We start from the raw sequence: 144,179 nt of genomic DNA, 5'->3' as shown, positions 1-144,179 counted from the left end.
GTTCGTGTGTTCCTGGATCCAGTCGGGTCCTCAATTAACTGGAGCATCCGGAAGGCGTATGAAACAAGCAACCAAGAAAAGAAGTCACTATAAAAAAAATCCATCCCGCAGCCCCAAGCTAAGGCCGACCATCAGCGCCCCTCAGGAGAGATGAAAGACGGCACGGCCAACTCGTTAGATAAAAAGGCAGATGAATACTTTGACGTGGAGGAAATAGGAAAAAAATATGGTGATCAATACTCGTAAGCTATTGGTGGTGGCGGTGGAGGTGGTGGTGAAGATTCTAATACAGTTATGTGATGGTGATGGACTTTGTGGTGGATAACACAAAGTAATAAGAAATGACGATAGTGATGAGGAGAACTGTTGTGGTGGTCGAGGTGGTTCTGGGATATGTGAAGAATGACGATGGTGGCTGAGGATGAGTGGTGAGTGAGGTGGTAGCGATGATATGATACAAACATGAGGTAGCGTGAAAGTAATGAGGATAAAAAAAAAACTCACTGGCCGGTAGCGTCGTCGTTAGTGCGTTGCGCTCCTAATCAGGTTTGCAGCCCAGACCCGAAAAATAGCACGCCTCTTTCCATGTTATACTCCGCTTTACCGAGCAGAAAAAGGATAGATTCCCCAAAAAATTTTACCCTCAGTAAGAACAACAATAGAGTTAATGAGTGAAAACAGGAGGATACACCCTGAAAATTTTAAAGGGCGTGTATTTTTTTTTACTTTCCCTAATATACGTTCTGGGGTACGGTTTATTTTTCTGGCTGACAATGTATGAAATTCGAGTTGTGACCTTGCTTTCCGATAAGGTCAAATTTATGTATACTATAAAAAGATCATTAATGGATCCTCCGAGCTAGGTAGTTAAGGCAATAATACATCTCTTTTGGGGTTTCAAGAGAGCGTTATCTGCATCACCGAGAGGCTGCCGTGAGATGGTACTGAACTTGCAACCTCTCACTGGACAGCAAAACACCACTAAACCACCCGGCCTTCATGATGCATACTATAACCACGGTCACTCCCACTACTATAACGATTGATTCCACTGATCCCCTACCATGACTAACAATAGTATACAACCTGACCACCAGCAACCACTGTAACTGACCCCACACGAAAAAAAAGACTAAAAGCTCCAACCCGCTGTAGCGCCAAATACCACCTCCAGCACCGGGATTGTCGGGTACATGTAAAAATCCTCCGATACCGACACCGGAAATGTTTGCTTCTCAGATTCCGAAACCGTCCAACGCAGATTTTTTTTTTCCCGGTGCTATCATGCTGCAGTATCACTTGAGATGTAGCGCAACCCAGATCTGCAGAAGACCAGTCAACGTACACAAGACAAGTCATATTTCCTCCTAGGTAATTGCGGTGGTAGATATAGGTAACGGTGCGATGGTAAGGTTGGTATTGTTGAACGCTCTCAGGTCTCACATTAACTACCATTCAAAGGCAAAATGGTGATCATCTGGGTTCTAATGAGTGTTTTTTCAGGTTCATGATACAGAGGAAGGGTCAAACTACCACCAGGCCCATAAAACTACCGCTGGAAACGCCCAAAACTCCTACGAAGGCCTTCTCAAATGTGTGTACTTGGGAGCTGAAATGTTTAAAAATATGGCCCTAAGTGTCCTGCATGGCGTCGGAGGTGGTAGCGATGGTCCAAAGATGTGGGCGTAACGGTCTGGTTATGGTAGCGGTTGTAGAGAAGGAATGGTAGAAGTGATGGTACATGTGGTGGTGGTGGTGGTGATGGTGGTTGACGTAATGTAGTGAAAAGGAAAGTGGTGGTGGGGGGTTATCGTGGCAGCAAATGTGGTGATAACGGCAGTGTTTTGTTGGTTATAGAGAGATGCAATTAGGGTTGTGTTGCTTGTGTTAATTGTGGCGGCTACAGGCAATAAGATAAGGCGTGTAGCACAATTGGTGGTGATGGCAGTGGCGATGGTGGCCTGGAGGTAGATAGGGCTGGTGATGAATACAATCAAGTAGACAGTCTGGTAGCGATAAAGGTTACCACTATCCCACAAAGTAATACAAAAACTACTACCAACATGAATACGACTTACATAAACATAACCATTCTCTATCTTCGCCACGTGTCCAGCAAAAAACAACATCACCACAAAAACTAACATTATCATAACAAAGGAGAAGAGATAACACCCACAAGGCCCTCCAAGGCAAGAAACATATACTCGACCATCCCACCGATAGAGGCCGCTGGCAGCAACACCATCACAAACAACTCCAATCCCATTCATTGAAAGTAACACAAATATCACAAAAACAACACCCACCAGGAACTAAGCCAGGATACCAGCGCCATCTATTGATTTCCCGCGCGTGCCGAGAGTTGCCAGAGAGCGGGAGGCTTGTCTGCTTTTCCGACTTCTCAGCTCTTACGGCTTTTTAGGAGAAAACTCTACGGTGGGAACTTCCTTATTTATGTCACTGATACTTCCTGCCCTCGCCTTGCCTCTCACAATAACCATCTGTTCGAATAAGGACACTCCGCCGCCAGCAAGGAAAGTTCGAGTGCACGCCAGCGTCACCTACTGAGCCTCGCCGTAAGCTTGTGCGGAGGATTCTGTGAATGAGAGCATTTTTCTCGCGCTCTTTGTATGATCCTTAACAAACTTTTACCATGATCACTGTCTCTCCAACTACCATAACGATTACTTCCACTTACCCATCACCTTGACTACACAATACTAAACAACTTCACCACAAAACAAGTTCTTTTACCACAGTCTTTGTCACTGTCTCTACCATAACGATTACTTCCACTGACGCACTACCATGACTGACAGTACTATACAACCTGACCACCAGACAAGTTCTTTTACCAAGACCTTTGTCACTGTCTCTACCATAACGATTAACACATTGCTATGACTGCACAGTATTGTACAACCTGACCACCAGACACTGGCATTGTCATTACCATAACAATAACGTCCAATGACCCACTACCATGGCTATCAATACTACACAACCTGACCCCCAGACATACTTTTACCACGGTCACTGCCATTGCCAATACCATAACGATTACTTCCATTGATGCACCACCATAACTACACAATGATAAGCACCCTCATAACCAGACAAATTCTTTTACTATTCCACTGACGTACTACCATGACTAACAATACTAAAGTACCTGACCACCGGCAATCACTGTAACTGACACCATACTAAAATTAATAATACCTACAACCAGCCTTCTCCCCTCTCCACCCCCCCCTTGTAGCGCCAAATACCACCTCCAGCACCAGGGTTGTCGGGTCCGAGGAAAAAAGACAAGTCGGACTCTTTCCTACCCGAGAAATGTTTACACCGCCGATTCCGAACGCGTCCCTCGCAGATATGTTTTTCCCGGCGCTATCATATCACTTGAGGTGTGGCGCGACCCGTTTCTTGCCCTCTGTAGCGCGTGTCCACAAAGGATAAATTCAAACAACAAACACACACACACACACACACACACACACACACACACACACACACACACAAAGAAAAATGAAAAAAATAACAAATAAAATAAACAAGAAAGACAGACAGAATGAAAGAAAAAAAAGAGGGAGACAAAGAAAGAAAAAGAAAAGAGAGAGAGAGAGAGAGAGAGAGAGAGAGAGAGAGAGAGAGAGAGAGAGAGAGAGAGAGAGAGAGAGAGAGAGAGAGAGAGAGAGAGAGAGAGAGAGAGAGAGAGAGAGAGAGAGAGAGAGAGAGAGAGAGAGAGAGAGAGAGAGAGAGAGATATTTTATAGCCAAGTACAGCTGAATTAGACAATAAAAAAGTCAAAATGTGTCTATTGTGCAAGTTCACGGCACAGAAAAGAAGTCGTGGGATTTACTGCCGACTCAGCTTCCGACGCCGACTCCACACAAAAGCATCCGACCCCACAGCCCTGTCCTGTACCGTACACAAACACCACTGGGGAAAAATAATGTCACAGTCAACACCCATTCGATGCAGAACCAAACATAGGAACAAACATAAATAAAAAAAAATATTAAAGCCCTATCTCATTACCACTATCGCTGACACTATAAAGCAATACTATCTTGAATAATAACACTCCTTAACATAGCGTGAAATGTCAATACCACCATGAATGACACCACTACCTAACCTAACCTAACCTAAAATATCGAACTCTGGAACAGTCTTATTGTATTTGTATTTACTCCTGCCTACGACCTAAACACTTTCAAGGAGGGAGTATCAAGACACCTCTCCAAATAACTCTGACCTCTCTATTTTAAAAACTTTTACTAACGCAATTTGCAGAAGCACCGCCATTGAGGGTTTTTACATATTTCGTCTTTTGTTGCGCCTTTGAGCTGCTTCCTATTCTGTAGAAAATATTTACACCGTAACTCTGCAATAACCATGTCAACACAATAATACATTCAGCGAAGCATGATACCAACACTACCACCAACACAATAACCATGTCAACACAATAATATATACAGCGAAGCATGATGCCAACACTACCACCAACACAATAACACCCACACCAGATCTAGCCGGACCAAGAACCAACGCACCGATGTAACTATGGTGACAACAACAACAAATACCTTCAAAAGCCCATCTCCACCACCATCACTAGACCACCACAAAACACGCTTTCAACATTTAACATCACTGAAACCTCCAGCACACTAATAGTACGATTATCCTCAGCATTATCTTCGCTAAATTTATAACGCAATCATCAACACTACCGTCACAAAGATCACTTCTCTGCAGCACTATAAACACGAATGCCTCCACCAACTCCAATAAATAAAACATGTTCGGCGCCACTGTCAACGGCCACTATCAATAACACTACAAATAATAACAACAGCCAATCCAGTCTCCATTCCAACAGCAGTGACTATTAGTAGATTACTCTGAACAGCACCACTGCCATATCTATCACATATATCACTACCACTACAACAACGATCACCATTATTAACCTTACAACGAAATACCAACAGAAGCTCACCTGTCACAAATACTAAACACCAGCAGCACCACCGCCATTGCCACAGACATCAGAGCCATACACTACCATGAATATGATACAACCACCACTCCCAGTCTCACCCCATACATCACCTCCGCTACGACAACAACCCATCCTCGTGACGCAATGAAAAACTGACACAAGGATTAGATGGGACCCGACGCCAAACGCAGAGTGCTTCTCACCATTAAGACTATGAAGTAACCGTGGGAGAAGCGATTACATTTTCGATTACATGGGAACTTTTTTTTGAGAAGATATATTGACAGTTTTATTTATAACACTATTTTTTTTCAACTTCATCTATCTATCTATCTATTTGTCTATCTATCTATATCTTTTTATCCATCTATTTTCTCTCCATCCATCCATCTATCTATCTATCTATCTACGTATCTTTCTATTTATTCATGTCTGTATATATCTATCTATCTATCTATCTATCTATCTATCTGTCTATTTATCTGTCTGTCTCTCTCCGCACTGAAAGGGTCGCACATGACTGGACTCAGGGCGGCACCAACTACACTGCGCCTCGCCGTTAGTTTTAATGTACTGGAAAGCTACCGAGTCTGGTAACATGGACTTCTTTTTTAGTTTTCCTGTGTAGTCTTTGTCCAGCGTCAATATATCAGCCACAATTACCTCCCACTACCACAGCGTCTATTCTTACTGGTACCCATTGTCATACGCCATAACATAACAAACAGATATTGCAGGAACTTGTAAAGATCACTAAACCCACTGTCGGTTCAACCCCATAAAAAAATACATTAAAATCATACAGCACAATAATACCAAACACTACATTAATAACACTACAAACACTACCACCACTATCAAAGAACGAGCACCACACCTACCACTATAACTGCAACCACTATACAACCATAACCTCCCACCTATCCCAGTGTACTCCACACCATCATCATCACTACCACATCGCATTTTTCGAGGGAACTGCGGCACAAAGACCCTCACCACAACATCGAACACCACTTGCAACATACTACTAACCACGATGCCAACACCAAAATATATTTCAGAAACACTCCCGCCACTACAAGCATTCCTATATAGTCACTACCATATACTAAATTAATATTACCTACCAATAGTTACTAGTATACGAACATAACCATCAGATCTTACAACTACCGTTACCAATATTACTACTACTACTTTTGCTACTACTACTATTACTACTACTACCACTGTTACGAATCTCGCCACTATAAAAGCTACATCTGCTCTATCTACAATGTCTCCCGAACACTCAAAAGACCACTATTACTGACATTAACATTTCCACGAGCATAGCCATAAGCTCTTATGGCCCAGAATGGCATTAGCTGCGTGCATGGCTTTAAATTAACGTTACATTAAAACCTTTAGAGTCCGGGAGGAGTTTGAATTTCAGATTTTCTGATAATGATACACGGAAAACTCTACGGCGACGGCTTGCCCGGAACCAATTACTTTTTTGGGGGGTGGGGGTGGGGGGTGTTATGGGTGAAGTTCCAGCACATTACCACCATCACTTCACCACTTCAATACTTCACCACTTCACTGTTTGTAATTCTAGTAACTATTGGTAGTATTAATTCACTATCAACACCATCATCTGAGCTCAATAGAATGCCAGGGCCATATACTCTTGTCCATTGCAACCTTATGGTGAGGATCGAGTGGGTCTTACAATTTTGCCGTCTTTCCATTGTCCTTTCTTGGTTCCCCTGACAAAGGCCAATGTCGTTATTATCACTAATACAACACTTGCCACATATCTTCCCACTGCCCTGACTAGGTCCACAACAAATATTTCAGCACCATTCATCACCACCACCACCACCACAAACAGTGTAACGAGGAACATCAACTATACCGCACAGTGAAACCTACACGACAAAGCACCACCACAAATGCCTCCTCACTGTGAACGCTTTGCACTTCTACCTCAACTATCTCAACTATCCCAGCCGCCGCCTCCCCCAATATTGTCACAAACCTCACCACCATTGGGCGCTGCAATCTTGTCAATACCAGGGTACCACCACCACCATAAATTTACCTTCATCGTCAGATAAAGACGGCCTTATTTAAGGATTTTCCAGGGAAAAAATACTGTAATGGCTGGCTCAAGTCACACGCTATCGTTTTTTTATATTTTGTGGTATCTTCAAGCCTTCATTGGAAATCCGCCCACGCTACTAGCCGGCTCGGCCGCCTACCAGGCCCCTCGAGCGAGCATGCCGGCGCTATGGGCAGCATTTAATAAAAACTACAACAATCACCATAAGCTGATCAGCAACTTCTGAACGCAAGCAGTAAAATCACTATTATTATCACAAGTACTGTACAACAATCACCATCATATTACAACACTGCCATAATTCGTAACATTACCACAAATACTATCACCTCCATCACAAATACCACACACATCAAAACCATTATTAAACCCATCAATACCAAAAACTAAGCTCGGACGAACACCAGCGCCATCTATTGATCTTCATCGTAAGCAGAGCAGCCAGACTCGGGGAGGTTCACCTCAGTCGCCGATCTCTCCGCTATTTTTCTTGGAAACCCGATATCTATCGTGACATTTGCTCCACTTAAACGTCAAATTTATCTTTTTTTAGGCCATTTGTTCCGAGACTTCGCCATATGACCTGCACCTTTTCGCCAATGGACACCAAAAATTTTATCTCAAAAGTATGCCAGCGCCGCCAAACGCGCCTCGCCTTAAGCTTGTTTGAGGGAGCAAAGGGTTTGGTAATATTCTCTTTGTTTGTCTTTTCATTATATTCAACCTCATACATTCTTAAACCGACATAGATACCTGTCACTTTTATCTACTATTAACGACACAACTACTAACGCCACTGTCCACAATACCGCTACCACACCAGATAGTAAATTAATCGACGTCACCACGACAACCATCACATCTTCCACAAACACCATAAACTATCTTCCACAATGGCAATAAAGAGCACCACCACACCCACCATTACTGCCACACATGAACCAGACAAGGTAAAGGTAAATCTCAGCATGAACGATACTGTATCGACCATAAAGATAAATAAAAAATGACCCCCAAATACTATCATCGCCTTCTTCACTCGAGGAGGCCCAGTACTACCGCAACCTCCCCCATGAATGACATACCGCACACTACCACCACTACCACTTCTGACAGCCCTCCCACAGAACCATAAGTAAACATTAACAACACCATGTCGAATACGGCCATCAAACCCTTCGTTACATATGCACGAACATCATCATCACCACCACCACCACCACAACAACAACAACAACAACAGGGACGACGATGGGTAACACAAGTCAGCATCAAAGACCAAACTCGCATGAAATTCGCCTCCATATGTCTCTCAGCGGCAAACCAAGCACCAGATGTCCGAGCATTATATTTACATTGTAGTTCCGGGAATGAAATGTGCGGATATATTCGACTTTATCATATTTTCTGTACTATTTTTTTTCTCCTCTGACCTCTCATTTTTATTTGCGTTTACAGGAACAGTGCTTAGCGGGCTTTTGTGTTTGTTTGTGCCCTCGACCTGCTTTCTTTACTGTTAAAAAATCTCTACCATAACGTCATCACCTTGTTTGGTTTTCTTTTTTGATATCTCTGTAAACCCGTATCACATGAGACCCACCGCCTTGCCACTGTTACAACCAATACTAAAAACGAAGATTAACCTCATACATCCCCTATCCCTAACGACCTAACCTACGCATGTCCTACTAACACTATCGAGCTTTCCATTCATCCCGGTATATGTTCGTCTATTTCTTCTATTTCTAGCGCACCTGTCCTACCTACGTATTCCCAGGCCAACACCAGACTCAGATCGCTATTCATGCCAATCGTATATGTATATCCCGATTACCATAACCGCACCCGATACTAGGCCTGAGCTGATGCATCGGTATCGGATGGGTAAAAGATGAAGTTAAAGCTGCGCGTGGCCTCGGTGCTCATCTCCGTCACATTGATCCTTGAGCCTGTGGCGGGATATAGGGTCGTATTTTAAAACATTTCGTCGCCCAAGTTCACATATTTGACATGGCTTTCGCAGGAGCTGTAGGCCTTTCCAGGGGTAGCTTTATGACCCTGGTGGTAGTTTGACCCTTCTTCTGTGCCATGAACCTTAAAAACACCAATCAAAAACCCGATTGATCCCCTCTTTGACCTTTAGAAATAGTTGATGTGAGAAGCGATGGTGTCTTAAAAATCCACGTACAGCCCATAGCCCATTACGTAGGGACACAGGGCCAGTGGGTGTATCAAATCGGCCATTTTTTACCAGACACTACCGATAGTTTTTTTTTCAGCCAAATCTTGCCTTCCATCATAATTCATCCCCCTTGGTAGTTCTATAATCAATACATCGTTGAAAAGCAGTACATGGCCGCCTTATTATCCCTTGTGACTATCAAATGACATTCCTATGAACGAGGTGGAGCATGCCGCTATATATAAGCTGATGTGGAAAAGAGAAAAAAAAACCATTCAGCTTGACTTTGAAGAAACATGATTAACCTGGTAGAAATGATATAGGCTATGGGAATGATTAATGAGAGAGAAATAAATAAGTCAACAGTTCCTCTCCCCGCTCTTCCCCACCCCTTGCTCCCCGTCCCCACCCTTCCCCACCCCTTCCTCCCCGTCCCCGCCCTTCCCCACCCCTTGGTTCCCGTCCCGCCCTTCCCCACCCTTTGGTTCCTGTCCCCCTCCTTCCACCCCCTTTCCTCCTGTCCTGCCCTTCCCCACCCCTTGTCCCTGCCCTTCCCCCTTCCCCACCCCTTCCTCCCCGTCCCCGCCCTTCCCCACCCCTTCCTCCCCGTCCCCGCCCTTCCCCACCCCTTGGTTCCCGTCCCCGCCCTTCCCACCCCTTGCTCCCCGTCCCCGCCCTTCCCCACCCCTTCCTCCCCGTCCCGCCCTTCCCCACCCCTTGACTCCCGTCCCCGCCCTTCCCCACCCCTTGACTCCCGTCCCGCCCTTCCCCACCCCTTGATTCCTGTCCCGCCCTTCCCCACCCTTGATTCCGTCCGCCCTTCCCCACCCTTTGGTTCCCGTCCCCGCCCTTCCCCACCCCTTGATTCCCGTCCCCGCCCTTCCCCACCCCTTGGTTCCTGTCCCTGCCCTTCCCCACCCTTGACTCCCGTCCGCCCTTCCCCACCCCTTGATTCCCTGTCCCTGCCCTTCCCCACCCTTGATTCCTGTCCTGCCCTTCCCCACCCCTTGATTCCTGTCCTGCCCTTCCCCACCCCTTGGTTCCTGTCCCTGCCCTTCCCCACCCCTTTGATTCCTGTCCTGCCCTTCCCCACCCCTTGGTTCCCGTCCCGCCCTTCCCCACCCTTTGGTTCCTGTCCCTGCCCTTCCCCACCCTTGATTCCTGTCCTGCCCTTCCCCACCTGTTGGTTCCTGTCCTGCCCTTCCCCACCCCTTGATTCCGTCCGCCCTTCCCCACCCCTTGGTTCCTGTCCTGCCCTTCCCCACCTGTTGGTTCCTGTCCCGCCCATCCCCACCCCTTGATTCCCGTCCCACCTTCCCCATCCACGGCCAGGATTTGGAAGTCCCGAGCAATGGTGTTCAGTCGGCTGGCCGCAACAGACGCGCTGCCAAAGTAAGCCGATTCTACTTTTTTTATTCCATGATACCGATGGTATGTGATATATTTGTAACAGAGTGGGGGTCCAAATATAAATGTTGTGATGCAGCCACCACAATATCCACACGTCGTGGTGACGGCGGCCTGTGTACTATTACTTGGTGGTGATTTTTTTTTTTTTTTTTTTTTTTTTTTTTTTACAACCCCGTCTATAGCGCCGGTAGGCTTTCTTCAGGGGCCAGATGGTCGGCCCAAGCCCGTCGTGGCGCAGGCAATTTTTTTTTATAGTGGCGCCAGTTATGCTTGGCTCATGCTGCTCCCGGAACTCTTTCTTGATTCACTGGACGGTTTCTTCTAGAGTCCGAGCTGATGGGTGGTCTTCTGGACAGCATGTGGGTAGCCACTCGGCGGTGACTGAAAAATCCCAAGTGGTAGCGTGGGGATTCGAACCGACGTTGTCCACGGTGTAGTGAATGTGAGCCCAGCACGCTAACCACTCAGCCACCGCCTACGATGATGACTGTTGGTATTAATGCAATAATGAGTATCGGTAACGAGTATTATCAAAAATGTTAGTATCAGCATTGCTCTACCCGATACAGAAACACAAGGCAAACACCACCAACACTACTGTCACTATTACCACATAACGTAACGATTAATATCAGTCACACTTTCAGCACCTGAGAATAACACTACAACGTTGTATTAACCATTACTGTCACCCATAACAATAAGCAACACTAGTACACCACCCCCATCCCACCCTTCACATCACCGTAGTTTTTGCCACCACCACGAGATATGCCATTTGAGTTTCATCAGTAAAACCCGTGACTATCATCATAACAGTGTCGCGACTACCACCATCGCCTTTACCACAACGATCACCAACATCACAAAAACAACAACCCCGCAATTAAAACCAGAAATGACAACAAATATCAACTCCACCCTCCTCCGCTTAATCACAACTAACACGAACAAAAACTAAAAACACGCCCAGAACAAAGCAAAACAAAACCGAAAACAAAATGAAAACTCCTTCACAACAACGCGCACCACAAACACGCAATCACTATCACCACAAATACTTTTCACTGCACTAATAACAAAATGCCATGCCCGCCACCACCACACCCATGAAAACAGAAATATTCACAAACACCGCAACACTCATTTCAGTAATTACAGCTACGAGTAATTCAACGCACACCACCGCGAGTTCCACCCTAAACACCACCACCGAGAACGCTTCCATGATGAGTCCCAACAAGGTGAGGTGGCTAGCATATCCGGTTACAAATCCGCGTGGCCAAGTTCGAATCCCAGCTAGGACAGTCGACGCTCAACCCACCCAGCTGTTCATCCTCCCTTCCGGTCCGGTCGATAAATGGGTACCTGGGAAAACCTGGGGAAGGTGAACTGTGGTAACCCGGATTTCACACTTGCCCTGCGTCCCGCTGTAATGGGTCCTTACCACCTCAGGCTCAAGGGTCAATGGGACGTAAGTGAGTAAAGAGGGCTCGCGCGGCTATAGCGTATGTTCCCAACTTTACCTTAACCATGAATACTTTATCAATACCCAGCACTGAAACAACCTCAATCAACAACTTACGATAACGCTTACAGGAACATCCCCTTCACACCATGACCAACACATCACCATGGCCAAGCACTACCTCCAGGAATACCCTCACTACTGGAAATACTACAAACACCATTACAAAGGCGATAACCGATATAAACCGCACTCCCAACAACTAAGACCAAGCTCAGAAGGATACTGGCTCCATCTATTTTCCTTTACCGTCAGATTAAGCAAGAGAGAGGGAGGGAGCCGCGGGTGAATGCCAGATTTAATGTTTACGAGGAGCGGAGAGAGAGAGAGAGAGAGAGAGAGAGAGAGAGAGAGAGAGAGAGAGAGAGAGAGTGGGTGAAACGTGATAATTGACTCCATTTAAACGATACGTTGTCCTTAACTTCAAAACTTAGTCACATCACCGCCACCTCCACCAGCAAGGGACGCTCACCACCAGCACCAGCCACGACGCTCACTATCACTCCAGCGCCATCTGTTGAGCCTCGCCGTAACTATTTTCTTTTTTTAACAGCAAGGGAGGCAGCTCAAGGGCAAACTACAAAAACTACAACAACAAAAAGCCCGCTAAACACTGCTCTGAACAAAAGAAAAAAGAACGGGAGGTCAGGAGAGGTCAATTTCGGGTGGATAAATGTGTTCGTCCTCTGGAAAGTGCAATGACCTGATACCTGATGAACCAACGAGCACCCTTTCATTTATTCTCTCTTCGTTGAACGGCACTGATCAACGCAAATATCACCCGACTATTTCCACCCACCCAATAAAAACACCCACGCAAACCTATAAGCGCGCACATTATCATCGCCATCAAAAATACAATAACTAACACTTCAACAGCTACCAGTCCACCACCCAGCACCATCACGACTCCCTCCCCCCTCCCCCTCCCTCGCTACCAAAACAGAACTAGACTACTCGAATGACAGTTCCACGTATAGTTATAACTCAAGCTACCTCCATAATACTGCCGCTTCCTCAGTTGCACGAAAATCCGCAATAGTAACGTGGATGAATTTCAGCGCTGATGACACCATTATAAATATTGGACTTCGGTATATATTCGGCGGAGAATACGTGGAATTTGATTTTGATGCCCTCTTTCCTCCTGTAGTTTCCTGTTCTTTTTCATTCCTGCTGTATTTTTTTTATTATTAACATTACCCACAATCTACCCACAATCACAAACCCTTTGATTAATATGTCCAATCACTACGATTAGCGATTAGCAACAAAGTTCACACAACCATAAATACATTAGATTAAGGAGTGAATTACGCCACAACGGTAATATCAATACAATTTTACATTCACCTCTTTCAACACCAGATAACACCATCACTTATACTATCACGACACACCAGGCAACACCGCCATCACCAGCACACCATTATCACGATAGATCAATACCATTACACCCAATACAATAACATTAGACAACAAACAGACCAGACATCACCATAATTATCACGACAAACCTAACATCATCATTACCTTCCCTATCACATCAACAAACACAACCATCACTAACACACCATCCCATCACACTCACCATTCCCACCACTTCATACAAATATCAACCCCCACGCTAAGGAGCACCACCACCAGGACACCACCACCAGACGATACCACATGTACCGTTTCACCATCAACACCACGAACACGACAAATTATTCCTAACATCTGCCGACACTCATTCCTAAGCCACGGATCCCGGCACCATCTGTTTTCATTTACCGTCAGGGTGAGCATGACAGAGTATGGGAAGCGTGGCTGAATGTCAGATATTTTAGGGGCTTATTTTGCGATAGAACCACCACAGTCACCCTTGTATTTCCACTGCAGCGAAAAAAACACTGCGATAAAAACGTGACACCTCCACAATTAATACAAACTCCATCACCTACGCACTGCAAAACATCCCCATTTTTCTTTGTCTCGGCAGGCTGTACATATGTTTAGTATTATATGATCGCTGTTTTCCGGGTTGTGGCTCGGGGCGTAAGACCGGATGCTCTTCTTGACGTCACGCGGCGGCACTGGGCTCGATACGCTTCGCCACGGCGCATCACTTGCATGGCTTGAAGCTCTGGCCCACTAGACCACCAGATCACCTACCGCAAACCTCACCATTACTACGGCTTGGCATAACACTATAAAATCACATCACCACCATTACTACCTCATTTCAAAACACTAAATTGTCACCGCCATCGCTATTAGAAATACAGTATAGGAATAGTAACAGCTTAACAAAAATTACTTCATTAATACAAAAAAAATACCACAACCACCACCACCACAAGCACTACAGTCACTACAAAACGAGAACTTTCCGTATCCCTGCAACAACAACCATTACTTATATCATAGGTATCACTAACATTACTATGACAAGGGCCACTCCTCGCTCCTCTATTCAGGGGCAGTAAGTAGCAGGCTTTTTTTTTCATTATTGTTTTCTTTTTTTTTACGCCCTTGAAAAGTCTCCGATGCTGTAAAAAAATAAATAAATAAATAAAAAAGGAGTCGTCTACATTGTCACCATTACCTCTACCACAACTTCCACTATAACAAGCGCTGTTAGAACTACTACCACGAAAAAGAATTAACACGATCATCTCCTCCACTGCAATCTCCACACTCCTACACCTCCATCAATGCCCCCATCACCACTACCAACAACGTCATCAGCAATATAATCCCGACCATCGCCACTTCCAGCTCCCAATGACTGCTGACCCACAGAAATTTTCGTCTTTCAGCTTTCCCTTGCGATCCTAAAATATTTTCTCTTCTTTAAGACCATTCTGAGCCCCAATGACATTTCAAATAAGTGGAATAGGTAAGAAAAAAAGCAAGCAAATTTTAGGAAGTGGTCGAAGAGTGACAGCATAACGAAGAGCATATCCTTCCCCGTCCAGTGTTACTACACCACTGAGCTAAGACGGCTACCTGTGCGCAACTCAGGATCTCGGGCTTGCTCTCTTATCTGGCTGCCAGATGCATCGTGGGGGTGCCACTGTTCAAGAGGCACAGATGAATTTCCCTAAGTAACCGATACCCTACGGGACGATATGGCCACACTTCGATACCTTTTTTTCTTCTCCCCTCGATACTTCACAAGATCCCCGCCACCAGTTCTCTAAAACACACACCCTTCCTACCTCCATTAGATACGAACCCCAAGAGAGTGCCAGCGCCATCTGCTGCGCATCGCTGTAACCTTGTGCTGAGGATGCAAAGGTTCTCACAACAGGGGGGTTTTTTCACCCTTTATTTCTTGATTTCATGATTTTTGATCAGCACCTGTAACACGATCATTACTATTACTATCACTCCATCGATTACCACCACTGATCCTAATACCGCAACTACATCAATCACAACAAATGACACACTCCCCGACAATGCCATTAGCGTCAACCCAAGTAATCAGAGAAAGAATTATCAGGTGAGTAACGAGCCACGTAATCAAGATCACACCTAAGACACGGCCACGACCCAGACAACCTCTAACACCGCCGCCATTACAGCCATCTCCTTTACGACCATCCTACCACCCCACCACAACCCAAAACTGCTCCGTCTTACAAACCATACCACTGACATTATCGCCACAACCACAACCAAACATGAGTACAACCACACCAACCCATCACAAGTACTTCCTAGGCAACCGCTACCATGGCGATTATATCAATATGACTACCACAAGCATGAACACCATCAAAACCATTACTACATCGACCACTTTCACGAACAAAGCGTAAACACAACCATGCCGCCTCAACCAGAACTATCACAATACATATACCACTACCATCACGACTACCAACCTCTCTTTTACCATATCACAATCTGAGAACCAACTGCCACCACTGTTTCTATACTTACAGGCATTAAAAGTAGCAAATACCACCAATACCACTCCACTCCCTCCATGCACTAAACACTAACTACCGTCCCCGCACAACACAACCACTACTGCAACCTCCAGTATCAGTGCTAATACTTTCATTGTCAAGGCCATTAGCGCTATCAAAAACTCATCTTTTATCACTTACCAAAACGCTTAACGCCATTAACACGACAAATAACGATGCCACAAAACGCACTATTTTCACGATTGAACTTTCATTGCCCCGACCAGAAACACAAACAGCGCCGCCACCACCACCACCAACACTCACTACCATTTGTTTGTTTTTACTGATAGGGGTGACTACTAAAACGTTCATCATAACCACGGCAATCAATATCACAACTCCTTGCTACCTAAACAACAAAACCTCTATTGCTACAACCATATACACAACCAACACCACCATAACCCCCCACTACCAGCTTAATCGACAACATATCTACTAGTATGCACCACTCACATCACCACAACAACCACAACAGCTGCCATTGGTTGAATTATCACGATCACTACCACCGCCACATGATCTACGTGCCATAAGCATCACCATCACCTTAAAAAGACCATGTTTAGTGGCACTACCAGGAAGTCACCAGCATCGTTGTTTCGAGCACCAGTTCAACCAACACAACCACCACCACCTGGACCGTAACGTGAATAGCGCCATCTCTACACCTTTTTCTTTACAAGTTACCAAAAATTTTAGCATAAGTGTGGCATTTTGTACAGTTCGCACCGTCCTTTTTCTCGAGAAAGGAAAAGTTTTCGTTTATGCTTTGTTCCACAGCTCCCAAGGAGACTGTTGACTTTTTGGTCAACTCTGCCACCTTTAACACCACGCCTTCGCCCATTACAAATACCACGAAAAATAAAACTAATGAAGGAATCACCACATTTTAGCTGTAACAAAGTTTATATATAAATATCATTCAAACAACTAATATTATCAGTTATTGCAAGGTATTCAAACGACTGGGAAAGGTACATTAACACACGCAAAAGGAGGGCATTCAGCAAACGGTGTGACGAAATTATGTAGTTTGCGGAAAGTTTGCACCGAAAACATAAACCAGAGACACAGGACAGAAACTAATGGACACGCTCGGGGGAGGCTTATGTCCTGCAGGGGAATTATACAGGCTGATGGTGATGATGATGATGACAACGAGCTTCACCATCATCATCTATTTTACCACTACCTCCACAGCTACATAATACTAGTCACGCAGCTCCGAACCTCCTCCAGCAACACCATCACCACAGATAACACTACAACCATCACAGACAAACACCATTATCACCTCGAATACATTTGGCAACACTGCAGGGAACACCGCTATCCTCGTCACCACAACAGCAACAACAACTGCAACGAATAGCACTACCACCACCACCACCACCACAATAGCCTCAGCAGAAAGACCCACAAACCCCACTGCCACAACGGCCATCAGTAATAAAATTTCCACGAACGGTGTATCCATCACTCCACAATGACAGTTACTGGTGACAATGTTTTAAGTAGTTACACAAACCGCTGATAGAAACCGTCCCATTAAAATCTCCGCCGCTGCTTCTATTACCATTGTTTTCGTACTTGCATCTTTTATTATCATCGCCACCCTCGCCACCCCAACCATAGTACCGCAGAACATCACCAATACTATCAGAGAACAAATTTAGCTTAGTAATACCATCGCCACCCTCGCCATCACAACCATACCGCAGAACATCACCAATACTGTCAGAGAACAAATTTAGCTTAGTAATACCATCGCCACCCTCGCCACCACAACCATACCACAGAACATCACCAATACTATCAGAGAACAAATTGAGGGTCTATTACACTGGGCAAATTTTCCGTGGATCTTCAGTCAAACCACGATTTCCGCTGGCGTGGTTCTCATATTTCCGTGGTTTTCTGGCGGGTCCACAATATTCTAAAGCTACGGTAGATTTCACAGAAGGACAACGGTCTTACTCACCATCAACAGCAGCAGCAATAACAAGAAACAAATGAGAACCACGCTAGCGGAAGTCGTGGTTTGACTGAAGATCCACGGAAAATTTGCCCAGTGTAATAGCCCCTTAATATCACCACGAAACACCGCTACCACCAACACAACCATGCGGAACACCCCCTCTACAAACCAATGTTATCACTGCTATCTCAATGGGGGACTACTACCATTAATTCGACAAGCCCTATCAGGATCATAAACGTCATTATTAAATTTTCCAGTGTCACGTTTTCCAACACCACAACATCTATCAATAATGCCAAAACCACCATACCACCATACATACCACAGGCAACATTCCCACAGCAACCAGTCGTAAAGATCTCACAAACACTACCTCTGTCAACGCCCGTCACGGCTTGTCACCCGTATGATATATTCACTGTCACAGCCATCGTTTCGCGCAATATCACCACCACCACCACCACCGCCGCCATCACCACCACCTTCAGCACCACCCCAGCGGTCACCATCCCCAGTAACCACCGCATTGAACATTACCAGGAACGCTGCATCCATCACGATCGCCCCCAACAATGAATAACAAACACCATCTATAGTTTATAACCAAAAAAACAAAAAACAATCGAACCAATGTCACCTCCTTGCCATCTAAGTAATATAACGCACACATATAGACAGACAGACAGAAAAAGACAGATAGATAGATAGACAGGTAGATACAGACAGATAGATACAGACTGATAGACATATAGATAGGCTAGATAGATAGATAGATAGATAGATGAATGGATGGACGGATAGTAGTTAATAGATACATAAATCCAATATATAGTTAATAGATACATAAATCCACGTATAACAACTGAAGTGGTCACTTCCTTCAGTAATGTTGTCACGGAGTCGCTTCACCTATAAGATCCACATTACCGTATTATTATTCTTGCAGTCACGGATATATTTTTTACCACATCTACCACACCAGCACCACCACCACGACGACAAGTGCTTCAGTAACACCGCAGCAGCAGGACCATTGCCTTCGCTACAAGTTAGGAATGTCAGCGCAACTACCAAACTAGAACAAACAATACGAAAACTATCCCCGTCGAAGCAGTTTCAAAGAGCTACCAAATGTACCAACACTACTACTACAGGTGACTTAATTGGCATCATTATCACTTGTACAACTATCACTATATTTGTTTCTATCATTTATATCGACATCACTTCTCTAACTATCACATCTATCACAAACACTTACATCACTATCATTTATACACTACAACTATCGCTTCTATTACTATCATTTCTATCACTTATATCAATCACCGTAACTATCACTGTGACTATCATGTATGTCTTTGGCTTATATCACTATCATTTCTATCAATTTCACTATCATTTCTTCATTCGTTATCGTTTGATCACTATTGCTATCACTGTATCACAAATCACTATCATTTCTTTCACTATGACACGAACCACTATAATTTCTCTCACTATCACAATCGTTTTTATTACTATCACTAACATCAGTATTATAAACCTTCTATCACTAGTATTTCTTTCACTATCATTTCAATCACGCATTATCGCATATATCACTTTCACTTCATTGGTACCACTATCAGCAAGGCCTTCATTACCATTACCATTACCATCGATACGCAAGCACCACCCCCAGCAACGCCATCATAACCACCACCACCACCATCACCTTCGTTAACACCACCATCGCCGCCGCCACCGCCATGAACCGCTACATTACCGCCAAATCACACCCCTTCTATAACCATATCCACTACAAACGCATAACCTCCATCACCAACAAAAGTATCAGTAAAAACAATAATAATAATAATAATAATAATAATAAATGATGATGATGATAAGCACTGCAACCCACCTCGGTCACTACAATACATTTGCCTTGATTCCCCCCCTCCCATTAATAATAATAACACACACACACACACACACACACACACACACACACACACACACACATGCACACACACACACACACGGAGCCTTCTTTTGTTTACGGTGGGCATCAAGAAAACTAATGAAGCCCCCGCAAGATACAGGTCACGGCAGGATCATATATTTCCCTCCCCAGGAAGAAATCAAGGAATGAGTGTCTCTCTCTCTCTCTCTCTCTCTCTCTCTCTTTAATGATTATGTTTCGATAATTAATGAAGTAATTAAACCTCAAGTTCGATACCATTACGCCAGCACGAAAACATTCTCATAATTGTGCGCGCCTTTTAATGATCTCTCCTTTCATTTTACGTGTGAATTGTATAACAGTCGGGATGGGTTCGCGATGAAACGAGTCGGACAAAATAAATGTTCTGGTTGAAACAGTTGCAAATTTCATTCCTCCGGGTTTTCCGAGCGTGAAAATGGTATACATATGCCTTAAACTGAAATGAAAAGATTTGCAAATAACACAACGCAAAAAGGGAGTGAAGCGAGGCCACCGTCCGCTGCGCCGGGGCGAGGTGCAATATGAAGCAGAGGGGCGAGGCGAGGCGGGGACACGAAAAAATGCTGGGGAGTGAGCCAGTGCGGAAGGGTTGGGGCGGACTGGTCACCCCAACACGTACTAACACAACGAGCATCGGACTTATAAAATATCACACAGGTGGTCGAGTCCCCTTTAGTTCTTATCTTTCTCATTGTGGTAATCTCTTCCACAGACTAATGCATAAAACGTTTTCCCAGTCCAGTAGCTCAGGTTAATGTTCTGGTACAGCCCGCATTAAATTTAGCGATAGCCGTGCATTTTTCTTCACCCCGGCCCTGAGATATCTTACTAGAGACCGCACGCAAAAGAAATATCTTGACAAATAACCGACCCCGCTGAATCCGCGATAGCATATACTGTTCTCAGGCAGCATGTGTAAGAGTTGTAATAAACACGCACTTCTCATTACCTCGGCGTTACCTGTCACTTGAGAGGTTAACGTTACTTAAATTAAAAAGGGGACCTTCCTTGGCATTAATAATCCCAGAGTTACGCAGCCTTTTGTAAGTCTGAGCTGAACCCAGTGCGAACTCGCAAAGATTGTGGTAATCAGTAATAATCCCCGGTAATTCCCTTTTTTATGACGCTAACGATGCGAAATTACACTCGAAGTCCCCAGCCCGCGACCCTGGAACACCGCCGCCGGCCCCTGCCCGTGCGGCGCAACCCTCTGATGGCGCCAAGTAAGTCTTCTTTAATCAACAATCCTTTCCTCGTTATAGATTCCCAGCAGCGAAAAGCCCGTCTCTTGCATCCCGTGTCACCCGTTCCTGTATTCAGTCATGCCTTTCAAGATTCAATTACGTCAAGGGCTCACGTATGCGATGGATGTGAAGTCGGGATTTTGACACTCAGGCTCCGATCACCAGCTCCCACACTCACACTTCTGCCCGCGATTACTGCGCCCCACGAGCAGAACACAACACAAAGGGCACGACAAGTGTAGATACGAACCTCTACCGTTGATGGCGATCCTGAGGCAGCTAAACTTCACTGGTGGCGATCACTGAGTTTCATTTATCTCAATACACATACTTTTTCAATTTGCTCAGGTCGCAGCACAGAAAATAGCAGTATTACACAGTCCTTTCTCTTCTCCCTAAGCCGGACTTTCACTATAGCTATCACTGTACTTCAAAGCGACTTTCCGGATTGCTTAAAGAAACGAGAAATCCATGTCACGAGAAGCAGAGGTGACGAGCGGGTGGCGCGCAACACCTTCCTTTCACAAGGTTGAGCAGCGACTGCCAGTTTTCGCTAGGGCAGGGCTAGAAAGGAAGCTCACTGTCCTCCGCGCACCATCCCGCCGCCCCCACCTACTCCCTATTCCCCGACACTGCCTCGCCTTCCCCCAACATAGTCACTTCCCCCACACTTTCCTCGCCTCCGAATCTCCCCTCCCCCCAACGTAAGCATCACTCTCTTCACACTTTATCATCCCCACCATGACTGCCGTAGCTCACATTTTCCCTCATTCTCCATTCCCCATCTTTCTGCCTTCCGTACCCAACTTCCACACTTTCCTCGCCTCCGAGTCTTCCTTCCCCCCCCCCCCCACACACACACACACACACGTAAGCATCAGTCTCTTCACACTTTATCATCCATGACTGCCGTAGCTCACACTTTCCCTCATTTCCCCTTCCCCCTCTTTCTGCCTTCCGTACCCAACTTATATACTTCCCTCGCCTCAACCCCCCCCCCCCCCCCATCCTCACGTAAGCATCGCACTCCTTTCCCATTTTATCATCCCCACCATGACCACCGTTGCTCCTACTTCCCCTTATTCCCCATTCCTCATCTTTCTGCCAACCGTACCCAACTTCCTCACTTCACGTTTCCCTTCTCCGTCTCTCTCTCTCTCTCTTCCCTTTGACAAACAATGCATTTTTTATCCTTCAGCATCCCCACCACCACAGTCACAGCTCTCGTATCCTTCCACTTCCCCATCTACCTTCCCAAAATATACTCGCTTCCCGTTCATTTCCCTCTTCTTACCCTTCTCTGCTAACCAACATAACTTCCCTCACTTTTCAACACCTTCACCACCAACGTTGTTACCGCCTCCATTTCCCTCTTCCTCCATTTATCTGCCTTACATCCCCCAACGGACTCGCTTCCTTACATTTCCTTCGTTTTCCTCCCTCCTGACCTGCAGACCCCAACCAACATAACCTTCCCAATTTTTCAACTTCCCCATCTCCCACGGGAACCCTTCTGCACCCCAACTTCACCTCCCTCTTTCCCTAACAACTCCTCCAATATACACGCTCCCCCACGTTTCCCTCACCCTTTCCCCTCCTCTCCCCACCAATATCACTTTCCCGACCTGTTATACCCTCACCGCCACCACCACCGTCCCGCCCCGCCACCCACCACCGTCGCCCGCCAACCGCCCACCACCACCGCCTCCCCGCTCTCGCCCCCTTCCTCCCTTCCTCCGTGTTTATATATTGCAAGGGAAATATGCTAATACTAAACTCGTCATTCATTAAGAGGGTATTTATTGCATTACAGGGCCTCGTACCATTACACACAACAGCTCGCCTATTTCTCAGTTCGAAGTATGGCGATGATTGCGCTAATGCCGGGGGCTTAAAATTTAAACCGAGGGCCCGCAATGCAACCTTTTCTGTATTTATGTTTTGCAGTGCATTGGAAACTACCATTTATTGAAAATTAATTAGATGCTTGTGATATTATATAAAAAAAACGCATCGGCGAATAATTTGCAGAACTGGATTTATACGTGACTAACGGCGTTCATTATTATCTTATGAGCAGTCGCCTTTCGTTTGTTATTGCTGCAAAATTATCTAATGTAAAGTCATTAGGATCAGATTCCTTCAAATCGTGCAAATGGAACCATGATCATCGTCGTTTATTGAGGAAGAAGAAAAAATCCCATGACTTAAATCTGACGCGACGCCCCCCTCTCCGCCCCTCCCCCCTCGCCGTTTCATTTTCTCCACCGGACGATAAAGAACTTTCTTCCATTACAGCTGATGGCAATGGAGATATTCTAAACTTTAGTAATAGAGACAATCTCTGCCATACAAAAGGGTCCCCCTCTTATTCATGGCTCTATTCCTTTTTTTATCTTTTTTGCCTCCAACAATAAAGGTTTCTCCATAAAATAACAGAGCGAGATAAAAGTGTTGTTGGTTGGTGTAACAGTGTGCGGCGGCGGCCTCCGGCGACAAAACAATAAGCCTAAAAAATGCGTCCTGGGGGCCGTATCGATCCGGCAGTGCTTTGTTATATTTAACGAAAACCAAACCCGATGTGGATTACACTGCACGCGACCGCAACATGATGAGCGAAAGCAACAATAATGAAAATGATAAAAATAACAGTAATGATGATAATAACAATAACTATCATGATAATAGATGAGATAAATATAATTATTTCTTTGTAATGAGCTAGGATAAAAGGGCTAAAGGCTCAATGTTTTCAGCACACCATTGTTGCTTTTTGAAAATAATGTCGACATGTTATATTACTCTAAAATACATAGACAAAAAAGAACTTACAATACGCACATGCTGAACAATTAATTAACAGCTGCACCAAAAGAACAATACGAAGCAATATGCACACCACACCGCCGTGCCACACCACCCATCCCGTCACACCGATATTCTACACCACCTCACCAAATACACCATCCCAACCACCCTCTGACACCACTCATTCATGTCACACAATCTCACTATAATATCTGCCACACCTCTACCTAGTCACACCACCCACTCTGCCACACCGCTCTGCCACACCACTTCGCCAAATACCCAACACCACCCGTCATCCCCTTACATCATCACTTTCATGCCACACCATATCGCCATATCTCCCACACCACTGCCTTGCCACACCATCCAACCTGTTACACCGCTATGCCACACCACCTCACCAAATACGTCACACCACCAAACCTCTCCCATGCCACACCACCAGCCTTCTATACCACCACACCACCACACGCCGCAACCCACTACGTTACTCACCCCAGTATCAATCATTCGCCACATCACTAGCCAGCCACACCATTCAGCTGCTCTATGACCACTCTAATGCTATCACAAAGCACTGGCTATCCCAAAGCGCCCCCGCTCGCTCTCTCTCTCTCTCTCTCTCTCTCTCTGTGCCATTCACCATGCTCTGATCACGTGCTAGATTTGCGATCGCCAGTCAGTATCCTCCTCGTTTTGAGCTCGGCGCTACATATTCAAGGATCTTTGGGTACAACTGGGACCTCATATAAAACCCACACAACGCACATCCCCGGGAGGCGGGATACAACCCCCGACTGACACCCGGTGCGCATTTACTGCCGGGGGACAAGGATCATGGATGAAAAGAGAGTGCCCATTCGTCTCCATTCTGCCGCGGGAATCGAACCCGGTATCTCTCGGTTGTGAGGTGAGTGTGCTAACCACTGTACTTCGAAAAGCTGTGTGTGTGTGTGTGTGTGCGTGTGTGTGTGTGTGTGTGTGTGTGTGTGTGTTGAATCACTCCATGCCAATACACCCAGGGCCGTAGATAAGGAAAGCTTGGTCATGGGCTCCCCAGACGCCATCTTGTGTCTATGGCGCTCAGACTCTCCGTTTCCTAATCAGTGCTTCTGCCTGAACACAAGCTCGCCACCAATAGATAAAATGGAAGTAATTTAATTTCTAGCTGTTTGTGTTCTGGCAAGAGCGCTTGGTAAGGGCCAGTGAACATGAGCAGCACAGAAGCAAGATGGCACGTGTCTTAACTCCCCTGTCTAGCGGCATTATCTACGCGGTTCTGAGTACATCAAGGTCGGGATGCGCAGCTTTCCGTCACAAGATCGGTAAACTTATGTCGTCCGCGTCCACCCTCAGAGTCTGTCCTCCCTCACTGGATGTGGTGTCGAGGGGTAAATAATATGCAGATTATAGTTCGGGGGTAACTCAGGAGGCCGCTGTGGCATCGTGTTCAGGAAACTCGCTTCCAAGTATCGGCCAGAGAGTTTCCCGGAAAGCTCGTTATCAGGGTTCGAGGGGAAGGGACGGTCACCCGCTGCTAATGATCCGCCGTCCTTTCCCAATTGCTGGAAGTGGGGCTGATGCTGCTATTTTTTCGTGTGAAAATACTTGTAAATAATCATGTAATTATGTAATTTTGGGATAATGGTGTCCAGGCCGGCACCCCGGTGATCAGACACACTTAGTTTAAAATTACGTCTCGTTCGCCAGCCACGCACAGAAAAGTATGTAATCTTACTTTTCAAGCCTGAAGCGACGACGAAATTTTTAAGATATTTTTTCCTTACGGAAACAAAGTAAGCAATCCTTTGCACGCTTTAAAGGGAAGCACCCGAAAGCATTGGACTAAAGCTCCGGAGATTAGGAAGACGCTCACAACAGCGATAAAAGAAAGTGATGAGCTGGACTGCCGACGTACTTTCCCGCCGCTTCTCGCCGAGGCCAATGCTCCGTGACCCGGCCAATCATAGCTCAGGGATTGATGTGGCCTGTTTCTTGGTGATTTGAGAACTGCATTAGGACGCAAATGTTGCAGCTCGCCATTTGAATTATCCTTGATTATCAATGTGATTATGTCATTATTTGCTCTGCGGTTTATGGTCTTGATCAGGCATAATAAGCTGGAATGTGTGTGTCTGTTTTTAAGCTCCTTTTAGTCCGATAATCGGATTCTTCCCGTCACGTGAGGTTATGCATGGCCTGAAAGTTCTGGACGCCTCGACGGAACCTGCAGTATTTCCTTCGGCTGTGAGAAATGTTTCATCCTGGAACTCTACATTAGCGCGGCGGGGAGCAAAGTGCCGCATTGTGAGGGCCAGGCTGCTGCTCCTTGAAACCCGGCACGGCGTCCGTCCATTGTTGTCAGGGCTGGGCTGCCTGCCTCTCAGCGGTTCCGTGCCCAGGTTTTTTTTTCCAGTTTCAACATGTTTGTACCTTAGTGGAGGAATCTGTTTTGTTATTTCTTAAAGGACGGCGTTGCGTGCTAAATAACTGTAGCACCTGCCAGTCATCCCGACGCTGGCCACGCAACCACAGGCACGCCATCGGTCACACTCGCAGGGCACCGCCTCCCGCCCCTCGCTGTGGACGCTTATCAGAAAGCTACACTCTCAAACTTTTATTTTGAGAGGACAAAATAGAAAATAATATATATTGCGAAACGCCAACTCACTCCCAGTTTCCACATTATTAATATATATATATATATATATATATATATATATATATATATATATATATATATATATATATATATATATATATATATATATATATATATATATATATATATATATATATATATATATATATATATATACGTATATATATATATATATATATATGTGTGTGTGTGTGTGTGTGTGTAATTCACCACGGCCTGATCACGAGTTGGACTCGCTTTCGCCAGCAGGTACCCTCCTGACATGAGCAAGTGCATGCTTATTATCGTCGATCTCTGGGTACTGCCAGGACCTCACACACCGCATACCCCATCCCCCTTGCCCAAGGAGGGACAGTAACCACTGTAGTCAACGGTGTGTGTGTGTGTGTGTGTGTGTGTGTGTGTGTGTGTGTGTGTGTGTTAGCCTTGTCTGCCAGTGTTCAGTGAAACAATACCAGCACGTAAAATGTAATGGAGAACGCTTCGCGACGTGAGTGCTGCGCCCCACTGATTCATATGAATATATATTTTATATTGGAGTTTGTTTTGACTTTGCCACATCAAAAAAAAAATTTTAGAAAGAAGCAGTACTTCAGCAGCAATATGATGCCCGTGACGGCACCCAGAGCAGTAAAAGGTTTAAGGAAAATTTGCTCCAATGAAAACTTCTTGACGGTCGCCCTTCCATCACGCCCCGCGCCGCACACAAGGAAGCCTCTCGGTACAAGAGTCTCGCATACTGTATTTAGTTCCACATTCTTCCCTGCTAACACAGTTTCATGCCACTATGCCAGGAATCTGAAGGCAGATTCGTATGTAAATTGGTATTCTCAGGCCGGTGTATCGACAAGGCAGGAGTGTGCGACGGGCCGCCACGCGTGCCTACAGGCACGGGGTGGGCGTCTCCACGGGTGGGCAAGGCGACGGAATGGAAATGTTTCGGTAACATCACCAAAACTGTGGCCGAGAGCGGCGTTCCTGAGCAACTCCAAAGAGCCTGTCCCCTACATGGTCTCGGGACTAGACTCTAGAGTCTAGAGTCTAGAATCTAGACTCTAGAGCAGGGGTTCCCAACCTGGGGTACATGTACCCCTAGTGGTACATTGGCACTTTTCAGGGGGTACATTGGGTCCGAGAGAATAACTACTACTGTACATTACATGGTGTTGTAATCTGCATTCAAATTGCACTATGTCGAGAGGGGGGGGGGGTTCCTCATTTTAGTAAGCAAAACGGTTATTTAAATAATATCATCAGTCTACACATACAGATTTTATTATAAAATAACATCAAAATATTACAATTTCATCGTTTTTTTTTAAACGAAACACTAGAGAAAGTAGAGGAACTCAGGTATTTATGACAAGCAAAGGGTGCAAACCCACTTTGACAAACAAAGGGTGCAAACCCACTATGATAAACAAAGGGTGCAAACCCACTATGACAAACAAAGGGTGCAAACCCACTATGACAAACAAAGGGTGCAAACCCACTATGACAAAGGGTGCAAACCCACTATGACAAAGGGTGCAAACCCACTATGACAAACAAAGGGTGCAAACCCACTATGACAAACAAAGGGTGCAAACCCACTATGACAAACAAAGGGTGCAAACCCAGCCCACGAAAAAGAAATCAGGAAGGGAAGAGGAATGGGATGGAGCACCTCAGGTAAACATAGTAATATCATGAATGGCACCCTACCACTCTCCACGAAGAGAAAAATGCGTGATCAGTGTACCTGCTAGTACTAACATTTGGTTAAGAAAGTTGGCCTCACACAAAAGATTTAGATCAAAAGCTCTAAAGTGCATAAAGAACACTGGAGAGACAAATGCTGGGTATGTTTTGACGAGACAGAAAGCGAGTATCATGGCTGAGGGAGCAGACGAAGGTTGCAGGTATTTCAACGACAGTTAAAAATAGAATAAGAACATAGGCAGGTCATACCAAGCATAGAAATGATGACAGATAGACAACCAAAGTAAGAGTGGCAATTAAAGAAATCAGGGCAGGCAGAGGACCAGATTGACTTACCCGAATGGATGGAGCACACTAACATCAGGCGGAAAGAGGCAGAGTAGGTAAGGAAAGACATTTCAAAATGTTTGATATTATTATGCAATATTAAGTATATCTTATAAAAACTAAGTGAATAAAATATTTCTGTAACTTTCTTATATTTTCATTAATGAAAAATACAGGAAATAGTAAAATTAGAGGTCAGTGAAGCGTCATCATTGTACCTAGCCTTATTATTATCATTGTCATTATCATAATTATTATTATTATTATTATTATTATTATTATTATTATTATTATTATTATTATTATTATTATTATTAAAATTTATAATTGCTATCACTAACATCATTATTCACACACTACAAATATATATACCTGTCATGCTGTAGCCTCACAAAGGGCACAGACTGACGGAGCTCTTCACTTTTCCCTCGAGTTCGCCTCGTTAAGTCCCTGACGGCGATACAGACCTGCGGGCAGCTGGGCGGATGGACAGGGCTTACGCTTCCTCATTCTTCCTGTAAATGCCACCACCCCATTAACCCCTGGTATTCACACGCACACGCCATGCCACACACACACGCACACCAAATGCCACGCATATGTACACACACTGCAGAGCCGCCACCCACTTCGTTCTGTAGCGGCCTGGCCTCCAGTTTACTGATTCCTTTTCCAAGTTTCATCACCCCATTACCCTCCACCACTCGCTCTCACATGTCATGCACATACTCCACACACTCATACACACGCACACATACCGCACCTCCGCCACGCACGCCCTTGCCTTAATGGGTTATATAAGCCTAGACTAAACTTGGATATGTCCGAAGCCGGAGTTTTATGTTTGCACCGCTGATCCATCCTGGACGGTGATGGCCGAGCAAATGTCAGGCACACGTGAGCGGCGGTGCTCCCCGGCCCGCCTCGCCCTCATTCTCGCGCGTGGACCAAAGCAAATAATGGAACACCCGGACGTATTTCCGTACCGTGTCGTCGTCGTTGTTGTTGTTGTTGTTGTTGTTGTTGTTGTTATTAGTAGTAGTAGTAGTAGTAGTAGTAGTAGTAGTAGTAGTAGTAGTGTTATTATCATCATTATCATTATTATTGTTATTGTTATTATTATTATCCTTGTTCCTGACAGTCATGATAACAGCGTTATTGATGCTGGCTTTAGCTGCACGCCACGCCTTAACGGGAACTCACCCAAGGAATAAATAAGGAAGAAATGGAAATGTTTCTCGGCCCAACAGAAAAAAAGGTTCCCGTAGCAAGTCTTTGTATCATAAAAGACGTAAAGACATACTAACCCGGACGCTTGAAAAGAAAAACAAAAAAGAAAAGAAAAATGAACACCCCAACGGAGAAATCTACGCTAAAATTCCAGCGTGAGTTTCAGATGCGGCAGCTTTCCAGACGTCGTGTTCCGCGTGAACTAAAAACTTGAAGGCGTGTAATTATCATTTCCACTCCATTACATGATTAAGCATTTGCAGCCTCATTACGCTGCGAAATGTTTCATACAAACATTATTTATTTATTTATTTATTTGTATTCACATGTTTTGCATGATTTTATGAATTTATCTCTTCGTTTTTCTCCCATTGATATCGTTGTTATTAATATTACTTCCAAAACTCCGCTCTCTTGCAAAATAATTCTTAGACACCATTTATTCATTTATTTAAACTCATCATTTAAAATTTTGCTTTATTCTTTCATTCATTTATTGTATATTTTCTTTTTACTCACATTTTAATTTATTATTCTTAATATTACTTAAATATTATTTTATGAAAACCGTCTCGGCTTTCACTGTTTTTCATGTTTTCATTAACCGTAATCATGTGCGTCGTCTCTTTTTTCTTTGGTTGGTATTATTGTCTTCGTTATTATCCTTATTAACTTATTTTTAATAACGTTTTTGTAGTATTTATTACATTTTTTTTACAAAACATTTATGGAACGCAGCCTGTCATGGAATTATGGTGTGTGTGTGTGTGTGTGTGTGTGTGTGACCTTACCCAAATCTGCTCAGCGATGCGCTATTACTGGCGAGGCGCGTGCAGTGCGGCCCGCCTAAGGATTACCTGCCGTGTGTGTGTGTGTATGTGTGTGTGTGTGTGTGTGTGTGTTGAGAGAGAGAGAGAGAGAGAGAGAGAGAGAGAGAGAGAGAGAGAGAGAGAGAGAGAGAGAGAGAGAGAGAGAGAGAGAGAGAGAGAGAGAGAGAGAGAGAGAGAGAGAGAGAGAGAGAGAGAGTGGGGGGGAGTAACTGGCTTAGCCGAGGTTAACAAAGAGTGCAAATTGAACGATAAAATATCTGACTGGGTAAAAGTTAAAGCTGGGGGCACATGCTGCTGCACGTGGCTTCGGTGCTCATCTCCGTCGCGTTGCCCTTTGAACCTGTGGTGGGAAGAACCCATTACCCCGAGACACAGGGCCAGTGTGACACCCAGGTTACCACAATTTACCTTCCTCAGGTATCCCAGGCACCCATCTATCGACTAGCTCGAAAGGGAGGATAAACAGGTGGGTGAGCTGCACGCCAACAGTCAGGGCCGGAATTCGAACCCTGGCCCGCAGATTTGTAGCTGAGTACGCTAACCACTGCACTGAGGCTGCGTAACAGGTGAGGTCACACAGGGTTCATTATTAGGTCCGCTGTTGTTGAGGTACACCTGTGTCGATCTCGAGAAGCCGTTTGATTCAGTGTAGCATGAGACACTCTTGGATCTCTTGCACCTCCGTGGGATTTCTGCAAGGATCATTGATCTATTGACTGGCCTGTACTCTGGGACTGAGAATGATGAGAAGTGTGAGGGAGGTGAAACAGCTTCTTTCCCATGAACATGGGAGTGAGACAGGGCTGTGTCCTCGCCACATCACTTTTCGATATTTACATGGACTGGGTATTAGGCAAAGTTGTTGTTTCGAGTCATTGTGAAGCATCTGTTGTTCACCGACCTTGTTTTTGCCGTTGATGCAGTAAGTAATTTTAGCCGAGTCATTGGAGTTTCTTAAGACTGCACGAGGAGAAGCCTCTAGGACTTCAGATTTTCTGGGCCAAAGTAAAGGAGGCTTACTAGATGAAACTACAGTTTGTTGATGCGTGTAGCGAGGACATTGATATCTTGGAAAATTTTACATACCTTTATGGCAACGCTGAATCACGTCTAGAGGTCTTACGGTGGGTTGGGTTTGCCCGCGATATTATGGCCTTAATCAGAACGAATATAAGACTTTGTCGATACTTGTGCAGAAAGAAAAATGTTTAGATCATCAAATCGATTGTGCTGCCTGTCTTACTGTATCGCTGTGAGATATGAACACTGAATATTAACTCAGAGAGGCGAATTGATGCCTTTGGTAAAGAGCGTCTACGCAGTATTACGGGGTATTGCTGAAAAGACTTGATGTTTAATTTGTGATTACTTCGTGAGGCTAAATCGAGGGCTACACACAAAAAAATAAGATAATAATAAATAAATATATAAAATATAATAAAATAAAGACTCCATCACACCCATCCCCCCAGCTAACTCAGGGGAACCCATAACCCCCCCCCTAACTTTTGTTTCTATAATAATTATAAGTTGTTTCCAATGTAATATGTAAATTTTCAGCCCGACGGCTGCCTCAACTAAATAAACCGTTTATCATCATTATCATTATCAATATTATTATTATTGTTGTTGTTGTTGTTGTTGTTGTTGTTGTTTTTATAAATATCATTATTAGTAGTGTTAGTATTATTACACACACACACACACACACATACCGCTCCGTGGATTAAGGCTTTTCAGGCTCTAGAGTCTAGACCGTCAGATTGAGGTTCGAGCCCAGCTCAGGCCGAGATTTTTCCACTGACAAGGAGTGGTTACTGTCCCCTTTTGAGCAAGGGGGATGTGGTGCGTGCTGTGTGAAGATCCCAACAGTACACAGAGATTGCCTATAACGAGCTTGCTCCAATTCGGAGGGTACTTGCCGGCGCTGACGAGTCCAGCTCGTGATCAGGCCGTTTAAATTACACACACACACACACACACACACACACACACCGGGAAGACCCGGAACCACGGTGCATGGAACTATAGGCCAATCTCGTTGACAAATGTGATAGCGAAGATCTGTGAAAGGCTGATCAAAGATAAACGGAGGAACTAACAGAAGAAATATAAAAAAAACAGACTGACGGACAAACAGTATACGGCTTTCGAGGATTAAGATCTTTTACAACGAACTAGTTTTTTTTTTTTTCCGAGTGATACATAGTGCAGGAAAGGAATGGTTGGGATGACGGAATTTACTTAGATCTACAGAAAGCATTCGACAAGGTGCCACATATGAAATTGCTGTGGAAGATGAAAATTATCAGAGGACATAAAATTATGACACAAGAGTCTAATATAAAGAGAAGAAACAGGCCATGGAAGGATGATGACAAAGAAAGCCCCCCCCCCCACACACACACACAAACGCGCGGCAGGATGGACAGACAACAGACAGACAAGCCACACAAGCCACACGCACCACATGACTGCAGCTTAATGGACCTTTGTTTGTATCTACTAGCAGCTTCCCTTTACCTAGCCACAGAACGCTACTGAAGCAACACATCCCAGGGAGCGAGAATTAGCGTTCGCACCTAGTACATCAAATTGTCACCCATTGAACACCATCCCCCCGCTTGCCGACTCCATTACCACCTCCACATTTTCCCTCTCACCTTTCCTCTGTCGCACTACTCATTTTTCTCTCTGTCTCCTCCCATACTCTCAAAGAAATGAAAATATGAAACATCAAACGAAAGCGGGAGCCATTTTCAGGTGGTTACAGCCGTGCACTCTCACCATTTTTCGCTCATTCCCTATTCCATCGATCGTCCGCTGGCGTCCGATACTCTATATGACTAACTCGCCACACACCAACGAAGCAACAAGTCTCATGCATGCTGACTATGTGTTTAAGTTATCTTAGTTTATCCGAAGGTAATTTTATGTCCCTCAGAATCACAGTTGAGAGAGGGCAGGGAGGGCAGCTTTGTAGGGCGGTGGAGGCGGAAGAGATCCCGACCCTCCGAACACTTTCCGGAACTCGATTCGGCCACCCGGATAACTTTTTAGGCGAGCCGTGAATGGGGGCTTTTGTCTCGCTGTGTCAGTTTGCATGCGTGGCTATGTTTTTCTTTTCGTGTGTGTGTCTATTTCCGTCTGTTTTTCTGTATTCCTGCACGCTCTTCGTCTGCTCCTCATGTGCCTGTCAACCTTCTCGTTGTTGGCAATAATAAAAAATAAAAAATAAATAAATAAAAAAAAAATAAAAAAAAAAAAAAAAATATATATATATATATATATATATATATATATATATATATATATATATATATATATATATATATATATATATATAGCTTGACCACCTTTCAAGTTCCACTCTATTTCAACCAATCATGGTCTGGCTCGGACCACCCCCTAACACTCTTGGTGCCCTAGAAGCACTCACGCTCTGTCTTCAAAACACAAACTGCTTTTCACATGCTTACCCTGGGTCATTTTTTTTTTTTTTTTTTTTTTATCTATTTGCCATCACACATTTATTTTTTCTGCATGTTCCAAAAACTTAATTCATTTGGAATCTTCACTTGATATTCTCATGTGTGTTTGGTGAATACATGCAGTGTCATAGCCTTATAGGTATCTATAAATGGGGGCACAGCTAAGTATATGGGGGCACTAGGCAAGTGGAGCTCAGGGGTATTCTAATGGCACATAGAAGGTTAAGAGGGGAGGCGGTGGCTGAGTCGACAGAGTGACGGCGCCGTTCAGGGGAGCAAGTAAGTTCAATCCCCTTGTGCCACCAAGCTTTTTTTTCAGCAGCCGCCCGAGGGCTTAAAACTACTATGCTGCTGTCAGAACCCCACCCTACCGGACTCTAGATTAGGATCAAAAAGATGAGCTCCGGGAGGGAGGGCAGCATGAGCAAAGATGGCGCCCTATATACACTCGCCTGCGCCAGAACGGGCTGGGCCCTGCATCAACCATCAGGCCGGACAAGAAGGCCGACCATCACCCCCCCACCGGGGAGGCCCGCCACGCCGCAAAAAAATAAAAAAAAAAAAAAAAAAAAATATTCTAAGATCAGATCGATGGTTGATAGTAGGGGATGGCCAATGGGGTCACTAGATTCTCATGGGAGGGCATATGCCCCCCCCCCCTATAGCAATACCACTAGATACGTCAATAATTTTCTATTTTGGTAATGGACAGACAAACAAGCAGCCAGCCAGACAGAGATGGATAATGAAGAAAACACAATCTCCCTCTTTGAAGGCGGGTAATAATGATGGCGAATAAATTATAAAAATTAGCTGACCAAATGACAACCATACAGGGGCGTATCCAGAGCTGTAAAAGGGAGGTGGGGGTCTTTTTCCACTGAATGTGAACAACTGCAGCCCCTTAAAGAGGGCCGAGTAGAAGCAAAGTGTGCCAAATCAGCTAGGGCTTCAGGGTTTTGAAAAATTGACACTTCTGAGTGCATTTTCATTTTGAATTTCTCAGAATGTGGACCTTTTAGCAGATTGGAGGGGGGAGTCATCCAACCCCCCCCCCCCTCCCCCGACCCACCCCTGAGTACTGCCCTGCCATATAGAAAACCCAGTCTCTGCTTTGAGGGAAGACCATGAGTGAAGACAATGAGTGCTTTCAGAGTGACCAAGGTAGAATACATAGATGTGTAGGTATGAATTAGACATACAATGGGCACTGAGGGAAGGTATGATGGATACTGTCTCTGTAAAAGTGCTGGATAAAAATGCGTTAGGCAAGAGTGAGTGCATCATAAGAGAATACACAGCAAATGCTCACATGACAATAATAATGTGTGGCTAGATATTCATTTTAAAATACTGAATGACAAAATGGATTAAAAGTAATTATCCCATAATGGCACATTTATTTTCTTGAGTGTATTAAATGTAATTTACATAATTCCTATACTGTACATGACCATTTTATTTACAAAAAAATCCATTCCTCAAGATTTGCTACTGTACCATGTTTATTGATAAAATTAGCATATATATTTTCCTAATACTTCACAGTTATTAGTACTGCCTAGTACTATTTTTAGTACACATGACATGTTACAGCTACAAATCACATCACACAAAAGTATTCTCCATACATCATAGCCATAATTACTCTATACTGAGACACCTTTTCTCCTACACATTGGTTTACTTTCCATAGATGCACTGCTGCACTTTCAAGTGCTGATATGTCACTTTGCCCTACAATCTCTTACACACCATTGATTCATAATTTCTAACTTTCTCATATTGCCTCCAGTTCCCTTCAAAACTCAATCATGTAAAAGATATAAAATTAGTTTTCATAAAACTCACAGTAGTGTAAACATTGCACCTCAACACCACCACTGGAAGACAGCAACAAACAGGGGTACAGGGGGCAGGGGAGGGCAGAGGTGTTACTGGAACTTAATTTGTACAATGTTTATGCACCTGGTGAATCAAATGTTACATTCCTTTCACATAACAAATTATTTGTGCTTTTTGTGACAATATTCATAAAATTTAATTCTAACAAAGACAATTGAAAATGTTGAAAAAAAAATGAAAAAAAAACTAAACTGCAGACATACACTGACTTAAATGCAGTACAAGTATCTTCTCAGAATTTCAGACTGGACACATTGATATACTTTGCAATGCATATGTAATGTAGCCATCTAAAGCACGTGGCCTTAAGTCCAGGTGCTTTATATTTTCAGGGTGAAATGCTCAAAGAAGTAAGAGCAATGGAATACTGGTTAGATAATAAAATAAATTATCCATCTTATTTAATTTAAATGTTTTGATTGATTGTAAAGTGGAAAGTTTCAGGATAATGTTTCTAGTTACACAATTAAGACTATTTTACATCATGCAGACTGCAATACTAGAGTATGAGCAATTATGAGCAATTTCAACACCAGAAGCAAGCATGTACCTGAAAATTAAAATCAATATTTTTAAGATAAAGCAAATACTACTCATCTGGTAAAGCTTCAAGTGGCAAAACACAAACATGTGCATGCACACACATATCCACATGAACATACATTCATGCACACACACACACACACACACACACACACACACACACACACACACACACACAAAAGTTGGTGTCCTGAAGGGTACTAATACATTGGGGAGTCTTCACAACACAGGAACACAGCATATAACAGGATTGGAGAAAGAACAGGGTATAAAAATAAAACCGTGGACTCTAAAGAAAAGTTTGAGCTAAAATTTCCTAATAGAGACTGTAATTCCAAAATCTTTTCTGTCATGAAGCATAACACAAAGCAACTTAATTGATAAAATGTCCATTAAAATAGTAAACATCTCCAAACCAATACAGGCACTTCAGTGACTTATAATACATGCTTCATGATATTCTAAGAATTTAGAATGATATAAACTTTCTTACTTCAAAGGCTTGACCTTTTCATCATGATTTCAAATGTCTTTACAAAATCTCCTTGAAGTTTTCATTCACTACAAAAAAACTCTTAGATTAAGGGATACTGTCTTCACTTTTCTAAAATGCAGGTGTTTCAGCTCCAGGTTCTGTGTTGCAATTATGGGCTTGCAGAAGCAGCATGTCAAAAGCAATCAGGAATTGCAAATATATTCAGTGAACTAATACAAAAATAGGACCTGCAAGTAGCCCAGTTGGAAAAATTTGCAACCAGGAACACTAGATTCTATTAAGAGTTAATGACTATATTCATACTCAGTCCAACTAAGCAAGCTCAACTATTATTTATGAAGGGAATTATATTATTTTACTGGCCAACAAAACTATTTATGACCTAACTAGCCTAATATGAGTCATAAGCTATTCTTTTGTAATTATGCAACCCAAAATTATATGCAATAATTTTTCTTCATCAATATAAACTTTCATTTCATATGAGTGAGAGATACCATCAACACCCAAACTTAAAACAGATAGCCTTGTGTATTTTCTGACACATAAGAAAACATTGGATCAACGTGAGTAAAATTTGATTGGATGAATCCAGCAATAAATTATTTTTCAAACCTACATTATCTAATAAAAGATGGATGTTTAATGAAAAAATATTAAAGAAAGATGATAAAAATTTTGACTGCCCAGACTCAATCCTTAAACATATTTCCATTTGCCTACAACTGAGTGTTTTTTTGATTTTTTTAAAAACATATCTTCAAAGGTACAAATTCACAACAGAAAACAGCATTAACATGACCATTACGGTCAATAAAGAAATGCAGAAGTTACTGTTTGAACAGTGCTTCATGCACTTAAAAACACCTGTGTTGATAAATCAACTTCAACTTCATGAGAGAAGTTCTGGCACATGTTTATATATACAGAGGGGTATGCAACAATGAATGGGTGTAATTATAAATTACTCTATAGCATACGGTTCTTATAGATAACATTAAAATGCTTCAGCAAGTGCAGAGTATCAGCTGTGAGATGCCCTAAACCCACGATGCGCCAGTTTCATGTTTTCACATACTTCACAGGTTCAGAGATGCAGTTACATATCTGATTATTTTTGCCTTTAATTAACAGTGAAACTACTCGTTTTTCTAGCAAGTATTGTGCAATAAACCTAAGGCCATGAGCCAGCACAACAGTGAGAAAACTAATTATCTTAAAATTGAGAAAAATTTTCAACTTAGAAAGTGGAAAAAATGTATTAGATCTACATGTCCCAAAGGAGGGTCGAGGGGGCAAAGCTTCCTTGTAGTTAAAAGCAAGAACATTCCTATTGTATTTTAGCTGTGGCAAGCCACAGGACGCTTTGGGATATACCAACTCACAGCCGAGCGGATTTGCACTTTCTTTGATACTTTAACTTTTTTATCTCTATGCTGTTTCCTATGGTTTTCCAAAAGGTTCCAAGGTTAGTAGAAAACATATTAACACAACAGCAGTTTGTTAGGTATGAAACAAGATACAGGCACATTAATAAAACCAATCTTTACCGTGCTGATTTGTGTTGGGGGGGAGATTTCCACTTCTCGAGGTAAATGAGAAATTAATCTGCTTGGGGAAAATCTTCTGCCCTAAAGCCCACTCAGGATTCAAACCCAAGCCCCCGAGATGGGAGCCAAACATTCTAGTGTCAAGCCAATGGCTTAACCCTTTCACTTTGCACATCACATATACATGCCACCAAGCATTTTTCCACTGACAACAGGTGTCACATAGATGTGATGAGGTGTTTGATGGTGTTTGTGAAGCGACAGACTTTAAAGTGGTTTGACCACATGGAGCGAATGGAGGAGAGTAAGATGATCAGGAGGGTGTATGTGAGTGAGACAGAGGGAGGGAATGTTTGAGGACGACCTCCAGAGAAATGGAGAGATAGGGTGCAGGAGTGTCAGGGAGCAGGGTGAAAGATCCTTGAGAAACTTTGAGCAGGAAAGGAGGGAGTGTCTGGATAGAGAAAGATGGAAGCTCTTCTGCCGTGGCCATCCCCTGGTGGGAGCTCCTAGGAGCAGCCGTCAGATGAATGAATGAATTAATTTTTGAATTGCCCACACCCATCTGGTGATGGCAAAAACAAATTCTATTGGATGATATTCATTGTTGCCATCTCTGCTGTTCATTTGCTTCTCAATATTCTACACAGATTTCTCAGTACCTCACAGTGTTATGGAGAATGATTCAAGATTGGCCACTGCTGTGGAGAAGTCGGGGCAAGACAATTTTTTTCTTGATTTACTGGATTCATTTGATTCAGATTCATATACTCTCCCTGATGATAGTTATAGTGACTATGAAAGACATCGTTTGAAACAACCAAATGGTAATGGGCATAGTATAGGGTTAATGTATTGTAATTAATCATTCATGTGGTATTGATGAGCATGTGGCACAAAAAAAAATGTGACACCTTGTTGCACAATGAAATTGTATATTACTGTACATATATTGTATTGTATGTACACCATTTTTTCAAAACGTTTTGCTCCATTTTTTAGAAGTAACAAACAACTAACATTATTGTTTTCTGATTATCTGAAAACCCCCGTGGGAGGGATACCACAGCGAGAAGGCGCCCCTGATGGGGAGGTACCTTTGGAGTTTTGATACACATCTCGGGCCATTACACAGGGAAGCAACTTTGGCCCTGGCCTGTGGGCCTGGAGCAGATCACCAATAAATGCATGCATTTCAATGTATGCTACAAATGAATGCTATAACAAATGGAACTTTAAAACCAATTACTTTTGTTGTAGCATACCCCACTGCATAATATACATTTATGTATTTATTTATTTTCTGCAAAGATTTTCATTCCACTGTAAAAATTTAAATTTAAATGTATCTGGGAACAAAAAGGAATTTTCATGGTTGAAAGGTTAGCACTTAAAACACCTCACTGCTGCAGCAACAATTGAACTTTTTCTTAACACACATGAGCCACTCCTTCAAAAAGTAGTTACCTTTTTTATGTTAATGTTACAATATTTTGACAATAGAAATGCACCCACTTGTGCCAAAGTTCTGCAAAACATCAAGGAGAATTCAAACAACCAACAAAGTATGAGGCAAGCGGAGAAATATGATCTACATCTTAGATATCTATGCACAACACATATTCTTAAAAGCCTAACCACAACATCTCTTGAATGTGTACTGACACTATCACAAAAGCTTTAAACATGTAAAATAATGCATATGTCATCAGAATTACATCAAAAAATTTGTGAAATGAATCCCAATTTATGCCACTAGTCTTCAAAAAGTATTATTTACGTCATACTACTTTTAATGCAATGACTAATAGATATGAATGGACTATATTAAAAAAAAATAGAGGGAGGAAGAAAATGTAACATATACACCATTATGTATCATGCTGTTTCTGATATATAAAAGTATAAATGAGCAATAAAATTACTTATGGCTATAATTGTAATTACTTCATGCAAAACTATATTTTTGGGAGTTTTAACCCTCAAAAAGCTAGAACAAAACATCAATAATTCTATATAGGCATAAACTAAGGCAAGTAGCAACTTTGTATTAGCCTGGGATGGTTGTCAGAATATTATGCAACTGCTGGAAAAAGTATAATTTCTTAACATTTATTACTAAATACTTGTAAAACCAGTGCTATTTATTACCTATGTTAAACTTGATGTATCTTATGTCTACCAACAGCACCTGTCCTGCTCTGCTGCTTAGAAAATTATAAAATCATAAAAAAATAAAGGTGTTCAATATAAGAGGCAACCAGGGTAGCTTTCTTTAATATGTTTCTACATTACATTACATAAGGACTGTTGACTTATAAAGCTCCATTTACTGATTCTCTATAGGCTGTACAAAACTGATAGTCAAATATTTCATCATGTAGAATGATGTAATGTAAAGCAAGTTGCTGATGGTAAATGCACTTTTAATCAAACTTTGAATCTGAAAAAGCAGAACTGCTCCATCATATCATATTGATCTAGGATAGAAATAATTTTCAATAAATGCACTAAAAAAATACATTAAAAGAATGAAGAAGCAGGAAACATATGCACTACTTTACACTAGTACATCAGAATTAATTTTCTTAAAGAACCAGTTATGTAAAGGGTAATCCTAGACTGAAATACCCCAAGATTATGCAGTTTTGCATACTAAATCTCTAAATTAGCCATACACTTTGCCCAGCTTGTCTTCTGAAGTGACTAGACTCAAGTTGTTCTTGAAAAAAAAAAAAAAAATGCTATGGTATTATGGGCAAGTACCTCTCAGATCTAAGAAATAATATCATTTGCAAATATGTATATAGTAATATAGTCCTGTATAATTACATACAATGTCTTCATTACAGAAGATTCGTATCATGCTACTAACTACTGTACATGCATACTTCAGATACCTATGGTATGCAGCACTATATTCTGAATATGACAGGTTCTCCCTAACATATTCAATCTTACTATCTGTGGAGGTAACTGATATATAAAGCTAAAAGGGACAAACAGTTAATTCACATTTCAGATAGTAAAATCTAGATTATTGTATATCTGATATGTTTATGATTTGCACCACTCTGAAAATCCATAATAATCAACTGCTTGGTTAATTTGATCCTTTAATTTTATTGTCTACTTGAAAGTACTATCAAAATAGATAAAACACTCATCATGGGTTTTACCTGATATTACTATACAAGGTTGAGCCTCAATTGTATCTATGACTTAAAGAATCCAAGAACACCAGTAATGCTAAGTTGTACTTTATATAGACATTTTAAAGTATTTACACAACTTTACATATTTTTTTGTTTCAGAAAACCCTCTATTAGCCCTGGGACAACTGTGGCTTGATATGCTTATGTTGATTTGAAAAGTATGACAGATGTTTTTTATGATTTGCAAGCCTCAGTATTTGTGGAACACAGTTAAATACCAAATTAACTACAAACTGCAAATTTCTGTTGATAAATCTTTGCATATAAAATTTCCAGCAGTCTGTTAAACTGGATACTGAAAAAAAAAAACTTTGGAAATATTAAACTTGTTTGAATTATAAAATGATATGAGGAAAAACAATCTATATCAACAAAAAAAAAAACTTCTAGTCTAGCATATGGTACAATGCTTTCCTCTATGATAAATAAAAGATATATTACTATATTTTCTGCCATTAACTTTGCAACATTAATATTTTCATTGAGGCCTTTCTTGTATACACAATTTGGGTCAAATGTGATTGAAAAGTTAAGCACACTTCTAATAATAATGTTATACTACATTTATACAACTATTAACTAATGACAAATAAAGCTGTTCAAGACAACAACAATGGGTTAAACAGGAACATGGTGAAAAGAGGAGTAATTAGTGAAAATTATCAAGTATTTGCACACAGAAAAGATATGCAAAGTAATTATTTATATCCAGTCACTCATAAGAAAGAATAATATATACATAAAGGGAATCAGACCAGAACCTTTGTTAGCTGTTGTAGGGTATGCTATAGTGCAACACCAAGAGAAACATACCACAATTAAGCCTTTAAATAAAGAGAAAGGGAAGCAAAAGTTGACAGGTATAGAATAAAAATATATGTATGTATATATAATCTGTTCTAAACTTAGGAATCAACAAAAATAAGTTAATAATAGTGAGAATAAAATATGAACAAGTGTGTCCAGCAACAAATAGCACAACTCAAATATAATATGCTATCTTGACTATGCCACAAAACTTATCATTTAAAATTGAGAAATCATAAAAATCAAATATATATATAGATATATGCTTTTGCATATTTGCATACAAAATTTGAAGTGTAATAACATTTCATATCTATTGAATGCATAAATGAATGATTGTATTATTGCCATGTATAAATGTCACACGTATATAATTATGAACTGCAAGCATTTGATTTAGATTATTTTCTTGCTTAAATAAACTTTCTTTAAGTCTCTTTAAATACTGATGGGATAAGAGCCAGCAGTATGTGAGTCATAATTCTTTCAATAATGTTGGCATTTGTTTTAACTATAATTAAAGATTAAAAAAATTGTTATGGTGAATGTTAGCAAAGTTAAATAAGAGTGGACTACAGCATAACCCACAGACCATATACACTTAGAAAAGTATTGGTATGTTGGAGCATATTGATATTCAGCTGAATTTCTTCATATAATTGTAATATTGTAACATATGACATAATTTTCAAATTATTTAAGAAAATAAACAATCACCAAATCTACTTAATTTAGAAACAGAAAAACATGTACAATTGAGAAACTGTCAAGAACAGATCAGGGAAATGGCAAATGGAAGGAACAACAGAAATAAAACTGCTGTGTCAACAGTTTTATGGAGAGGGAGGGGGAGGAGGCTGCAGACGGGGAGGAACTGAGTAGTTGTCAAGGAGGTTGTGCTGCAGCTCATCAAGGTTCCTCATGCTTACATTAGTTGGTGTAGTTGGAGTTAAATCTTCAGCTGAAGTATTAAGGGAGAAGCCAGTGGGTGGAGAGAGTGGTGTGAGAGGAGTTGAAATGGCTTTGGGGGGTATAGGTGGTGGTGGTGGGGTGCGGTGGTTGCGTGGGGAGACCAGCGGAGGGGTGCCAGGGGTGGAGGCAGGAAAGCCGTTACTAAGGCCACCGCCACTACAGCCGAGTCCATCCACACCATCACCCACGAGTTGCTCACACCCAAACATGGCAGATGACGGACACTGTACAGAATTACATGTACAAAATATTATGTGCTGTGACTTTTATGATAAATACCCTTATGACTATGTGGACGAATGGAAGTCAGTACACACAAGATAGAAACTGTACAACAAAAACCGGCATTAAAATATAAAATTTATCAAACGACCATGTGCTTGCTTCTCATCACAGAGCTCAGTGTTCATCTAGGCTGTCTGCTACTCGTCTAAGATACTAATATTGTCCCCAACAGGGAAACTTGAAGCACGTACCTTCTTGCCCATCCTCTTGGGAAGCACAGGTGGAGGTGCTTCATCCTCTCCACCCAGACTTACAGACCTGGCTGGTCGCTCCCCAACTGTTGTGTTTAGGGTAAAGGTAAATGATGCATTACTAATCTACAACAATATCATAGATTTTTAGTAGATAATCACTAAAGGTACCATGGCCACTTTTAGTATAAATATGTTTCAGTAAAAAATCAAAGTATACTCCTCCCTATAATTTGAAATAAACTATACGTGCCAACGTACCTCTGGGAGGCAAGGGAGGCAACGACTCTTCTGAGCCCTGTGAGTCACACCACGAGGAGTTCAAAGAGTCCTGAATCCCAGAGCTGCGGGAAGTGCGGGGACTTGGTGGGCGAGAATGCCGCCATCTCTGACTTTCATCACTGAAACCAAAACAATACTTCTTTTCATTTCCTGATTGTAAATACAGTAGGATGCCAACCTAAAACAAGATAGGTACTAAAAACTCATACTAAATTTATTTTTTGTGCTAAATCAAGGTGTTATTTCATTGAATTTATTAGTTTACAACTGAAAAAATACTAAATATAAATTCATTGACATACAAAAACCTGATAAGAATTAATAAAGGAGTATTCCCTGGACAAGAGAAACATGGGAAACATAAAGGATGGATTCTCTGAACCCCCCACTACTGATTTTGCCACTGCCAGGCCTCCTTGTTCCAGTCCCACTGTATGTACCCTCGCCCTTCTAAGCTTATTTTCTTGGTGAGGCAGCCACTGGTCCTCCACAAGGCTCAGGACGTTCCAGAAGCCCACACACTGAGCCCTTCGAAAGTTGATCCCAGGCCTGGTTCTGCAGGTAGGTATCACTTCTGCATCATCCCAGCCACCCTCAAAATAAAAAGAAGGACAAGGGGACCCTCCCCCCCAAGAGATGCAGAGGTCCCATAGGCTTTGCCCTGCACCCATAAGTGGCTAGTTCACCTGATTCAAGTGTATCAAGGATGCATGTTGCTCAGTCAGGCCTTCCAGCACAACAAGATTGGGGTTGAGGCACAAGCTTCAATCCTGACCTCTACCTTTTGATTTGTTTCTGGTAAAGGATAAGTTTTCAGGAAGGCTTTGCAGGTTCCCCCCCAACAAATCTGGATCAGGGGCCAAACTGACTAGTAGCCATGGGCAGGAACACAGAACCCCTGAGAGGATATATCTACCTATATCTCTGATGCCTTGTTCCCATATGAGAACTTCCCTCAAGGAGGTGACCATGGCATAAGTGTCTCCAACTTTTCATATACATTAAGAACATGCCATAAGATTACTAATTTTGATTATCACCCGAGTGGTGAAGTTCCATACGTCATTAGCAATTGAATTGTGAGAAAGTCATACAAATAAAAAAAGATCTCAACAAAAGAAGTATAAAATACTCTCCAACCTGGACTTGGGTGGAGGGACGATCATGTAGTCATTATTGAGGGACTTTGACAGTGACTTTGGTGAAGATCCCCGGCTGTCTGATATAAAAGCTGAGCGTGGCCTGGACTCTCGCTGCACTCCCATATTTCCGTCCCATTCCTTGGCAGAAGACTCATATTAACAATATTATCCAAAATTAATACAAGATTAGTTTGATGTAGAGCCTACATCAGCTGTACAATCAATTCCATGTCACAAAACCCACACTAAACTTCCAAAATCGAAACCATACAAGAAATTAGGTATGTTAGTCAACACTCGCATTTAGATTTTTTTTATTTATTTTTTTTTTTTTAATTAACTGAATTTCAACAAACGAATATCACAAGCTAATGTCTGAAAGGCTAGGTCATGGGTGTGACATGGAAAAATTAATTGAAAGATTTCTTTTTGTGTGAAGACTGGTAGTATATGCAAAACAAAAACAAAAATTGTCAGAATGAAGTCATATTTTCCATTAGAAAAGTGAGTTTTGAAAGATATAATTAATGGCATGCTAAAACTTTCACTACATATTATTTGGCACTATCCACAAGGCTTATCACACTCTGCGTATGTGGCACCTGAGGTTTGGCGTAGAGTTCATCATCATGGGAGGCGGAGTGGAAGTGTGCATAGAGGGACGAGGACTGTGAGGATCGTTGGGAGGAGTGTCCCGAGGTGGAGGAGGAACTTAAACTAATTGCACCTTTGTCAGATGGTAATGGAGGCAGAGGGGAACTGAAACAAAAGATATGCTCTTACTACATTTCACATTATTTTTCATTCAGTATTATAATAAAAGCATTCTATGGCACTTTACTGTGTACATCAATTCATCTACTGACTACAGATGTGATTCTTGTTTCTCCAGCACCAACTGATCTATTGGGAGTGTAGAAAATGAGGCTCTAGTGATAATGGCAGTGCTGGCAGCTATTCTTACTTGATAATTGAACCTGTTCTCCTGAATTCAGTGGCAGGGTCTGAGTCTGCACGGCGGTGTGTGGGTGGTGGAGGAGGTGTGGACTGCAATGATGAGGAGGATCGCTGGGACTGAGGTGTGGAGCACATCTTCCGTACTTTAGTTCTCAGACCCTCAAACACCTGCAAAGACCCATGGAATATTTTTAGTATATAGAGAAGAGAGTTGGATTGAATATAATATGCACCATCCCATAAATGTTAATTCAAGAAATTCAAGAAATTCAAGAAATATGACATGACACAGTAGCCATTACAACCCTAATTAAATTCATTAGTTATAAAATAGCCATTGTACACGACTCACCTCAACAAGGCGCCTGTGAAGAGGTTGGTTGGCTGCCGGGGCGATTCTGCCATGAAGATCTAAGGCACCTTCAAGGATCATCGTCTGTTCAAAATCAAATATGTGAATGAGAGAGAGATGGATACATAGGCAAGACAGTTAGATAAATTGATAGATAGACAGACAAAGTGGACAGTTACAGAGATAAATAAATATTGAGATGGATAAACATACTGATGAAGATAGGAAGATAAAGTAGATTGCAAGATATAGATAGATACAGTAAAGCTTTGTTTTAAGAGAGACATGCCTTCATTCTCTTAACATCAATCATGATGTTGCTTCACTTGCCATCTTTTATTGCTGTTTTTATGCTTACTGCTCTTTTGAACTTGCAAACTGAATTCCTTCACCATTCCCAGAGCCCTGTTGCACACGACTTCTATCTAAACTCATCCATACACTGTATAACTTTCTAATGCAAGAGTTCAAGCAGTGTCCACTCTTTGGTCCCTTTCACTGGCAAACTCAGGAACAGTCTCCCTTCCTCTGAATTGCCCTTTTGCCTATGACTTACAATTTTTTGAGAGGGGAGTATCAACAAGACACCTCTTTAACCTGAATTGGTAACTCTTTTTGGCATCTCCTACAATACATTTTTGTGGCAGCAGTGTGTTGCAGGCCTTCCTCCTCTGCCATACTAAAATTCACCTTACCAATGGTCTCCCTACCTCTCCCTGTCCTAACTGATTTTTATACACTCCTCACAAAATTACTATGCTGAAAATCATTATCCTGCATTCTCAAAACATGCCCAAAGTACCTTTAGAATTATACTATAAGAATTATGTACATATCATTCTAACAGACAAGCAATTAAAGTAAATATATTAAAACTAAGACATGGAGAGAATAGTTACTCAACTAACCTGATCCGAGAGAAGAACCTTGAGTCTATTAACATGATCTGCATTTTCTGGGTAGACCACAAGGTAGTCTGGCCCAAAGAATGCATCTTGGTACTTGGCAATTCCCCCGTTGACAGCAGCATCTATTGTACCCTGGAGCCTCATGGTGAAGGGCTGGATGTTGTCCTGTGGGAGACAATACAGCATTTTTTTTTTTTTTTTTTTTTTTTTTTTTAGGCAGTACCTTGACAAACAATACAGGAAATAAGATTTGTGCTGCTGCTGCTGATAATTAATATGATGATGAAGATGATGACTTCTAAACCAGCAGTTATCAAACAGGAATAATAGTATTATACATATAGAGCACAGCAGAATATTATGAAGAGCTTTACCTGAGGATTAGCCCTGTAGTGGATTATGATCTGCCTCAGCTGCTTGGTATGTCTGTCTACTGTCTCACAGGCATACTGTGGGGGGCAGAGCTGCTCCATTCTCTGCTCCACCACCTCAAACCACTTCAAGATGCCAGGCAGCTCAAACTCTGTTGTGTAAGTGATTCTTTCTATCCACAAGTTCTGTAATGCAATAGTATGAATTAATGTCATAGAAGGTGCTCAAACTGTATTACTAAGCAGCACTGTATACTAATTGCAGCATTATGTACTAATACCTCCATGTAGATAACTCTTTCCTTGAATATAATGTGTGCCCATTTCTTACCATATTCATAGTTACTGACTACCCTTTTACACACTGAACATTATGAAGGGGTCACTTCGTCCACATATTAAAAGAGGGTCATATAACACAATCAAATGTTACTCACACATGTGTATCACAGCCTTTTGGCTTCATGAAACAATGGTACTGAATTCTGCATCTTTCATACCTTTTTGATGCTCCTCCTGTCTGTGCTATGCATTCTATAATATTAATAAGTAAATGTATCCTAGTAATCTTACTGATCTCACTAACTCGTCACAGTAACATTTCACTCTCATTCAACAAGATTAGTATTAAGATCCCTTCCTGGAGACTACTTGCTACTTTCACACCTTTCTAGTATTTTTAAGCCAGACACAGATACTAAAATTTCCCAACCATGTTCAAGGCTTTTGTCATTTACCTACTCGCTCCTATTCATTTTTAAAGTCACAAGTCACAATTCAATGACTGGGTGTCAGCCTTGTTTTCTTAATGGCAGCTCTCCATTCCACTCAATCTTAAGGGAAAGTGCTGACATGGAGAAAATTGGGGCACTGAAACCAACTAGTTTGAGTATCACAAGCAATGAGGTATATTCAGAGTTGCCAGCCAGCAGGTGTCTGGTCAAGCAAGTAACTAAAAACTAAATAGTATTAGAAAATGAGTGACAAAGCTTCTTACCTTGAATTCATTATCTTTGTCTGCTGGGCCTCTGTGGGTTGGCCTGTCATACACAAACTGCCTCACATGGTTGTTGTAGTAATACTTGAGGATCCGCTCATCCACTTCTACACCATCAAACAGCGGGTTGATCTCCGGCAAGGCTTTCACTGCACAGATCTTCAGCAAACATAAAATTGGCATTGGTATGTCTTGTAACTTAGGGGTCTAATTAGTAAGAATTCACTTCACTATTACACTAAGCAAGATAATGTCCAAATGTAACATAAGGGCATTCATTATCAGGGGAAGAAAATTCAGACAACTGAATAATGTTCATGGCCCCGTACCTGAATGTACTGGCCATCTGAGGAGCGTATTGTGTCATCTGGAGGTGTATTATGGGACAGCATCTTTGCCTGGGGAAACTCTGTCTGAATCCGCTGTGTAAAGGCTCCTATTTGCTCATACTCTTGTCCTCGGTATATGAAGACTTTATTCTGCAAACATTAGATATTAATATCAAGGCAATGTCACAAAATGCAACAGGAATCTAAAGCTTCATTATCTCATGACTTTTTTCAATATCAAACAGGAGCAAAGAAAAAGGTAAAGTAACATAACTCACTCTGACAAAGAGTGGCAATCCAAGACCATAAAATCCAACACGAAAATACTCATGATCATAGCGATTGCCACTCAGGATCTTTTCATAGAAGTTTGCCTGTCTTTTCAGTACCCCACTCAGTTTTTGGTAATCAAAGAGGCATGTCCTGTATTGGTTTGCTAGTTCCTCCAACAGTGGAATGCCTTGCTCCCAGCACTGAAAATTAAAAATTAGTAGTGCTAGAAAATGAATAAGAAGTAGCAAAGTGGAAATGACATAATCCAGACATAACTCCAGAAATCTCGAGGTGACATAAGTAGAATTAGACAATTCATAAATTACAAGCAATTCTCACTACACAGCCAAGCTTAGAATTGTATTAGAGAAAACATCGCCAAAAGGAGAGTTATGAACCTGAAGTGTACGATAGTTTTTTAAAGCAATAAAAAATACATTGGAAAACAAGGTTATAGTAAAAGCAGTTTAAGCATTTTACTGAATTTATCAATCAGGGGCATATGCCACGGGGCACTTTGCCTCACCCATCATACAATACCAGGGAGTAGGTAGGGAGACACCTACCGAAACGGGCGCAAGCCACTCCCAGTGAAGTATAAACTGGAGGTGAGGAGGGTGCTGCAAGCCCTCCAAAGATCCTTCCCGTGTCCTCACTTTCCGTTTCCCTATTATCTCATCAACACCAGAGAGTAGTTCAGCATGCTCTTTAAATACAGATCCTCTCTCTTTCCACACCACACTACATTCACACAACACACACATCATTTCCCCAAATTATTCAAATTCAAAATGGCTAATATATATATAGTGTCTCCATCTCTCCCTGTTCTGGCACTCTCTCTCAGCACATTCAATCCTGCTACATCCAGCTCTCTTGCTCCAATACTCACTCACCCTATTGATCCACTTCACAGGTGGTCTTCCCCTGACATCCCCTCCCTCAATCCTTCCCTCATAAACTCTCTTCACAAATTAATTCTCCCCCATTCTCATCACGTGTCCAAACCAAATCATTCTTCTAGCACACAGACAATATACTTTCATTTCTTCTTTAACCACTTTCAAATGCTTTGTGTTTATGATAATGTGATGTTCACCATAAACATCTTATACCTATCATATTCCCTAATATTTTCACACACTAAAAATATATTTTTCAAAGTTAAATAATTTGTCTCCAGATCTGTCACTTTACAGTACAAATTTTTCAATACTGCTGTTTTGTCAAACTACTCACCTCTATAATTCTCACTGACAACTAAACTCATATTTGAAGACAAGATCAACACTCACATTTACTGCTGTACACATCAGAGACTGTGCAATATTTTCTGTATTTAAAGATAAAAAAAAACATACATACCTTTCCCTTGTCAAAATATTCAATTATTTTCATGTATATCAGTTCCTTGCGCTGTGTTTCTGTCTGTGCAGGGTAGAGGTGGTCTGCATGGAGCATCCGCTGTGTCCACGACAGCTGGTTGGCATGCAGCTGCAGGGTGAAGGCAGCCTCTGTGAAGTTTCCAGCTGGGACATGCAGGTCATGCAACTTGTAGATGTAGCGGATGTACATTTCTTGCCTGTTGATTTCATTCTTGTAGAAATTCTTGGATGGGAAAAAAATTAAAAATTAACAATGGACAAGTTGGAAATTGTCAATTATATACTGATTAACATCATCAACTGTAATCTTTTTCACCATGAAGGCATGTTGGTTGACCCTTAAAATGGCCATATGACCATTTTAAAAAGTACACTGGCCAAAATTAATTGAAGGGGCCTCAGAAGGTGAGTTGCTTTTGATCATCTAAAGCTAAACAAAACAGACAATTGTGATGTGAATGAATGTTTACGTCTCAAAAAACAAGTAGAGCTAAAAATTACTTTAGTTGTAAAAGGATATATTACTAAACAAAATGGGCACCACTGATATACAGACCTGTAAAATAGCTATCAATATAATACTTGTTCCTTACACTGACTGATGCCTCACAGACATGAAGGTCACAGGTAAGCAGTGGTTTCCAAACTAACATTGGTTTGTCCTTCTCTGTTTCATTTACTCTGCCATTCATTTTGTTTTCAACCTCTTTCATTCCAGCCCAAATTTTGTCAGCTCATTGTGAAACAAAGCTATAATTTTTGCATACAAACAAAGCCTTTAAAAATATTTATTACTTTCTTCTGTACCATTTCTGCCTGCCTCCACCATCAGCATTGCTGCTGTAGACTCTTTTCATCAATCATGTTTTCATTATCATTTTAATATGAGTATACTACTGCAAAGTTGGGGAATTAAATCCCCTCAGGAATTATATCTCTCTTCATGGCTGGCAGTCACCACAATCCTTGATCTGGATTGGCTGGAGTGGAGCTTGCAACTCCTCATAAAATTTTATAATCTGCTAAAAACAAAACCAAGGAGATGGGCCATTCACAGTAGTATGATATAATCAAGTGCCTCAAGCACTGAAAACTAAGACAGAGGTTGCTGCATCACAACCACCATCACTGCATATCTTTCATTTCCCAATACCAACTGACATTCTAAAAGCTACTTTTAACTATGTTCCAGTTTTTTAGTAAAGTAATTATCATTGTGAGACAAAGGAAAAAATAGGTGACAACACAATTATTACCCATGAAACCTACATAAATATCAATTCACTGGTAAGTGGAAAGTGATACAAAACTGAGGATATTGGGGATGTGAACTCACAATTCCATAAAATACACAAAAATGTTATCAGTGATCAAAAAGGGTAATATGGGTAGATGGGAGAAAAATAGAGGTGTTGGAGCCAACTTACATTAAACCCATGTTATAATAGTTTGCACAACTAAATTACATTTAAGGAAATAGTTTCTTCAGGAGTGCAAACTTCTATTTGATCTTCATATAACTTTGATATTTCAAACCTCTCCCAAACTCCCTCATTTCATACCCTGACCACCTTTGACACCCCACACATGTTCCTTGGCATGCTCATTATCCCTGCTTTCACACATAATCCTTTTTTCTTGTGCTAAACAAATGGTTTCAATTCTAAATTTTACATCTTCAATGTAAGGAAAATAACGTCGCCATGTTCAAGACGCATAATACACATATCAAGGAAATAATATGCGGCACACTTGGGGGACAGTCATGGCACACAATTTGAGAATCATTGCACTAGGGCAGCGTTTCTCAACCGGGGTTCCCCGGAACCCTAGGGTTCCGCAACAGGTCACTAGGGGTTCCGCGAGAAACAGTGATAAATAAGGTAATTTATTTTTTGAGTAATTTTTGTTTAATTTTATATTCATAGTTTTACTATAATAATAAACAATAAATGATAAGTTATTGTAATAGTTATCTGCTTTTGTCCCGTATATGTGTGTTATGCATATGTGATATTGGTTATTTGTTTGTTTTTTGTGTGTGCATATACAGATTTTTTTGTGTGAATGAAAACCTTGGTGTGAGGTCTCATAAATGAGCAGTATGATTTTTTTTGCATTGTTAATAAAATTGACAGAAAAGGGGGTAATTTTTTCCTTAAACCAGTTATCTGAAAAAAATATATTATGTTTACCATGTGAACTACGATGAAAATATAAAACCGATAGATATTAATAATGGTATATAATAATTTTTATGCAGGGTTCCCCTGAGACATGAAAACTATTTCAAGGGTTCCACAAGGGTAAAAAGGTTGAGAAACACTGCTCTAGGGGGTGGCCGCAGCAGAAGTGTCTCCATCTCTCCCTATTCTGGCACTCCACTCAGCATCTATACCTATAACAATCTTTAGTTTCTATTAATCAGTATTGTCACAGAACCAGCAATTTTCTCTCTTTTTATTAATATATTCTCCACTTCATCAGAATATGACTGTATTTCCAAGCATGGTTCCTAGATACCTAAACTCCTCCATCACTTCATGGGTTTTATAAATAATGTCAGTGTTACATTGTGTTCTCTTCCTGTTCCACCAACAAATGGTATCACTTACCAAGAGGTTTACTGTACAGCTCATCCTCTTGTCACAGTTCTCATCCCCCTGCATCACATTGCGGTAATCAAGCAGCCTCTCCAGCAGTCGTGTCACAGAATTGATAAAGGCTGTGCCACTCTCCCGCCACACTGGGTCATTGGAGCGTACTCTCTCCAACAGACTGGTTTAAAAAGCCACAAAAAGATGAAATCACATTAAAACCTAATAGTGGTAAAAGTCCAAAGTATCACTAGTACTTATATTCTGAGCATTACAACATTTTTAGTTATAAATGTGAATGAAAAAAGTTATGTACTTCATCTGTACAAAGCAAACTGATGGGAGTGAGTAAATTTAATATTAATGCTGAATAGTTTTGGAATTCATAAACAAAGCATAGACGTCTCTCTGAGGTAATTTAAATTTACTCTAGCTAATGATACTTTTTCAGTCTATGTAATACCCCCCTCAAGACTGAAGAAAATACTGCAGCTGATGAATTACAGAATACATCAACATCTCCATACTGTAGTAAAAGCATATTTACTTAAGAGAGTGTTCATCACCAGTCCTAAAAATACACAATAGAGTGAAAAGAAATGTGCATGGGATGACTGGAAACAGAAACAGAAAAGAGGGTTGGTTCAATATATGAGAAAAAATAAGAAAAAAGTTATCACATGAAGAAAATGGAAGGGGGATGATAAGAGAAATGGGAAAACTATAAATAAACCAGATCTTACTACGTACAAATCTGCAAAGAGGATAAAAGGAAATTTGAGAGAATTGCTAATGAAATGTAAAGAACCCAAACTTTTCTATAGGCATATCAACGGCAAAGTGAAACATAAAGCAGGCATCAGTAAATTGAAGGTGAATTGTAAAGTGTATGAAGAGGCAAAGGAACAAGCATAAATTCTGAAATGTATTCAATAAGTTATCACAGTGGAAAGTGACAATGGAAAAAAGAGGGAGTTAAGAGGTATTGAGGGACATTGAAGTTAAAGCATGGAGTGAAGAATCTGTATATTAAAAAATAAAAAAACAAAGTAGGAACCAGGGCCTCATGGAGCTTCAAATTGGATACTGAAAGAGTAGGGATCAACTAGAAGATAAGATACTGGAATTGGCTGAGAGCTCACTGGACAAAAGAAGTGTCACTCCATCAGAAATGTGCTAATATAGTGCAAATATATAAAGGAGGGAATAGAGAAGAGCCTATGAACCACAGACCTAGTGTGGTGACTAAACTATGTGAGACTAAATTTAAAGAGATGGCTGAAATACTTGAATGTGAATCATGAAATCAACGTAACATCTCTTTGTCTTCATGGGAGGAAGATCTTGTCATAACAAAGTGAGTTCCTATACCAGAGCAACTTGTGTGTCACAGGAATGAGAAGGTTGGATGGATAGGTGTAGCTGGATCTGAAAAAAAAGCCTCTGATACTAAACAGGCATCTTGTATGGAACCTGAAATCTGTAGAGGGACTGAGAGGAAACACCTTGAAGTGGAGGCAGGACTACTTGAGGAATAGATGTGCGATGACAGTAATAAGGGATCAAACTTAGGGGTGAGCCAAAGTAACAAGTGAAGTACCACAAGGGTCAGCTGTGGCCCCAGTCAGGGTTTTAGTTTATATAAATAACAAGGTGGAAGCTACACTAGTCTGTTTGCTAATGATGCAAAAATAATTAATGTTGGAGGAAGTGGACTGTATAAGGTTGTTAGGAGACTGATAAAAGTTTATTGTTGGAGCCAAGAATGGGAAATGGAATTTAGCATTAAAAAAATATAAAGTTGTGGATTGGGCAAAGGAACCAGGAGACCAAGTTGAAATTAAGAAATTGCATGGCTGAAGCCAAACGTGGGAAATGGAATTTAACAGTAAGGAATGTCGGGCTTGGATTAGGAACATGAAGACCAAACTGGAATTATAAAATAAGGAACACTCAATTTTACAAAGCACAAGAGGATTTTTTTTTTTTTTTTTTTTTTTATTATTATTACAAAATAACAATATAGTGGCCTTCCACTGCATGAATGTGAATACAGTAAACCCTCGATATAACGGACCCGCTTATAAAAAATTTTGGATATAACGGACAGGGTCAGATGGTCAGAAATCCACGGGGACCGACCGAGAATAGTTTTTTGAACCACCCGCTTCCGGTAACTACAATTAGCGTCGGTTAGCCACCTTGCCCTCCTCCCTTAATCTGCTGCCCCGTCCTTCGGTTACCGAAGTCTTTTTCAGCCCACCTAATGAAATATTTTCCTCCTCGTGGTTTCCATTCAAATAAAGGACGTATTTATACCACAAGAAAATTGTATGCATCAATCCAGGACGTTAATGTAATGGAACAAACATAGCCAAGTGTTTGTGAGTGTCGGTACTGACACAGCTTAAGGGGGTCGAGGGGGGCTAAGCCCCCAGTTAGGTAGGTTAGGGTAAGTTATGTTTGGTTAGTAAATTTATTAGACACTCAGTGTGGGGCGTGGAAATAAGCAGCGCAGGACGGGACATGGCAGCGGCGTGCGTGGTACAATTCACGTGCCAGTGTTGCGAGAAATATCTCCTTGCAGAAATAAGTCGCTCTGCTGTCCACCACGCATGCGCACTGTGGGAATACACGGCAGGAAAACAATAATTTGCCTGGTTTTATTCTAGTTTGTCCACTTGTGATCTTTGTGAGCGGTGAGTGATATATAGGAACAGAAAACAAGTTGAACATCTCTCTCTGCGAGTTATTTTGCGGCTGCAGCTGCGGGCAGCGGCGGGTGTACAACAAGCATTGAAAAGTCAATCATTTAATGATTTGTGACAGAAAGTTATCAGATTATTTCATAACACACCTAAAACTACACAAAAAAAGTTTCATCTGCCAGTGCGAGATTGATGCACTTGTACAATTAACCCATTCCCGTAACAATACAGCCCCCCCGCAGGGCCCTACTGCAAACCTGGCAGCCTCAGTGCCTCGCAGTCCATCGTCAAGTGTGCTATGCGGCTATACTGATAACGTGAACACAATATACACAATAGAAAAATATATATACCTACGTTTATTAGGTTCGTCGGTATTATGTTACGTTTTTCATTTTCGCCGCTTATAACGGACTTTCGGCATTAACAGACTAAGTTCTCTCCCAATTAGTCAATTATATCGAGGGTTTACTGTATAATGAAGCTGATTTTGTCAGTGATTTAAAAAAAAATAAACATGCAGTGGTGGTGTGGTCTCCACACTGAAAGAAAAACATTAGAAAAATAGAAAAAAAAACAAGAGAGCAGCAACAAATAAGGTGCCAAGTGTGAGAGAATGTCATATGAGGAGAGACTGGAAAAATAGGGTTAGCTAACCTTGAAGAAAAGAAGGAGATCTGCTTACAGTGTACAGTGTGATGAAGGTAATAGAAATGATCAACAGGGATGATCTGTTTACACAGGGCACTAGAAATACAAGAGATTACAGCAAGTAACTGAGGAGGCCATGGTTCCTGAGGGATATCAACATATATAGCCTTCCCCATACATGCATTGACAACATCTCGAATGGCCTTAAGAAGATAATTCAAGTAAAAAATATTCAAAAATTTAAAACCAAATATGATAACATGAGATTTTGAAGGACCCAATGAGTGCAGCTGGTTTCCTGTATATCGCAACCAAGTAAATTCAACTAAATAAACAAGTACACCCACACACGCAAGCACGCACGCACCCATGCACGCATGCAAGCACACACACACACACACATGGCCCGGTAGCTCAGGGGTAGAGCATCTGGCTCACAACCAGAAGGACCGGGGTTCAATTCCCCGGCCAGGTGAAGATAAGTTGGGTTTATCTTCTTTCACGTGTAGCCCCTGTTCACCTAGTAGTGAGTAGGAGTTGTGACCTCGTCACGGTGTGTTGTGTGTGAGTGGTCTCAGTCCTACCCAAAGATCGGTACTACGAGCTCTGTGCTCTTCCGTAGGGGAACGGCTGGTTGTCTCGAGAGAGACCCGCAGTAGACCAAGAGGTGAATTACACACACACACACACACACACACACACAGACAGACACACACACACACACTTTCTTCCTTAGTTTCCTTATAATTACAATGCAACAAGCTTGATGAAAACATTACCTACAGAGTAAATACAATCTACAACCCGTCTTACTGTCTGAACACTGTGCATAACACGATGATAGGTGAACAATCAGTACATGTATATGACCAAAGTAAGCATCTACTGGACTGCATTTAGGCACAAGTTTATCATAATATACAACAAAAAATAATTTCCATGCAAGATCATTACAAATTTATGGCTAACTTACACAGCACTTAAATGCTCCCTAGTTGGCATGGCATGAAAACATTTGATCATTAATATAAATGGTGAGTATTCTATGCATGTAAGAAGTAAGTGGATAAGATAACCCCTGCCTCTAACTAGTTGTAAATGCAAACTTTCATTAATGTAAAAAAATGCAGTCAGCTTAGCTAATTATGAAAATATATAATAATCCACATTACTGTAAGGCTGAAAATTTCAATCTGAAATAATTACTTATAATATTCAGAGAAACCCTATTGTGGCACCATGACTATTCCACTACAGAGTCCCTGACAGAACCCCAAACTAGTAAAAATAAGAATCAGCTAGCTACATGCTAAAGTAGAAGCCACATGATTAACTCATTCAAGATTGAAAATATACCCACTCTCAGTATTCTGCTTTGCTATGACTTCTGGACCTCTCATTTTATCATCACTTCAAGTTTTCAAATTTTACTACTTTGCCTCTTTACCAACAGTTATATGGAGCCAACTTTAGATATTTAGTAACTACAATCACCATATGCATCACCAACCCTCATTTTGGGTATATGACTTATTAGAATTGATTTAACTGGTTACTACTCCAACAGAACTAGTCATCATGTGTCCCTGAACAATAAAGCAGCTATAAGTATAGAGACAGCTACTCACATGGTGTTGAACAGCTGACGGTACTCATCATCACCCTTGTTCTCACTCACTAGGATGTCCAGCTTATCTATCAGTTCTGTTTCAACCTGCAATATCACACAATCCAATGCAACTTGTAAAAACCGTCGTTATCCAAGGCAGTGGGCGAAGTAATTATGTAAACACTTAAATGATACTATATTTACCAATTACTTAGCAACTAGTTCTATAACTTCCTTCATTTTGGTGGCAAAAGATGTAGAAATCTATTTATTTTCAGAAAATTAAAGTTTTTAATTAATATACTTTACACATGCAGTGAGGCTTCAAAGGTGTACAAAGGTTTGCAAATATTCTGTAGCCCTGACAAGACAATTTCCAAGTGTGTTTTTTCCAGTGAAGGAATGGCATGGTCCACAATGACCACAGTCTTGTAGAGCAGAGAATGGAGATGATAGGGACACATAATGAAGAATTACACAATTAGTCAGTAGTGTTCCTTCACCCACTACCCCATATACCAGATATTCATCCTGTATATCCTCTATAATAATAATGTAATAATGTACAACTTCTTTACCTGTTTAAAGCTACCCTTAGCCTGTTGTTCAGCCTGCATCATGTCAAAAAAGATGGGTAAGGTGGCTTTTCTAAGTTCTGGCTCAGGTACCAGAGTAACTTCAAGGAAAGGGCCAACCATGCCAGGGATAAAGTGGAGACGATGATCATCTGGAATCAAAGATTTAGTCATAAAAGCCGCAAAACAAATCATCTGAATATGTATTGCGAATATATTGTTCGCAACACACACTTGTAAGGCCTGAATCACACCCACCGAGTATACCTGTATTTACTTTATTATTTTGGGAAGTAAAGGCAGTACTTATCTGATGTTTATGATCAGGAGAAATGTTAAGTAAAGGGTATTGAGGCCACTTTTCAAATTCATTAGTTACCCAATCTGGATTTTCCGCTGTTTACATAATGATATACCACTGGGAGTTTGAATTGTTTCATTATTTCACACTTCAGGCTCTCTACCTCCAATACGTACTCTATTTCTAACAAATTTGAATTTCACTTTAGGTTCCCTTATAATCAGCCAATTTAAGACAACCTGGGCATTCGAATCCCCACGCTACCACCTGGGATTTTTCAGTCACCGCCGAGTGGCCTAAGATTACCCACATGCTGTCCAGTTATGTTCTGGGGAATATAACAAAACACGCTTTCAGCTAGAGTAGTCCTTAGGATTCAATGCAACAACCCCTGCACATTCAACTGAATGAGACCAAAAGCCGTCGCACCGAATCTGAATTACTTGCGGTGGCTGGAAGCGTACTTTATTCCTCCCAGAATGGTAACAACCACTTCTGGATTGAGGTTGCTTATTGCATCAAATTCCCCCGGATTGTCCAGGAAATACAGGTGATCCTTTCTGGGCCAGAGTCCACGTCTCTTACTGGACATTCTAGAACCTCCTTTCATGGTTCGAGGAGAATTTGAATAGCAACTGCTAATTTTGGATGCTCCGCTTCACTCCTGGATTACCGTCACCTCCTGGACAACCCTTAATTTCTAACATATGAGAGTAAATGGCATTACGCATGAAAGCTACTTCCAGCAAAGGCCCCCCTCACTAAATAGTTGGATACATTCCTTAAATATTGATAGTGAAAATATTGATCATATATTGATAGCTTTATAACACAGGTTTCATGCAAATGCATTCCTAGCCAATCAAAAACAATAAAACATTCATCATAAACGAGCCCCCAACAAACTCAAGTGAGCTTATTTGCAATAATTATTTAAACAAAATCTAACAATGAGAAGAAAAATTACATAATGAAATAGAAATGAAAGAAATGAAAATGGTCATGAACAAACTCTTAAAACTTGAAATTTAGAACTTAGATGAGAACTCATAGAAATTTACCCTCCTCAGCCAAATATGTTACAAGGTAATCTAACACTGAGAGGAGTCAAAGATTTTGGCAGACTAAACGAACATGGCACCACTATGTGGCATAATAATCATGTAATCATATCACTAATGTGCAATAGTGATGAACTGAATGCACCATCAGAGACAGATCATATAAACAATCACAGAGGATTGTATACAGATTTTTGGCGGGTAAAGTTCAAAATCTAATAACATAGCTGTCTATTTCATTCTTACCTAATTCACGCCACATTGAGAGAATTTGGAATCCCATCAAAACTCTCATGTCATTATAGCGTTCCAGTACTTTATGTCGTTTCTGCTGAGAGAATTGTTCTAATTGTAGGCATGGCTGAGTTAGAAACCCCACAGCCAGGTTCAAGTAACTGCTCCACAGCTGAAAACATGAGATCATGATGTTACTTAATTAAGAAATATATGAAATGTTTTTTCTTTAAAAGTTTTGAGCATAAAGATATTGGTAATAAAAGATCATAAAGAAGACAGACGTACCTGATTATCAAATCTTCCTTGTTTCAAAAATGTGGCAATGAGAGGTTGAGCAATCTCCTGCATGGCGGCAAGGATGGTGTAGTTAGTGACCATGCGCATGACAAACCAGTCACTAGGAAAGACAGCTGCTCGCACAAGATCAGCAAGGAGAATGATAGTTGAGTGGAGGAGGTGGCGCAGGTGGTGCATTCCTGAGGTCATGTGAGCATCCCACAGCTTGGTGTAGTGCGGTTCTCGCATTAACTGTAGGATGCCCATGAGGGAAGCCACCAAAGACCCCTGTACAAAGCAAAACTCAAGTCAGCTAAAATCCATTTGTGGTGAATGATGAAGGCAAATCACATTAAATTTTCATTATGCTGTTATTAACAATATCAAGCACTATTTTTATAACAATAATTCCATCCATAATGCATAAGTACAAGAAAACATGCAATTAATACATAACTCTATAGGCACAAATGCCATACAGCTGTAAAAGGTGGACCCAGCATATTAATCAACTACATAATCATGTATGAAATCATTTTCCCTGCCACTGGTCCCACCACTGTACAATGACTCCACACCAGCCCTCAGCAGTCACGGACAAGGCTTCATTTGCTATACATAACTGGATCAGATGGCAGAGACGCACAGATTAATATAGGGTAGTATTCCAGCTTTTAATAATCCATTAGTATACACACATGCAAGCATGTATGATTTTATGAGATTACTTATGAGGAGAATGGACATGGCCAAAATCATCTTCCTCCTACTCTCACTTTTCCTGATATGTGAAAAATGAGTAATATGTACATAAGAAAAACAATAATCAAAACAACAATAATAATCACAATCATAATAATAATAATAATAATAATAATAATAATAATAATAATAATAATAATAATAATAATAATAATAATAATAATAATAATAACAAAAATAATATAAAAATAATAATAATAATAATAATAATAATAATAATAATAATAATAATAATAATAATAATAATAATAATAATAATAATAATAATAATAATAAAAATAATGATTATACAGTTGCCCCTAGCTATTGGCATGGGTTATGTACTGAATCCTCCTCCAATAAGGGGAGTCCACAATGACCAATTAAACACCCAACACCACCATTTTTACTTTTAGTTTTGTATTCATTAACAACAGACCCTTTGGAACACCAGTAAATGGATTTTAATGCATAGGAGTACTCAGTAATACTTTCGGAAAAAGTCAGCATCAGTACCACAAAATGCTCACACTGGCTGTCAAGAGAGCAGGACTCAGGAGGTGGTAAACCCCAAGCCGTCGGGTGGAGGGATGAGTTATCATGAGTATCACCCCTACAAAAAATGTATGGCTGAGGGTGTTCTTGTGGTTAGCACTAGTTCTGAATGCCACACATTATACCTAAATTTGAAAAAAAATCACTAAAAGTTAAAAAAGCATTTTTTGTTTATTTTCTACCTTATTTTCTATTTGCATTTCTATCACTTTTTTTTCCTAAATCACCATATCCCTGGTGGGGGTGAGCACTCCACAGACAGTCAGGCACTTTTTCCTTACCCTTCTCCCTCCTTGCCTGCCTCTCCCTACATTTCTCCAGTGCCCCTGCAGGGGCTCCAAACCCCTCCTCCCATGGAAACATGCAATATAATTTCTATGAACTGCTAAGAACAGCTTTTGCTGCAAAAAATGCACAACATCCTCCTGATTTTTTTTTTTTTTTTTTTTTTTTTTATAATTCTCTCCCGAAAATTCTACAAATACACGAACCTGCAGATGGCAAAGCCACAAATAATGGGGTCAGCTGTGGTGGTAATAATAATAATAATAATAATAATAATAATAATAATAATAATAATAATAATAATAATAATAAATAATAATAAAAATAATAATAATAATAATAATAATAATAATAATAATAATAATAAGAAGAAGAAGAAGAAGAAGAAGAAGAAGAAGAAGAAGAAGAAGAAGAAGAAGAAGAAGAAGAAGAAGAATCATGATAGTAATAATAAATTAAGGATTATTTTCAATTCAGGAAAAAATCCCTCCGAATGTCTCAGGAAAAAACTTGCATCTAAAAGAGAAATGATGCAGTACTAATGTTTAAATAATCTTTTAAAAAAATCTAGTAAAACATGTAAAATATGAAGTTTCCTCACGAAATGATGATAATGATAATAATAAATATTACTTGGGTTAACAGAAATGTGCCACACACACTGATCAGTAAGTTAATAACCGCAATATTAATCAAGCTGTACATTTAGTAGATTAGGAAGGTTCCCCGAACACTGTTAATGTGGCCCATAACTGGCGCCCAAACTAATAAATGGTTAACTGAATACCCGTATGTCATCCTGCACGGAAAGGTTGACACACAAGCTGCCCAAGACTAGGGAGGCTTGTGTGGGGACAAAAGTGGTCTTCAAGGCTGAGAGAAGCTGCGTTAGACCCATCGCTCCTGGCTTTAAAGTACTTGCACCCTACAGAAATTTGTTTAATCACTAATCTAACAAACATTCTGAATATATTGAGCTATGAAGTGTATTAAGCATAATTGAATTATTGAAATGTGTATACAGAATTAAAGTTATCTAGGAAACATTCACAATTTGCTTAGCAAAGAAAAGCACAGTGCATATAGGAATTACTGGACAGTATACAAAGTCATCTTTCTACAAAGTACTGGATGAATCCATACTTGATTATAATACACTAATAGTGTTAAGAAATTCCTACAGCTACAATGGTTAAAAACTACTTACATATTTGAGAAATTTTGTAAATTTTAATGCCCTGTAAAGAAGCTTTTGAAGTATTGTTTAGCAATATGTTACAAAGTGACATATTTGAAAATCTGAAGCTTCAAAACTAAAAATTAACAAATAAACAAAAACTGATTCAATCCAGAAGCCCTGCTGAGCCTTCAATGCTATTCCTTTATACTCTTTGTTGAATGGTGACAGAGAACCAACTACAGGGATGACATAGTGAATTTGACATTCTTCTTGGGTTATTATCATCATTATCAGTAGATATGCACTATTATAAGTGGGACAGATTCCTGACCAAGGGAAGGAAAACAATAACCTAAACAAATGGACCACAAGTCCATTCCACTTTTCTTTCCATAACCAAACCACAAAGAACTACAGCCTGTCTATGATATTCCTTGCAACTCATCATATCTCCAGTTTTTCCAATAATCCCTTGATATGATAAATCTTGATACATCTAATTAAAACATGTGAGCCTAATGAATATATATCACCTGTAGCCTCCAATAAAAGTGGGAAACCATGGTAACTGCCAAACCAACAGTATACAATGCCCAACTAATTCCACCAAGCTGCACCTGAGTTAAAGATATATATCTCTGAGGCACTGTATGCCTCAACTCATGAAATAAATATTATGCTTTCAGGATAATGTGGTGAGAATGCAAACCACAATTAATTAATTAATTAATTAATTAATTGTATAAGGCATGAAAAGTTTTAATGAATCTGTTTTCTGAAATAAAAGTTCTTTTATGCTGTCTGTACTGTTCTAGCATGAATAACGTGTTATTATTTTCATATTCAAAGTAGTGAAGATCTCTTTGACAGAGGGATATCTTATACAAGTTCATTCTTGATCCTATTCACCTTTTAGAACCTCCGCACCACCTTGGCTTCTAGAGCCCTCATCCTCAACTTTCTCAAGTTATTTCACCTTCAAATCAATGAATAAAGCAACCTATGTATTCAATTTATATGTGCAACATATACCTTGCATAATTTATCCATAAAGATGGCTTCAAGAGAAAATACGCTCATGAAAACTTAGTTCAACATGGTGCCCATGACACTAGCTTCCTAAATCCCTACACTGCCACACACAAATTGTTTGCTTCACCTTTATGAAAAGTCTTTTCCTCATCTGCTCATTCCTTTCCTTCACTCCATTTTGTGTTGCTCCCATATACACTTAACACTTCCACTTTTCATACATTAATGTCCATGGCAAAAGCCTACATTACCACACACGGTAAACTTGTGGGAGATATTCTTCACATACTCTTCTCTTTATATGGCTGCATTATTAGATTACTAAAATGTATTAAATCTGATAGCTCAAAAAGTTAAAATCATAGAATTAAATTCATTCCATTGCTTTCCCTTAGGCACAGACTAAGTTGAAAATGAATGATCCTTATGTTACAATTATCCTTTTAATGTGTTTCTAGTTGACACATGCAATTCCATGAGTTTTAAGTTTACTACAAGGTGTCACATTACTTTAATTTCTAGTAACGAAAGCTTAAATATAACAATATATAATAACAGTTTGCTTACTGAGCTGGGTGCAGATCTTTCCAGGTTCAATATGACTTGGACCGAAACATCAAACAAGGTCAGCATTATCTCTTCAATATCTTGATGCAATGTTACTGGTAACTGAAAGAGAAACATGGAGATGATACCTACAAGCTAATATTCTCTTACAATTTCCCCTGAAACAGTATCTCTCTCTCTCTCTCTCTCTCTCTCTCTCTCTCTCTCTCTCTCTCTCTCTCTCACCTGCCTGCCCACCCACCTGCCTGCACGCACACATGCATACACACGTGCACACATGCACGCAAGCACACACACACACACACACACACACACACACATGGAGAGCATCGGCAGAGGCAAACGTGTGGCGCGGACAGTCCTCACCCAACTACCTGTGCTGAAATCAGCTGATTCATTGGCTACCTGTTGTTGTGTTTTGCTGGCCTGGGCGATGTTTACAAGGCTGGGCCTGTCTTCTATTTTGACCTGTTTGTAGGATGAGTGGGAGGGATGATGACTTATTCTTTCCCACAAGCCTACTTCTTCAGACATACTACCCAGGAATCCAATTCCTCTACTATATCAATCTGTTCAGTTGGCAATAAACAGCATTGCACGGCACAGTGATAATAATGATGATGAGAAAATGCAAAGCTAAATATGACAAAATAAGAATGATCTTATATGGAGTGGAGGCTTTTAGTTAAGAGAATTAAACAGCGAGCCTTTTACCTTATTGGATGGATATCTTTTGGTGTGTTTGTGGGTGAGAACAATTATATCCTGCATGACATCAGCACATAGGGAGAGCTCCTGCCGGTTGTCTAAGTGCTGCCTCAAGTGTGTACAGATGGTCTGCAGGAGCAGCCCTCGCCCCTCTGTAAAGAGTGGAGGGTAAGTCACACATTACTTGCTGACACCCAAGAAAGTATTTGGTCACTGTTAAGACTGAAAACCTATCACATCAAGGCCTTAACAAAATAAAAACAATATACTACACTCTTGAACAAAACAAACTGTTTATATTTTGTATAAAAAAAAAAACAAGGAGCCAAATAAAAAGAACCAAGTCTGGTTCCTTCTCTCACAGCAGTAAAAACACTGATCCTCATTTTCTTAACCTTTATTTCCAATTATTCTGCATGCCACATCCCCAACTGTGATGCTGCATTTTCAACATGGCAAATAAGTATTATCCCCAAGGCCCTGTTAGAAATTTTGGGGGTTGCAATACAGTAAAAAAGAAATATACTGAGTCTCATTCTCAACGACCTTTCTTATCACTCTTCACCTTTTACCATGTGGAAGAGATCTGGAATAGGCATTGAAAAAAATTCTGTATCAAAGACAAATTCTGTATATTTTCATGCTTACCATCATCATCAAAGATTGTAGAGTTAACAGCATTTTTCATGGCATGAAGCTTGGCTCTTGTGATTATCCTGGAGCTTTCCACTGGAGTAGCATTAAACAGAGTATTGATATGATTGGCCACTTCTCCTGGACTTAAAACTCTGCTCAGCTGATCACATGTTCCTTGGAGATGTTCCAACAGAGTCATCTGTACACAAGGGTGGAAATAATAGAATATCACCGACATTCTACTTTGGAATATATAAGACATTCTATTTTCAGATACTACATGTGAATGAAAACAATTATTAAAAAGCAAAAAGATAAGTTTGTTACTAATAAAGAATATTATGTCTATGTAAATGAGAAATGGGTGTATAAACCAGAGCAGATTTTTTTTTTTTTTTTTTTTTTTTTTTTAATAAAGGAAAAAAATGCATTTTTTTTTTAATTGATCAACTTTCACTCTTCAGATACTAGGCTTGTTTGTATGTCATTGCTTTATAAATGAGTCTATAACACCTAGCAAGATATTTTCCTGAAAAATGCCTCATAACATGCAATGATAAATGAGCCCATTGACCTAGGACTAGGTCGTGCCCATAAGAGGTATTTAGTATCATATTCTCTTATGACAGGAGCACTTTATGTTCATTAGTGTTGGTGACTGAGAAAACATACTCATTTATGAGGAAATAGAGAAAATATATAAAATCATTTGGTATAATTCAAGAACACACACTAAGAGGATATTTAAGAAGTAACTCACTCACAAAACTTACCTGGGATGCCTCAATATTATCAAGGTTCATGTTTAGCATGCGAGCAAATGAGTCCACCAGTGAGTCCACATCAACTCTGAAGGAATCTTCATTTTGTCCTCCTGTTGCTCGTGCAAAGAGTAATCTTGACTGGATGATGAATTTAAAAATGTATTCAAGGGAACGAAAACATCTCATGATGGGTTCCTGTTTTTCTGTCTGAGGGCACAGGTCTGATAAGTGCTTAACACAGCTAATAAGACCTCTGAAATGTAAAAAGAAAAAGATAAATTAAACTTGGGGTCAAACAATTGACATATCTACTACCATTAGTTATTCATTAGGTGACTGAAACACTTAAATTGCACTCAAATAACAAAAGCTGAACACCATGAAATGTTAATTTATTTTCATCATCATCGCCATCTTCCTCCATATCATAACCATCAATATTGCTAACCCTAACATTATAAAACCTTACTTATTATTCACTCAGCACAGAAGGGTATTATTATTCACTGACACTATATGATATCTTGGCCTATAAGAGGCCATACATTAAACAATTATTTTCAAGTAAAAAAAGAATGGTGCAACTTTGATACATGTCTATGAACCTCTTCCCTTCCAGCTTATCATTTGTCAGTAGCTCTCTCCCATCCAATATCTCCATTTTCCATCATCTTAACCCTACACCATATATTTCCATCCTCATTTAAGCAGAGGCTGAATGGTCAGTGTGGGCATGGTGTCCTGGAAAACTCAGGTTCAAGTCCCACCCACCACTACAGGCTCTCAATTTTCAGTCATTATTGTGTGGCTGAAGATAACGCACATGCTGCCATGATCAACCAGTACACTAGCAAAACTCTCTCAAGAGGATCAAGTAGAGCTCTGGGGGGCAGCATGAGCTAAGCAGAAATGACAGCACTATAAAATACTTGCCTGCACAACTAACGGGCTGGGGCCGGCCAACAGGCGTCATCATATAATCCTACCATTCTGCTCTCCCTGCATACATCACTGGCTTTGCACTGCATTCCCTTAACCCTTTCATTGCTAACTGCTCGCTGCAAGCACCAGTCGCACTCAAATTTCCCGCGTATGAGAGTGCTCCAATACTATTTCTCACCGCACAGCGTTGCCAATTCAGTGGGTTTTCCACTAAATTTGGTGGAAAATCATATCAGCCTAGCGCAGAAAAGCGAGGAAAATCTATGGACGAGTAACTGGTGGATGTTGTTGTCCAATATAGCGTCATTTTTGCATAGCTTCACCTATCATCTGACAGATTTTTTGACCAAATAGTTGTAAATTTTGCAGTTGGCAATATAACCCTGCCAGCACCCCATCAAGAGATCTACTCAGCAGTTGTCTCAACGTGGCTGACCGTCACGCACGTACAGATGTACGTCTTCACAGGCAACACCCCTTGAACATGCCTGTACGTTCACAGGAGAGGCTTACATAACCGAATCTTATAGACCTTGGCCTCCCCTTTCCAATGGTGTTTTTTGTTTTTTAGCTGTGATGAATAGTTTTTGAGATACAGAGGTTAAAAGAGCAAGCACTAGCATCACTTGCTGAACGTGCCTGTATGTTCACAGGAGAGGCTTACAAACCGAATCTTATAGATCTTGGCCTCCTCTTTCCAATGGTGTTTTTTTGTTTTTAGCTGTGATGAATAGTTTTTGAGATACAGCGGTTAAAAGAGACCCCCCTCCCCCCGCTGGGCTGCCCGAGTGCGCCTGGGGGGATAGTCTCGCTGCGAGCAATTAGCAATAAAAGGGTTAATAGTCTCAACCCACATACCTCAACACATCTCAATATTTCATATCTTTCCCGTAGAACCACATTTGTGACCCACTAACCAAAGTTAAAATCCAGATTCAGGATGCAAACAAAAACTTAGTTAAGTGGTTTCTGATTGAAATAGGCCAAATTGGTATTTAATTCATTATCATCAACATCCTATTTCCTATCAAAGTAGTGTAAGGAATTGAGCCTCAAACATCCAAATCTTTAAGGCCAGAAGAGGAATTACAGTTTGCTGAAATGGTCCACCCATGTTGATGCACCATTCAAGCCCAGCTTTGGATTACTACCTATCCCACAGTTACTTATTATAAGTTGAAAATACGTACTTGTAAACTAGGGCAGCAGCAAAATGTCCTGTTATGTAGGCATCCATAACAGGCTTGAAATGCTCAAACTTACTGTCTTCTAAGAGACTAAATATGAAGACCTGTATGAAAGAATAAAATTTGTAGATTAGAGTGAATATATGATAAATTCTGAGTTGTAAATAAACAGCCACATATTACTGATATTGTTATCTCCCAAGGTACAAAATCCTAAAGAGTCTAAGTATATTAAGAGACTTACCAGGGCCTGGAAGACATGGCCTGAATACTGAGTGGAATTCCCATCATCAGTTGAGAACATTGCAAACAGTGCATCAAGCACATCTTGTAGGAACTTTACTGTCTCGGCACCATCAACCCGCGTCAACCTGGAGAGAGTCTCACCAATGCCCTCAGGAGCTGATCGCCATCGCAATAGGGACAGAAGATCAACTGAAATATTGACATCAAAAAATATTTTGGTGAAAAATGGTTTGGCTGTTTTCATTTTATTCAGGGAGATATACTGTTATGTTAGGTTTTCCTTCAAATTAAAGCAACTAACCAGAGCATGACTATATGTGTGGGTAACTTTGTTACTTAGCAATATTGCTGTTTATAATGTAGCTCATCACATGAACCTTACAAAAACATGATAACACAAATTTTATGAAAACTATACAACTTATAATTATGTTAGCAAGAGCATGGCCACACTAATATCATAACATTTTAACTCCTATATAGTTACAGTATTTGCCAGCGTATAAGGTGAGGAGCTTATAAGATAATCAAAATATTTTCATTGAAATTAAGAATTTAAGAGGTATATTCTCTGCATTAAATGATTCCAAATGTGCAGTCATTGGACACTTACTTCCTTAGTAAACCCAGCTCATTATCACTTTCCTCAATGGCCACTGAATATTAAATTCTTATGAAGCAAAATAGTCTTGCTACTGTTCATGGCATGTGCTCAGCATGTCCCTCACCTTTCTTATGCCTTCATGGCCGTATCCATGAAAAAAATGTTTAGAAAGATCGTAATAATATAGAAAATTAGTTGGCCTTCATACTGACGTCTGTAAATTTATCAGTTTTAAAATCTTCCAAGGAAATTGAAGAAATAAGGTAAGTGTTTGACAATGTTCTCCATTACCCACAGGAACCACATAACAACAGGATATAGAGGTTAAGATTTTACAGCCACCATTAAAGACAACCTGTGATTTTAATTTTTTTGTAGAAGGGAGGGGTTAAGGGTCACAATATATGCTGACAAATACTGTAAGATTGCATTAAAAGATATTACTTTCAACTTTCAAACTAATTATACTTGCAAATTACAAATAATTTGACACTTCAAAATAACTCATAATTTCAGTTACCATTTTGAGTAAGTTTGGTTGAGCACAGAAGAGTATCTATGATAATGCTTTCTTTTGGAGATCGCTGGAAGGGTAATGAGTAAACGCAATCAGCTGCAGCCTTTGAAAGGTAAGGCATGGTGAGGTACTCCATAGGGTCGGCAAGGCGGGACCGCTCATCACACTTGTACACACACAGCTCATGGGAGCCATCACGGAGTGTTGTCCCACCCTCATCATCCATTAGACGTATAAAGGAGAATCCAAAAAATTTCTTCTCATTCTTTTCCCTTGCTGAAAATTAAAGCAGCAGATCTGAATATTTTCAGAGGACAAGTGAATTATATAACATATTATTACCAATAAATTTCCATAAAAATTATATCCAGTTATAGACTGCATATTGCAAGCATTGTTATTAATCTCTGTCAGGAAGAATTACATGTTTTACTTAGCAATCAATTAACCCTCCACCCATGCATAACTCTGAGCCCCTATTTCTTCAAGGATGACTGAATAAGTGCAGTCTACAAAATTCAATCAAGAAAATTCTAAATTACAAAGGAGACTATGAACTAGCTCACTTGACCTAATTAGAAATACAAAGAAGATGGAAAACTAACTTGAGCAATGGCTGTATTCTAATCTGAGGTGAGCTCCTGCAAACTGGTCAATAGGGATGGCAACTTTCAGACGCTCATTCCATCTTGGAGAATTGTTGTGGTACATAATCATGGAAGAATGCTCTGTCGTCCCTTCATGGCCCATGCCACTGTATATACACTGAAAGCAATGAAAGTATAAAAAAATTTGATTTCTGTTATTACAAATAAATATAAACTCTGGCATTGCTTATGAACAACACTTGAACATTGTCAAAACGAGTGCATTTATATCAACAATTACTGTTAATAATGCCAAAATATCTCCTGAAGCAAAACACTCAAAAATTAACTGAAGAATGAAAAGGATTGCTGTACATTACACTGAATCGTTACCTGCAGTGGGTGTCCATCAGCATCCAGCGCCAGCACCAACACTTCAATGTTTTTACCCACTGATTTGCCTCCTCTCTCAAACTCTCCGCTGTTCAAGGTCACATACAAATCATTTCTGTGAAAGAAATTTATGAACTGCTCAAAATACCCTAATGGTAAGGACATTGTCATATTTGATATTTTGTAAACTAATCATACATATGTAAATATGTGGCAGAGCTAAATATGGAAACACAAACTAGCAAAAAAGTATTAATAAATCAAATTAATACATAAATAAATGATAAACAAAAAAAACAAAATACACATTCAAGTAAATTCTCGGTCAATGAATTTTCTCAACGTTGTTTCATGATAACATTGATGAAGACAAAAAATTCATAAAATACGATGAACATAAACATGACAATAAACAATGCAGTGCAATAATGCTCAGAAAGAAACAATAAAGAACTATACCTGGGAGAATTTTCCCAAGTGTAACCTCAATTTGTGCAATAGGCACGTCTGGCAGCTTCACCCTAGATGTACCACCATCGGCCTGCCCGCAATGTGGAGCCTAAACATTCAAAAGCGTGGTTGGCTGGCTGGCTGGAGAAAACCGACACTCCCTGGACCAGAATCTATATAATTATCTATAACTCAGTGGGGTATAAGGTGAAGCATACCCCCAACAGGAACCCTGTTGGGACCATACTGGAAAGTCAGGTTATGTTAAATTTATTTACATAAATCTTACATAATCTTCCCCAGCCAGCCAGCCAGCCAGCAGCACCTCCAAAAATTGAGCCTCCATATTGTGTGTGGGCCAGTGAAATCTTGTAGCAGAGTAACATGACTACACTCATTGAAGTAGTATTGTATAATTTGTGTGGCAGTAAAGTTTGTTATGAATAATATTCACCGATATAAATTCACATAAATCAATTTTGCAGGAAGCACGCAGTAAATAAACAAATGATTAAATAATAAAAGTATATAATTAGACACAAAAACAATCCATACCCTACCTAACATCACCAGGCATAATGACATCAGAGAAGCCAAGTTTTTTGGTAACACAAACATTCTTGAGCAATAGGGGATTTTCCTTGGTGGCTTGTTCCAATTCTCCATGGACCATTTTGACACTCACCACCAAACCTGTGGGAACAAGGGAAGGGTATTAAGTTTTGACTGCAAAATGCTCCTTATAAAATACACACTTTAGGATTAATCTAATATTCCAAAGTACTATAAACCTTTTTTAAAGGAACACAGTAGATGATGCTGATAATGTACAGGCAGCCTCTAACTCATGAAAATATTAGGTTTCTGTGAGATTCAGTTAGTATGAGAGAATGTACTGTGTCAGGGCATGGTTCAGCAGTAGCTTGTTCTGCCATCTTCATTCTCAAAGTCAGGTTTGCCAAACATCCAACTTTGTTGACAGATTTTTTAGCATTAGTAAAAAGATCATGCACCCCTTTTAGATACATCTGTAATCTCTCATTAAGCTGATGCACATCAAGTGGGATGTAACACAGTGCATCAGTATTAGTTTTATTGGTTTTCCAAGGTACTTTTCTCAGTTTCTTTTCTGTTTCTTTTGAAGGAGGCCCTAACAAGTTAGTGGAAGAATTAATAACACTGAGCAAAATGGTTAAAATGATGGGTTGCAGTGGCAGAGTGCATGAAAAAACAACTCAGAAATTAGCAAATTGCAACAGAAATCGAAAACAAGTGATGACTAGTACATAACACTTCAGTTTATAAAAAAAAAATAATGTCAACCACCAGTGTCGGTTGGGTGTAGTTATGGATATTCAGTACCTTTATAGGAGGGCGTAAAAATTCTTTCATTTTCCAAATCACTCATTTATATGCTAAGCCCTAACTAAAAATAACAGAGTTCAGTGTAATTTAAATATTACACCACCATGTGGGTCTTAAGAGTTGTGTAGTTATTCAGAAGTGCCAAAAGTCAACTCAAAGTAATCACAAATTCAATTCAAATAGCTCCAGAGTAGGGCGAACATTGTGCTGACAAAATGGTGCCCATATCATACACCAGGTCATCCAAAATGCAAGTAACAAATTGGTTCAGGCTTTAAATAAGATGGGTGAGGCAGGAGGAGTACTCAGTGGAAATATAAATTCAAACGGTCTACTCAGTTCTGCTGGAGTTTGTGCTCCCAAATCAGACCTTGTGGCCAACCCAAACTAAACTCAACTTTTCTTTCCCTCAAAATATGTGCCTAGCCCTTGGCAACACTGTGTACACAATTTCACCATCAAGCTTGACAGTCAATAGTATGCTCACCAACAAGGAGTTTCTTATTCACTAGTGTGATTGCCAGATTCACAGTTACCACATATTACCTGACTATAATATGTGCCTGACTATGAACTTTATTAATAGAGTTAATACCATGTGTTTTAGATCAGTAAAATGATTTTTTTATCCATCTCATTTTCATTACAAATCTGCAAAATTTTATAAACTGTATTTCTAGATGTAGGAGACTGTCTGTGCACAAATGTATACATGTTCAAAACGTGAAATGGAGGGCACCTATTTCTAATTGTTCAGACAAGTGTGTTAATATAACTTACCATAACTAGCATTATTGGACATAATGTTACATTTCCCAGTTTGCTTTTTGACAATTAAATCTGGCAGTTGCCAAAAATCCTTTTCATCTGATGTAAAAAGTTTGCCAGTGAGCTCAACCTGAAGGAGAAAGAGGAAGCATGAATAATAAAGTGAATCTGTTAGCAAGCAGTATCATACACAGATAACAAATATGTCCAGCACACATGTGTCCACCTAGTGGGTGTTGCAGACATTGACCAGGGAACAGAATCTGATGTATGGCTGGACTTTTGTCTCACTACCTGGACTTAGCCAGGCATATATCCAGCAGCTGTCTGGCATGGCTGGGCCCCAGATTTTTGGCCCAGACTTCTACTTCAACTCCCTGACTTGACTGTGAATATTTCTAGCAATTACCAGACCTCGGATTATGTCTGGCAATCCGATATCTGGGAAATTTACCGTATTTGACGGCTTATAAGACGCATGGGCTTATAAGACGTACCCCGCAATTTCAGTAGGCATTATAAAAAATATATATAATAAACGGGTCTGAAACACAAGTGTTAGGTGAAGATTTTTCGCCCAACATTCGTAGCCCTCTTCACTCTCAGGTCATTATTCAAGTTTCACATGAATGCAGATCCAGCGAGTTGTCGGTAAATTGGTCCCACACTGGGCCTTTTTCCTCCCACCACATTGGCGGCAGCTAGGGCAACTGGCAACTCTAACTTTTCTGGGTGTGCGTCACACACCCGGCACTGCGTGACGTCACAGCCTCAGGAGTAAGGAATGATCATCACATTGGCTAAGCCGCTCGCCTCTTTTAAAGAGACTGCTACACACAACGCACCCCACGCCAGGCGAGTTTGACAGAAAAATCAAAGCAACTTAAGCCTTATGAATCATCCCCTCAAAGGTCGCCTTTCCCTTAGCTTGCCTCATCCCATGATGCGGCAAGAATTCAGCTATCAGAAGCTGCCAAAAACTCGATACCGCCTGATTTGGTTTGGTCGCCCCTTTTACACTATACGCCTCCTCATATGTACACTCACAACAAAACTGCCCATTTACATAGCTATACTAAGTATGCATATATAGAAACCCTAGTGTAATATCAACATTTAAATTTATTTTACACACATGAAAATTATAACAATACAAAGTCTAAAACCAATAATTGTTATGAACTAAGTTTTATCAAACATACCTCTCCCTCGCCTCCTTGTAACACTGACTGGGCTAATCGAAATACTGCCACTCCATAAGGTCTTCTGTAATTGTGCGATGAAATCTTCTTTACAGACTCTGAGAAGAGCATCCTTCCAACTCTCACAACATGGGCAACAATGTATAAATCTGATATAAGATCGCCACTTCCCAGGTCCTGTAATGACAATATAAAAGTTACTTTATGTTACATACTGGAGACAATCTTTAGAAAAAAACTTTCAATGTCAGCCATTCAAACATATTATGATCATATTACCTTACTTAAAACCTATTAGCAATACAGCCACTTCCCTACTTACAAACAAGACTAGTTCTTGAGGTGTGTTTGAATACTGAAATGTTCTTTAGTGCCACATCATTTTTTTCAACACTGAATACTATTCACAGCACTGAAAAAGTGAGTAAGGGCATAGGGTTTAATCACTCTGCTCCCCTTCACGACTAGAGGAGGGGTGAGGGCAAAACATTTCATCTTGAAACTCCCCTTTTCAGACAAAAAAGAAATATGAAGTGAAACATCACAGATTTGTTTGTATTTCTGAAAATTAATAACTTGACCATATGTAAGTAGGGAAGCCCCTATATGGTTAAAAGTGAAAGATGCCGCTCATATTCCAAAACCTTAATGTCTAATATGATGACTAGACTAGAAAACACATTCTCCCACTTACTGTAAATATGGTGCAGTTGGAATGAATTTTTTCTACATAATTAGAAAATCCTTCCTTTGAAAGCTTGACTAGAAATCTTTCACTGGAAACAAAAACAACACATCATATTAAAAAAATCTGTAAATTGCAATGAACAGCTGTCTTGTATAATACATGAGGACAAAATAAACCAAACAGTGACCACACAAAATCAACTGGTACAAGTATAATTACCTGATAAACTTCCCTTTCTGTGAATCATATAAAGAAAAAAATACTTCTGCATCTTCTCCTAAATGGTACGAAAAATCTCGCATACAAAAAAATAGGTGATGGCTTAGCACCTTCCTCTTCTCCTTCTTCTTAGCCAGAGTACCAAGCCCCTGCAGAACAAACACAGACTTTATTCATTTTCTATAGACAATTTTTGGCTTAGACTTCCACTTATTATATAAAGAAAATGAGGATGGCGGCATATATACGATATTAGATGAGAAAAGTCACTTCCAAAGACTATCATGCTATTAGTCTACTGTTAAAGCACAACTTCACTCACCTGAGAGTGTGCCTGGGAAGCCTCTGCACTCTGAGCATGCTGCACCCCAAAGAAAAGTATTGATCACTAACAAGGCATGGATGATTTGAGACAATAGATTTTTTGGTATCCTGTTCACTATAAGCTCATTTTTAATATTGAAATATATAATGTTCATGTTTTTACTGAAATTGTTTCAACTGTTCTTCTCAGAGACAAAACAGTCACTAAAAAACTTGTTGCAAAATAGGTTAAGTAATATAAACCACAATTTTTCTTGCTCTGAAAAAATATAAAGTGAAATTAATGAATATATACATAAAAAGAATAAAGAAAAAGGGGAAGAAAAAACATTCAAACATCTAAACATGAGTGGCAGTGTGTGGGAAAACACTCTTGAAGTAGACTCACCACACGATGGAGCTCCACCACACTCACGGTGTCTGGGTCCACCATCTCACCCTCCACCCTCGGCACCAGGTCCAGCCCAAGCTTCCTGACAGCCAGCAAACATAATATATGCATTTCAAAAGTGCACACAAATAAACTCGAACAGTTTTGCACAGATTCTGCCTTTGTCACATGATCAATATTTTTATCATTAACATTTTCTGCAAGGCAGGATGAGACAAAAACATCTAAGGGACAAAATGTGTACTGCCACCATTAAGCTAATGGCAGAGAAAGCAAGTTAACCTCAACATTATTTTTTTAATACAGTATAATTCTATCCTTAAATCATATGCCCAAATGCTATTCTTTTATTAAACTTGGTGTCAAGGTAAACCAGCTTTTACCCTCATTCTCCCTATTATCTTGCCTGTATAATGGAATTCCTCACTTATCTCACTCTCATGCTTGCACACAATGACCATATTTAGTTATCTTTGTTCAAAAGCACAGCTTCATCATTATCCTAGCATTTTTCTAGTATGAAAATAACATCTCAGAACACTTTCTCCCATCTAAATCCCACATAACTTTTGTATTTCACATCCATTCATTCCTCATATCCATTATATGCATTTTATTTTAACTTTGGTCACTGATATGTCCCCTCTCGATACTTCCTCCAAAACTCTGTACTCCACATCCTGAATTAATATTCAGATTAATCCATGAAAATACAATTAAACATAAATAAATCACCTGTTCCCCCAATCAATTTTCCTTGTGATTTTCAGCTTAAGTTGAGTTATCTGGTCTGATGTCAGGGTCCCAGTGATGAGCTGCTTCCGCCAATCGGCCACATCCATCATGGCCTTGCGGACAGCATCCCATAACTCCTGTTCCCCATTTGAAGTTGCCAGTTGCTGCAATATTATTTACTTGTTAATTACAAGTTAAAAAAAAACTGGTATCAACAGTCATCACACTAAATGCAGTCACATACTCCTATAGTATGAACATGAAATCTTTCATGGACCTAGAGAAGGCATACGACAGGGTTGACAGGAAGGGCTTACTGGATGTTCAAAGGATATATGGTGTGGGAGGGCGCATGCTGGAGGGGATCAGATCCTTCTATAAGGATACAAGTGCCTCTGAACGCATGAGTGATGAGTTGAGTGAGAGTTTTGGTGTTGGTATGGGTGTGAGACAGGGGTGTGTGATGTCACCATGACTTTTTAATTATCTAATGTGTACATGGATAGTTGTATGAGAGAAATGAATGCCACAGTGGGGGAACTAGGTTCAAAGCTGAAAGTGAGAGGTACAGAGGAGTCACTGGTGGCAGGCCTGTTTGCAGATAATACAGTATTGCTAGCAGATAATGAAGAGACACTGCAGAGGATAGTAGATGAGTTTGAAAGGGTATGTAAGAGAAGAAAGCTGAAAGTGAATGCTGGAAGGAGAAAGGTTATGGTATTTGAGAGGGCAAGAGAACAGAGAATTGATTTTGCAAAGACATACAGAGTTAGAGCAGAGAGCACAATGAAGTGTAGGATAAGGCTGGGGAAGAGAGAATGGAGGAGGTGACTGAGTAAATATTGACAGTTTTATGTAAGCATGGAAGTATGGAAAGTGAGGTGAGGGAAAGAGCAGTGAAGGGCAGACAGGTAGTAAGGTGCATTAGAGAGTTATAAAAGGAAGAAGTGTGAGCATGGAGGTAAAGAGGAGAATAAGGAACAGTATTACCTTGCCAACTCTGTCATATGCATCAGAGACGTGGACATGGAATGCAGCACAGCAATTGAGAATATGTGTAGTGGAAATGAGTTATATAAGAGGTGCACGTGGAGTTTCAGGATGGAATGGAGAAAGTAATGAAAGCGTGTATGAGAGGTTTGGTATGGGTGTGACAGTGAAAGGAGTAGATTGTGAAGTGGTTGAATGGGTGAAGCGTGGTGTACTGAGATGGTTTGGACAGTTGATGAGAATGAAGGAGAATGAATTTGTGATGTGTAAGAGGAAAGGATTGAGGGAGGGGGTGTCAGGGGAAGACCCCCTGTGAAGTGGATCAATAGAGTGAGCGAGTATTAGAGCAAGAGAGTTAGAAGTAGCAGGAGGGAGAGCCAGAACAGGGAGAGATGGAGACACTTCTACTGCAGTTATCCCCTGGAGGGAAATTACCATGAAGAAGCAGGGTGTCAGAAATATAAATAGATAGATAAGAAGATTAAATCCTGTGGACCACCTTTCAACATACCCAGACTTATCTGTGCTGGCTACCAAGAGCCTATAAAACCATATAGGTATGTGGTGTATGTCTCGTGAAGGTTTTCCAATACAAAACCACACAGGAGTGTGGCTACATATAGGAAAACTTACAATTGACATCAGGTACATTTTCTTGTATATGTCATCATGAGTACTACCTTTTCTGTTGATTAAAAAAAAAAAATTCCCTCCTTGTGTATTTCAGGAAAAAAATGCACAGCATCAATGAGGAAGGAGTGGCAATGTGCAACAGGTATAAATTATTCAATTCCAAACCTTTAGCAGGATATTGGCTGACACATTTTCATTAAAAGAGTTTAGTATGAAACACAAGACTTACTACATATAGGCTTTTCCATATTTGTCCCCATTCTCGTAAGACTGATGCTGCCTCTTGAACAACCGGGTCCTCCAGAGGGGTCACTGTCTCATACAACCTGAGAGAACAAATCCTTATAGTAAGGGCAAATTAATGGGATAAATATCATTGCATGATAACTTACCACACCTCAAAAGGACATTAGGGTGATGTTCCAAAAAATGTCTTGTTGCAGCATAACTACAATGTAATGAAGCCTGAGTCACTGAACAAGGTAAATGATCACATACATCGTAATTCAACAGATTGAGTCTTTTCTTAATACTAAGCTCTTAATTCTAAAAGTAAGACTTGCATTTAAAAATTCTAAGGACTGTCACTCAATACCCAGCTAAGAGGATGCAATTTCTATTCAAGATAATCCTTAACCCCTAAAGGTCGACTGACGTGTTATACCGTCAACCCACAGAGGTTGGTTGACGTGGTATACCGTCTGGGCTAGAAGGTCGGCTGACGTGGTATACAGGTAACTCTCGATTTATGCGAGTTTGGTTTACGCGTTTTTTAAGTAACGCGGGGTCCAAAATCCAAATAAATGTTTAATTTACACGTTTTTTCCACTTATACGCGATATTTTATGGAGTGGCCACCATACGTCTCACGCAACTGGACTCACACGGCGCCGCGGCCACACAGCTGAGCTCAGTTCTTCTCACGCACCACTTGAACAACAATACAGTACCAGTACTAACGGTACAGGTAACTCTCAATTTACGCGAGTTTGGTTTACGCGTTTTTTAAATAATGCGGGGTCCAAAATCCAAATAAATGTTTAATTTACACGTTTTTTCACATTAGCAGACGACACCACATGGATCACAAGCGTGTATTCATAACTGCCAGCCAATTGTAAGGCAGCCGCCTTCAACTGCAGCTTCAGAACGACCTGTTCTCACTTCCAATTTTCTGCCTATTACCAAGGTACGTATTTTGATATAACAAGAGAGTAGTCGAAAAAAATTGTGATAACAAGGGAGTCAAGTCGAAAAAAAAAGTAACTTTTTTCCACGGGCCGGAACTAATAAGCGCTTTTTCATGTATTTCGATACCTCGAGTTTCGCAATCCTTGAGTTTAGCGCTGTACCTTCGGAATGAAGCAAACGCGAAACTCGAGAGGGTACTGTATATGGAAAATCCCTAACCAAAATGGCAGCAACACCAACTGTCACTTGACAATCTCAGTCATAACCAGAACACATAGGTTCCATTCTTAAGTGAGGACTCTGTACTCCAAATTTATCATGCTGCAGTGATAGTTACAGAATGCACAGACTACACAAGAAATGTAATACCTCATCAAAATAGTTGGTTCCAAGATAAAAAAAATCAACCAAGAGAGCAGAAGCACTAGTCATCTCTGTTACAGGCAACGGTGGCATTAGTTGTGCTACTTCAACATGTGACAGTTAGTTCAATTTTCTCTTGAATGACCATGACCTTCATTACTAACTTCTATTTAGAAGAGGCAGGCCAGGAGTAGACTCATGTAGGATGCCTATAAAGTAAAGTGATGCTACAGAATCTACATGGTCTTGTTCCACTCTAACTAGACAATTCAAACCACATAACTGTAATACTTTACCCTTCATTGTCAATCCTGCAAGGTTTCAGGTGGATGAACTGTGCAGGAAATATACCCTTTACGTTCCTGTTTCGTGTTGAAAATCCTCTATACCATCCTGAGAAAGAAAAGATACATATTAGTGAGAATTTTCACTAGTCACTGAACATCCTTTACTCAATCTCTCCCAGCTAGACTCAACTCCCAGTCACCACTCCCAGGTTTCCTACAGATCCTAGGCAGGTTTCACACCTCCAGCTCTCTGTACTTGCTCTGGAGTACTTTCTCTGGAGACAGGTTGTTTTGGAGTATTACACCTGAATATTCTTATTTTTTATCAATCTCCATTTTATAATCCCAGCTTGCTATCCTGATTACTTTACCCAATTCCAAAACTTTACATTTCTTGATGTTAAATTCCATTTCCCACTCTTGGCTCGAAATAAAAAAAAAATTATCAATGTTTTCTTACAACCTTAAACAGTCCTCTTCCTTCACCAGTCTTTGCATTACATTTGCATCATCAGCAAGCAGACTAGTGTAGCTATTTACCCATTATACTATGTCATTTATGTAAATAAAAAACATTACTTGAGCCGACACTGATCCTTGTGCTACTCCACTTGTTACTCTGGTCCACCCTGACATTTGACCCCTTACGACATTCCTCATCTATCTATCCCTCAAATAGTACTCCATCCATTTCAAGATGTTTCCCCTTAGTCCTACTATATTACCAGTATCCATAAATGATGCCTGTGTGGAACTGTATTGGCCTTTTTTTAAGACTCAGATAAATATAATCCACCCAACCATCTCTTTCCTGTAACACGTTAAGTGCTCTTGTATAGAAACTCACTAGGTTTGTGACACAAGATCTTCTTCCCCTGATGATGTTCTGATGAACTGATGTTCTGTAAAAACATTAAACTCTTCCAGATATTTTACCCATGTCTTTAAGTGGTAGGGGCTGTTCTAAAGCCTACAGGATCCCTGCATCTCAAAGGGGGAGGGCCCCCTCAGCCCTCTCTATGTTTTGGAGGTGGCCGGGGTGGTGCAAAGAAGGCACCAGCCTGCAGAACCAGGCCCAGAATACATGATAACATGTGTGATGGGCTTCCTTCACAATTTTAAAGACCATTTAAAGGCAGAGATCAACCTGAGGGTTGCCCAGTAAAATGCCCACTCACCTGCACACTCCTCCAACACCTGCACCGTCTCCCCAACATCAAGGTGAAGGGTTTGTGGGATGGCATCATGGTGAAAATTGTGGATTGCTGGAATAAAAAGGTTGCATTGTAAAAACATGTTCTAATATTTTTTCAGTCTTCCAACCTTCTTACTTAGATCCTATCATCTCCTACAATGTATGCCTAATAATCTAGTAGCTGTAGGTGCCATCAACTCAATATAAAAATGTTCAGGGTAAAAGAAAGATCTCTAATAGGTATTGTATTATTTAATCTGAAAAGGAAGAGAAAAGAAAAAATATCTGGAACTAAATTTTCCCTGGTTCAATTCAGCATGTAATAAAATTTAATTTTCCCTATTATACCACAAGCAATTTATAAAGAGAGGGCTTCTTTTGTAAAGAAAAAATAATAATACCAATATGACAAGCACAGCTACCAGTAAGTGCTGGAGTACAATAGTTATCAATTCTATATGCTTGTGAGTTACTGTATATTCTCACTGATAAGTCATTTTTTACCATTTTGAAAGATCAAGTTTAGAGGGTTGACTTTCAGATGAAAGTGATAATTAATTATTTTACTGAATAAATCAGCCTTAGTAAAAGCACAATTGACTTTTAAATCAATACAGAATAAGACACAATGCATTACCAAATGGGTGATGATAAAAATTCAGATCCAACAACAAAAAAAGTGCCCCTTATTAACCCTGTATCATCAAACCCCTTGTGAGACCTGGGTGCTTATGGGGCCTTCCCTATCCTTTACTGAATTGTATCAGTGTTATCTGGTGCCAATGGTCCTTGTGGACAGGTCTGCTTAGCATAATGGGGGTCCATGTCCAGCTGAAGGGGGAACTAAAAAATATATCATCAACTATGCCAGCCAATGACAGATTCTGTCTGACCCTATGCTAGCCAATTGTAACCCAAGATAATGAATGCATCATTGATCTAATCTTGAGTCGAGTTTGGCATAGAATAACTCCTTTTCTTCATTCTTACACATCTCAGTTGGAACAGAAGACAAGAAGGCTAAGGTATGATTCAGTTCAGCCCACATTGCAGTAGACACTTGATTGAATCTGATTTGATTTAACACGTTTATATGATTCTCAGTTGTTTAGGTATTCTCTTCTATTATTTTGAGTCTTGGATTCTGAAACAGGTGAAATTTTGGGGAGCACACAGGAACACATCTCATTGTCTATAATGAAATTAAATGGGAAAATTTGCTTAGATTAACAAATTTCCACTTTACTACAAGCAAATTTTGGGGAACAGACATCGCTTCTAAATTGGGGACTTGGTGTAGTATATGTCTGATACTCGTATCATACCCGTAACAATACAGCCCCCCCCATGGGGCCCTACTGCCAATCTGCCATCCTCAGTGCCAAGCAGTTCATCGCCAAGTGTGCTGTGCAGCTATACAGATAACGTGCAGACAACATACACAATAAAAACTTATATATTTACGTTTATAAGGTTCGTCGGTATTATTACACATATCTTTAAATTTCCACCGCTTCTAGCATACTTTCAGCATTAACAGACTAAGTTCCCCCCCAATTAGTTCGTTGTACTAAGGATTTACTGTATTTGAATTCTGTTTTCACACTTATTCTGACCGAGAGAAACAAGAGATGAAAGCTAGACCCAGGCCCAGTTGTAAAATGCATATTAGCCCTTAACTGATAGAAACCTATCAACACTAAAATTATAGCCTATCAACATCACCGATCACCACTATGGATAGTAAACTATCGGCCATTTGTAAATTTGTTTTAGCACTTTTGTAACAGTTTTCCAGCGAAAGAAATCATCTCCATGTGAGAAAGCATTTAATATTAGTATACCTAGAAATGAATAGCCTGTGTCTCTGATATAAACCTCTCAGGTCTGCTAAATAATAGCCAGGGCATCAAATTTTGAGTGAAAAAAATACAACGTAGGAAAACTTGGCCAAGTAACAAAACTCGTATTTCCCACATGAATTACCCTAGTCCCTGAGAATGCAATCAAGTGTCAAGATTTAATGTCCACTAAAATGGTCAAGAAAAAAAAACATGAATGGAAGTAGCATTCAAGAGTTACCCCATGAGACAGGGCATGACATACACAAGGACTACAAAACATGAACGGACCTACATAAGTAACAGAACTACATTAGGAACAGAACTACACTAAGGACAGGACTACATTAAGAATGGAGCTGCATTAGGAACGGAGCTGCATTAGGGACGGAACTGCATTAGGGACGGAACTACATTAGTGACGGAGCTACATTAGGAAAGGAACTACACTAGGAAAGGAACTACATTAGGGACAGAACAACATTAGGATCTTGATCTTGATCTTGACCATTAATGTGCAGGGCACCTGTATAGGTGTATAACAAGCATATTTTAGGTTGGCTGATGGGGGGAAGAGGGAGTTGAGTGTGCAGAGGAGGGAAGTGAATCAAGTGTAATTGTTAGTGTTGGTGTGTTGTGGTGACATGTGAATGTGTATTTGTTTTCTGAATGAGTCTATTGTACTGCAGTCAAAAATCTGTTGAGGGAGGCTGTTCCAGTCACGTATGGTGCGTGGGAAGTATGAGTGCTTGTATGCGTCAGTGTTAGTGTGATATGTTTGATATTTTTGGTTGTGTGTTATGAGTACGTTGACTTTGCATTGTGTAAGTATGTGTGTGGATCAATGTCAATGTGAGTGTTTGTGATCTTGTACATAAGCATAAGTCTGTGTGCTTCTCTGCATATGTGAAGAGGTTCCATGTTTATCTGTTGTCTGATCCGTGTTGTGATGCCAGGCATTCAAGTGCAATTGTTTGCGATGAACCTAGCCGCCTTGGTGTTGATTTGTTCCAACCCATCAATGTTTCTGTGTGTGTAAGGATTCCACACCGTGGAGCAGTATTCTAATATTGGTCTCACAAGTGTGTTACTGCTATGTGTTGTATGTCAGGTGAACCGTTTACAGTGTACAGGAACGTAACTACATTAGGAACGGCACTACATTAGGGACGAAACTACATTAGGGACATAAATACACTAGGGACATAACTACATTAGGGATGGAACTACAATAAGAACGTAACTACATTTGCAAAGCAACTACATTAGGGACGAAACTACATTAGGGACGGGACAACATTAGAAACCCCATCATGACTACAAAACACGGCCGGAAGTGTCAAGCAGCAAGGCTATCCCACGACACGGGGCACGAGACACCCAAGTGACAGCAAGCACCCCGCCCCTCGCTGGCTCCCCCGTGCTCCACACACTCACCTACGCCAAACTTCTGGTTCTTGGTCGGTGTCCACATATTCAGGCTTCCATGGGAGTGGCGGAGACGCTAAACACTACAGCAGGAGGTTATAAATGTGGGTAAAACGTTTCATCATGACAGCTCGGGTAGGATGTACATATTGACTATTTACTTTTGGTCCTTGGTGAAGCTGGTGCCAGGTGGCGTCCCCCTCGCCTGCTGCCTCTCCTGCCGCCAAATTCAACTCTCCTCCTGTCTAAATTCAACTCCTCCTGTCTAAATTCAACTCCTCCTCCTGTCTAAATTCAACTCCTCCTGTCTAAATTCAACTCCTGTCTAAATTCAACTCTCCTCTTGTCTAAATTCAACTCCTCCTGTCTGAATTCAACTCTCCTCCTGTCTAAATTCAATTCCTCCTGTCTAAATTCAACTCTCCTCCTGTCTAAATTCAACTCCTACTGTCTAAATTCAACTCTCCTCCTGTCTAAATTCAACTCCTGTCTAAATTCTACTCTCCTGTCTAAATTCAACTCTCCTCCTGTCTAAATTCAACTCCTGTCTAAATTCAACTCTCCTCCTGTCTAAATTCAACTCTCCTCCTGTCTAAATTCAACTCTCCTCCTGTCTAAATTCAACTCCTGTCTAAATTCAACTCTCCTCCTGTCTAAATTCAACTCTCCTCCTGTCTAAATTCAACTCCTCCTGTCTAAATTCAACTCTCCTCCTGTCTAAATTCAACTCTGCTCCTGTCTAAATTCAACTCTTCTCCTGTCTAAATTCAACTCTGCTCCTGTCTAAATTCAACTCTGCTCCTGTCTAAATTCAACTCTCCTCCTGTTTAAATTCAACTCTGCTCCTGTCTAAATTCAACTCTGCTCCTGTCTAAATTCAACTCTTCTCCTGTCTAAATTCAACTCTGCTCCTGTCTAAATTCAACTCTGCTCCTGTCTAAATTCAACTCTCCTCCTGTCTAAATTCAACTCTGCTCCTGTCTAAATTCAACTCTCCTCCTGTCTAAATTCAACTCTGCTCCTGTCTAAATTCAACTCTCCTGTCTTAATTTGACTTTCTCTTGTATTTTCTTTCCTCTCCACAGATTTCAGAGCGACTGATCGAGATGAGCACCGCGACCAGCTTTACCTTTACCTTATTTTCAACCTAATTTACCTCTACTTCTTTTTTATATTTCCTTATTTACTTCTACTTTCTACTTTCTACTTTTTTCTACTTTCTACTTCCTTCTACTTTCTACTTCCTAATTTACGTATTTATTTCTACTTTCTACTTCTTTCTACTTTCTACTTCCTTCTACTTTTTACTTCCTAATTTACTTCTTTATTAATTTTTACTTTCTACTTCTTTCAACTTTCTACTTCCTTCTGCTTCTTTACTTCCTTCATTATTAATCTACCTCTTTTCTACTTCCTAATTTACCTCTACTTCTTTACAATCTAATTTCAATTTCTCTTTTCAACCAAGTAGCTTATATTCTTTTCCACCAAATTCAACTTTCCATATAGCTCTTCTTTTCAACCCAGTAGGCTACACGAGTATTTACATAGTGACATAAAAGCAATTTCAGTATATCAAATAATTATAATTTATTGCTTCGGTCGGTATTGTAAGACAATTTCGCTTCCCACATCAGCTAGCTATTTCTAAAGGTCAAAGAGGGGGTCAGTCGGGTTCTAACGAGTATTTATTTAGGCTCATGCTACTGAGGAAGGGTAAAAGTACCACCAGGGTCATAAAACTAATCTTGGAAATGCCCTCAACTCAAACGAAAGCCTTGTCAAATGTATGAACTTGGGGGACGAAATAATGTTTTAAAATACGACCCATACTTAATAATGGTCACAGTTTGTTAAAGGACCACGCTGAATTATTTACCTACACATAACTGTGACAAACATGTTCGTATAGTTACCTAAAGACTAATTTATCAGCCTATTTATATTTACCAAGCATAAATGCAAGTAAGAGTGGTTTACACGCTAATATCTGTGCAATAAACCTTTCAAATTTGTCTTTTAGTTTCAAAACAATAAAATAATGCATATACTCCTACCTAAAAATTCACATTTAAGAGACTTTTAAGACGTAGCCTAGGCCTACAAAGCAATTATATAGAGATTAAAAATGACTTCGAGTGAGGGAATAAACCTTAATCAAATACCATCATTACTCATAATCGGCACCTGGTTAACAGTGACACAAATACGTAAAATTCTAGGTAAACCGATTCAAGGTAATGCAGATAATGTTTTTGTCCGCGCCAACCACTATGTTGATCACCTTGAGACTAGAGAGTGTTTACGAGTAGCTGCATAAAGATATCATTCTCTTCCTATCAAATATATCTATTCCCTGTACGTAAAATTCTAGGTAAACCGATTCAAGGTAATACAGTGTGCAGATATGTTTTTGTCCGCGCCAACCACTATGTTGATCACCTTGAGACTAGAGAGTGTTTACGAGTAGCTGCATAAAGATATCATTCTCTTCCTATCAAATATATCTATTCCCTGTACGTAAAATTCTAGGTAAACCGATTCAAGGTAATACAGTGTGCAGATATGTGTTTGTCCGCGCCAACCACTATGTTGATCACCTTGAGACTAGAGAATGTTTACGAGTAGCTGCATAAAGATATCATTCTCTTCCTATCAAATATATCTATTCGCTGTACATAAGCGCATTAGGAACCGAGATAAATATTGATAATCAACACTCAAGGTAACAAAAAGACAGCGCCATTGTGTTAGTGGAGTTAGACTTGGCGTCACCACACTACTCATTGCCAATTTCCTGGGATGGCGCAGCAGCAGCCCCTAGGAACTCCGGCGGCGGCCCAGCCCTCCCTTGGCAGCCTCCGCACCCTTTGTCTGCACGGACAGGTGTTGCGTGCATGTGACGAACTTCATGTGGAGCAAGCCAAGTGTAGCTTTATCAGTTTACGTGGAAATTAGTAAACCCTTTAATTAACAGGATCACAACGGTAGCCTATATGAGCGTGACACCAATACAAGAGAGAGAGAGAGAGAGAGAGAGAGAGAGATTTACATAGATTTACATAGAAAATCAGACCACACAGACCCCATGGTCCAGACTAGGTGATCTGTCCTTAACCCTGCGTACTGCGTAGATATATCGTGGTCCCGAAAATGACTCAAGCGCACGCATAAAACATGATTTTACTTGATATTTGGCATCCCGTTCGACAAAGAGGTCACTTCAAACGCTATATATTTCTTCAGTCTGAGATATGATCTCAATGAGTGCGCATGGTCACCACTCCCAATCGCTTCCTTTCCTGCCAATTAGCATCGTCGGTGCCACATTTGGGACCACGGTTCCCGAGAAAGGTAAAACACCCCAGTTGATATGTTGTTGGATTTTGAGCTCTGTAGTGGGCAATAGTATGAAGTTTACCATACTTTGTGGGAGTCTAGGGGGATGGCGTGTGGTGATGGCGAGACAAAAGACTTTGGGTTGAATTGCCAGGTTTTGCCACAGTATCCAAATTTTCGATTTTCATTTTTTCTGATCAGTCATGTCTGCAAAAATCCTTGGGGATGGGGAGTGGATGAATATTTTATTGGAAGAAGATGCCTCTAGTGACACAGAGGCATGCAGCAGTAATGTATTTGGTTATAGAACAGTGTGAAAATGACATCTTATTTTTTCATAATATTAATAATAAATAGTAATTTTCTGATCAGTTTAATTATCTCCTTAGATGCTGTATAGCTTCGAAGGCTTTGTTGTAGTGCATGGACCAATTGGAAATAAAATCTGTCAAATATTTTTTGAGATATGGCTCGGTGCCAGATTCGGCACCACCTACCAACCGCGAGAAAATTTTGAAGAACCTGAGCAGGCCCCGTTAATTAAACCTTATAAGTGATTTTACATTAATCATATGGCTCCAAAACATTGCATTTTTACTCTAGTTAATATTAAGTTGAAGGAAGTGTCGGTCGAGCTTGTTTTTAAAGGAGTCAATCGTGTTACACTGGACTACTGAAGGTGGGAGCTTAGTCCATTCTCGCACAACAACGTTAAATTGGTGAAGAAATATTTGGTGCTGTCTGAATTTACTTGTCTATATTTAAGTTTTCTGCCATTCCTCGTTCGCAAAGTGTCATCGATCATAAATAATTTTGATTTGTCTACATTCGTAAATCCATTGAGTATTTTAAAACATTCGATCAGTTTTCCTCGGAGGAGACATTTCTCAAATGAGAACATGTTGAGGGCAGAAAGCCTCTCGTCGAAGGGTTTGTTGCGCAAGGAAGGGATCATTTTTGTGTTGCCCGACGTTGCATGAGCACCTAATTTAGCAATGTCCTTTACATGGTGGGGAGACCAAAACTGTACCGCATATTCCAAGTGGGGGTCTGACTAAACTATTGTAGAGCGGAATTAATTAAGTATTACTTCTTTTATTTTTTAATGAAAAGTTTCTTTTAATGAAGCCCAACATTCTGTTTGCCTAAGTTGCTGCATCGATGCATTGCTGTGAGAATTTGAGGTTTGACGCGATTTTGACACCCATGCAGGTTCCATTGACGCATTGAACGCTTTTGAGTTTGACGCCGCGCATTTTGTAATCGAACTTCTGATTTCTAGTGTCGTCTAAACAGAGTGGTGTAGACATTGTCACGTACCCACCAAAGGCTCTTGTCTACCAGAAGTACGTCATGTGTTAACACCTGAGCAACAGCACACCTGTGAAGGGTGCTTGCCGACTGGTCGGTAAAGCAGTCTCGATCTCTGAAAGGCAATCGACGCTCATCTGTCCCTTCATATTAGTTGACATTCCTTTGAACGTTTGGCTCCTATGAAATAAAAAGGAGCAAATCATTATGTAATAATTAAAATGGCGTAATTTCGATTATACTTTTTTTTTTTTGTCATATTGAAGAGTGTCCCTTTCACTAATATTTAGCGTTAGCCGAGGAGCTCAGTGACGGTATTAGTCAAGGTGGTATTAGTGTGTGCCGAGTTATTTCTCCCGGCGCTAGTGAAGCTTCGTCGTCACCAACGGTTCGCCGACTCTCCGACTCCCCTAGCTGTAGCCCACATTTGAAGAGAACAAGTTACATAGAGTTACATAGAAAATCAGACCACACAGACCCCATGGTCCAGACTAGGTGGTCTGTCCTTAAACCTAAGTGAATCTACACTAATCATATAGTTAAATATGGTTTCGAGTCACCACAGTGTCATATCGCTCCCTTTAGCATTTCCGGTTCTTGTGCCGCGTTTTTCTGTTCATCTTTGCATACAGAAAGCCTTGTTAGTTTGTCCTAATAGTCGAGGAGCTCGCTGAACCTCACCCTGCTGCCCGCCACGGACTGCCGCGGCTACGCACATCATCACTTCCAAGGCCGGCGACGCCTGGAAGTAACAGTAACGCAATTATTTCATCTTTCATAATAATCTCAGCGTTTGTGTTTCCTACCTCTCGGGTTGGTCGATAAATCTGGGGAAACCTGGGAAAGCTAGTAATCTGTGGCAATCCCGGATTTCACATTGGCCCGTGTCCCGGGATAACTGGTCGTTACCTATCGTCCGTTTCATTCCGTCTGTCCACTCGTGAACGTAGATCGATGTGGCACCTGCCACAGACTTACATACTAGACTGCTCGTTCCCTATCTCCCTGAATTGTGCTGAGTGAAGCCGGCCTGGTGCCGTGGGTGTGCCCAGTTCATCCAAAACCGACGACTTCACACACCTCACTCCCACCCTGTTTCCTGACCCCAACATTAATTTTTAAGAAAAACTAAGACCACCATCATCTTCGTGAGAAAATTCTGCATTACACAAGCATAAAATTGTAACAATAATGTAAAAATACACATAGTAGGGAGTACACATTTTCTTGCACTTATTTCCCTTTAACTCCTTAGTACTCAGCTGGTTTTCATCGCATCAGTTTTATAAACCTTCATCTCCAGTTTACTTTCCAGCCATTCTATCTCTGCTACGATAGACGGTCACTGTTCTTCCCCGAAACTTATCAACAGTGGTGTCCCGAAGTGCTGTGTCCTGTCTCCCACTCTCTTTCTGTTATTCATCAATGATCCTCTTTCCACAACAAACTGTCCTATCCACTTATACGCTGCTTCTGCTTTGCATTATTCAACTTCTTTCAACAGAAGACCCTCACAACAGGAATTACAAGACTAGACAGGAGGCTGCAGAATGTTTAACCTCAGACCTTGCTATTATTTCTGATTGGGGCAGAAGGAACCTGGTGTCCTTCAATGCCTCAAAACGCAATTTCTCCACCTTTCAACTCAACACAATCTTCCAAACTCCTATCCCCTATTTTTTGATAACGCTCAGCTGTCACATTCTTCTACACTAAACATCCTCGGTCTATCCTTAACTCAAAATCTTAACTAGAAACTTCACATCTCTTCTCTCACTAAATCAGCTTCTTCGAGGTTGGGCGTTCTGTATCGTCTACGCCGGTTCTTTTCCCCTGCAGGGCCTTGTCCGCTCTTGTATGGAGTAGGCCCTATGCATCTCATGTTTGGGGAGGCTCCACTCACACAGCTCTCTTAGACAGAGTAGAGTATAAGGCTCTTCGTCTCATCAACTCTCCTCCTCTTACTGAAAGTCTCCTACCTCTTAAATTCCACTGCCATGTTGCCTCTCTTTCTATTTTCTTCAATATTTTCATGCTGACTGCTCTTCTGATCTTGCCTTCTGAGCGTGCCTCCCCCCTCCCGTGGCCCCGCTGCACACGACTTTCTACTCAAGCTTATCCCTATACTGTCCAAATCCCTTACGCAAGAGTTAATCTGCATCTTCACTCTTTCATCCCTCACGCTGGTAAACTCTGGAACAATCTTCCTTCATCTGCATTTCCTCCTGCCTATGAGGTGTCCTAAAGGATACCTCTCCTCCTGGAATTGACCTCTCAGCCACTCCTCTGAACTCTTTTTTATAGCAGTGATTAGCCAGCTTTTTTTCATTATTGTTTCCTTTTTCTTTTTTGCCCTTTAGAAGATTCCTTTGCTGTAAAAAAAATAAAAAAAAGTGAATGACAATAATTTAATATCTTCCCTCTCCTGCCTGTCTGTACTATTTCCACAGCCTCAAGTTTAAGACCTTGTAACAGAACCTCTTTTTCTCTGCCTGTGTTCTCCTCTCGTTTTTTTGCTTGGCTTCTTCCCAAAATCCATTTATTTTAGCCTTCTGTTCTTCATTTAAGTCCTTCCTAATCCGTGCATTCTTATACTCCTCCTTCTTTGAAAGTTTCCATGTTCCAGCAAGCACTTCCTCTTTTTTTTTTTTTTTTTTTTTTTGCAGCCTATTAGCGGTGGCTTTTCTTCCCGGATTGGATCCTGGGTCGTCCAAGGCTCTTTCCGGTGGGTCCTGATGGATGGGCCCAGCCACGTTCGCTGTAGCGCGTGCAGTGTTTATAGTGGCCATGCATTGGCATGCTGCCTCTCCCAGAGCTCATCTCTTTGATCCTAGATCTAATAGGTGGTCTTCTGGACAGCATGTGGTGATTTTAAGCACTCGGCCTGGCGCAAAAAAGAAAAGCTTGGTGGGCAGCGGTGAGATTGAACTCTCCTCCTCCTGAAAACACGGCCACTTTGACGTACTCAGCCCCAGCCCCAAGAGGCTCCCACTTGCGATCTAAATCTTACCTTCAGAGGTCACTGTCCTTTCAAACTATGGCCCTCATGTTGAACCTCCCTCACCAAATCAACAACTACCTGCCTTTCACTCCATACTGGCAACACTTTTTCCTTGATCCAAAATACAGTAATGCATTTCTTCTTTTCAGTGGCGTCCCTCACTAACCCATCCCCTCTCCTTAATCATCTTCACCACTGAGAATTTCACTTTTTCTTTAATTTGCTGTTCCACAATCTCTTTAAACCCTACGTTCTCCTCTTCCTGCTCCTTCCATTGATTTTGCTTTTCATCTTTAACATTCTCCATATTCACCTCCACATTTTCCTAATATTTCTTCAACATTCTCATATTTATCACTTGTTTCAGCCTTTCCTCCATTTTTCAGCTTTTTCGGCCATATCATGTACCATTTTTTCCAGCAACATTTTCTTATACACCATTCTGCCAGGCCCTTCCTCTTGATTGAACTCAGAAAAGTTCCTTGCCAGACCAAGAAGGCTTGCCCTTGGATTGGCTACAGGTGTAAACACTGGTGTAACCACTTGGCCTGACCCTGGCATTTCCATTTTTACATTATCTACGTATCCACACTGCACTTATTAGAGATGGGATATTAACAATGCATCTCCCCCAGCTCACAACTACATCCTAGGCCTATAGACTGTCGGTAAACCCATATCCTCTTGAAGAGTATGGAAGTACCTGCTTTCACATCCACTCTGGCATGTGTGTGTGTGTGTGTGTGTGTGCTTGTGTGTGTGTATGGTGTGGAGTGGTGTGTGTGTGTGTGTGTGTGTGTGTGTTTTGTTAAAAGGAAAATTAAACACTTTCCTTACTGCAAAAATGAAAGGATTTATGCATTTTGTACATACATTACACAAATACAAAAAGAATGAACATTTTGTACACAATACCATTTACAAACAGAGTGGTATTAACATTTTATCAAGAAAACTTACACTTAACTAGGAATGGAGAAAGCCTAGAGCAGCTTCCTCCTTGATGGAACAGGAGAATAGTGTACATGTGGAGAGCTTTGGCAAGCTATTTACAGTATAAATAATAAAAAATCTTATAAACACAATTATTACATAACTCTTGGTAAGCATCATTTAATACAAGATAAAAAATAAACACACGCAAGAGCTAGATTTCTACAAGCAAGAAAATATGTACTCAAAAGGTAAATTTCTAAGCCAATTTTACATGCTAACAGTACACTGGGGTTGATTACGAAACCTTCACACTTTATATACATCTAAGTAAAATAGTTTTATGTTTCTATGGTCACTGTAGGCTTAAGATGTGGATGTCCTCAAGTCAAGAATAATTAACAGCATTCAGAGAAAAAAATAAAATTACCTATTAAATGCAAAATTCTTAAAATTCCTTATGTAAATAAAGAGCACATGAAATGTTGAATGCTGCACTGTTGCTGGTAATCTGATTATGTTAAAAAATAAGCTTTCAATATAAAATATAGTTCAAGATACTATCCATTCTCTATGAAAATCATTAACATTTTGAAATATGATCATTTTAAAGGGATGTTCCTGAAAATCAAATGGTTGTATATATAATTTAACTTTCCCAAAAAAAAAGAAGTGACAAAAAAAGAAAAAAAGAAATAAATAAAAAGAAAAAAAGAAAAAAAAGAAACATGAAATTCTGCATTAACACTCCTACTTTTCTTAGAGCAAGGACAATTAAATACCATCATTGTCAAGTAATGATGGTCAAGCATACTTTCCCAAACTCGGGAATACAAACACTACAGTGATAAGCTACTTTATGTATACAGGAGTGGGTCTGAGACTCAACCACATCTTATTGTACATTCCAATTCCATGCTTCCAAGTTACAGGTATTGTTACATCACAACTCTTTGACACTTTTCATTCTCACATGTCCTGTTTAACTTGAAAGCAGCAAGATACTGTATTTTCAGCTTAGCATTCCTACTGTTTCTCAGTAACTCTTAGTCTTAAAATCATATTTTCAGTTTTCACTGGGAGCATTTCACTTTTGTCTGGCAAGTCACTCCTACTATGAAACTACAAGATAAATATACAGCATGAACATGCTGTTTTATTTTTACAGACCCACATCCATAATGAACACATCTAATGGATCCACATTTCATGAATTCTCTATGCATGAAAAGAAAGAAAAAAAAAAAAAGTACTGCAGATTGGGAATGTATCATGGAGAACATATAGCTTTACTATAGATTTTACTTACAGATGCGACATATTCCCTTTGGTAGAAATACTAATAATTCTATGAGAGTATTGGTATGGACAGCACGCTGGTTCCTCCTCCACTGGCCATCAGTTACTGAGTAAAAGACTATCACTGAGGAGCCATGTTACTTTTCTCAAAGTATTTTTTGATCCATTAAGGAAGTAATACTAGTCTATTGATTTCAAGATAGAGAACACCATTTCTCTACAAATCATAAATGAAACCACTAACAAGGGTGTCAAAAATTAAAATACAAATTTGGATATAGCAAAATTACTAATGAGAAAGTATTTACAGTTTGTGCAGGACAGGCTTTAAGAACCAGACAATGTCCACCAAAAGCGTATCAATATGTGACCCAACAAAGTGCCAAATTGGATGAGTCACAAACTCCTAAACTGAACAAAATCAAATACAGGAAATCACATTTTCATACTGATAAATGATATGAAGATGGGTTTATGGAAGAAAATGATAAAAAATGTAAAATGAGAAAAAAAAGTAAAGCTGCTGGTTGTGATGATCATGAAATCTAATTACAGAAAAAAGAAAAACAACAACTAATGAGTGATGAGAAACTAAGACTACTGAGAGAGAGAGAGAGAGAGAGAGAGAGAGAGAGAGAGAGAGAGAGAGAGAGAGAGAGAGAGAGAGAGAGAGAGAGAGAGAGAAACACATTTGTAAAGTAGTGGAAGTCAATTCACTGACAGACAGGAGGGAAACACTGCATCACACTTGGGTTTGTCTAAAAGACTTGGACTAACACCAGTTAAAAAGCACTCAGGTACAAATGATCATTGTGACCTTATTGGTCTGACATGATACAAAACTGTGCATCAAGCCAAGCCACTGACGACCACATTTTTTTCAGTGGTCTGCAGTCTACTCAATTTAAACTGGAAATGTATGGCACTAATATCCCATTAAAAAAAGAAATTGTGCTGCAAGAGCTCACACAAGTGAGCAAGTTTTCAGAGTATAAAAATATTTTGAAATATGAAAAGGAACATTAAACTATAACACTTAATTCTTATTCTGTGGAAAAGATGAAGATTGTTGTTCCAAAGCCACTATTATTCATAAAGAGGAACGATATCATCAAAAACTACAGAAGCCACACCTTTTGTCTTGGGAAAAGATATTTAGTTCAGAAATGCCACAGGTGGGCCATTAAGTGTCTTCTAAATAAATTAATCACAGAATGGGATATAGCTGCTTATGAACTACTGCAGTGCTATTGCTAGTCATTGATGATGCTTTCCTCAATCACCAGTACCTCTTTCTTGTACAGTCACTACAGATGGAACTTTTACATACACATACATGAGGATTCTAGCAAAGTACTACACTGCAAGAAACAATTTTGTTCACTGCAAAGAACCACTGTTAGAGCCTCTAGCAGCTCTAGTAGACACTCTCCTCCCACTGCCAGAGCTGCTCTTTTTTTGCTCTCCTCCCACACAGCATGAGCACTTCTTTTTCTTGGCATGGTCCCGTGAGGATGAGCGTCTGGTGTTAACACCACCAGGGGGAAAATCATGAGAGTGTATGGTGAGTGGGCTGCCGTCTCTACTGCTGGCACTACTTTCTCTGCTGTGTCGTCTTCGTCTACGTCCTCCACTGATGCTGGGGATGTTGTCCTGCAATGCTGGAGTCACAGCACACTCCAAGCTGTAATTGCTGCTGGTATCTGAGGTACCACTGATGTGGCGTCCTCGGTTTCCTCGTGGTACTGCTGATTCATCATCTATATGATTTTGCACCTCCTCTTCCCCCAAAGCACATCCGTCACCCCGCTTTCCAGCTCTAGCACCCCTACCACCTCGCCGCACCTCCTCACCACATTCCCCTTCACTAAACTTGATATCAATGTTGTCATCACCTTGCTTAATTTCCCTCTGACTCTCTCCACTTACTTTTTGTTCATCGTGACTCTCCAAGTGCTTTACTTCCCCAATACTGTCCATTTCTGTGCGCCTCCTTCCTCCTCTCGTTCTTCCGACTCCACCATCACTATTTTCCTTAATAACCTTTGCTAATTTGATAACTTTTTCATCTTTGATCTCAGTATCTAAGAGTCCAGGTCCTTGTTCCTGTTTAATGTTGGATTCAGTTTTCACAGGTTTTGTACGAGTTCGACACACTGAAGCTGGAGAAACTACATTACTAGAAGCTGCTACAGCACGCTGTGAACTTCTACGCTTGTTTCTACCAACACCGCAACTACTGTTACCTATTTTTATATTGGGAAGTACATCATCATCTTCATGTCCATTCTTTGTTGGAATTTCTTCTGTCTTTACTTCATTTTCACTTATTACATTTAGCTTTCTTTTATCCGGCAAGTAGGTTGAACGCTGTCCACGCTTTCTACTGCTCCCTTCTTGAGACTTCTTAGTGTCTGTATCAACTTTTCCATCAGTTTTGCTTTGTATATTAGATTTGTTTCCCTTCTCTAGATCCTTCATGGCAACAACTTCAGCCAAAATTCTGACATCCTCAACCTCTTGCTCTTTCACTTCAACACTGTTCCCCCTTTTCTGTTTGCTCTTTTGATATGATACTGGGGATCCATCACTTAGTTTGCTTTGAATATTGTTGGATGGACCAGCAATTTCTTCATGATCTGTTGCTCTCTTATCATTATGGTGTTCATTAGAAGGCTCAGATTTAATAACACTCTTAGCCTGTGTAACAATAGTGTTATCAAATCTCCAAGGTGTCTCTTGAACTCCCTGGCTTATTATAATGCTCCCTGATGACTGGATGCCATGAGTAGTGATTCCACGAAGGGTGGCTATAGGTAATTCCAACTGTGTAGGTGACCTGGTGGAAGTTATGGTATGGTCTTGTTCACTCTCTCGGGGATGCAAGTCTATTGTCACTTCCACTTGTTCCTGTGATTCCAGATCTTGCTGTAAAGTATGCTGCTGATTACTTGAAACTCCCGCTGTGGTGTTTCCAATATCTTCGCTTGTGCTGGAAGATACACTGACCCCATCTCCCTCAATTGAGAAGAGCCCAGGGAAGCCAGTGGATGAGTCACATAGAGAATCCTCACTGTGATTTACATCAAGTGGAATGTTCGCTGTGAGAGCATCATTGAGGGAGGGAGACTGTGCCATCATGGAGTCAGCAGATCGAGGGGACCAGGTAAGGAGAGGTCCAGAAGACACTAAATCACTCAAGGCTGGTGAATGTGTCCTTACTTCCATACCTGAAACAAGTGGCAATGTCCCTGCCTCAAGGCCCTCCAAGCCTAAACCTGTTCCTGAATGATGAAGGTAAACATCCCCAGAGGGTGAGGTCAAGGCTCCCATCTGTGTGTCCCCTTCAGGAGAGACACCTGTTACTGAGAGGCCTGGAGCAGGTGGGACTGAGGAGTGGCCAGGCTGAGTCAGGCCACCTCCATAGGAATCATCTGAGGTAGGAGGAGCTTCTGTGAATGGAAGGTCATGTGTTGTGCTGGGTGATGAGTAGGAGGATCCAGAATGTTGTGACTGAGACACTGAGGGAGACAGGGCTGCCTCAGTCATGTAAGCACTCTGTATTTGTTTTGTTAATGTTGCTGGACTTGGAGGAATCTGGACTTCTTCAACACCTGTGAAGGAGAGAATATGCTAATTAGATATTTATATAATGAAGTGCTTTTATTTTATCATAAATTATATATGCTTTCCCAATTCAGCCTGAAAGCTCCTTCACCATTACCACCATACCCACCTCTTGTTTGTCCTAGCATTATTAGGTTTATTAGTGGTGCTTTCTCAACTTTAAAGGTCATTTTTTATAATAAATATGCAAGGGCTGGATATTAGGAGTGGAGTGTATCTAAAAGAAGGGGAATGGAATTTAGAGGCTTTCATCAGTATAACACTTGTGCTTTGACAAAAAAACAAAATATTCAAATATCTCAGGTTGAACAGTGGCAGTATTGTAACCAATGAGGTTAATCTGAGATGTAAGGATGCAAGACTGCCACATGCAAAGCTATCTATGGTGTAGGGAAATTTTTCTACCAACAGGGAAATCCCTCCAAGAAGAGGTACCTTAGCCTATTGCCATCTTAACACAGTTGTTGTCATATTTTACTATTAGGAAGAACAAACTGGGAGGGGGCTGTGGCATTATGAAATTGTTTAGAATATTTTACCCTTTTCCCTTATAGTTGTAAACGAATACACATAGTATGTGGAATCTGACCCTAACAACATACAATGTCAGGACTTTATCAAGTGAGAGCAATGGCCATCTTGCTAGTACTGAAAGATGGAGCGTCATGGGTCACAATGGTTAGGAAGGCAGGTGAGGCATTCCTAACACTGCCTGACAGACCCATCTTGGGCTACAAAGGTCTTGAAGATAGGAAGAAACATGGACTTGCATTCTTAATTGATAAGAATCTAGCAGGGTATGTAGAAGTTATTTAATTAGCATTAATGAAAGAGTAGCAAGAATTATTATCAAGCTAAACAAAAAATAGAAGCTTAAAAAACTTCAAGCTTATGCACCAACATTAACTTACAATGAGGATAAAGTAGAAAAAGTTCATGAGGATGTGGAAGTAACAATGAGAATAAAACCCTGTTCTCAATAGTCATGAAGATTTAAGTTGGGAGATATAGAGGAGGCACATGACAATTTGATTTGTAATGGAAGCAGCACCTGAAATAGGAGGAAAGGCAACAACAAACAGTGGCAGTAAACTAGCAAAGGAAACGAAAGATCTTAGAGAAAGACAAAGATATGAAAGTAACAATGTGGAAAAGATGAGACAGTTGGCAAAACTGACAACTTAAAATCAGGAAAGTTAGTAATATTGTAGAGTTTACATGGACAGAATCGAAGAGGCTAAAGAATGTCAAATGCATGAAAACAACCTAGTGAAGGCTGGGCGTTGGCAAAATTCAGTTGTTTGCTCTAAAATATGACAATGGAAGTCAAAATTAATAGGGTTGTAAAAACTCTGTGCTGAACTGTACAATGCTCAAGGTCAGGAGGAAGATGGTGCTGGGGAGAATGATTCACTGAACTTCGAAGTTCCCAATGTAACCATGGCTGAGGTAAATAAAGCTTTGAAAAGAAAGAATAAAGGCAAAGCAGATGGCCTACTATAGACCTAATCAGATTCAGATGTTTCATACTTCAAAACTAGCTAAAATATAAGCAAAATGCTTGCACAGAATCCATAGAACCTGGACAAATAACATTATAATAATTCCCATAAAAATTAAACAAACAACTGACCAATTAGTCTTCCCCCTGTAACCTACAAACTTTCCACTATAATCATGACAAACATTATAAGTATAACACTAGATTAAGACCAGTCACAAAAACAAGCTGGATTTCGTAGTGGATACTCAACTGACCTCCCAATTGAGCAAGGTTCATTATAGTCCATCTCTGGGAACTGTTGGGACCTTCACATACCACACACCCCATCCTCCTTGCTCAAGGGCAGACAGTAACCACTCCTTGTCAGCAGAAAAATCCCAGCCTGAGCAAGACTCAAACCTCTGCGTGCCAGGCCATGAAGTGTGTGTGTGTGTATTTACCTAGTTGTGGTATACGGGAAAGGAGCTACGCTCATTGTTCCGTCTCCATATCTACTATAATCCAACTTCACCTCAAATTCATGATTCATCTTTACATGGAATGGATCTTTTTCCAGGTCGTTCCAGGCCTCCACTACTCTTTGTGGAAAGCTGTTTTTCTTAATGTCTCTTCTACAGGCTTCCTTTTTCATCTTCCTTCTAACCTTTTGACTCTCTTGTATTCCATGTTATTAGAATTTCTTTGTCCACTTTCTCCATCCCACTCAGCACCCTATATACCATAATAAGATCTTCTCTCTCCCTCCTCCGTTCCAGTGTCGGTGGGTTCAACCACTTCAATCTCTCTTCGTATTTTAACCCCTTCAATCCGGTGACGCCGACATCGGCATCCAAAGGGCATCCGACGTCATCACCATTAGTCCTCTTCTAAACCTCTTTAAGAGGAAGTGGAAGAGAATTTAGAGGATTGAAAGGTTTAGAAGAGGATTAATCCTCTTCCATTTCCTCTTGACCCTTTCCATACTGTGATGCCGACGTCTGCGTCACGTATGGAAAGGGTTAAATCTCTTAGTCCTGGAACCAGCTTTGTTACTGCCCTCTGAATCCTCTCTACTTTCCTTATATTTGACTTTGTACTCAGCAACCATACTATTGCTGTGTATTCCAACCCTGGATGTATCATAGTTACAATCAGTTTCTTCATCATTTCGTCATCCAGATATTGAAAAGCAACTTTTACCAGGTTGTATGTCTCACCCATAATTCTATTTATGTGTTTTTCTGGCATCAAATTATCCGATAGTTACTTCCAGGTCCTTTTCCATTGATGTTTTCTTAATGCTTTCCCAATGTATAATCACCATATCTGATGGCTAACAAGACACATGGGCTTATAAGACGCACTTCAATTTGGGCAGGCATTTAAAAAAATAATAAATAAATAAACAGGTTTAAACTAAGATTGTCAGATGGAGGAGTTTCAGCTAACATTCGTAGGCCTCCCCACGATCAGGTCATTTTTAAAGTTTTATATGTATTCTGATTCTTATTAAATCCCAATACAGTAAACCCTCAATATAACGGACCTGCTTATCACAGATTTCGGATATAACGGAAAAGGTCAGACGGTCAGAAATCCACGGGGACCGACCGAGAATAGTTTTTGAACCGCCCGCTTCCAGTAACTACTATAGGGTCTGCTAGCCACCTCACCCTCCTCCCTTTATCTGCTGTCCCATCCTTCGGTTACCATAGTCTTTTTCAGCCCACCTGATGAAATATTTTCCTTCTCGTGGTTTCCATTCAAATGAAGAATGTATTTACACCACAAGAAAGTCGTATGCATTAATCTTTGGCACCTCAAAATATTTAAGAGAAAGCTAAGAGAAAATTGCTGGGTATAACATGGAGACAAAGTTTGCATCATGGATTAGAGAAGACAAAAATTAAAAATATTTCAAACAGGAGGCAGTGGCCAATGTACAGACGGTAATCCTGAACACGCACGTTCAAGTCCCACTGCAAGCAGCTGAAGCACGAGCTATAAATCATGTCACTCTAAATAAAATTCAGCTGCACTTTTAATGGGTCAGGACTGTCAACCGGGTCCCACAAGAGTGCCTACTGGTGCTATAAGCAGAACAAGAAATGGACGTGGGCAGGTCATATCATGCGTAGAGCTGATAACAGATGGACAACAAAACTCGTGGAGTGGGGACTCAGAAATTGTAGTAGTCAAGGCAGACAAAGAATTAAGTGGAGATGAAACTAGAGCATTTGTTTGAGCAGGATAGAATACACTAACATCAGACAGAGGTGGAGAACGTTGGGAATGGCCTTTGCCCTGCAGAAGAGTTGACATGTCTAGTAAAGGAGAGAACAAATTGTGTTGCAGAAGCAATTAAGCACAACATCCTCTGGTGATTTGGCCATATGGAGAGAATGGGAAAGAATGAGCTGACAAAGCAAGTATATGTAAGTAGTTGATATTGTGAATGAAAAAGATGATCCCCAGTAAAATGGTAAGACAGGGTATACTTGAGAGGAGATAGGAGAAAGAGAAATGAAGGATACAAGGATAAAGTGCATGGATACTTCTGCCATGACTAACCCACCATGAGGGAGTTCAAAGGAATGGACCTCAGACTAAAGCTAAGTTTTCCTTGATTTTGCAGGTTTGCAGATTTAAGACAATATAGTATCTTACATTATCAGTCTACACCTGACATTCTACAACAGCCTGTGTAAAAGAGTTACAATTTGAAGACTGCACATGAAATACCTTACAAGCTATAAGATCATGAAAAAACTACTTACTTTGATCACTTTTTAAGGAATCGATGGAGTTGCTTCTCATGTCTTGAGGTCTTGTTGCTAAGCGTATGCGGGAGTGTGAGCTAGCAGGTGATCCTTCATGACTGGAGCCTGATAAGGGTGATGAAGCAATGCCTACTTCCCCTGCACCACTCACCAAGAGTGGGGAAGCTGTTGTGCCATGACCAACTGTTCTTCCATTTGGATCTGAGGCTCCTATAACTAATCTTCTTCCTGCAGTTCCTCCACTAGAGCGAATCACTGTGGTTGGTTTTCTAAGAGGTTGTGAAATTTGCAGCTGCACATGTGACTGATTTCCTCTCTGGGGAGGTTTATTAAGGATTATCGAAGGAGTGGATGTTGATGATTCTTGCACAGGTCCTGTACTGTTTGAGGCTTGCTGTACTCCTGTCCCAGAGAAACACTTATCAGATATTTTCTGTTCCTGCTGTATTTTCTGCTGCTGCAATTGTTGAGTCTGTGGTGAAGGTTGTTGTGGACTCCTCATTATAAATGATTTTAGGGTTAGAAAAGGAGGCAGTGGGCAAGCGAGACCGTCACCCACACTCTGTTCACTGCTATTGCTTTCCTCTCCCATTTGAAAAGATGAGGGTGTAGGAGATGGCTCTGTAGCAGGGGAGGGAGCATGGGGAGAAGCTGACACAGGTTGTGGTGTTGGAGGTGATGTTCCAGCATTTGTCTGTGGTGTAAGTGGAGAGCTTGGGATAGAAGAGAGTGGAAGTTTAACTGTACCACTAATGGTACCAGTGCTATTATGGATAACATTACTGTTTGCACCAGTGGGGGTTTGGGATGGTGAAGGGATGCTTGATGTGCTTGTAGATGGTGAAGGATTAGAATTTGTAGAGCCTTTAGAAACAGCTGGTGTATTTATGACATTAGTGTTTGCAGTGGTGACTATATTACTAGGGGGAGTGGCTGGAAGGGATCCCACGCTGACTGCTGCTTGACGTAGTTGAGAACTTGCTCCAGACAGTTCTTCACTATTGGCAATGCAAAGTTGTTGAATTACACTGCTTTTTGGTTGTGGCTTTTGTTGTTGTTGCTGCTTGACTGATGAGGTAGGAAGCTGCTGAACTGCTACTTGCTGCAATACTTGCTGGCCTCCTGATGTTTGCACCACTACTTGTTGAACTGCTTGATGGCCTGCAAGCTGCTGCTGCTGAACAATCTTGCTAACAACAGATGGTGACTGTGTCAAGGCTGAACTACCTCCCGTTAAAAGAGATGCAATGTGACTCTCCATGAGATCATTCATACTAATGCGCCCCTGTATTGTGACATTAGGTGGAGGGCCGCCTTGGCTCGCTGTTTTTGCTTTATTCATTGGTTGCCGTGTTGTGATTGTCGTCACTTTTCCACAGTGTCGAATAAGTTGAACAAATCTGCCACCAGCAATGCCTTGTGCAAGGTTTGTTGAATTACTCGATAAATTACTACCCTCCACTTTTACATTTGACACCATGACTCCTTGGAGTATTTGTGGAGTAGTTGCAACAACTTCAGGACTACCTTCTGTCTTTATTTTTTCATCAGGGGCACTGTGATTCCCAGAATTTGAGTTTCCTTGACTAACTACAACTTGAGAGCTGTACTGAACTGGTTGTCCACTTGAAGCACTACTTGAAGGACCAATTGAGTTATCATTTGCAGGACCTGGTGATGGACTTGGGGAAGGACACCCAACTATGGAGCCTTCAGAGACCGCTGGGCTGTTTCCTGCACCCCCTTCTACTTTCTTTACTGGACTCTTTTTCTTGGTGGATGTTTTTCCTTCGTTCTTTGGTGGTGGACAGTTTTTCCTGTTCCTTGGAGCTGGTTGAGGCTGTGGTGTATTAGCTAAATCCTGCTTGTATTTCTCCAGGATGGCTTGAATACGAGCTTTGGTTTCATCACTCTCCTCCACTTGAGGTTTGGCTACAGTTGGCTTTGGAGCTGGAGCTTTGGGTGGTGGTGGCGTCTTAGGTTTGGCCACCACAGGTGGTGTGGTTGGAGGGACTGTTTTTGACTTTGGAGGTGGTTTCTTACTCTTGCTTGAAGTAGATGATGGTGAAGAAGCAATGGAAGAGTGAGAGGAGGTAGAGGACAAAGCTGGTGAAGCAGCAGGTGGTGGCTGTTGACTTTGTACACCACTGGCAACAGTAACTAAGCCTGTGCCAGTGCCACTATGATTAACTAAAATGAGAGTGCCTGCTTGAGTGGTACTAGGAATGGTTATATAAGTTCCTTCTGTTAATCTGGTTCCACTTGCATCATAAACAGTTGTGGGAACAGAGTATACATAACTTGAAGATGTAGTGACAGCAGGGTTATCATTAGCCATGCTCAAGAGCTGAGCAGCTATCATTGATTCTTCTGAGGACATAGGAGTGCTTGTGTAACTGTCCACACTTGCTTCTCCGTCAGTTCCCTCTTTCCCAGACTTATTTGATACTTTCTCAAAAACAGACTCAAATTCTCTTAGCTGCTCCAGAGTCTCTGAACTGACAGCATTAGTTGGAGTGAGAGGCAGAGAGGGAATATTAGCCTGTTGTGGTGGTGTTGGGCTTGTTGAAATAGTGTTAGGTGTACCACTTATCCCAGGGATGCTTCCAGCTAAGGAAAGAGCTGCACTTCCCCCACTTCTCAAATGATTCATAGCAACTTGATTAACTAGCTGACCTGCTGAAGGCTTTACAGCTGTGGTCAGAGTCTGAGTTCCAACACTCTGGGTGCTTGTAGAACTCACGAGAGCAGTTTTTAAATAGTGACTGAGACGCTCCCCTAGACCCTCATCTTGGGGTAGACGAGCAACTGTTACATTAGTTGTGGTGGTGGTTCCTGTGATTTTGTCTCCATCTACAGCTTGTTGTTGCTGTAATTTTGCCCCCAATCCTTCTTCAAATGTGGCTGAATCACCTGATGCTTGAGTTGATGTCTGAGGTCTAAGTGTGCGAATAACCAGCCCACCACTGCGACCCAACACTTTCTGGACAATAGTAGAAGGGGGTATCTTAGCTCTCACAGTAGTAGCAGGAACTTGGGGCTGTATTACTCCACTTTCCCCTGCAGTTGTTGTAGGTGTGCTAGTTCCTTGGCTGAGAGAAACAACTTGGGGCTTTAGGTGACCTGTTTGAGTATTCAGTCCCTGGAGGGCTACTGGATGTGGCACAACCACAGTGCGGACAATCTGCCTATTTTGCACATTCTGTAGAATTTTGACATTGTGCAAGACATTAACTTGACGGCTGCCAGTTTGGTTTATTACTCCCGTTACTTGCTGCTGCTGGCCAGCTGTGGTTCGTATTGTTCCACCACAAGATTTTATTACTCTTGTACCAGCTGGTAATCTTAAATCTAGTGAGGATGACTGCACAATTCCAATGCCTGTTGTGCCATCACTAGTGTGAACTTGGACGATCTGGCCAGGTAAAAGCACCTGCTGCACTGCTCCTGAGCTTCCCTCACCAACACTATTGTTCACAGTGACACCGCTACTACCAACAAGTCCACTGCTAGCAACAACAACATTGCCTGCTGTGGGTGTTCCAACTACACCACTTGCCATAATCACACCACTGTTGGCATTTGAGCCGCTTGCAATAACCACATTGCCACTGGTGCTGCCTGTACTGGTCAAAGTACCTACCACAGCATTTGTTACTTGGCTCTCCCCAGACACTGCTAGTGGGACGCTGCTGCTGCCTACTATAGATGTTATGGTGCTGGGAAGAGCTGCAGTAATAGTGGTGATGGCTGTGGTGGACTGGGTGTGAAGAGGGCTGGGAGGGACAGGTCGGTCTCTCAGTAATGTCTCTAACATGCTAGCTGCCCTGGTGTCCCCCGGTGGGCTAGCCACGGTGGTGGTGCAAGTGGTGGCTCCCCTGGTGCTGCTGCTCATTTGGGTAATGGTGGTGTTGACCTCAACACCACTTACATTATCATTTTGAACAACATCCCAGGACTGCTGCAGCAGCAGCTGCTGCTGCTGCTGCTGCTTAGCACTATTTCCACTTTGTGTCCCCATCGGGGAACTACGACTGTTTGGAACAGACGTGGGGACACTACCTACCACCGTGGCTGAGACTAAAGGGGTCGGCGTTGCCGAGGATGATGATGATCCTGTGCCAGAAGTGGTGCCTCCAGTTGTTGATGGGGAACTAACGGTTGAAGGAGGCGTTGTACTTCTGTTGGCTGCCGACTCCTGTGCTCCTAGGCTGCCAGTCACCACCACACCACGTGAGTAAGTTGTGCGGATGGTGGATGCACTTGTTCTGACAGCCATGACAGTGTTTCCTGTGCGTACAGCAGAAGAAACTGTAGAAGTGGGACGGGAAACCACAGTTGGAAAGTTTCCTGGTCGGGTGACCACAGTTCGTGTACCTGAGCTGCTCCCTGACCCGCTGTTATTACTGAGCCCACTAGGCCCTGCTCCATCGGCTTTAGGCTTCCTGACAACTGTTGTACCCTTAGGTAAAACCCGACTCAAATTGGCAGGGTTTGTCTTGTCTGATGGAGGTAAGTTAGGGGGATTATTACTGACAGGCATTGCTATAGCAGTTCGGCTACTTATGGCAGATATGGCATTTTCTGGAGACATGATTCTGTTCAATACAGTTTTCTGAGCATTTGCAAGGGCTAAGGCTGATCCTGCCTTTCTAGATTTATAAGTCACTGTTGTACCTTGTTTTTTAAGATAATCAAGGCTGGCATCAAGTGTCATGTTTTTTCTGGGTAAGGTGTCACCAGTACTTTTCCCTTGAAGATTGGGATTTTGTTGAAGCAAAAATTTAGCGTAAGAATCATCATAACCAGATGTTGGCCTGCTCAACAACTTTAAATAGTTATTATTTCCACTTGGGTTAGGTGGGCGACTGCCACTCAAAATTGATCTATTGAAAGGAGCAAAAAGCACCTTGCCATCTTTGCGACGTACATAACATTGGACAGATGGTGAGCGTGAGAGTGGGACTGAGGTGGCTGGACGAACAGCACTGGTGGGATTGGGTGCCACAAAGGATCCTGCATATCTCCAGGATTCACGTGACTGACTAGATGGAGCTGTCCTTGCAGGACCAACTCTTTCCCCTGCCGTTGCTGTTCTCATAGACCTTTGAAGCTGCTGGTCGACAGCTGTCTTGTCCCGTTCTGTTAGCACAACACGAGGATTAAGATTCAAAGAACTGAGAGGAGGGGCAAAGTTTTCTGCAGAGCGTTGTAACCCATCAAACTCTGAGTCATCATAAACAGGGTCTGGATTACCTCCATATTTCTCGTGTCTGAAAAGTCGCAAACTGTTCAGTAAGCTCCTGTCCTTCCGAACTTTGCCTGTACCTGCATCAATGCGTATGCGCTTACTTCTGTCTTGATTACTTACAGCTGTCACTCTCTTGCCTTCTACAATACCACTAGGTTCAGGATCCATTTTCAAGAAGGTCTTACTTTTATTGTCTATGTCAGACTCTTCAGACTCTGACATTGAAATCAAGTAACATGAAGATCCCTTCAACCGGACACTAGCATCAAAATCAGAGTCCGAGTCAAAAAGCTTGTTGATGTGTGCCAATTTCTTTGGTCGTCCTCTTCCCCTTTTTGGTACCTTTATTATATTATCAGAACTGTTTGATCCAGCAGGTGGAGCTGGAGAGCTGTGACTTGTTTTAGGGCGAGCAATGTAATCCCCCCCATCTGTGGCTTCACTGTCAGATTCATGTTCAATAAAGTGCTCATATCCCTTTTCTATACCAGTGAATTCTGTGATTTCTGCAGAGGGCATGTTCTGAAATTGACTGTAATCAATGTTGAGATACTTGAGTTCCTTAGTCATGTTCTTCGCACTATCGGCATCTTTGAGATACTGTCCACAAATTTTTGAAAGCTCATTCCAGTCAAGCATCCATGACAACACTTGCCATCGAGGACAGCTGAGCACCACTGCTAGGTCATCGCACAGTTCTTTTGTCATGCCCAGTACTTCTGCATCAAGTACTTGACTGGGCTGAGTTAATACATCATAGTTCTGACACAGAAAATCTTCTGATGTGAGATTTGTCAATTGAGACTGGGAAGATTTTTTGGGTGGCTCTTGACTCAATTGTTCAATAAAATTTTCAGTGCTTTTGTAGAACTTGTCCATAGAATCCACATCATCCTTCATTTTGGTTATTCCACTATCCAACCCCTTATCATTAGCAGTCATATCTGTGGTTTGTGACAATGGGAGATCTTCCATCTTATTTTGAGCATTATTTTCAATAGCCATCTGAGATTCCTGGGAATCCACATCAGATGAACTATATGGATGAGATTGTCCTGTATCTATCGTGATGTCTGTCAGACATTGGTCTTCACATGATAAACCTCTCTGGTCACTTACTGGAGACATTCTGCTTTTAGCATTAACTTCATCAATTTGTAAACAATTCTGACTCACTTGTACTTCACTGGAACTCGTCACTTCCATGTTATCAGCATTAATACTATTTTGAACACTGACATAATTAAGACTATTGTGGACTGGGTCACTGACAGTGGAATTTCCCAATGTGGACAAATCAGTAAGTTGAGAGTAATTTTGAGAGGATGGTGCAGAACAAGAGTTACTGCATGTGGATTGAAGGCAGGTGGTGGACTGTGTAGTTTGTACAACACCACTGCCCTGTGATGTGTCTGGTGAGCCATCTTGTGTGTCGGAAGTAGAAGTGGACTGCAGGCTCATGGCAGATATTCCCATCTCTGTTCCAGTATCTGAGGTTTCAAGATACAAAAGACCAGATGGAGAGTGTGGACTTGGAGAGGAAATGCTGTAAGATGAGGGTGCAGAAGTAGGAAGTTGACATGATGCTGGGGAGGACGGTAGTGGATGGGATATTGGGGAAGGAAGGGAAGGCAATGACTGGGGGATATAGGAAGGTGCAGGACTTGGTGGCAAAGATGTTGACTGATAAGAACAGGGTGGCTGAGACACCTCAGATGAAGAATGTGGGACAGATGAAGAATGAGGAGCAGAAGGTGGAGGGGACTGACTGACAGGAAATGAAGCATGTGAGGGAGAGGATGAGTACAATGCAGAAAGTTTTACAGAGTGTGGTAATTCAAGGGCTTGAGAAGAACTTGATGTGGGAGAGCTAGGAGAGCTGCCCACAAAGCTGCTGAGCAAGACTAGACGTTCAGGAGTTGGGTGAAGACTAAATGCTGTGAGGACACATTCCCTTGCTACACTTTTATGATTGCTAAACACTGTAGCCAGATCCATGAATCCAGAAGCCATCTGTTGTTCTAGTTGGATTTGCTGTTCTTTTTGAGATCCTTCGGTCTGTTTCAATTTCAGGGCTTCCAAGCTGTTCATGTCCATTGTGAGAGCACGTATTAAGAGTTCAGTGACTAGTGAAGCCAACCGATTCCCAAACTGAAAAAGAAAAGAAATCAATGTCTGATTCAATCAAGGAACTGGCAACATAAACTTACAGTATTTATTCATGAATGATAGAATAAAACTAGGTAAAATGATAATACAGTACCTTTCTGTGCAAAATGGAACTCATATTGTATATGTGCTGGGAAGCCTCAGACAGCTGCATATACTTATGGATCATTTGAACTAGCACATCATCAGCAACTGCAGCAGCTTCTTGGACACCACACCACTCCAAAAACACAGGCCTGTCACATAAATGTGAAAAATAAGAACACCAATGACTATAGTAACAGTGGTAATGGAATATACTTTCAGTACTAGTAGGCAGAAGAGTAAAAAAGTTGCAGTTCTGAACAACATTCAACTGTCACCTATTACTTTTTGTGTATTGTTGGACAAGCAATCCACCAAGGCATAAAATGACCTGGTGGAGGAATAAAGAAATTATTGGTATTAAAAAAGCCTGATGACAATCACTTTCTGACCTTGAAGATCATAAAGTGATTGGAGTACTGAACATTTATAAGGGAAAAACTGCAAACAATGGTTATGATATAAAAAAGCACATAAAAACAGCTTCTGTGGATTGTGAAAACATTATTAAAAATACTCAGGATACAATGGGACTTATCTCAAAACATGATTTTCTTTTCAACTTTGAGATATATTTTTTAACCCGGTAGCAGCGGGGATCATGTTTCTTAATGGTTCCTCTAAGCGAGAAAAATGAGAAAAAAATCACCCCTCACACAAACCATTTCATAATATATATCAAAGCATTTGTGATCAGAGTATGTATCATCTATTTTGGGGGGTTTATATCATGGCACAAATTTGGCCCGTCGCTGCTACATGGTAAAGCCACAAATTTGGCCCGTCACTGCTACCGGGTTAAGCCATTTATGGATCAATTTCACAGAAACTATGACTTGGAAAACATGAAAACCTATAGTTTGAAAAACTAGAGATTATCTCAAATGTAGCAATATGAAAATTCTAAAGTTTCCAGAATTTTGTTAAATTGTTAAAAAATAGTACTTAAATCAAGATGATTTTATATATATATATATATATATATATATATATATATATATATATATATATATATATATATATATATATATATATATATATAATGAATAATAAAAACATGGACATGGAGCACACTATTGTAAAATGAATATTTTAAAAGGGGCAGAAAAAAAGACAAGCAGGGGGATGAGAGAAAGTAGGGAAGGCTTTTTATTTTAACCTGTAATACTCATCAATGTGATCTTGACTTCCCATAGAACTATGCAATGTGCTAATATTAAGATTTTAGAATTCACCCAGCCTGCATGGAGAACAGAGGAGGGTAGTAAGCTGAGGAGGATGAAAGAGTATTTAGTTAATGTTTGAGTTGAAAGAGGCTGACCCAAGATGACTTACATATGACGAAGCAGTGTAAAATTACCTAGAGTCTGGGTCTGAGAGGAAAGGCTCCTAAAGACTGAGCAGTGCAGAGAGCCACCAATGGAAAGACAAAGCTGACACTGACAAATATTTATGTAACCTTTCAACATCATAGTAAGAGAAGGAAAAGTTCTTTTTGAGGTAAATTCACTGATGGATGCCGAATGTATGAAAAAAATTCTTTCATTTAATTGTGATTTATAGAATTACTTAATATAACTGTAATACATGAAGCAGTGAATGTCATAAATCAAGCAATAAAATACTATGCCCTCATTTATGGAAAATTCAATAGCAATATTGTAATAACAACTGAATATCATGGAGTTAGCCATCTGGTGAGCAGCTACAAGATAGCTAAGAGCATTTGCATTTTTTTATCAAATGAAACAGACTAGTTACTGCTTTCTAGCATGATAGGTAGGTCAGTCTACTCTAGATGTGTCAGCAAAGTATGATGCTGGGACTAAGCCTTAATTTACATCTACCCAAATCCTTAACTGAAAACACCCCTAGTAAGGGAAAAAAAGGCATATAAACCTGCTGAATTTCTTATATAACTATCTCCTTCCAGCACATGCATCGTCATATCTAAAGAAGCAGAAAAAGAAAGTTTTATAGAGAAAATTATTACAAGCTATGATTTGTAAGCCTAACAAGTGAAGTGAAAATGATCTCATTCTACATGTATCAGGTGTCAGGATGAAGCTGTGGGAGACGGCTACAACTATAAACAAACAGTTGAACATTTAAGAAAATCAAACTGATGGTCAACATACCAAAAGTCTTGGTTGTACTTCTTCACTATTGTAGTGGCTAAGAATATCTGAATAGCAAGGTCAGCAATCTTTAGTCGATGCTTCCACACTTTGGCCTTGTCTTGCTTGGCCACCAGCCGCTGTACCAGGTTGACTCCTTCATTCACATCCAGCGCTTTAACCTGACAGAAAATTATGCATCCTTATAGACTTCAATCACCACTTGTATACTATAACATATATTTCGTTCAAATTTTTACATACCGTATTTGACAGCTTATAAGACCCATGAGCTTAAAAAACGCCCCCCCAATTTCGGCAGACATTTGAAAAAAAATATATAACAAACAGGTTTGAACCATGAGTGTCAGGTGGAGATTTTTCGCCTGACATTCATAGCCCTCCCCACTATCAGGTCATTATTGAAGTTTCACATGTATTCAGATCCTTATCAAATCCCAATACTTTACATTTAAAACCCTTAGTATTTTTTTTTTTAACGTCTTACGCCTATGGCGCTGGTAGGCTTGCTTAAGGGGTCTGGATGGTAGTCGGCCCCAGCCCATATTGGCGCAGGCAGGTGTTTATAGTGGCGCCATCTTTGCTGGGACCTACCAGAACTGGTCCTTCTCAGAGACTCAAGGGTACTGCTCTGAGATGTAAACAAACATGGCAGAGACAGCGACATTTAGAGGGGTAACGGGTATAAAGTTTGTGCATCATATTTCTTTATTATTATTTTTCATCATGTCTAGTTGTTGTAATATTCTAGTACATTTTTAAAACTTAAGGAAGTGTGAAACTACAAAGTTTAATGTTCTTCAATGTTTGTTGAACACGTATGTAAAGTAAGAATGTTAAAAGATACGAGCAAAATGGAGAAACAAGCACTTGTAAATATCGAATAATAACCAATCTTCTCAAGATCTCGTCAATATTATCCATATATTGTTTGTTTATCGATCAAACAAAGTTAAACAGTTTTATGATGAAGATCTGTCTTACCTCAATGATCTCTGTCTACTAAGGAAACGTAGCGTGTCTTGCGCGTGCTGTCAGGTTTGGTGTACAACTGTCCACTAGTTTGTTTAGGTACACGCATTAAGTCACTTAATATTCTTCCTGACTGGTGTCATTTTATATGAAGTAGTAGTAAGTACTACTGTTATACATTGTTGCTTTAGAAAAGAGTTGCCGTGTTGCTCAAAAAGATCGCCACCTTGTTTACGTTTGTGGAGAGGTTTGCCATTGCTGCACTAAAGCTTCACTAGCCAGTGACCCAAAACTGAACCTTGACCTTATAAGACGTAGGATGATTTTCAGAGACAGATTTTTGAAAAAAAAAAAGTGTCTTATTAGCCGTCAAATACGGTACATACAAACAACTTCAATCAATCAATCAATCAATAGGGGCATGTGGTGGGAGGCATGTTGCTTCACCCCCCCTACAAAAATCAGTCCCAGGGGTCCCTCTGTGTAAGTCTCCATGCTAAATGCTCAGTGTGCTGGGGCAGCGTTCGAGAAGACGCAGGTTCGGGTCCCGCCCGCAGTAACAAACAAGCTGGCAATTTTTCAGCCATAGCCAAGTGGCCTAAGACTACCCACATGCTGTCCTGAAGACCACCTATCAACCCGGACTCTAGATTCTCTCAAAAAGAGGATCAAAGATGAGCTCCAGAGGACAGCACGAGCTCAGCAAGATGGCGTCACTATTATCACTTGCCTGTGCAACAACAGGCTGGGGCAGACCACTAGGCCCCACCAAGAAAGTCTACCAGTGCCATAGGCCAAAACTTTAAAAAATAAATAGATTAATAAAAAAATAAAAAATAAATAAATAAATGAAATAAAAATAAAATAAATAAATAAATACCTCATGGCAGGGTCCATCGACTTGCACAAACTACAACCTTTGTAGGCATTCCATTGGCTTACTCCATTCTAGATTGTCTCTTTAAAAACAACCCCTTAAGCAGCATCAATTTTAAGGTAGCGTGCCACATGACTATATAGCCAAAGTTGACGTTGACGGACTATGCAAGAAATAAGCCTCGATTCTGTCTCAGTGTAATCTTTGATTTGACACAGTCACTCCAGCAATATCCTGTGATTCTGCATTGACATGTATTGCCATAAGGATCAACTCAACTTTTCAAATCACTTACTTTATGTCTCCAAGCCATAGATTAAGACAAAGCACAACCAACATGATAATCTGAAACTTAGGTTCTTATGCACTAACAACGGAAATATTATATACTCGTTCTGAGTGAATCCATAACACCATTGACCAAGTCAATCTGCCCTTAGACTTCTTGATGAGACCTGCCATTGTTCTGCACTACACTACCAAGGTATGTGCAAGTTCAAAAATATCAATATCCTATCCACACACATGAACTGACTGTACTGTTTCATATGGTAAGCCTCCACCTTGTGCAGTGCATCGAGAGCCATCTCTGTAACTATCAGTGACTGTAAGGATTACTGTAAAAATAAGGTCAGTGATCCTGGTATTGTCAATTGATGTTCCACAATGACTTTGGTAAACAATGCTGCTTAATACTCACTCCAAATAAGTGTTGCAAGGTGGTGGGGTAAGAATGCAACCCTGTCTCACTCATGTTCATAGGAAAAGAAGCTGGACAAGCTTTCCCACACTTCACAGCATTCTCAATCCCAGAGTAATGGCCAATAAATCAAAGATTGTTGCAAAAATCCTAGAGTTGCTGAAGATCTCAAAGTGCCTCACAATGCACTGAATTAAACGCCTTCTTGAGATCGACATAGGCTGCAAGTATCCCCCCTCACGTTGGCGCTCAATCAGTATGCCAAACATTAGGATACAGTCAGTGTCAACTTCCTATGATGTGAATGAACACATACTTGTCAGGTCTCTGCAATTTCAGCAACCGGTTGAGTCTGCATGTGAAATAGATGGCCAAGCACCTTGCCTGGCACACTGAGCAGTGTAATACCCTGATAGATGTTGCAGTCGAGAGCAGTGGTTCTTAAACTGGAGGGAACACACCCCTGGGAGGGCATTAGTTATTTCAAGGGGGGTCCCAAGCCTTGGGGGAGCTTGGAATTTTTGTTGTTGGAATATTTATTATCTTAACAAAAGCGTGGCCTAATATGCAAGGGGGGCATGGAGGGAAAGACCCATTCCAAGAGGAGGTGTGAAAGTAAAATGTTTAAGAACCACCAGTCTAGACAGTCCCATTTTCCATTCCAGATGGGGATGACCAGCCCACTCTTCCAGTCAAATGAAATGGTACCAGACTGTCATACAACATTTAAAATCGCATTCAACCAATGAGTTATGGGGACACCTGCAGCTCTGAGCAGCTCAACACTAATGTTACAAATACCAGCTGCCTTTCCATCCCTCAACCTTGCCACTGCCTCTCTAACCTCACCAAGAGAGAATGGGCATTTGTCATTGAGTCTATCAGCATTTACTATTTGTAACTCCAGCAAGTCTGGCAGCGCAACTCTCCTCAACATTCTTCAGTGTCTCCACTGAGGCAAATCCACTCCTAGATCTCAGGCGCTCTCCAATGCACTCCTTGGCAGCTCAAAGAGTCTCACATTTGAAGGTATCCTACAGTTCTACAGGGTTCTTAAGGGTGCTGAGCACGTCGAACCAATTTGAAACTGTCACTGCATACTCCTGAGCAAATGCCAGGTCCTTTTCAGCCTCTCAAGATGGAATACAGTATTCTTGACCTGACATGAAGCTTGAGTGTTGCAACAACAAGCCCATGATCAGTTCCACAGAACTCTGCACTCCGGAAAACCCAGCAGTTCTGAAGGATCCAACGAGTACTTAAGAAGAGGTGGTCAATCTCCTTAGCTACCCCTCCAGAACTGTTATACCAGGTACAGCAGTGCAGCTCTGGTCTCAGGTACCAAGAACCCACAATTCTCAACCTTTTGGATCTAGGAAAATTCAGGAAGTGAGAGCTGTTGATGTTCCTGGTACCAGAACCATGGGGACCAACACATAGCTCATAGCCAACCCTGTCAGTGCCAGTAGTTGCATTGAAGCTGCCCAGGACAATGAGTGTGTCCTGAGGGGGGCACTGGTCTAATAGGGAGTTGAGTTTGGCATAGAACACCTTCTCTTCAGTTTCACACATCTCGGTAGGAGATGTAGCTCAGTGAGTGCTTCAGCCTGATTCACATTATACACTCATCAGCCAGAGTAAACTTAACCACAAATGGCTGCAGTTGGCTGGATTTGCCTATAGCTACCCCATGAGATGGGCACCATTGCTCATGCTGGGCCAGTAGTAGGTGAACCCCCTCTCACAAATCTCGCCACTGCCAGGCCTCCTCATCTCAGAGAGTCCCACTGTGTCCACACTCAGCCAGCTGAGCTCATTTGATAGGCAGGGTAGTCGGTCATCCTCCAAGGCTCTGAATGTTCCAGGGGCCCACATGAAGAGCCCTCTGAAGGTTAAGCCCGGGCCTGGTTCTGCAGGTAGGCACCCCCCCAGTAAAACTGGATTGGGGTCGAGGCTCGCGCCACGACCCTGACCACTTCTTATTTAGTTTTGACGATGGTTATGGTTTTTGCTGGGGGAAGGGGTGCAACCACCTCCCCAAACCAACCTAGATCAGGGACTGGACTGACTGCTCAGCATAGGGGAGGGATGCAGGACCCCTGGGAGGATAAATCCCCTGGTTACCCAAAGAAAGAAGCATGAACAGGAGGGAGAAAAAGAAGGAAAGACAACTCTGGGGGGTTGAGAACGCTATATTCCTCATCTAGATAGACCTGCCCCTGTGCAATTGCCTATGTGCAATTAGGGAAAATCCACGAATTTGTGGACAGGTGTATATAACGGTAGGCGGTGGCTGAGTGGTTAGTGTGTGGGCCCCGCATTCACCGCGTGCTGGATGACGTGGGTTCGAATCCCCACGCTACCACCTGGGATTTTTCAGTCACCACCGAGTGGCCTAAGACTACCCACATGCTATCCTGAAGACCACCCATCAACCCGGACTCTAGAAGAAACCGTCCAAGTGAATCAAGAATGAGTTCCGGGGGGCAGCATGAGCCAAGAATAAATGGCGCCACTATAAAAATTGCCTGCACCATGACGGGCTTGGGCCAACCACCAGGCCCTTGAAGAAAGCCTACAGGCGCTATAGGTGAACACGTAAAAAACAAATAAATAAATAAATAAATAAATTAATAAATAAATATGCACTGTGAATATTGAGTGGGTCACACTTTTGAAATAATTGATAGCTATGCACTCAGTTCCTTAAAAATATAAATTCAGCAGTACTTACTTCATCTAAAAAGGCTTTCCGTTGAAATTTGTACAGCAATACAAAGTACAAATCAACAAAGTGATTATGGTCTTCATCTGTGTAGAGTGGAACACCCATGCCCTCTGATCTCAATCGTATACATCTGGGGGGAAAAAAAAAAAAAAGTCTTTGTAAAGTTATGTTTAAGTTCATTTACAGCACTCAGTATTAAAGATTCCTCAAACAAAAGTTTTCCTAGGTTTGAGTTTTCGTCCAGTCTAATGTAAGAGATCTTGTTAGACTGAACTACAGTAAGGATGAAGTTTAATGACAAAATCATAAATACATTTACGGGTGGAGAAAAGAGTTCAAAAAAATTTTTTTTTTTACTAGAGACAAAGTTTAAACTTTGAAAGTAAATGCTATGCAAAGAACATCAAAGAAAGTTAAGATACTTAAATATGTCCCCTAGGCGATGAGGTCCACTATACAATAACTTGTGTTAATAACCATGGGAAAATACAATCTAGTTATGATGTTTTCAATGATAAATCCTGGTATCTTTAGTAATAAAGTCAGTAGATTGTATGCAATTTAGTCTGCTGTTTTCAATATCATAAGCTCATCAGTTACATTACACAATAGATGGAAAAAACACTACGTTGAATTTTCTATCCTTAATTCTTAGAAAAATTTTAAATCCAATTTACACATGAGTTACTTGTGAGCTATACAGTCATGTTACAATCAAGTCATTACAAATACATATACATACCTTATGCACACTTTGAGAACTCTGTATGCAAGTTCCTCACACCTGGACTCAATCATTGTGTCTACACGCACACGGACAACTTCCCAAGATTCATTGGATATATATTTAACGGCTGAAAAATTGGCATAACTTAAAATTTGTCTTTTTTTCATCTGATCTTTAAATAATACATATATTTAATCATGAAATCTATATGGTATTATCATACAGCTACAAGGCATAATTACACCTTACCCATCAGGAGAATTTTACCTTTTGTCATATGGAGGTGAGTTTGCTTTTCAACAAAAAATTTAGGAACTTATTAAAGTTTCTCACCTTGGACAGGCAATTCTAAGGTCATTTCATGTAAATACATTGAACAACAATATGAAAGAAAAAATACCTTCTTCATCAGAAATTTCTGAATCTGAAAATATTGTCTTCGTAGTGTGGCCCCAAGGGTCAGAAACAAGGGGAAGGAGAGTTCGACACAGGGGCTGCAGTATGGCCACCCTCGAACACCTTTGCAATGTTACACCCAGTCGAGTTTTGACGATCTGGGCTAGACCAGGCCACTCCCCTTGAAGGATAAGTTGTAAACTCCATCTGAAAATTAAAAATCCATATGATTCATCATAACTGTGTCAACTATATTATTATATCAATACCAGACATGTTTAATATTTGCACTACAAGTACGAGTTATTAAAATTTTATTAATAAATCAACAAGCAAATTTATTTCTACATAGATACTGTAAGCAATTACTTACCTATACAGAAATGATGCAAGGGGCTGTAACTGGCCAACATCTCCTTCAACGGTTCCTGCCAGGTGCTCCCAGCCTGATAGCACAGCACTGACTCTGTTCTCATAGCTCACACCAGGCCGACACAACTGGTTCTCAATCTCCTGCTGACATGGGAAGAGTGTCATACCAGTGAATTTATTATTATTATTAACAATAATAATAATAATGACAATAATAATAACACTAATAATAATCACATTACTTATTAATTCTGAGTTTCTTCAATTCTTCCAAAGAATTTTTAAGTGCTTGACAACGAAAAAAAATCAGTTGTAATACTACTACAATTTTTATTGTACATCAAACATTAACCCTTTCACGCACCATGACTCAATTCACATCAAAACAGAATCGTCTACATCAGAGCTTTTGACTCGAATCGCATAAAAAAAAAATTAAAAATTCGCCAAAAAATAAAGTATCTTTCAGAAATTTGCCGTCAAAGATCCAAGCTAGACCTATAAAATAAACTAATCGGCAACTCTCTCGTGCTGTTATTTGACACGAATCGCGTCATGGTGCATGAACGGGTTAATGAAATCAGTAATACTGGCAAACTAAACTGTTCTCATCCATCACATCATCCCTCTCATAATTGTATCTTCTCAAAAGGAGAGGTCTTAAGTTGTTGTTTGAAGCCTTCAAGGATTGTTGGACAGCACCTGGCTTTTCAAGAGGATGAACTACACCATGGCGTACCAGTAGGGTGGGTCATACTCATGTGCAAAATCGAATCTGAAGGAAATCCTATGATGAGGGGTATCTAAATGGTGGGGGGTTTTCATGGGGAATTCAAATATGTGCTTATTTTTTTGATAGAAAAACTCTAACCTATATAATTTTGCACTTATAAATTGTTAATTCTACGGGTTTGAACTGCTTTTTAACATAACAAAAGATGTAAGGTAAATCCTTAATACTGACAAAGCCAAATCAAGTTTACATATTTATTCATAGCTGAACTGCATGTATAATCATTGGATATACAGTACCCTCTCAAGTTTCGCGCTATCCGAGTTTCGTGGTTAGTCCTAAATTCATATCATCCCGACTTTCGCGCATTATCACCCTGAGTTTCACGCTGCTTTGACACGTACGGGTCAAGTCTACTTACCATCAGCGTCACGCACGTTACAGTTCTGAAAACACGCTTGTGATTCGCTAGGAGTCCGATGACGTTATCGCCGATGCTCACCCTATCAGCGGCTTCATTGCCTTAAGGCGGTGTCACAATGGCCGTTTGCGTCCAACTGTTGGGGCTACGGGCAATGCCTGTACGCCCAACCAGGAGCGAGTTTACGGTTATCCATAAGCTGGTGAAACACAGTGCTTTTTTCTTCCCACCGCATTGGCGCCACCTAGGGCAACCGGCAACTCCAACTTTTCCTGGTGTGCGTCACACATGGCCAAGGTCGGTTGCCCGTATCCATATCCACAACGTAAACAAAGCACTTGCCCTGTGTCAACGTGATGTCGTCTGCTAAAGTAAGGGCTGTCGCGGCTTGTGCTGCCATTACCCAAGTTATGGACTTGTTGCTGCAGTTAAATGGAAGGAAGAGACAGTTATGGGTGTGGCATGCCTGTGGTTCCTCCATGCCAGTTCTCATTGTCGCCACTACGTGTGCGCGGCCAACCCACCCATCTTGACTCAACCATATAAACACATGGATCGAATAACAGCAAACACACACACACACACACACACACGCACACACCAGACTCATTAGGAACTTTTGCAGATGTTTCTGACAAACTGAAATGACTTCACCATTTCTTGAGTGTGTTAGAACGAATTTGGTGAGTGGCTCACATGAACCAAACCTAGCTCTTGGCAAGAGAGCAGTTGTCTTTAACACTGCTCTCTTCTTGCCATTGGGTATGTTTGGTTTGTATGAACCACTCACCAATTAAGTTCTAACACACTCTAGAAAATGGCAAAGCCATTTTTGTTTGTGAAAAACATCTGCCATGGTTCATGATGAGTCTGGTGTGTGTGTGTGTCTTTGTTGTTACTTGATCCATGTGTTTACGTGGTCGGAGTCTAGATGGGTGGGTTGGCCGCTCACGCACAATGGTAACAATGAGAACTGGCACAGAGGACCCACAGACACTCCACACCCACAACAGCTTCTTCCTGTCATTTAACTGATGCAACAAGTCCATAACTTGGATAAAGGCAGCACAAGCCGCGGCAGCCCTTACTTTAGCAGACGATGCATGTCGATACAGGGCAAGTGCTTTGTTTACGTTGTGGATGTGGATACGGGCAACTGACCTTGGCCGTGTGTGACGCACACCCAGAAAAGTTGGATTTGTCGGTTGCCCAAGCTGCCGCCAACGCGGTGGGAAGAAAAAGGCCCGGTGTGACACCAGGTTACGGACAACCGACAACTCGCTCCCAGATGGGCGCACGGGTGTTGCCAGTAGCCACAACGGTTAGAGGAAAACAGCCAGTGTGACACTGCCCCAAGGCAGTGAAGCCGCTGACCAGGTGAGTGCTGGCGATGACATCATTGGACTCCCAGTGAATCACAAGTGTGTTTTCAGAGCTCAGCCAATCGTAAGGCTTCATCTGTGGCTTTAATACGACCCGTTCTCTCTTCCTGTTTTATTCCTTTTTCCAAGGTATGTATTTTGAGATAACAAGGGAGTAAAGGAGGAAAAAAGTGAGCTCCGTGGGGCAGCATGAGCCAATTATAACAGCGCCACTATAAACAGTTGCCTGCGCTATGACGGGCTCGGGGCCGACCATCAGGCCCAGATGTCTACTGGCGCCATAGCCCACATGTAAAACAAATATATATATAAAAAATAAATAAATAAACCCCACGGGTCGGAATAGATAAGCACCTTTTCAGTGTTTTCAATACCTCGAGTTTTGCGATCCTCAAGTTTAGCACTATACCTTCAGAACCAAGCGAGCGCAAAACTAAAGAGGGTACTGTATTTACAAAATCATTTTCCTGACATCTTGAACTTTGCCAGGTTACACAAATCCTGCTCTGAATCATTTTTAGACATCAGCCTCCTGCTGGTCTCCTGAGCCCTCCATCCCTCTTTTCCTGTGAGAAGTATTTGGCAGAAACCTCAGTCACCATTTTAAGAACTCTTTCAATGGTTTGTGTGTGGCAAGACCAGTTGAGCACCCCCATTGGGGCATTGAAGTTTTTCACTTCCGAGGTGATTAGAGAGCAGGTGAGAGGTGGCTCTGACACACCTTCTGACCAGCCAGTCACCAATCCTGGAAGCATCACAATTGATGTCAGGTGTCCTTCTGATCCTAACAGATGCATCGCCTAGCTGAATGTTTTGGGTCTCCTTCTCCCCTAAAGGCCAGGATTCTCTCCACCCCCTCAACCCTCTCCTTATGATCCTCAGAGCAGAGCAGTGTTTCGAGGATGGCTTTACTGTGGGCATACCAAGCAGATCTTTTCGCAGTTGACATTACAGTGTCTAGCACCTCCTTCCTCTGGGACCTGAGGCAGTGCATCTGAAATAAGATATGCCTCGGCCCTTCGATCCAGGAGTGCTTGACCTTCACGCTGAACCAACATGGGTAATATACACCAATGATGAATTCGACAATGAACTGCAAATTCTTCAAGTTCTTCCCTTTAAGTCCATGTTTTGACACACAGAGCCTTAGAAGTCTATTGGCTGTTGTGAGCCAGGGGCTGTGGTTTACTGGCCCTATCTCCAACAGAGCCATGAGTAACATGAGTAACATATATTTTGGTTTTCCTAGATTGTGTGACTAGTACACTTGCATGGCCTAAACTCCTTTTCCCCACTAATTTTACTTTGTTTAATGTTTACCCGCACACATATTTGGGGATAACTACGACATTCAAAAAATAAATAATTAAATAATAAACTGCAAATTGATGTAGGTTAGGGTTATCAGAATGATTTTTCTTTGTCAGATTTATGTTCTACACACAAAAATACATGCTTTAAACACCCCTTTCTCTTGATTTAAACAAAATAATTAGTATGACCGACCCTAGTGCACCAGTAGTCAATTTACAGGTTCAATAAGGTTCCTAAGCTCACCAAATTTGACAACTTAAGTCATGACACAATAAATTCTTATTGGCAGGAAAGTGGCTTGACACACATACTCTCCACATATACCATACAGTACAGTGCTCTGATGGGGCCATGGGGTCAATATGCACATAACAGAGTAAAAGCATTTATATTTTTACTGAAAATGGGGCAGTTCAAGGGCAAAATAAAACAAAGGCCCAGAAAACACTGCTCCTACAAAAAGAGCATTGCTTAACCCAGTATTACTAATATTGTCGGCTAGGTCATAAGTGCGAGCAGTCACAAGTCCCATACGTCAGAACTTGAGAACTGTCTGCAGTACTCTATATGTACAGTGGGTCCTCGGCCTAAAATGGAGTTCCATTCCTATGACACGTTGTAACCCAATTTTGTATGTAAGTCGAAACACACCCTCTATTAACCCTTTCGTTGCTAAACGCTCACAGCGAGCACTAGCGTATCTTGCCGGTGGTGCTAAACGCTCACTGCGAGCTCCAGTCGCACTCAAATTTGCCGCATAGGAGAGTGTTCCAACACTATTTCTCACCCCACAGCACTGCCAATTCAGTGGGTTTTCCAGTAAATTTGGTGGAAAATCATATCAGCCTAATGCGGAAAATCTACGGATGAGCAACTGGTGGATGTTCTTGTCCAATAAAGCGGCATTTTTGCATAGCTTCACCTATCACATGATTGATATTTTGACCACATAGTTGTAAATTTTGCAGCTGGCAATACTGCCCTGCCAGAACCCCATCATCAAGAGATCTACTCAGTAGTTGCCTTACAGCTGACCGTCGTGCATGTATAAATGTACGTCCTCAAAGCCAACACCCCCTGAACGAGCCTGTACATTCGCAGGAGAGGATTGCATTACCAAATCTTATAGATCTTGGCCTCCTCTTTCTAATGTTGTTTTTGTTTTTTAACTGTGATGAATAGTTTTTGAGATACAGAGGTTAAGAGCGAGCATTAGCGTCACTTGCTGGTGGTGCTAAAAGCTTGCTGCGAGTGCCAGTTGCACTCGCAGCAAAAAACACCCCTTGAATGTGCCTGTACATTCGCAGGAGAGGCTTACATAACCGAATCTTGTAGATCTTGGCCTCCTCTTTCCAATGGTGTTTTTGTTTTGAAGCTGTGATGAATAGTTTTTGAGATACAGCTGTTAAAAGAGATTCCCTTCCCCCGCTGGGGTGCCCGAGCGCGCCTGGGGGGATAGTCTCGTTGCGAGCGCTTAGCAAGGAAAGGGTTAAAAGGAACTGTCTGCCCAAACCCTCCCACGACTGATGCTCGTCGCCATTTCTCCCTTTTCCAATCGTTTAACAATGTCCAATTTCACTCCCATTGTGATGTTTTTTCTTTTCTTCGAAGCACTGCCATCAGAGTCTGCCTCATTCTTGGGAGACATAATGAAGGCCAAGAGTCAATGAAATAGAAGACAAACCAAAGAGAGCTAAACTACAACAAACCAGCCGGATATCGGATAAGTCAGACACTTTCAGGCTCTTTTTTTTTTTCTTTATACGTTCTATCCTGGGTGCACTGGTAGGCATTTTTTACCCTTTGATTGAGTAATTTTAAGGCACTCAGCTTATATACTGGCTAAAATACCCCTGATAGCTCTTACATCGTCCGAGTCATTTGTGGAGTTGTCCGAGCATACACATGGAAGGAAGATGAAAAAGGAAGCCTACAGAAGAGACAAAGAAGAACAGCTTTCCACAGTGATGGAGGCTTGGAATTGACTGGACAAAGATGTGGTCCACACGGATTCAAAGCCAAGATGAATTATAGTAGATATAGAGGGGGAACAACTCGAGCATAGCTCCTTCCCCGTATAACAAAACTAGGTAAATACACACACACGTGTGTGTGTGTGTGTGTGTGCATGCATTGAATTTATAGGGAATAATAATGGCATAATTTTAATGTTATCCCAAAAAATTGTTGAAAAAATTACTCTTAATACATGGCGACGCATTAAGGTGCGGTAATGTTGTCCATATTATAGCCTAATTGGTATCTACTGATGACGGAAATAGTATAGCCATCATTTGAAGAAAATGTCAACTGCAATGAGTTTTCAAAAACCCTACTAAATGCACTGTGAGTATAAAACTTTGTTGGTTTGACATATTACATTTGAGTAGGATAAAGTACTGATGATTTAGTACTTACCAGTATTAATTGCATGAGGATTTTAATTAAATACATGCATCACTGTTCTTAACTCCTCTACTTGACCTGGAGGTTGTGACCCCTTATTGTGATGTAAAACAGGACTGACACTCTTTACACCACTATGCATTTTGCTTCAAACCGCATTCACCTTGCGCTTATTACATAGATAAGCTGCCTTCAACAACACCAAACAATATCCAGCCCGTCCTCGGGGTGAGTGAGGGCAGCCGTGTTTACATAGGAACAAACTGGGCAGACGCACCACAAAGATGCTGCCGTTTTATACCTTTTGGCTCTTCAGTCCAGTTTGAGTGCATTGCCTTCAACATCGACACCACTGGAAGAGTCGGGCACGGCCTGTGACCCAAATATTTGCCGCCACTCCGATCCCAGCGTCTACGTGACCGCCGTCAGACACTGGCCGAGGCTGCCTCCAGAGTTTACATTCATTTCCTCCTCGACACACAAGCTTCGGGTGGAGCTTCACAGGGCAAGGAACGATCGCCAAAATAATCTCCCGCCCTTACGCTCGTGAAGCGGACACCTTGGCGCTGATAATAAAACCTCAACACGTCTTGATTCCTCTAAATTTGTACCGAAAACAAGGACATTTTCTGGCTGTCAACAACGTTTATACTCATTATTTGTCTTCCAGCCACGCGCTATAGGCCTCCCAAATAATTTTTCTAATAATCCTCGGATCCTCAACTTACTTGGTGAATGGTGGAAAATTGCTTGCTCGTCTCATGTGAGGCAGAATCATCATTTTTGCTATCACTTTGACCTGCCTCCTCCTCCGAGGCAGCCATCTTCTCCCCTACAGCCCCGCGCCGCCCATTGGCCCGCCGCTCACCGCACCGCCGACCACCACGCCCTTCAGAAAACTAATCACACCCAGCTCACTCCTCCAACACTCACAGAAACCTGATAAAGAACTCAACAGTAATCATTAAAATGTAAATGAAAGGTTATTTAATTCATTGGAACCCAGTTTATGTGATAATTGAAAATATATGCAAGGCGGTAAGAAACCCTGAACGCGGAGAAAACTTGAAGGTAGATGTTGTTTTAGAGAAATGGCGAATAATCTGATGGTTATTTCATTCACAGTGGCACAGTTTTCTGGGTGGAGGAAATATTTATCGCGTGGTGTGGCGGCGAGGGCATTGCAGGAACGGGCCGGGGTGTTGTTGGTTTGGGCCACCTGATTGTTGTACTCCTCTCACCAGTATTTAGAAGTTTATGACCAAAAACAATATTGTACCCACATGGATAATTATATTCAATCGAACGAATTGTTGTAAACTTAACAACTGGTATGTTTTATGCGAGTAGAATGGGTAAATCAACGTTGCCTTGAGGGGCTTTGGTTATCGTAGAATGTAGTAGTTATCGTTGCCGCGGGAACGCTGTTGTTGTTGTTGTGGTGGGCAGCAGACGACGTGCACGGCGGCGGCGGCGGGGCGAGGGAGGCGGGGCGGCAACACGGTGCTGCTCAAGAACAAGAATCGGACACCAGAAAACTCGGCACGTGAAGAGAGAGAACGGTGCTGCTGCTCCCTGCTCCCCGCTGTTTGACGGTTTTCTTACCTGGTGGGGCTCCCTGACGAGTACAGGAAGCCGCACACTACTGATGCGCCGGCTTATACAAAATGTAATTAACTCTAAAGGCATGGTATTGCATTCCAGAGAGTGATGCCTCTGACACTAAAGAATCTCTTGCGGATGTCCAACTCCGTTCTTAGATGGACAGTTTTAAATTGATGTCCCCTGGTGGTAGCCAAAGGCAGAGACAAACACTTCATCAGGGGAAATAGCATATTTACCATGAAAAATAAGCCTATACGTACCTTATTATGTCGTGGCGTAAGAGTCTACCATACATAGAGTATAAATATGGTAATTGTAGTCACTCCGCGCCTCCAAAATACGATATTACGCCTCCACACTACAGTTAAGGGACGAAATACATGTCCCTCAACCATAATATGAAGGCGCAAGTACTTGAATGTAAAGAAAAAGGCCTAATCCCCTTCCCTTAACGATCTTGGGGGGAAGCAGGACGTTTCGCCGGTGTGCCAGTTCGCCGATACCAGCGAACCGTCGTATTTCATTCACCGGCGAAACGTCCAGCAGGACAATTCGTCGGTGTGCTAGTTTGCTGATACTGTCTAGAAACCATGAATGCATTTGTTTACCTGACACTGATGGCACTGATAGCAAGAATGATGATAACATAAGATAGGGTTTTCTTTTCTTTAATTTTTAAAACACATGCACAAAATAAGGGTAACAGTATTTCTTTTCAATCACACAAAAAATATTCGTATGTAGACACACACTTCAAGATATCACGCACTGCATTCTTTACATATCTACTTTCTTCCTACTTTTTCGTACTCATTCTTATACCAATAGAATTCTTTTATTTTTCATAACGCATTTTTACATAAATATTTAAGCTACGCCGTCTTACTTCACACGTAAGTCGTGATGTAAGCGATGTGGTCACCTCGATCTTTCGTTCCTCCTCCCTCACACTCGCAGATGTCACTAACAAGCTTTCTTACCACCATTACCTCCATACGAATGACCAGGAGGAGTAATTTGTTTTTTCTAACTCGATTATGGACTTGTTGCTACAGTTAAATGGAAGGAAGATGCGGTTGTGGGTACAATCATGGCTTAAAAGACAGGAGGACAGGAGTGTTTACCCAAACCAACAACTCGCTTCCAGTTGGTCATACAGGGAGCCATGGTTTCTCCTATCTCCAACAACTGGACACTGCCTTCAGTCCACGTTGTACACTCGCAGAGGCTGGCAGCACCCACACTTGTCTACTCCTACGTTTGTGCTTTAGTGTGCAATCTTTGTGTTTTCAGCACTATATTATTACAATATTATTTATATATTTTACTGTATCATTTATACTATTTATATTTATATTATTATACTACATTATTTATCATTGCTATTTGTTGGTAAAATTACTTTTATTCTGTTTGTAAAGTGATTTTTGTTAAACGTTTTTGGGATATGGGACGCATTAATGGGATTCACATTAATTTAAATGGGGAAATTCGTTTTGGTTTGCGAGCGAAATTCTAGAACGAATTAAACTCATAAACCGAGGTATGACTGTATGTAGGTATTACATCAGTGCTCATTCTCATAAGTTTTCTCAAGTATTTTCTATCACTGGAGGTTTTCCTCTGCCCTTTCCTGTATCCCTTAGAATGATTTTAAATATATTTCCCTCTGATTCTTTTGAATACATCAAAATTTATCATCTTTTCAGTAGCAATGGCAGGACAGCGTTTTATAACAGCCTACAAAAGTATCTTCAATCCAAAGCCGGTGAGGCCACCATTCCTCCATGTGTGCCAAGTTGGTGACCCAGTGTTGCGATCAGAAGCCAAGCCAGTGGAAGTGGAACATCTTAACAACCCAGAAATAAAACAGGTAAGATATGCTAATACTTATTTTTCTCTCATGCTAAGATGAATAGTTGTTAGCCTGAAACAAGGACTTTTAGTTTGTATGCTCATAAAATAAATGAATATGTATTTCCATATAACCTTGTACTGTAATTATTATATGTAAATAATAACCCTGCATAACCTTTTCAGTTCAATATTCTGAGTAGTGAAAGAACTTAATCTCAAATTCATATCTATTCATTGGTATCATTTCCCTTTTTCAAAAATTTGGCCCCTGAGGCAAGAGGATTCAAAGTATTGCATGTAAAAACTAGGAGCCTGATCAATGCAGCAACACTGTAATGTGGTGAGCAGGTTTGCATGCAGCACTGATCTAGTAGGGTCATGATACAGGTTGAACTGTACTATAAAGGCCGACAAGAGTACCCTGACAAAGTGTGTTCCTCCAACCACAACGCCATAAGCCAGCAGTGTGTAATATTGACTGTCACCCTCCCTGACTAACTTTTTCATCTTTTTTTTTCTTTAAAAATTCCATTTTCATTATGACTGACTACCCTTAGCAAGGTGTTTCTTTATTTCATTCACAGGATATACAAAAATATTTTGTATGTTTCAGGTAATTTTGCAGATGAAGCAAGTGATGAAGAGATATGACAGTGTTGGCCTGGCTGCTCCTCAAATAGGCATGCCGCTTAGGTATGTCTGCCGGATTGATATTAGGCATATGAGTTTGATGTGGTGTTGATATATTTCCTGAAATCTGGATATTCAGCTTAAGTTTTCTGTATTCCTCTGTTTTCACAAGAAACCTCTACCGTATTATGCGGCATATAACGCACTCCTGGGTATAGTGTGCACCCTAAGCTTTAAGACACAATTTGGGAAAAAATATTCATTGCTTAAGATGCTCAGAAATATATACAGTTAAGCAAGACTGATAATGTACAGTTTCCTGAAATATCTGTTAAGAGACACTTAGGGCAGGCGGATACGGGGTATTTTTTGACGAATGTATTTGAAATTTGACAAATGCGTTTTTTTCGCTCAGCATGTCCAGGATATCTTAAACTGCCATGTGGTCAAATTTGTTTTCATAAAATTAAATCCCCTCCCCCCTGGATGTCATTTTTAAATGTCCCGTGCGGTTGCGTCATAGCATGACTCGCACACGAACACATGCGGTATCATTCGACTGGGAAAGATCAAGGCATGCAGCACCCAAGACAAAGAAGAAAAGAAAAGAGAAGAAGGATGAGACATACCAGCCTGGAGGATTCTAGATAAAATCTGGCTACAATGAGGAAGGTGGCGCCCTCTGACACCCTCACCTGCGAGTGAGTAATACTTTGTTAGAAAGGGGGACCAGATGCCTTATTATTCTGAGGTAAGTTAACAGGGTATATACAATCATGTGGAAATTTCATCCCAATCAAATAAATACAAATGGTAGGACAGGGATGAAATGGAAAAAAATCTTCAGGAGCCAATATCTTGAAAAGTAGGTTTTTACACTTCAAAAAATTTCACAGAATTGGTAAAATGTCTGACCGACTTTTGTTAGGTATCATTTGAAACTACAACTAATGGACAATTTTTGCCCGCTATAAAATTTCAAAAAATGTCAAAAGAAAACGGGACACAGAGTGGAGAAAATTATAAGTGACAATGGTGGTGTGTTTTGTGTTCACGCTGCGCCTCGGCTCACACGTGTGGTGCATCTTCTTCTTCTTGTGACCTGAATGGTTTTATCGCTTCACATGAAAAGAAGTGGACCACAACCACCCAAGAATAAGCAAGAGGAAACAAAGGGGAGGCCATTGCAACAAAGGCTATCTCCCCAACCTTCATCTGAACTGAACTGAACTCTTCTGCTCATTCACACTTTCCTTATCTATTGCATCACACTATTCATTATTTAAATCAATCAAAATTTGTACCTTCGGCATATACCACGCAGGGGTAACATTTTGGCATTTTTTAACTGAAAAAAGTACACGTTATACGCCGCAAAATACGGTAGATCTTATGTCTGAGTATGATGAAGCTGGAAAATCCTTCAGATTGTCAGAATGATCACATAGCCTTTTATAATCCCCAGTCTGCTTCACAGTGAACAGGATTGCCAGTGATGATATGCCTCAACAAGTCAATGATTTTTTTTCCAGGATACTTTTGTTAGAATTAATGATTTTTTTTTCCAGGATACTTTTGTTAGAATTTTCTCCAAAAAGAAAAGAACAGTTTGGATCAGAGGTTTACGCTGCACGAGAAATGTCCACTCTCCCTCTTACAGTAAGTGAAGTTCATGATTTTTGTAGTTATGGTACATATCAATGTTTAGGATCATGATTTTTGTAGTTATGGTATACAGAAGCCCCCCTCTGTTCACGGGTATTTGGTTCTGCAAGATTCCCGTGATCCGCGAATCCGCAATCGACGGGACTATAATCAAATAGGGAAAAATAGGGTTTTGTTCTACCTTCTCAATTGAATAAGAAAAAATATTTCTAAGGCATTGTTATATAGTTTTACATACACATAAATCACAAATTAAATATGGACTGTAATAATTTAACACTACGTGGTTGGTTGTGGTACGTGTGAGTGCGTAGGTGGCGGTGGTTGGCGGGCGAGTGGTGTTTTTGCAGTAGTTATCGGTCGGAAACTACGAAAAAATGCAATGCGATGAGTATGAAGTTTGGCAACACTGCGCGGCATCAGTGTGTTTACCGTCTTCCACCCAGCCATCAAGTATTAGTGAATTCTCATCTCTCCCCTTTGTGTTAATATTCATATGTACAGTCAAGTCGCGTATGACACGGATTGGTAAGGCGCTGTTTCCTATGACGCGGTATGGTTTCAGAACCGTATTTTCAGGTCACGCGGATCTCTGTGGAAGGGGTAAAATCGTGATGGGCAAAAAAAAGTGTATATTTTCCCCATACGTGAGTGTAGGTGCAGGTGGGGATAAAATAGCGGCTTGCCAGTACCAAATTGTATTTTCCCCATACTTCTTAAATTCCACCGCCATGTTGCCTCTCTTTCTATCTTCTATCGTTATTTTCACGCTGACTGCTCCTCTGAACTTGCTAACTGCATGCTTCCACCCCTCCCGTGGCCAAGCTGCACACAACTTTCTATGTTAGCATATTATGAAATAATATGCTAACTCTTTCTGTTATAAATCATTAAATCACTAATATCATTATTGACTTTTCAATGCCTATTGAACGTAAACCGCTGCCGCCGCTGCAAAATAGCTCGCAGAGAGGTTCAACTTGCTTACTGTTTCTATATTTCCCTCACCACTCACAAAGATCACAAGTGGACAAACTAGAACAAAACCAGGCAAATTAATACTTTAATGCTGTGTATATATATATATATATATATATATATATATATATATATAGATATATATCTATATATATATATATAGATATATATATATATATATATATATATATATATATATATATATATATATATATATATATATATATATATATATATATATATATATATATATATATATATATATATATATATATATATTTGTTCTAGTTTGTCCACTTGTGATCTTTGTGAGTGGTGAGGGAAATATAGAAACAGTAAGCAAGTTGAACCTCTCTTTCAATAGGCATTGAAAAGTCAATAATGATATTAGTGATTTAATGATTTATGCGTGAAAATAACGATAGAAGATAGAAAGAGAGGCAATGGCGCGTGGTGGAAAAGTATGGGATGGGGGAAATAATAACTTGGTACTGGCTATTATATATATATATATATATATATATATATATATATATATATATATATATATATATATCAATATATATATATATATATATATATATATATATATATATATATATATATATATATATATATATATATATGTATATCAAACTTACTAATTGTAGCATTTCTTGAGAACTTCCTTGATTTTGGCCTTACATCTTGCTTGGCAACATAATACAATGAATATGTTTACATTTTAATGGTTTGTTATTGTGGTAGTCTTCTTTTTCATAAAGTAACATATTTTGTAGAAAGTAAAAATAATCTTCCACAGGTCATAGTTAACCCCAAAATGGATGTTCTGGATTACAACAAAGTGGAGTTTCCTGAGTCATGTGAGAGTGTTCGGGGCTTCAGTGCTCTGGTACCAAGATATAAAGCTGTCAGGTTATCAGGTAAGGAGACAAAAAATACCTCAGTAACTTCACATTGTGCTACAGAAGTTATTGCTGTATTTCAGAAGAATTAGATCATAGGTTGCTTCTTTGAAATTATATTTTTATATGTCTAGAATGAGTACAAAAATGTCTTGCCATTGTACCAATATATGGAACATAGGAATTACTGATAATTACCTCTTCCTTAGGAGTGAATTATTTTCATACATATATAAACAATTGATATAGCAAAGAATAAATTAGCATTTTCAGTAAATCCCTCCTTGATATATAGTCTTTGTTTTTGGTAAACTGTTCTGCCACTCACCTTGGGTAAGAGCTGTGAAGTGTCTATTCTAAATTCTTAATTTATTTAAGTCAAACTAGTATATAATACATGATACAAGTAACTAAAACTTTATTATAATTACAAGCAACTGCTCATCTGATAAACATCAACGAACAGATGACGGGTCATTTGATTTTCTTGGAGGTCTGTAGGTGATGAATTTGTTGATTTGAATATTGTCTGTTTTTACTCATGCACAGATGTTCCACATTATGGACTTTAGGTGTTCTGTCAATCGGTTGCAAATAATTCTTGACATAAAGGGCGACACCTCCACTTCTATGGTTGATTTGATATTTGTTGAAGAGTCTGTAGCTGTCTAGTATATTGTATTCTGAAATTAAATCAATATTTGATGTGTCAGTGAAAGTTGCAGTTATTCAATTACATCAAAATTTTCTGTTGTAACAAGGTATCTCAGTTTTTTAATCTTATTCTTAAGCTATCAGCATTGAAACTTAGTACTTTTAGCTAATCTTCCAATTTTATTCTAGTTATGGAAGTAGTGCCACTTGTGGTTTTATGATTATTCATCGGGATGACTGCATGACACCCATTTACATGGACAGGATGGGGAGATGCACTCGGAAGTAGTTTTTCACTATTTCTTGATGGAGAGAGAGAGAGAGAGTTTTGGCAGTCTTTAGGCTGGAAATTTACAAATTATAAACCCCTTTGGGTTGTCAGGGATATCACTTTTGATCATTGTATATTGTGCACATTATGAAAAGCATTGCATTCAGTTTTTAACAGTCAGTGTGTGTGTGTTGGCATGCCAGGGATTGTATTTGGTAAGTAGGAGTACCAGAACTGAAAATTTAGGACAATTGTTATTGCCACTCCCTTGAAAGAAGTCCCCAGGAGGGAAAATGGTGTCGAGATATAGATAATTTTTTTCACTTCTATTCCTACCTCATTAAGAAAGTGCTTGAAGTGGCAGATAATATATGTTGTTAATTTTCTTAAATTTTTATATATTGCATTAATTCTTTTTTCCATTTCTTTCAGGTTTGAACCTCAAAGGTGAAGCTGTGACACTAGAGGGAAAAGGCTGGTTGGCAAGAATGATACAGCATGAGATGGACCACCTAGATGGGAAACTGTACCTTGATTGTATGACACCAAGAACTTTTCAGAATGATGCGTGGCACAAAATCAATGTACATCAAGGAAGAGTGAAAATAGAGTTTCATAAAAGTTGAAATTTTCATTGAGATTTTTTTCTTTTGCAATGCTAATTTCAAATTTCTTCCAGCTTTTTTATGACCCTCATTGTATTGAGCATCTTCAGTGCATCTACCTGCACAGAAAGAGATGGCTACAAGTTGTGTTGGTCCCCATGCTCTGGCACTGGTAATGTAAATATTTTTTCCTTTTGAACTTTGTAAAATCCAGAAAGCTGAGGCTTGCTGGTTCCGGGGTTCAGAGACGCTAGCCTTGACGCAGGACTTGGTATAATAATACTGATAGTGTGGCAAAGGAGATTGATCACATCCTTGTTAGTAATCGTTGAAGGATCCTCCAGAAGTATAGGGTTTTCCAGAGTACTAAGTTCTTTGTGACCGACCACATATGTTGCTACAAAACTGAGGATATGCATCAGGTCTAAGAAAATCTCAAGATGCATCACTTTAGGGTTCCATATTGAGGCACTGAGTGACCAGGGGTGTGCTCAGTAGGATTTGGTGGCAGTCTCAAATTGGTATGGAGTGCTTGGTAATTTGGAGGACCCTGGAGGGTTGTGGGATTACCTTTGAGCATGAAACTCTTAAGGCTGCTGAGGACTGCATTGGAGAGCTACCAAGATCTAAGAGTGGAGTTGCCTTGAGGGAGACACTGGAAATATAGAGGAGAGTCGTGCCGCCAGGTTGGCGAAGGATTTGGAGTGATACAGGACTCTGTCACAAAGGCCAGAACCCTTCTGAGGAGGGATAAGGAGAGGTATGTGTCAGGTCTCACTGAGGATAATACGGGTAATCTAAATGCAAATGACCTTTGACCTGCATTACAATCTCTTTAAAAAACTCCACTCCAAATCCACATCTCAGATAAGTAGATAGTCCTCGAGTTACGTTTGTGATTTACGACCGAGGCAACAGTAATAGTAATACTTGTACAGTAATGAGTTGTCATATCAAGTAGCCTGCCGCTGGTAGAGGAGCTCTTTATTTACACAGTGCTCTCAAACCACTCCCACCCGAATCCTGCCGCCATCCTCAGTCCTTATGCTCTGGCAGGAGGGGGAAGGGTGGGTGGGGTGAACCTGCCCTCCCATGCTTCCCCCTCAGTTCCCCTTGGAACTCAAGCTGAAAGTACTTCTCACACTGCGCATGCAGTTGGTGGTTATTACTCTCCCAGTTTATTGGCCTACAGTCTGCTATACAAACATAATGCAAGTTCTATCAGACAACAGACAAGCTCGTGATCGGAGCAAGGGTGGAGTGAATATATCCAGTTATCTCCACTATTTACTAGTCTCAGCTGTGTTCGATTCTTGCACAACCTCCCGCAGTAGGTAGGGAAGGGGGGGGGTGAGGCAAACCGGAAGTTGATTAGCTGATCGCATATAGTACTCCTGCAGCACCTGTAGGAGACCATTCACTGGAAACAGCAATCACAGCAGAAAGAGATATTCACTATGGATGGGCAAGTACCGTTAATTTGAGTACCGGTAGTACCGGTACCGAAAACTCGGGTACCGGTACCCGAAGGAGTATTTTTTTTTTATCTTAATGACTTCTGATGAAATTTCCTGTAAAGAAAACTCTCTCTTGTTTACCTGCAACAATAAACTGTCAATCTCTCTCTCTCTCTCTCTCTCTCTCTCTCTCTCTCTCTCTCTCTCTCTCTCTCTCTCTCTCTCTCTCTCTCTCTCTCTCTCTCTTGTTTACCTGCAACAATAAACTTTCAATCAATCTCTCTCTCTCTCTCTCTCTCTCTCTCTCTCTCTCTCTCTCTCTCTCTCTCTCTCTCTCTCTCTCTCGTTTACCTGCAACAATAAACTTTCAATCAATCTCTCTCTCTCTCTCTCTCTCTCTCTCTCTCTCTCTCTCTCTCTCTCTCTCTCTCTCTCTCTCTCTCTCTCTCTCTCTCTCTCTCTCTCCACTTGAATCCAGCCAACCAAATTACTGCCAGACGCATTACATAGATATTAAAGGAAAACTGAAAAATACAATTTCCGACAACATGATGTCCACTGTGATAACCAATTAAGCTTAGCATAGCTACTAAAAATTAAAATTAAGAACCTAAACTCCACAGAAATCACTGCAGTATAGTCACTGTGCCCAAGAGTGTGACCCTTTGACCCCGGTGTCCGGCGCAAAGGAGAGTAGCAGCCCCGTCGGCCTTACAGAAGCTAGTACTTGAAACCCAGCCCACAGCGCTGTTACCACGAAGAAAACGTTGCAGGACTCCTGATTTTGTTTTTCCTATAGGTGAATCTATCGTCAACCTACGAGGCTTGGATATGATAATCAGCGCTATAGGACTGTCATACGAATACCATATAGGTGCCCGTCCCTCAGCAACACAGCGGCCTCAATCATGTACACTGCTCTTAATAACATTTTAATAATACGTAAAGTCAACAAGAGGGGCGCATTTTTCATCAGTTATGTCAAGTTTTATAAGACATTCGGTTGGGTATATTAATTAAGATGTATTTCAACACAGAGAGGAGCCATGATGAAGTGAATCTTGGGTTCATTCCTCTTCAGTAGACCAGTGACAGTCGAGGCACTTGACAATCCTTATGATAAGATGGAGCCATTACACTGGTACTGTTTACATAATGCATTCTGACTATCTACTAAGTATTTATTGACAACGATAACAATATGAAGAGGTTCGTGTATGACGTGCGCTTCTGCTGCCACCGTTCTGTGTGTGCGTGTGTGTGTGTGTGTGAGAGAGAGAGAGAGAGAGAGAGTCTCAAAGTAGGTCTGCAGATGAATGCGAATATAAAAAGGTAATGTTCAATAAGCAGTTGACAGACAACAAATAATGATCGGAAAATAAACGCTAAAAAGAAAATAGGAGTACACATTCCTAGGACAAAAATTTAGTGCAAACTCAACAATAAATCTGAAATGAAATAAAACGGGATGGAATGCTTTTGGTAAACATAGTAATCTCATGAATAGCAACCTGTCACCCTCCCTGAAGAGGAAGATATAGCAATCATTGTGTCCTACCAGGCCCAACATGCTAAGCGCCTCACAAAAGAGCGGCAGGAAGAATGGGGCGGAAAATGCTGTGTATAACATGAAGATACATACAGCGAGCGGCACGGATTAAGAAACAAAGATGGAATTTTTAGTGAAAGTTAATAATTAAGAGAGACAATATAGACAACCAGAGTAACAGCTAGAGTGGCGACCAAGGAATTGTAGAAGTCAGAGCATACAAAGAACCAGCAAGTCTTCTGCAATGTTCGTAATTGACTGGCTGGGCTATTTTGAGAGCCTTGTAGGTGCACCTGGTGGAAATAGTTATAATGAATGTTGGTGGTGCTTCAGCCACAATTAAACTTCAGGAGCACGGAGGTTTGGGTCGTCGCCACCAAGGTTGCAGCTATTTATGTGGCAGGGGGGCAATAGTGTCGACTGCCATTCCTGGGAGAGGTGGCGGCAAATGACGTACAATACACTGTTTCATTGGACGACTGCATAAGCCCCTCCCAGGAGGAGACTTGTCAAGTCCTGTATGCATGCGATGCGACAGGCGTTCTCGCGTCTGGGCACGATGGAAGACTGACAGTTACTTTGATGACACATTAATTTCGCCTCTCTAGTCTCTAACACATAAGCGCTTGCCCGGAGATACATTCCGCTGCGACACGATCAACTCTAATCCCTCAGAAGATAAAGATCTCTCTCTCTCTCTCTCTCTCTCTCTCTCTCTCTCTCTCTCTCTCTCTCTCTCTCTCTCTCTCTCTCTCTCTCTCCGCAACTTTAGTCACCCGTGAACTGGTGGGTATTTGGATTCAAGTGACGTCATCTCACTGTTCCGCCCCAAAACCGCCCCTGCGCGTACTGATCGCAGTTTTGAAGGCAGAGTGAATTAACCATAACCTTACCTCGATACAAAAAAAATCCTGAAAAGAATAATATTATACCTTCTATAACCTAGCCTAACCTGGACATGAGCACATAAATAAATAACATCGCCAACCATAGCGGCTTGTAGTAGTGTCCCGCACGACGCGCCACCACCACCTGTCTTTTATGTATGCTATAGACGTCATAGGAGAGTGGTTAATAAGCATAGTAAGGCTCGGATACTCGCATCTTCTGAGTGATCATTAACGAAATCACATCACGTTCCCATATGCTTGTGCTTTTGTAGTTTTTTTTTATCTATATATTTTTAATCGATACGCCACACTCTTGCAACATCTCCGCCTCGTCACTATACCTAGTAATTATATTCATTACGAAATATTACTGTCCTCTGGGTGGATTTTTTACTGACATTCCCTCAGCTATAGACTGCAAAGAGCTATGTAACTTGGGCAACCGCCGTCCGTAGACACTGCGTGCGGCCAGGCGCTGCCCCGGCCCGTGCGTGTCAGTGCCCGGCGCGGAGGGGGCCACCTGGTGAAATGTGCACGAAGGCTCAACATGATCAATACAATGTGGGGCTTCCCAAGCTATCGGGTGTAACCTGAGCACAGAAGTGTCAGTAGCGGTGCACAAGAAAGAGTTCAGCATAAGTCTCAGTGGGGCCAGGAATTAAACACTTCAGGAACTGTACGTCTGAAATGTGGTATACTCATGCAGTGACTTGAATTATGGCCAGACCAACGAGAATACAAGTGTTCTGTATTTGTAAGACTTTGATTGAAGTTCCAGGATAAGTGTCAGACCTTCGATGAGGCATTAAATATAAAGACATAACGGAAATCGAACTCGTGGTGCGCTTCACTATTTATGGCGAACTCCATACAAGATAACCGACGGGTCTGTAAATTATTTAGTGCATCATTATTTACAAGGGTAGTTGTGTTTATATACAGTATCCAAATTATTTGTCTCTGTAAGAAGGTTGTGACGAACAATCAAGGAGGATCTGTGCATTAGAAAGTCTTCTTGGCCGAGGTGCCATTCGGATTGGGCTACTCAAGGTGCACCAGTGGCACCGAGACCTTGAGTGATATATCCTACCAGGTGAGTTTCTCTCTCTCTCTCTCTCTCTCTCTCTCTCTCTCTCTCTCTCTCTCTCTCTCTCTCTCTCTCGTAGCCTAGTTAGATTTCATCTATGTAGAGTAGCGGCGGTAGGTCGGTCTTATCAGTCAAGGGTGGGTACGTATCTATGGTTGATGTCCGTATAGTACCTTTCCATGCTCTACGACACCTAATATTATGAGTCACCCTCGTGACCCGTACACGTGTCTCACACATGCGCATAATCATGACTAAATAGCGTTGAACCCAGAGAGAGAGAGAGAGAGAATGAAAAAAAAAAAAAAAAAAAACTGACTCGATGAACAACATGAAAAGAAAGCAATATTTGTCGTGCGCAGTGTATCATAGTTGGTGCCCGTTAGTATTTATGTTACTACTACATACCGGTATGTACTAGCATCGCCTCCCATATATTATAATACAATGCATGGTAGCGAATTGCTGTATGTTAAAAAGGAAACTACCAAGGTTACCAGTAATACAGAACATAAATAAATGAATAACTGTATGCCAACACGAGAATCTGGTGAGTGATAAAAAGTGTTTCAAGTTGATCGGCTGGAAAAAAACCCAGATACAACACCAACGAGAATGTAAATATGGATTCAAAGAAAAATATACACAGATACACCTTATGAACAAATACAAAAAAACACAACAAAAAGCAACAGAAGGTAGGAAAGATTAATAAGAAGAATGTCAATAGATAAAAAGGTCAAATAAACTGGGTCAAGCCTCTCCGTGTCTAGGCTGCGCTGGTGAAGGTGCGCAGTGCGGCATCAGCTGATTCTTGTAGACGCTGCTCACACGCTGACCTATGCTAGCCCCCTCTCAGGCAAGTGGCGGGCAGGGGGTGTGCGTGTCCCAGGGGCCGTGTGCGTGTGTGTGCACCTGGCATGGCGTGTGTGCTGGGGCGTGCGTGAGGTCAATGTGTGGCGGGGAAGAGCCGTGTGGGAAGAACCGGGGATGTGGTGGGCTCTAGTGTGTTTGTGTGTCTGTGTGATATTCATGATTTATTCCCGTGGCTGGTAGGTCGGCTGTGTTGTGGCGTATTACTGGATATTTAGGTAAGTATGTGTATATGTGTGGGTTTCTCACCGCGAATTTATCATTATTTGCAGCAGGTCCTGGGAGCCTATAATAATTTTGCTCCCTAGTGCATAAATATGGGTTAGTGGGGCTGGGTTACCGTATGAGGGGGTTAAGTTGCTATACAGGCGAGGGTTTGATGTTTGGTTAGGTGTGTTGACTTGATTTTGAAGGTGCTGACATTTACTTATTTGTTGATTGGAAAGATACATGGGTTATTCGTGTGGTGTTTTTGTAATCAATTTCACTATTGATTGTGTTACTTTATCACATTACTGTAAAAGATTATGCAAAATAGAAATTACACCAAGGCTAGTATCATCCATGAATTTGTCATTATGGATAATATTCAGTCGAACCAAGTGTTTCCCCACACAGTTATTACTTTAAGTATTCCTAAAAATATTGGCTTGGTGTGTGGTGCCATGTCTGCTAATATCCTTTCAGATTAACCAGAATAAAAAGTGCATGTGAAGTGAAAGTATAAATTACACAAAATGCACCAAGGGCACATGGTTACTGGTCATTTAGCTCACAAGCCCATCAGAGTTTATTCACTCACACGTTTCTTACGAGAAATGTTATACCTATAAAATTATGTAGTGCTGAAAACTATCTAATGTATAGTGTCGAGTGGGGTGAATTGAGACATTTTTTTCTTATTTGGTTCTGTACTCTAAACCATAAGAGTGAAGCAGTTTATATTCAAGGTGAGTATAGAGGGGTAAGTGACTAATTCGTGTGCAAGTGTACAAGACTTTATTTATTTATATATTTTTTACAAAAATAAAAGTCACTTTGATTCAGTCAAGGAAAATGGGGTAAATTGAGACTTCTTGGGGTGCATTGAGACAGGTGTAAAAACTGTTTTATATGGTAAATAAATGAACATCTTCTTGTTGAATTTACATGATATTTGAATGAATTAAGATCAGTTCAAACAAAAATACACGCCTTATAGACATTTAATTACATTTTTTTTTCCCCCTTTGGAAAATAGGTACCAGTATGAATTTGTATACCAGGTAGCTAGTAAAAAAAATAAATAAATAAATAAATAAATAACCTATGTACTGATACTTTCTGTAAGTACTAGGGAAGTGGTTACATCAAACTGTGTTTTACATGCATTTTAAAGTCAACAAAAGCTTTATCAATCCCCCTAATTGTATAAGGAGGTGTGCCTGACAATACCACTGATCAAGTGTATCATATTAACCTCATCAATATCATCATGTTTGGGCCAGTTGTACTGATTGTTCATTCTTCTTTCTAAGAATTTAATTGTTACACTGGTTTTCAAAACTTTTAGAACTCTTCCTATGTATGCCCTCCTATCATAGGTTACTACGTACGTAGTATTTCTCTTCCTCACGGTAAATCTTCCCAAATTTCCTAGGAACAAAGCTCACATAAGTGTCTAGCTCAAATTCTATCATAGTTTTCATATGCCGTCAGTGATGGGATCCACCACCAGGGTGCAGCACCAGCCAAATGTTTGCCGGCATTTGCTAAAATGTGTGTCAATTCACCCCACAACTCTTTTTTTTTTTTTGTTGGGGTGAATTGAGACAAAATTATTCAGTCTATAACAACAAAAATATCAGTCATTTTATTTATGTTCAATTCATATTAAACCTGAACTATTTAACAATCAACATGCATAAAATAATGCATCTAAAATTTCAAATAACTTCAGGAGAGTAAATTTACCAAAACTAATGGTTTTGCAACACAAAATTTTGCGGGGGTAAGAAATCTTACCCTTAGGGAGAATAGATTTTACCTGCTTTTAACAACTTCTTATTGAAAAGTTGTAAATACAAAGTTTGTAGTTATGCCCTAGGCATATCTAATGAGCACAAAAGGAAAAGAATGTTGCATCAAACAACTTAGCAATATTGACTCTCAATTCACCCCTCCAAAAAATTGTCTCAATACGCCCCACTCAACACTATTACACAAAGTATCATAGCATACTGATGCCAAAACC

General features: G+C 40.8%; 5 protein-coding genes across 17 annotated transcripts in view; 2 read left to right on the top strand and 3 right to left on the bottom strand.

Annotated features, from left to right (window-relative positions):
* Nucleotides 1-21,965, bottom strand: part of LOC127009046 (uncharacterized) — a 104,041-nt gene extending 82,076 nt beyond the window's left edge. For all 4 annotated transcript variants that reach the window (XR_007761537.1, XR_007761538.1, XR_007761539.1 and 1 more), the window contains exon 1: nucleotides 21,687-21,965. The gene's annotated coding sequence lies outside the window, so the exon portion shown is untranslated. The remainder of the gene's footprint in view (nucleotides 1-21,686) is intronic.
* A 13,903-nt stretch (nucleotides 21,966-35,868) lies between these two features.
* LOC127009045 (dedicator of cytokinesis protein 3-like) lies at nucleotides 35,869-86,662 on the bottom strand. 3 transcript variants are annotated; one of them, XM_050881729.1, is made up of 41 exons: nucleotides 86,487-86,662; nucleotides 83,192-83,278; nucleotides 82,023-82,119; nucleotides 80,402-80,498; nucleotides 78,550-78,713; nucleotides 77,812-77,896; nucleotides 77,422-77,460; nucleotides 77,100-77,248; nucleotides 76,887-76,968; nucleotides 76,193-76,369; nucleotides 75,003-75,120; nucleotides 73,418-73,550; nucleotides 72,408-72,522; nucleotides 72,033-72,192; nucleotides 71,431-71,703; nucleotides 70,305-70,495; nucleotides 70,064-70,164; nucleotides 67,941-68,184; nucleotides 67,180-67,366; nucleotides 66,538-66,683; nucleotides 65,824-65,925; nucleotides 63,832-63,969; nucleotides 61,473-61,751; nucleotides 61,197-61,356; nucleotides 59,592-59,740; nucleotides 59,033-59,118; nucleotides 58,378-58,395; nucleotides 54,064-54,226; nucleotides 51,429-51,671; nucleotides 50,069-50,263; nucleotides 49,791-49,940; nucleotides 49,462-49,620; nucleotides 48,468-48,650; nucleotides 48,094-48,258; nucleotides 47,186-47,269; nucleotides 46,841-47,001; nucleotides 46,479-46,635; nucleotides 45,875-46,014; nucleotides 44,714-44,853; nucleotides 44,453-44,538; nucleotides 35,869-44,200 (listed from the first exon to the last, which is right to left on the bottom strand). In XM_050881729.1, exons 1-41 carry the CDS (start codon nucleotides 86,521-86,523, stop codon nucleotides 43,838-43,840), a joined length of 6,003 nt encoding a protein of 2,000 aa, XP_050737686.1. In that variant the 5' UTR covers nucleotides 86,524-86,662; the 3' UTR covers nucleotides 35,869-43,837. The 3 variants fall into 3 exon arrangements, with proteins under 3 accessions (XP_050737686.1, XP_050737687.1, XP_050737688.1); XM_050881730.1 differs by lacking the exon at nucleotides 58,378-58,395; XM_050881731.1 differs by lacking the exon at nucleotides 63,832-63,969.
* Nucleotides 86,663-89,733: 3,071 nt separating this feature from the next.
* Nucleotides 89,734-136,119, top strand: LOC127009044 (peptide deformylase, mitochondrial-like). 5 transcript variants are annotated; one of them, XM_050881723.1, is made up of 6 exons: nucleotides 89,734-89,831; nucleotides 130,235-130,398; nucleotides 130,996-131,075; nucleotides 132,581-132,671; nucleotides 134,458-134,578; nucleotides 135,918-136,119. In XM_050881723.1, the coding sequence occupies exons 1-6, from the start codon at nucleotides 89,741-89,743 to the stop codon at nucleotides 136,109-136,111; spliced, it is 741 nt and encodes a 246-aa protein (XP_050737680.1). In that variant the 5' UTR covers nucleotides 89,734-89,740; the 3' UTR covers nucleotides 136,112-136,119. The 5 variants fall into 5 exon arrangements, with proteins under 5 accessions (XP_050737680.1, XP_050737684.1, XP_050737683.1 ...); XM_050881727.1 differs by lacking the exon at nucleotides 89,734-89,831 and adding an exon at nucleotides 128,351-128,528 and having other exon boundaries at nucleotides 130,238-130,398; XM_050881726.1 differs by lacking the exon at nucleotides 89,734-89,831 and adding an exon at nucleotides 128,351-128,528.
* LOC127009043 (mucin-17-like) lies at nucleotides 94,957-127,803 on the bottom strand. Of its 2 annotated transcripts, none has more exons than XM_050881722.1 (9): nucleotides 127,649-127,803; nucleotides 120,666-120,805; nucleotides 120,297-120,499; nucleotides 119,912-120,023; nucleotides 119,176-119,299; nucleotides 113,893-114,053; nucleotides 111,765-111,906; nucleotides 104,248-111,652; nucleotides 94,957-99,974 (listed from the first exon to the last, which is right to left on the bottom strand). In XM_050881722.1, the coding sequence occupies exons 1-9, from the start codon at nucleotides 127,742-127,744 to the stop codon at nucleotides 97,741-97,743; spliced, it is 10,617 nt and encodes a 3,538-aa protein (XP_050737679.1). In that variant the 5' UTR covers nucleotides 127,745-127,803; the 3' UTR covers nucleotides 94,957-97,740. The 2 variants fall into 2 exon arrangements, with proteins under 2 accessions (XP_050737679.1, XP_050737678.1); XM_050881721.1 differs by having other exon boundaries at nucleotides 120,666-120,808; nucleotides 127,649-127,782.
* Nucleotides 136,120-141,056: 4,937 nt separating the features above from the next.
* Nucleotides 141,057-144,179, top strand: part of LOC127009041 (1-acyl-sn-glycerol-3-phosphate acyltransferase delta-like) — a 23,655-nt gene continuing 20,532 nt past the window's right edge. Inside the window, exon 1 of one of the 3 annotated variants that reach the window (XM_050881719.1) lies at nucleotides 141,057-141,079. The gene's annotated coding sequence lies outside the window, so the exon portion shown is untranslated. Of the gene's footprint in view, nucleotides 141,080-141,797; nucleotides 141,933-141,968; nucleotides 142,165-144,179 lie in introns of those variants that run through there. The other 2 variants (XM_050881716.1, XM_050881717.1) reach the window with 2 other exon arrangements.

The sequence above is a fragment of the Eriocheir sinensis genome, chromosome 39 (assembly GCF_024679095.1).
Source record: "Eriocheir sinensis breed Jianghai 21 chromosome 39, ASM2467909v1, whole genome shotgun sequence".
NCBI lineage: Eukaryota > Metazoa > Arthropoda > Malacostraca > Decapoda > Varunidae > Eriocheir > Eriocheir sinensis.
This window is presented reverse-complemented; position numbering and strand designations above follow the sequence as displayed.

Coding starts and splice junctions, on each gene's coding strand:
- LOC127009045 (XM_050881729.1), bottom strand. CDS start 86,523: ATGTGGACACCGACCAAGAACCAGAAGTTTGGCGTAG. Junction 76,370..76,886: donor CCAACTGCACCATATTTACA/GTAAGTGGGAGA, acceptor TTGTCATTACAG/GACCTGGGAAGTGGCGATCT. Junction 68,185..70,063: donor GCTGCTGCCCTAGTTTACAA/GTACGTATTTTC, acceptor TTTACATTTCAG/AGGTCTTATTAGCTGTGTTA.
- LOC127009044 (XM_050881723.1), top strand. CDS start 89,741: ATGAGTGCGCATGGTCACCACTCCCAATCGCTTCCTTTCCTGCCAATT. Junction 89,832..130,234: donor GACCACGGTTCCCGAGAAAG/GTAAAACACCCC, acceptor TCATCTTTTCAG/TAGCAATGGCAGGACAGCGT. Junction 134,579..135,917: donor TAAAGCTGTCAGGTTATCAG/GTAAGGAGACAA, acceptor CATTTCTTTCAG/GTTTGAACCTCAAAGGTGAA.
- LOC127009043 (XM_050881721.1), bottom strand. CDS start 127,744: ATGGCTGCCTCGGAGGAGGAGGCAGGTCAAAGTGATAGCAAAAATGAT. Junction 120,809..127,648: donor AATTTTCCACCATTCACCAA/GTAAGTTGAGGA, acceptor TTCCCATGTCAG/CAGGAGATTGAGAACCAGTT. Junction 114,054..119,175: donor GGAAAGCCTTTTTAGATGAA/GTAAGTACTGCT, acceptor ATTTTCTGTCAG/GTTAAAGCGCTGGATGTGAA.